The sequence below is a fragment of the Pantherophis guttatus genome, chromosome 4, assembly GCF_059756535.1.
Source record: "Pantherophis guttatus breed Tessera chromosome 4, ASM5975653v1, whole genome shotgun sequence".
Classification (NCBI taxonomy): domain Eukaryota; kingdom Metazoa; phylum Chordata; class Lepidosauria; order Squamata; family Colubridae; genus Pantherophis; species Pantherophis guttatus.
The window spans coordinates 16,537,394-16,672,248 of NC_142066.1; the positions used below are offsets into that span (position 1 = coordinate 16,537,394).

The window sequence follows — 134,855 nt, forward strand, 5'->3', positions numbered from 1 at the left end:
CTCCAGGGGAAGGATACTGCAATATCTCCATTCCCTCTCCACTCCTGGGGGAAGGATATTGCAAAATCTTCATTACCACCCCACTCTGGGGCCAGCCAGAGGTGGTATTCTCTGAACTACTCAAAATTTCTCTACCAGTTCTCCAGAACCTATCAGAACCTGCTGGATTTCACCCCTGATGTTTTCCCCTTGTTCTATCAATTTCAAACTATGTCTTCTGCTGTTAATTTCCAAATGTTCTACTATCTACCTAAAATACCTACCTAAAAATTTTAAATCCTTATGCTGCCATATTCTCCATACTATTGATCCAAATGCACTCAGTAGATTAGCCATGTCTCTTTACCTGATTTTTCTTTCCTGTAAAATGCTTCTTGTGCTAATGTTTATAATGTGCATTTTCAGGCACAGTCTGGATTTATACATCTGTGGACATTCTCAGTAATCCAGGTCATGATTGTCCCAAAGGTGCTTTTTTCAAAAGGCAACTGGACTTTGTTTTTTCTTGAAGACATTTCACTTCTCATCTATTCTTCAGTTCTGACTGAATGGTGGAGGATGGAAGGATTTATATGCCTTATATAAGTCATATACTGTATATGCAGTCATGTGGTCATTAGCACTCTTTCTGAGAGTCATTGAGGTCACTTGGAGGTTTATCTGTGTCTTCAGAATCACCTGAATAGTGCAAATGGGTGTGGAACTTCTTGGAACTGCTGAAATGACTGTGCTGTAAACAGGAGATAGGTGGTATCATATCCTTCCCCCTCTGTTGAGAAAGGGCTGTTCAATCTTAATATAGATGGCTTCTTTGATCCCTTTTTCAAACCAGCAGTCCTCTCTCTCTAGAATGTGGACTTTGATGTATTCAAAAGAGTGATCTTTCAACTGCAGATGAACTGCCCAATCTTGTTCTTTTCTTTTTTTAAAAAAGAAATTTTAATTAATAGTGGTCTATGCTGGGTACTGGGTCCCCTCTGGTGACCCACCGGGTATAACCCTGTGAACAGAAGAGACCGACACGGATGGAGGACATAAGCCCCCACCTGCGCTGTTTCAGGCTGGGCCCATTTCGGAGCCCAACTCTGCTGAATCTTGTTCTGATGGATTTGTTATCCTATGTTGTGCCATGCATTTGTACAGTGGTTGTTTTGTTTCTCCAATGTACAGATCTGTACATGTCTCACTGCATTTTACTGCATATATCACATTGCTCAGTTTGTGTCTGAATGCTTTATCCTTGGAGTGGACAAGCTATTCCATATTTTTAACATACATCTAATGTTGTGAATTTTAAAACCTAGATTAAGCTAAATTTTACTGTACCATAGAAAACCATGGTACAGTACCACCCAAACCTCAAACATTGTGCAATTCCAGTTTTAAGTTTCCTTTATTTCTGAGCAGAACTCACTCTTTCATCCCAACAAAACAGCAGGATGCAACATACAACTTCAAATGAGTCAGTCCCAATCCTCTTCATTCCTTTGCATCTTGGAGTTTATATTTGTTCTTGGATTTTGCCCTTGCCATATGAACCTATTTATAGCTTTCTGCTACTGATTAAAAGGTGCAGTGGTTGTCAAATAGGTATTAGCCAAGGTGGCACAGTGGTTACAGTGCAGCACTTCAGGCTACTTCAGCTGACTGCTAGCTGCAGTTCGGTAGTTCAAACCTCACTGGCTCAAGCTTGACTCAGCCTTCCATCCTTCCAAGGTCGGTAAAAGGAGAACCCAGATTGTTGGGGGAAAATATGCTGACTCTGTAAACCATTTAGAGAGGGCTGTAAAAGCACTATGAAGCGGTATATAAGTCTATTGCTATTGCTATTATTTGAAACAAACACATCATTCTAGGCATTCATTTTTCTCAAAGAAATTCTTTCCTATAATGACAATTGTAGTTTCTCTTATCTAAAGAGGTCATTATTAATTTCATTCCATGTCTTAACTTAATTGTTCTGAAATAGTATACAATTAAGATTTGTCATTATTATATGTTGTATTGTATAATAAACATGTAAATCAGGGGTTAAATGCTCCCGGTTCAGACTGGATCGCCCAATCCGGTAGTGATGGAGGCGGGTGGTTCGGAGAACTGGTAACAAAAATCCCTGCCCCCCCCCATGCCCAGCTGAGCCGCACAATAATCAGAGGCTCTTTTTTTTTTAAAGCATTTTTTCTTCGGCCAAAAAATGCTTTTAAAAGTTTTAAAAAAAAAGCCTCTGATGATCGTGCAGCTCAGCTGGGATCGTCAAAGGCTTTTAAAAGAAAAAAAAAACCCTTTTTTTCTTTTAAATGCCTCTGACGATCCAAGCTGAGTTGCCTGATTTTTTTAAAAAAAATTAAAAAGCCTCTGCCGATCAGGCAACTCAGCTTGGATCGTCAGAGCCTTTTGAAAGCATTTTTTTTACAACATCTTCGCCGAAGAGGTTGTAGAAAAAATGGTTTTAAAAGTTAAAAAAAAAATTGCCCACCCAGTCACATTACCCGCTCCCACCAAGCCACGCCCACAGAACCGGTAGTAACAAATTTTAGTTTTCACCACTGATGTAAATGCAAAAACATGAAAATGAATTTTGTGGTGGAATATTTGTTTTTTAAAAAACAATTGTAATACAAGTGTGTTGTTCCCCCCCACCCGCAAAAAAACAAACAAAAACATAGACGAGAACAATATCTTTGCAGCAATCCAGATGAATCATGCTAGGACATTGTAGTGCATTTTTTTTTTACTTTTCCCAGTTTTACATATTTTGTCAAGTATTGGATTCACTGAATATTTTAATAAGTATGCCACTAAGAATATAAAAACTAGGGACATTTTTTTTTTGCAAAGTAGAAAACAATTTGAGAACCCAATTTCCCATGCATTTTCCTCTGAAAAAAAAAATCTGAGCAATTCAGACTAGAAATCAATTTTTTCTACAAAATATTTTCTGGAAAATATGCTATTTTTCTGGATTGATTATTTGAGATCAAATATTAGTTCAAATACAAACATATGGCTGTTCTTATGTTTTAAAAAGGTAGTCACTGCTCAGATAAAAATTGGGGTTGTTTATCCTATACAGTGCATATGTTGCACTTCATTACCTTGGGGGGGGGAGGGAAGAATTGTTTCTGAACAAATTTAGTAGATTAAAAGCAGCTCATTAGAATGTAACTGGAAACAGAATAATATGCTTATTAAATAAATAACAACAAAAATGGATGTTTATGTTTACTTCTTTATCAACTGTTCTTTTCTGTTCAACTGTGGCCTCAGGATAATGATATAACATTTGAGCAAAAAGATGCAGCCCAGTAATCCTGCTGCAGAAGCCAAAATAGAGAAGATCTCCACAGCCACCATATATTTCCCCTTGGTGCTCAGATAGGTAGGAACAAACAACACCCAGACACTGCAAAAGACAAACATGCTGAAGGTAATAAAATAAACACTGTGCGCACTCTGACATCTCTACATGGAACTGGTCCCTGGTGCCCAAAAGATTGGAGGCCACCAGTCTACTGAATGCCTTTGGGAAATATATATCCCTATTGTTATTTATTTGAAAATAAAAAGAACAGATCCACCAACAAGAATACGCTACTTCACTTTTATTTTTATTGGATTTATACAGTTCTTATAAAACTTAATAGATGGGTTTCAATTGTTTTCCTGTATTGAATTTTTGATATCAGATAGAAATAGTTTAAGAAAAGTATATAACTAGTCCTGCATTTTTAAAAGATTGCTATTAAAAGAAAATATAATTGATCCTTAAACAAAGAATGGGGTTGCCTTTCTCATGCAGTGCATAGATTGCTCTTGATTATTTTGGATTATTTTGAACTATCTTGCCAAATTGAAAGCCGGTCAGCAGAGTGAAACTTGAGCTAGAGAAAGAATCTTGATAGAAACACTTAAATAAATATGTAAATAAATAAATCTGGAATTCAATTTTGTTTCTTTATCAACTGTTTCTTTCTGTTCAGGTCAGGTCTCAGCACAATAATGTAGCATTTGGGGAAAAAGATGGCTGCAGAAGCCAAAATGGAGAAAATCTCCACAGCTACCATGTACTTTCCCTTGCTGCTCAGATAGGTAGGAACAAACAACACCCAGACACTACAAAAAACCAACATGCTGAAAGTGATAAATTTGGCTTCATTAAAGCTGTCAGGTAGCTTCCTGGCTAGGAAGGCCACTGTGAAGCTGATAGCAGCCAAGAAGCCCATAAAGCCAAGGACAATGTAAAACATAATGGCTGAACCTTCATTACATCTCAGGATAATTTCTTCAACCATGGAATGCATGTCTGAATCTGGGAATGGGGGAGAAGTTTCCAGCCATACACTACAAATAGTGACTTGTACCAGTGAGCAAGACAGGACAACAGTGTTGGCTAGTTTTTTCCCCACCCATTTCCTGATTTTAGAGCCTGGCTTGGTGGCCATGAAAGCAAGAATCACTATGGTTGTTTTTGCCAATATACAAGAAAGGGCTACAGTAAAGATGATGCTAAAAGCCGTGGTTGCATGAGACATTTTACTTGGTCTGGTTGTCCAATAAAAAGCAAAGTGCAAAGGAAGGATAAAAGGAGAGCAATGAGTAGAGTATAGGTGAGCCCCCTGTTGTTGGCTTTGACAATGGGAGTGTTCTGGTGTTTAATGAAGATCCCCAGCACCACAGCTGAGATGAAAGAAAAGAGGAAAGCAAGAATGGTCAAAGTGATTCCCAAGGGTTCTTTGTAAGACAAGAAGTTTGTGTGTTTTTTAATGCAAAGAGTGTGGTCCTTATTAGGATAGGTTTCTTCAGGGCATGGGAAACAGTCATCTAACCCTGGAAGAGGAAATAGAGTCATTAAGCAGATAGGAATTCCCAAACTTTTAAGAGTATAATATTTCAGTGCCTGGAATATCCAGACATTCCTCATAGAATCTGGGAATGCAAGTATTTGAAATCCAACTTATTTGGAAGGCTAGAAATATTTAAAACTGTCTGTAGAACACAATCCTTTGAAATTACTTTGAGATTACTTAGTCAGATATCATTACACACACACACACACACACACGTACGTATATATATATATATATATATATCTTTTTCTTTTTTGTAGGCTTTTATGTGCATATTCTTTCTAGCCAGGTTTTACCTACGTAAACTAAGTTGTTTTGCAGCTCTGGTTGTGTGAAATCTCATTCAAGTCAACAGAAAAAAAGCCCTGAAGTTTGTGAATGAGATTTCACACAACCAGAGCTGCAAAACAACTTAGTTTACGTAGGTAAAACCTGGCTAGAAAGAATATGCATATATATATATATATATATATATATATATATATATATATATATATATATATTCGTAGATTTTCACGGGTACAGGTATGCAAGTCTTGGCATATTTGGATCTTTTCCCATGTAAAATTGAGAGTATCTTGGCGACGTTTCGACGCGGTCCCACTCATCATCTTCAGGCTGGTGTCTTCAGTTTCATGCTTGTGCAAGCAATATATATATATGTGTGTGTGTGTGTATGTGTGTGTGTGTGTGTGTGTGTATATACACACACACACACACTCACTAATTATATATATAAATATATATATATATATATATATATATAGATAGATAGATATAGATATAGATATAGATATAGATATAGATATAGATATAGATATAGATATAGATATAGATATAGATATAGATATAATTTCTGAGGTTTTCGCGGGTGCTTGTATGTAGGTCTTTGGTTATTCGGGTTTTCTCCCACGTAAAATTGGAAGTGTCTTGGCGACGTTTCACCGAAAACACCAGCCTGAAGATGACGAATGAGACTCTGTCAAAACGTCACCAAGACACTTCCAATTTTACGTGGGAGAAAACCCGAATAACCAAAGACCTACATACATATATATATATATGGGTGGGTGTTGGCCTTAATGGCCAACCACCCCTGGATTGGGCTTTCCTGTCTCGCTACTCCTACTCTCACCTCAAGGAAGATCTTGTGCCCGTGGGTCTATTATCATCTTTATTAACATCTTTATTATTACCATCGTTATTAACATCTACACTTTGGACACTTTGGACCCCTTATTATGCTCCACTCATGCCCTCATGTGGTCTTCCGGGTGTGATTCAAGGTGTTGGTTACCACCTTTAAAGCGCTCCATGGCATAGGACCCGGGTACCTCCAAGACCATCTTCTGCCACCAATAGCCTCCCACCGACCAGTTCGTTCCCACAGAGAGGGTCTCCTCAGGGTGCCATCAGCCAAGTTATGTCGGCTGGCGATGCCCAGGGGGAGGGCCTTCTCTGTGGGAGCCCCAGCCCTGTGGAACGAACTGCCCCCGGAAATTCGTAAGATCTCCGACCTCCAGGTGTTTCGCTGCGCATTGAAGACCCTGTTGTTCCGCCAGGCCGGACTATCAACACAATAGTTTTAAATTGGGGTATTTAAATTTATTGGGGTTTTAAATCTGAGCCACTTTATTTAATTATTTTAAATTTTATATTGTTGTTTTGTCTGTGTTTTTAAATAGGCTGTACACTGCCCTGAGTCCTTCGGGAGAAGGGCGGTATAGAAATAAAATTATTATTATTATTATTATTATTATTATTATTATTATTATTATTATTATTATTAATATATATATATATATATATATATATATATATATATATATATATATATATTTGTTTGTTTGTTTTCGTAAAACACACACACACACATACACACATATATTTTTTATTATTTACATATAAGTATATCGAACACAGTGTCGCCATCCTGGCATTTTATCCGCCAAAGTGAAAGACAAATAACATGTATACTACTTAGACAGTGCTAGTCTTGTATAGTTATTTTTGACCAACATAACCAGAGGTGAAATGCTACCAGTTTGGGCTGGTTCTCCCAAACTGATAATAAAAAATGCTACTGGTTCACCGAACCAGTAGTAAAAAATGTAAAATGTAAAAAAGTTTTTTAAAAAAAATTCTGATGATCAGCTGAGCAATGCACGATCATCGGAACTTCTCTCTTTTTTTTTTTTTTACTTTTTTAGCATATTTTTACTACCAGTTCGGGCAAATAGGTAGTAAAAAAATGCTTTTAAAAGATAAAAAGAAAGGTTCCTATGATCGCACGGCACAACTGTGATCTTCGGAGCCCTTTTTTAAACTTTTAAAAGCATTTTTTTATTAATGGTTCCGGCAAATAGGTAGTAAAAAATGCTTTAAAAAAGTAAAAGAAAAGTTCCAATGATCGTGCGGCAAAGTTGTGATTGTCAGAGCCTTTTTTTTAACCTTTTAAAAGCATTTTTTTCTTACCAGCTCAGGCGAATAGGTAGCAAAAAAATGCTTTAAATTTTTTTTTTAAAAAAAGAGGCACTGACGATCACAGCTGTGCCGCACGATCGTTGGAACCTTTTTACTACCTATTCGCCCGAGCCGGTAGTAAAAAGTGCTTTTAAAGTTTTTTAAAAGGTTCCCACACGTGCCACAGCTGATTACCCCCTCCCCCGCACTGTGCTACTTACCTTCCCAAGTCTCCTTTTGTAAAGAGTGAAAGCATCAGACTGGCACTAGCGTTGGCAGTGGCACATGGTCATCAAATTTGGCATTTTGACATAACCACTGCATTCCTCAATGCAGAATTAGAGGAAGACATTTACATGGTTCAGGCACCAGGGTATGAAAGTAAAAAAAAAGCCTAACACGGTGTACAAATTGAACAAGACCATTTATGGGCTGAAGCAGTCAGCCAGGAATTGGAATATATGTTTAGATGCTGCATTGAAGAGTCTTGGGTTCAAGAGTTGCAAGGCTGATGGTTGTATATACACTGGAAAGTTACTAGGTGGGGATTGTCAAATATTAACGTTTGTGGGTGATCTTTGTTTCATTGCAAAGGATGTATCACAGTAAAAGGATTCTCAGGTATTTGAAGGGAACTGTGAATGTGGGTATTCAAATACAGGTATCTGAAGAATATTAAGGTAATTTGATTATGTCTATTCCAGTCATGAAGGGAGGAGTGTCAGAATAGTCATGACTGGGAAGACATGGTAACAAGGTCTGCCAATGAATAAGCATAGCAAGTAAGTCAGCCAATTGAGAGCTGAGACAGACTGGAGCCAGGGCATGTCTTAGTCTGCAGCTTCTGATTCTATGCAGAGAAAGAGAAACTGAAACCAGTGTGTGTTAAGCTCTGAGCTGTGAAGCTCTGTGTGTGAACTTGTCTGCTGATCTGAGCTGAACTGAAACTGTTCTCAACTCTTGGTATTGTATATATGTATTCTTGTATATAAAGAAGTTTCTTATTTAAATGAATCCTGCTGAATCAGTTTATCTGTGTGTGCTTCTGGATTTGATTTTTGCAAGAAACTCTGACACATTCCAAACTTACTAACCTTCAGAGCTAATAAATATAAACATTTGTCAATCATCACAGCAAAACAGGACAGGAAACACAAATAGATGAAGTAATTCTGCATTGTTTTAAGACTATATTAAAAGAACATTGCAGGTCCAAAAATACAAAAGGCAGCACCCTGCCCCTCTTCCCCCAAAGTCATACTGATATCCCATTACAACACTTCTTGCATGACATCTCTCACCTGTCTGGTTGGCAATTTTGCCTTCTGGGCAACGAAGGCAATTGTAACAGCAAAATGGCTTCCCTTCAATTTTGATCTTGTTGTTTCCCAAGGAGCAAGGTTCATTGCACAAAGAAAGAGGTTGTGACTGTGAATGAATCGAATAAATAAAAGTGCAATACATTTAGAATTTAAAGATTGGCAATCTAGAAAACATTATTTTTGAGGAATCATATTCTTCTTTCTTTTTTATTACAATTATGAAAAATTCTAAGCTAGTGTATAAGGCTTGTATTATCCTTTAAAATACCCTTCTGGTATGGACCATGTAATGGAGAAGTCTCTCTTGCCAGAGCCCAAAGGTTAGGATTAATTAACTCAGAGGTACAAATACACTGAGTTGCTTTTTCTTATGCAAAATCATCTTCAAAATCTTGTGCATTCAGGAATATTTTTTCAAAGGTGATTCTTCCAAAAGGCAACAGGATTTTTTTTCCTTGAAAATGTCTCACTTTTTATCCAAGAAGCTTCTTCAGTTTTTGTACTTAATTCATTAAATGGTGCACCTCAGAGATCAACTGTAGCATGAGTGCTGTAACACCTCTTGAAGAAAAATAAATAAAATATACCTGATTAAATGTGTTTGGCCAGACAATGTCATCCTCCGACAGAGAGAGAAGGCTTTCTAGTTGAGCTGATGGATGTACTTTTCCAACTTTGACCTTAAGAAAGGTTTGATTTGGGAAGGTGACCCAATTCATAATGTCAAAACCAGTTGTAACCTTCCCATTCTGGTCAAAGAAAATATTTTCTCCAGCACTGTTGTTAAATGAGATTTTTCTTAGATGGTGGTGAAACTTAAGTGAAGAACATGACAGTAATTAATAAAAGGTATGAAGAATGACAAAATATACAATAATATTATTTCAAAAGATATTGATGTGTTTCTGAAGAAAGATCATAATAGCACTAATTCATCAGTTCCATCAGAGTAGGAATAGAGAAGCATTAATGATTAGGGGATTGGAGGCTAAAACATGAAGAATGGTTGCAGGAATTGGGTATATCTAGTTTAATGAAAAGAAGGACTAGGGGAGACATGATAGAAGTGTTCCAATATCTCAGGGGCTGCCACAGAGAAGAGGGAGTCAAGCTATTCTCACCTGAGGGTAGGACAAGAAGCAATGGGTGGAAACTAATAAGGAGAGAAGCAACTTAGAACCAATGAGAAATTTCCTGACAGTTAGAACAATTAATCAGTGGAACAACTTGCCTCCAGAAGTTGTGAATGCTCCAACATTGGAAGTTTTTAAGAAGATGTTGGATAACCATTTGTCTGAAATGGTAGAGGGTTTCCTGCCTAGGCAGGGGGTTGGAAGGGACTCCAAGGTCCTTTCCAACTTTGTTATTCTGTTCTGTTCTGTTCTGTTCTGTTCTGTTCCGTTCCGTTCCGTTCCGTTCTATTAATTAAGAGTATAACATCTCTCCTTTCATGTCTATTATTCACGTGTACATGACACTACCATGTTGTTTTCCTTACTATCATTTGGCATCCACTTCAAGCTTTCTCCTCACCCTGGTCTCACTCCTCTCTTTTTTGTAATTTTCATTTTCAGTGACTGAAGACACCAGATTTTGTCCTGTTTTTCTCTCCCATAGTTATACAACTATCTTTAAAGCAGAAATGTCTTTTAAAAATTTACTGTTGTATGCGCTGAGACAAAAATTCATGAATTTCTCCATGTGAAGAAAAGCTACCCTCACCATCCTTAAAGATCAGGACTCCATCTTAGAATACTACTAATGAGAAAGCTCCATAAGGAGTTGTTCTTCATTTGGGATCTTCATATACAATTTAATTAAATTATAAATATGGATGAGGAGATACAATAGTTGCAGTTCCACTTTGATTACCATAAAGTGTTGCATTGTTGCAAACAAGAACTGGTATCATTTATTAATAACTAGCTGATAATCCAGCATTACCTGGGTATTTATTTATCCCAATCTTGTATTAGACAAGAAGAGCAACTTCACCCTGAGCCCTGATTTCAGCGAGAATTAAATTAGTTAAAAATGTTTTCCCTGTGCCCCCAGAAGCGTCAAGTAAAATGATACCACCTTATTGTTTTGCTAGCTGATCCACAATCATTTGATATGCTTTTTTCTGATCTTGATTTAGAAATGGCTTCTTGTCCATGATATATGCATTAAGCTGTTTGATGTTGTAATTCTTTTCTCATATGTAATCTGTGTGAAGTATGTCGTGTCAGTCTCATAGTGGTGCAGGCAGGCCAAGTTGCAGTAATATTTTATTGATCATGGCCAGACATTTGTCCTCAAGAATAATCAAAGCCTTATTGAAAATGTCCGGCCCAAATGTAATTTCTAATGTTGGATTTTCCCCCTTACTAGAGGGACCCCCCTTGTGGAGTACTGTGAAGCCGTTATCATGGCAACTCCACTGTGCTGCACAGTAGAAGCCATTTTAGGGCAGTATAGTGGAAGCCATTTTAAGGCACAACAGGCTGGATCTTAATAGAACACATACCCTGAGGGGTGTTAGGGGTGTCTTACTCCCACAGTATTTGTTTCCAGAGAGTAAGTCATCTGTATACCAAGTTTGGTTGAAATTGCTCGAGGCATTCCAGAGTTATGCTGGAACACACACACACACACACACACACACACACACACACACACACACACACAGAGCTATTTTTTATATATAGATATATAAGGTCCATATCAAATATGGAGCCTTGGTAGTACAGGGGTTTAAGGCACCCTGTTATTAAGCTGGTTATTAAGACCAGCTGCCTGCAATTACTGCAGGGTTCGAATCTCGCCAAGGCTCAAGGTTGACTCAGCCTTCCATCCTTTCTAAGGTAGGTAAATTGAGGACCCAGTTGTGGGGGCAATAAGCTGACTTTGTATAAATATACAAAAGGATGAAGGCTATTGCTGAGCACATTGTAAGCCGCCCTGAGTCTTCGGAGAAGGGCGGCATATAAATCAAATTTTAAAAAAATGAATATAAACAATCAAAATATCTGGAACTTTGTGTCATAAAAAAATAAGTTGATATGGGATGGAGAGATGTGGACATTCTGATCCATCTAAGTCATTTCTCCAGCTTAAATTTAAATTAGTTTTTACATATTATGTGAACTGTTGTAGTTATGGAAACAATTATTATCTGCTAGATTAGAAAATATAAGAGATTACCTGCCATACTTGATGATTGAGAAGCTTCTGTTTCCCACTACCAGCCATTGCTCTATGTTTGGAGTGGGGTGTAAGCATGGCTTGGAGAGCATGTGCCACAGTGTAGACTGCATTGTAGATACTATAGCTTTGCCCAGTCATGCTCAATTCAAAAGCAGAGCTTGGAAGTGTCTCCAGCTTCTCTTCCCCAGTGCACCTTTTCTGTGACTTGGGGTCTAAAGTGAAATTTGAGAAAGAACATTCAAAGGCTTGCTCCCAAAAGACCTTTGAAAAACTATTTTCATTTTCTAGAATGAAAATATTTCTAGTCTGAAGAAATGTATCAAAACCTAATAATTCTTTTGATGAAACTGCAAAAGAAAGAGCCCCACAGATGAACTCGATATTGCTGTTTCTTTGAAATGAAACTGAAGTGAATTCCATCTGGGCTGGGAAAATCCAAACTTTATCTTTCATCTCAACTGTTGTGTCCAAATATTCTGAAACAGATGGTATTATTCTGAAAATTGCCATGACCTGGTTTTCAGAATATATGATTGCAACACTGGAGGTACTTGTCATAATGATTTTGTATACTTTAAGAAAATTATCTACTTTTTCTCCCAGCTCATTTGAAAAAGCTTCTGGGGGAAGTTCTGCAAAATAATCAAAACAGATTCCTTTTTCTGAAAACATGGTAAGCACTTCCCTCAGAAATTGTTCACCAATCTCATTTTCTTGACAAATCAATCCAATCCAGGTCCACTTAAAATGCAGCAGCAACTGGAGGATCCCCATAATTTGAAGATGTTTGTTTGGAAACATCTGATGGTAAAAATCTGTATGGATCATGTTATCCGTCACTGGAGCAGAGCCATATGTTAACTAAGGGGGAAAAAATACAGAATTCACTGTAACAGCATTGCCAGAAAGGCATTAAGAATTGTTAATCTTGCGAAGCTTCTTCTCCGGTAATATTGTATTGCTAACTAGAGCATACAAAACCTTTGCCAGACCAATTCTTGAATACAGCTCATCCGCCTGGAATCCACACTGTATATCGGACATTAACACGATTGAGTGGGTCCAGAGGTATTTCACGAGAAGAGTACTCCACTCCGATCTAAGCATAGTACACAAAAATGTCTGCTACAACATCTTACCTGTCAATGACTTCTTCAGCTTCAACCACAATAATACATGGGCAAACAATCAAGGTAAACCGCTCCAAACTTGTTTGCAGGAAATACGACTTCAGCAACAGAGTGGTCAACACCTGGAATGCTCTACCCAATTCCATTGTTACAGCCTCAAACCCTCACAGCTTCAACCTTAAACTGTCTACCATGGACCTTGCCCCATTCCTAAGAGGTCCATAAAGGGGGTATGCATAAGCGCACAAGCATGCCTACCATCCCTGTCTTACTGTCCCAATTTATCTGTACTTACTTTCTTTGTTTATGTTTATGTTTATACCTATACATGCTATCTTTTACATGTTTGGCAAACAAACTAACTAACTAACTAACTAAACAAACAAACAAACAAACAAACAAACAAAATGAATAGGTATTTGTAATGAAATGTGAGAACAAACTTGGAAGACAGGAGGAGGAGATGTAGACTAGACAAATCTCATGCAAAAGTATCTTGGTCCACAGACATAGTGGAGGCATAGGAAGACTTTCGGAAAGGATCCTTCTAAATACTTTAAATCTTGCAAGGTTCTGTTACTGTAATTTTACTGTGTGTGTGTGTGTGTGTGTGTGTGTGTGTACAGAACAATTGAAGTATCGTTATTATGATAGATGAATGCCAACTAGACACACATCACATTTTGGTTGTGGGACCTTAGGCATAGTGTTGGAAGAAAGCTTGGAAATATTACACAAAGCAAGAATCCTCTTACCATCCCTGAGGGATGGTTTTACAAGATTTTCTTGAAGAGCATCAGGGATGAAAACCCCATAAATCCATGACTCAAGACTGTTTCACTGTTTAGCAGCTCTCTAGGAAATGTTCTAGTGAAGGAGTGTCCCTGTTCTTTGAGGCTGAGGGACATACTTAGAATATTCAAAGCTTGTTATGAATGCTTTCAGACAATGGCCGATATGGGAATGTGGTAGGGAGACCTTTTGTTTATTCACAGAATAAATTTTATTAAGAAGATAACTGTCAGGTTTTGATGTCATCTCAAATAAATTGCATTTCCAAACAAATAGTCTTTGATGAAATCTTTCATTTATTAAGCATGACAATCTGCCCCCGATTATGTCGTAGCCAACACTGACTTCCTGACCCCAAACCTTCCCTTTCCGTTCCCCCATTCTCTCCATCTCATTGGCCATCTTCCAAATCACTCTCCCCACATCTACTACTTCAGCTCCCAGGAATGTCCCCTCTTCCATTCCATCTCCTAGGGGATATTATCTTCAGGGAAAATAAGTAGGTGAAAAGTCAAGCGTCCTTTTGCCAGCTGCCCCCTCTTCTCCTCCTTATGTCAGCACTGGAACGAATGTAGTTTGGAGTGCTGACAATAACTTCATAAGGTTTTAAATCTTTTATTTTTTCCTTTAAAATTTGTCTAACCATAGGTATGAACACTATTCCACTCACTCACTCTCTTTCTTTCTTTCTTTCTTTCTTTCTTTCTTTCTTTCTTTCTTTCTTTCTTTCTTTCTTTCTTTTCCTTCCTTCCTTCCTTCCTTCCGTCTTTCCCTCTTTCTTTCCCTTTCCTTCTATATTCTTGGATATAGAAATGTTGGGGCAGATGTTTCATATGTATGCATTGCTTGAAGCAGTCATATCTTTTCATAAAATAAATTCTTCTTACTGTGATTATCTGATAAATAGCACCTGAAAAAATGTGTTATGTGGCCAGATCTTATTTAAAAATTGGTTGTCATTAATTAAAACCAAAAAAGAAAATGTCATTAAAGAGGAAGTCATATTATCGATAGGATTTTTTTGTTTTTTGTTTTTTGTTCTGCAAGTCTTACCTGTGGAATCTTGTAAATGCTCAAAATGTCTGCCATAACTTGAGAGATATGAGAATTGGGTCCCGCAATAACACAAACTAAATTTTGGTTGATGTTGCATTTATAGTTGGGAACAAATCTGTCATGTGAAGAAACAAGCTCCATAGAAGCAAGGTAGGTCCACATTGCCATGAAATAACTATTATATATATCAAAGCCCAAAGTGATGTTTGGCAAGATCTGAGGATTTTCATTGATTTCCTTTACAGCGAAGATCAAGGATAAGATATGCTGATTGATCTGTAGAAATATACTTCAAGAGAGGGTAATGCCTTTTGTTTCCAAACAGAGAAGTTGCCAAAATAGACTGTATACTTTGCCCTTACTGATCCATAAAATTGAATACAGCTGTTTGGAAGACAAACTTTCTTTTCTTCTCCATTTCTTTTAATAGCCTAAATTATCTTTTTTGCAATGTTTTCATAGCATTGGGATATTTCTATCTCATTTTGAAAGTTACAAATGTCGTATATTGAGCCACATTAGAAATTGCAATATGGTAATGGTAATATCTAAAACTTCTTCAGCTCCTAAGAAATCCTCTCTAAGATGTCAAATATGTTTGACTAGTGAGAAAGAATTATACAGATGGGTTAGACTGCAAAACTGCCAAAATGAAATTCAATGGAAGAATGCAACATTCTTTCAAAATATTAAGTAAAAGTGTTGTGCTTTCATGTTTATATTGTCTATGTATTGACATTCAAAAGAATTCTGTCTCTCCCCTTCAACTTTTCATAATTTCTTCACTTTCTTCATATCTCTACACCATTGTAATTAAACCCCCCTTTCAAGATAATAAATTTGTATTTGAGGTATCTAGGATTGTACTTTTGGTTACAAAGGATTGGCTCAAGTGTTCCTCTGGAAACAAAATGTTGGCCATTTGTATTACTAGTATGGTTACAGTCATTATGTAAAATAATCCTACAGATCTCTCACCTCTTTTTCCTGATTGCACCTTAAAGAATTCTTCTTAACCATTTTCTAGTTCTATCTCACACTCAGAATAACAGAGTTGGAAGGGACCTTGGAAGTCTTCTTGTCCGACCCACTGCTCAAACAGGAAATTCTATACCATGTACTCCTAACTAGAGCATACAAAACATTTGCTAGATCAATTCCCAAATACAGCTCATCTGTCTGGAACCTGCATTGCATATCGGACATTAATACAATTGAGAGAGTCCAGAGATATTCCACGAGAAGAGTCCTCCACTCCTGTGCTCGCAACAGAATACCTTATGCCACCAGACTTGAAATTTTGGACTTAGCCACTTAGAACTACGCCACCTTCGGTCTGATCTAAGCGTGGTATATATATATATATTTTAAAATTTGATTTACCGCCCTTCTCCGGAGACTCAGGGTGGCTTACAATGCGTTAAGCAATAGCCTTCACACTTTTGTATATTTATACAAAGTCATCTTATTGCCCCATAATCTGGGTCCTCATTTTACCTACCTTAGAAAGGAAGGAAGGCTTGAGCCTGGTGAAATTTGAACTTGCAGTAATTGCAGGCAGCAGATGTAAGTGGATGTTACTTAGTCTGCTGAGCCACCAGAGCTCTTTTTTTTATCTGCTACAATGTCCTACCTGTCAATGACTTCAGCTTCAACCACAACAATACACGATAGATACAAACTTAAGGTAAACCACTCCAATCTAGATTGCAGAAAATACAACTTCAGCAACAGAGTGATCAATGCCTGAAATGCACTTCCTGACTCTGTGGTCTCTTCCCCAAACCCCCAAAACTTTACCCTTAGACTGTCTACTGTCGACCTCACCCTATTCCTTTTTTTTTATTTTAAAAACAAAACTTTATTAAACATATAAAAAGTAAAATGTTATACCATATATATACAAGATACATATACTAATACAGACAACAATCCATAAAAAGAAAAAGTGACTTTGGTCTCACGTCCATTATCTTATTAACAGTGCATATTTGTTAATTATTATTATCATACAGAATTTTACATTTACTCTCATTTCTACGAGTTGCCAAATTATACAACCTATTCCACACTATATAATCTTTTGAGTCTACCTTATCCTTCATTTCAAATGTTAGTTTGTCCATTTCTTTGGGATTATCAATTGGTCTGTTGGCAGTTGATCAGTTTTCCAATATTGGGCGAGCGCAATCTGGCTGCAGTGACTATGTGTAATATTAAGTACTTTATTTCTTTCCTATAGTTTTCTTTAATCATCCCTAGTAGAAAAATCTCTGGTTTGAGTTCTATTTTTTCCGATATTATTTCTATTAACCAAATCCTTATTTTTTCCCAATATTTCCTAATTTTTGGGCAGAGCCACCAGACGTGGAAGAAGGTGCCCTGTGCCTGATTTACCTCACCCCATTCCTAAGAGGTCTGTAAGGGACGTGCATAAACGCACCAACGTGCCTATCCTCCCTGTCCTAATGTCCCCTTTTATTCATAACCATCTCATGTATTCACAATCATGTTTATACTCTTATCTGTATAAGAGTATCATATATAATCTTATATATGCTTGACAAAATAAATAAATAAAATAAAATAAACAAATTTCCGGTAAATGGTTGTCTAATCCATTCTTAAAAACCTCTAGTATTGGAGCATTCACAACTTCTGGAAGCAAATTGTTCCACTGATTAATTGCTCTAACTGTCAGGAAATTTCTCCTTCGTTCAAGGTTGGTTCTCTCCTTGATTAATTTCCATCCATTGCTTCTTGTCCTGCCTCCCCCTCAAATTCTCTCTCAGGACCTTACTTCATATATGTAAGAAATGGAACGCTGACTAGAAATGTTTATGGCAGAAAAGTATGTTGAGACTTTATATTTATAAAAGGCTTTATAAAACACACTTCTGAACTGAAAGCTTGAACTATTGTATCTCTTTCTATTCTTCACTTTTGAATTCTAGCCAGACTCAATCAATTAAAAAAAAAGTAACATGGAACCAAAAGCTGTTAACTATAGCCACATAAGTAGAAATTCTTCTGCGTGAAATGTGTATTTAGTTGGCAAAATGAGATGTTTTACTTAACTTTCATCTCATAGAAATGTGACCTGAAATATTGTATGCCAAATATGATCTGATCAATTACATATATACAGTACTATGTTGGAATTGGTGTGCCAGAAAAGTTTGGAACAGAAACATTTGAAAGCTAGAAAGCAGAGACTAGGGCAAAACTCAGATATCTGTTGAACAAGACCAAGTGCATTGCTATAAATTTGTGGAGCAAAAGCATGTCTTGTGGCTAACCCAATTATTATAAAGTACTGAAGGAATAGAATAGAATAGAATAGAATAGAATAGAATAGAATAGAATAGAATAGAATAGAATAGAATAGCATAGAATAGAATAGAATAGAATAGAATCTCTGAGCAAAAGAAGGATAAATAAAAGGAGGTGAAAGTTACATTTATCCAGCCAGATATGACAGCTAAGAATGACAACTACATACATGGGATCATCAAGAAGTTCTTCTGATGGAATTCTTTTGAAAGTGATTAGGTTAGACATCATGTAAATCAGAGAAATAATGCCACCAATGATGAGATCAGCTGAATGGTAAGATTTGTATTTAATACTAGGCTTGTCAATGGTGCATTTAACATCATGGCATATCACCTGAGAAAGCAATTTTATCCCCCACAACCTGAAGAGTAGCATAGCAAATCACTGATGTGCATTAGCCAAATGTTCATTGATATGGCTTCTGAATGTAAGACAATGCAACGTTTTGCTTTTTTTCTCATAAATGATCTGAACACAGAAATGTACAGCAAAAACTATCAGAATCACACAGCCTTGTTCTTGAAGCCTCCTTTTTGAGTACATTTAAGAACAAAGAGTATTAATAACATCTGTCAGTGTGGGTTGGGTTCTTGTCTTGCACTGCTTTGTAAAACTCCCTAGAGTACAAAATGAAACATGGTTATTTATGGGCATGATGATTCTTGCTCTTTTGAAATTGCAGAAGAAAATAATTGATCTCATATTGGTGTAAATGTTTTCTGACTATCTGTACAGCAACCCAAACAGTTAGATAGCAGAAAAATAGATTGTTCTGAAAGGTAAAGAAGATCAAGGAAGATAATAAACAAACAAAAAACCCCCCACAAACAAACAAACAAACAAACAAACCAAACAAATAACACAACATAGAATAGAATAGCATTCTTTATTGGCCAAGTGTGATTGGACACACAAGGAATTTGTTTTAGGTGTATATGCTCTCAGTGTACATAAGGAGAATAAAATACATTCATCAAGAATAAAAAGATACAATACTTAGTGATAGTCAAGGTTACTAATAAGCTATCAAGTCGTACTAGGAAACAAATAAAAACAATATAATTGAAAGATACAAGCAACATGGGAAGAGATAGATACTAGTAAGGAAGAGAAGAATAATAGTAATATAGTCTTAGTAAATTATTTGACAGTGTTGTGGGGATTAGTTGTTAAGCAGAGTGATGGCATTTGGGGGAAAAAAACTGTCCTTGTGTCTAGTTGTTTTGGTGTGCAGTGCCCTATAGCATCTTTTTGAGGGTAGAAGTTGAAACAATTTACGTCGAGGATATGAGGTGTCTGTAGATATTTTCACAGCCCTCCTTTTGACTCATTCAGTATACAGGTCCTCAATGGAAGGCAGGTTGGTAGCAATTGTTTTTTCTGCAGTTCTAATTATCCATTGAAGTCTCTGTTTGTCTCGTTTGGTTGCAGAGCCAAACCAGAAAGTTATGGAGGTGCAGAAGACAGACTCAATAATTCTTCTGTAGAACTGCAGCTCTTTGGACAGTTTGAGCTTTCTGAGTTTGCACGGAAAGAACATTCTTTGTTGACCTTTTTTGATGACATTCTTGATGTTAGGTGTTCATTTTAAGTCCTGAGATATGATAGAACCTAGAAACTTGAAGGACTCTACTGTTGATACTGTGTTGTCTAGTATTGTAAGAGGTGGTAGTATAGGAGGTTTTCTTTTAAAATCTACCACTATTTCTATGGTTTTGAATGTATTTAGTTCAAGATTGTTCTGGTTGTACCACAAGGCTAGTTGTTCAACCTCCTGTCTGTATGCAGATTCATCGTTGCCTTGAATGAGACCAAAGATATAACATAAACATAACATAACAATGAAAAAAAACAAGTTTTCTTAATTTGTACTGTTATAGGAGGCATAGCATCAAAGTCAGTTTTGAATATAGAGTAGGCTTTCAAAACAGGAAAAAAAAATAGTCAAAACGTTTTATTATCTATTAGAAATTTAGATCACCAAGAATTCATTACTTTTCTCTGGTCAACAATCCTTTAAATAATTGTAATTTATATTAAATAGATTTTCAGCATTAAAATTGGATCATTTTGAATTAAAGAAATGAAAAATAGGGAAGAGTAATAAAACGTGAAGAAGAAATAAAGCAAAAGAAATAGAGCAAAATGAAGAAGAAATAGAGAAAGTGGCATAAATAAGTGGCTTCTGAACAGCAGTTAAGAAGTAAATACATTTATATTTTGCCCTCTGTTTCTAAGGTTACATCATAGTTTCCTTTTTTCATAATATCTTTTAAATCCATACATCACATTTTTCTCTTTCAGTAAAAGGTCTGTAAAATATTTTGAGTCACTAATAAATGTAATTACTATTCTTTCTCTAATCAATATATAGGCACTGTATTTTTTGGAGTATAAGATGCTCCGGAGTATAAGACTCACCTTAGTTTTTGGGGAAGAAAATAAGAAAAAAAAATCTGCTTCTGCTTATCAGCATCCATTGGTATTCATCTGGCTAGCGTCCTGTCAATGTATGAGAGAGTTGAAGGCTGTTTGGAAACTGAAACAGTATTTGCTGTGTGAGCAACAAGGAGACAACAAGGAGCCTGGGCGTGGCTTAGCTCAATTGTTCTGTACTAAAGCTGCATGCTGTGCTGAGCTCTGAAACTAAAACTGAAACTGAAACTGAAACTCCTATCCTCTGCTTGTGTTTTGCTTGTATTTACTACCACGTTGGAAAACCTGCTTTTGGTGTTGTATATTTACTTCATGTGTTATATTGCATATAAAGATAAGTTATTGAATCCTGCTAAATCACTTACTTGTGTGTGCTTTCTGGATGTGATTGCTGCTGCAAACTCTGACACATCCTTGCAGCAAATAGCAAACAGCCAGGTCAGCTTCAGCACATTATTGCAACCTGATTCAGCACACGCAGCTGATTGGCGGGTGGATCAGCCTCCTGGAATACCACCAATCAGCTGTTCCAGGTTGCAGGGATTGCCACAGACCATCACCGCCTCTGTGCCTCGTGTTTTTGGCCTCGTGAGTGTGGCTACATTCAGTGTATAATATGCACCCAAATTTTCACCCTTTTTTTGTGCGGGGGCAAAGTATGTCTTATACTCCAAAAAATATGGTAGGTAGGTAACCCCAAAATTTTCTGGTATTGTTATATACAAGTTCATCAGACGTATTAACATGACTCCTCATGTTGTCTGCATTTCCAACATAAATTAGAAACTTCTTTATGCATTCCAGATAATTTTTATGATGCTATATATCAGTGGTATATTATTTTATAAAAAATATTTTTAAAATTATTTTAAAATGTAAATTCCACTCCTTTCAAACATGTTTTCTTACTGTTCTTTCAACTTCAAATTATGTCTTCCATTGCTCATCTCCAAATGTCTCACTATCTATCTGAAATAATTGATATGGCTTCTGAATATAGGGTAATCTAACATTCTGACTTTTTCTCCTGGATGATCTGAAGGCAGAACAGTGTAGGAAAAGAAGATTCACACAGCCTTGCTCTTCATGCCTCATCTTTGGATATGTTTAGCAACAAAGACTATTAATAACATCAGTCTTATTTGGATTCCAATTCACTGTGCTGTTTGTAATGCCCTAGGGTTCAGGAGTGTAGAATTAAACATGGCCAATTAAAGGACACAACCGCTGTTGAACACAACAGTTTCATGAAATTGCAGCAATAACAATTGATCTAATCTTGATGTGATGTGCTTTCTGAGTAGCAGCAATAGGGGGGAAAAAAAGATCACAATCAAAAATAAAGAAAACCAAGGAAAATAAATACTCAAATAAATAACATTAATAGGAAAAAGAACAATTTTTCCAGCTTTGCACTGGTATATATGGAATGACTTAGAATTCAGTTTTGCACTTGCAGTAGGCTTCCAAAATGAGAAAACAGCCTTATTCAATCAAAAATATTTCTGGAAGATAATGAAACTTTTTGATTGAATACAGCTGTTTTCTCCTTTTTAGAGTCTTAGATTACCACAAGTTTATTATTCTTCTCCAGCAAAAAGCCCTTGAAATATAGTAAAATTGATTTGTTTTACAAAATGTATGGACAATACTGCTGTTATGGTTGATTGACTCAAACTTGATTTGTGGTGCTTACAAGAAGAAGTCCATAAATTTGTATTGATACTTTCAGAAAGGGTTTACCACTCTGTTCTACTTAGGGCCAAGAGGCAATGACTGTATCAAATGACTATGGAGATTCTTAGTCATCCAGTTCATGGTTGTCCCAAACATGCTTTTTTCAAGAGGCAACTGGACTTTCTGGTTTTTCTTTGAAGATGTTTTGCTTCTCATCCAAGAAGCTTCTTCAGTTCTGACTGGATGGTAGGGAATGGAAGGATTTATACTCCTTGCAGACAGCTGCTCATTTGCATCCTTTTAGAGAGTCAGTGAGGCCACCTGTAGGTTTATCTGTGTCATCAGGGTCAACTGAGTAGTGCAAATGGATGTGAACCTTTCTTAGAATTGTTAAAAGGACTATGTTGTAGACTGGAGATAGATGATGTTTTATCCCTCCCCTTCTCTCAACTGGATCAAACCTCCATCGGAGAGCCAATCAACAATGTGTTAGGGAAGTGGCTAGCACGAGGCATCTGGAATGTCCAACAATCAGCTATGTGGGGGAAGATGAAGGCTTCAATCATCTGTGAAGCCTCGCAGAGCCAATCAGAGCCACAGTTGACTTCTGGGCAAGGCCTGTGCTAGCAGAGGGCATGGCTTGCTTATATAGATGCACTGGGAGGTGGGTGATCCCAGTGCTGATTTTAATTCTAAATTGCATCTGTTTCATGACCAGTGCTTTTTGGAGCTCATTTGTGTGCCTGAATCCAGCTTAATAAACCCACTTATCACTCACACATACGACTGCAGTTGTTACTACTGGATTAGGTCCGGAGCTCAGACCTAATCCAGTACCTCTTGAGAGAAAGTCAGCACTCATTTTACCCATTTGTCTGCTGCTTTCAGCTGGAAAGTAGGAGACCTGGAGAGGAGGATGTCTGAGGGGATGGCTCCAACAGCTGAGGTGTCAGCGGGAGAGTTACCGGTTGCAGAAGTGAAAATCATGCCAGAGCAAGGTGCAAAGCCTGGGGTACCAGATGTGTGTCTGAAGGAGTGTGAGGGGCATGGAGATGTGTAACTGATGACAGGAAAGCCAGCCACAGATTTGGTCCACAAGCAAGGGCCCAGGGGGGAGTGGTGGCTCAGTTCATCTAGAACTGCTGTGGCTGGCTTCCATCCATCTCCAATCCCTAATTAATGATGTGAAAGGTGGTTAATGGACTGCGATGAGGAGGGGGAATACAACTACTCAACTGCCCCAGGCAGTCAAACAATGGAGATACTGAGGGAGCGGTTTAGTGAGGCCAGCTTCTGGGATGCTCCCACCTTGCAGCCTGTTGTGGCTCCGTTGCCTGAGCCTGGGCTATCAACAGATGCAGACTCTGAGAGTGAGGAAGAGGAGTTGGCAAGGCCTCCCTCTCCAGGACCCTCCTCTCTGGCAATGCCTCCGGAGGACACCAAAGGCCAAAAGATAGGCACAGAGCCAAGCATGTCCCCGCAGCCACAGGTGGACAGTGACGAAGGAAAGAAGTGCTGGCTGGACCCTCGCCAGAGGCGCAGGGAGAAGTGTGCGCAGCAGAGGGGAAGGCGTGCCAGAGATTAGCTGAGTCACTGGCCACACCCCACAGGGTATAAATGTGGGTGTGGTGGCCGGTTCAGTTTGTGATGAGCAAAAACTAGAACTAATTCATGATTTCTGCATTACTGGACTTTGCCTGCTTTATCGGACTGCATTATTGTTGAAAACTCTGCCTGTTTTATCGGAATGCTGGCAGGCTAATCTTTGTTTTGTGTGAGTAAAGTCTGAATTGGCAGCTAGCTACTGGGTTGCTGCCAGCTTTATTTTCAAAGAATTTTGTCGTGTGGCTTATTAACTCCGGGCCGTCTGTGGGGGTGCGTGAGTGGAACGGGGACAGAACACAGCCATGGGACCTTGGGGAAGAGGCAGCCTCATGGCCAACACAGCCACAGGAGCCACAGTGGAATGCTGCACCATCTACCCGCTTCTGATTGGCCAGTCCAAAGCTATGGCTGGATACCACTCCAAGCAGACTGGGAGAAGCCTCATCAACAAGGGTCCCAGAATAAAGTTCCTCCTGGGGGCTCTTGAGGGGTCAGCAGGGGTTGTTGACCAGAGGGACAGGCTGAGGGGAAGATAGGGCCCCATCATTCCAGGTTCTGCAAACCTGGAGGCCCACCCTATGATCACCAGTCCCCATTGATGGCACCTGGGATCCCAGGCCAATGACAGCCTGACCAGGGTCCCAGGGTCCGGGATGGCCAATAGCCTATTGGCCTTCTCCAATGCCTATGGACCCCACTCCCTTGAAGGCTACTTTTGATGGAGATCCTGAACGTCTCGCTCTGTTTTTAAGCCAGGTGATCAGGCACATGGATCGCTACAGCCACTGTACCCGTCGCAGTGGACAATGGTTATTTTAGTGGCAGTGGTATTGGAGGGGGAGACGGCTGAGTGGGTGGCACTGCATAATGAGCTGGCAGACATTGGCCTTTTCCTGGAGGCATTACAGGCCTGATTTGAAGACCTGACATGATTTCACCAGGCGGAGATTCTGGCCAACAGGAGATTACATCCAGGACTTCTGTCAGGCTGCTGGTAAGGTGAGGGGATGGTCTGAGGGCCTGCAAGTCCATCATTTTAAGGCAGGCCTGGACAGGGGTCTTTGCCAGGCCTGTGCCCTCACTGGTTAGCCAACTGGTACTAGGTAGCTATTGAGTTCGATGCAGGAGTGTCACCCAAGAGGGAGGTTTGAGTCAGACCACAAAGGACCATGGAGCATCTGCTTGTGGCTAGATGGCTGACCCCTATATTTGTGGGGGTTCCACCGGATGGGATGCCCGACCACTATTGAAATACTTCTGATGTGGCCAGCTGGGTCATCACATGGCTGAGGGCCCAGTCCCTACTCTGCAAGCCAAGGTAGGATCTCCTGGGAAGAAGAGGACCCCTCTGAAGATCCCGGAGAGGTCCCAAGCAGCAAACCAAGCAGTGGAGGGCTCACCAGCACCTACTGAGGTGGGCGAGGGAAGATGAATACCAGATGGCTTCCTACAACAGTGATGACAATGGGGAAGGAGATCCGATGGTAAATGCACTTCTTCAGCCCTTCAGCATCCCTGTGATCATAACAGCACCACAGTTGGGTTGGGATGGTAGATATAAGGTGCTGATAGACCCGGGGTGTACCCAATGCTTGATAAACTGAGTGGTAGCCTATGATCTATGGGTACAGGTCAGGAAATTGGTTAATCCCATTCGGTTTGAGCAGATTAATGGGTCCCTGCTGGGGGGACTGCCGGCCACACATGTCACTGAGCCAGTGTGGTTAGACATGGCCCAGCATTTCCCCCCCCCCCCCGGTTTTGGTCTATAAATTTGAAGCAAATAAATAGATTTTGATGCAACTTGAGAAAAAGTTTCAGATCTTATATATTAAGTTTTATATCTCTTCTTCCTCTTCTTTCTTTTAATTGTCTTCTTCTTCACACTAGTTTATCACTTTTTTTTGTTTTCCTGTAGAAAGCTTTTTCTCTAGCATCTTTTAATCTTTTAATTGTCTTTTAATCTTTTAATTGTCTTCTTCTTCACACTAGTTTATCACTTTTTTTTTGTTTTCCTGTAGAAATCTTTTTCTCTAGCATAACCTTCAATAACTCTTATGGTAGCTGCATTGCACTTTTTATTTCTCAGAAAAAATCACCTATAATATATCTTACTTATAAAGTAACTGCATGTTTCACAACTTTATTTATGATTAAAGCAAAACAAAATGAATGCAGTGTCTTAACCACAGAAATATGTCTGAAGCCACAGGTTAGATAAGTTATAGTATAATGAAGGGAAGAAATCAATTTTGTTTCTTTATCAGTTGTTCCTTTCTGTTTAAATCAGTCCTAATGTAGCATTTGGGGGAAAAGATGCAGCCCAGTAATCCAGCTGCAAAAGCCAAAATGGAGAAGATCTCCACAGCCACCATGTATTTTCCCCTGGTGCTCAGATAGGTGGGAATGAATAATATCCAGACACTGCAAAAGACTAACATGCTGAAGGTGATAAACTTAGCTTCGTTAAAGCTGTCAGGTAGCTTCCTAGCAAGGAAGGCCACTATAAAGCTAATAGCAGCCAGGAAACCCAGGAAACCAAGGACTAGGTAAAATATTGTCATTGCATTCCAGGACAATTTCTTCAGGCATGGAGTCCATGTCAGAATCTGGGAATGGGAGTTAAATAGCCACCCAGACTATACAAATGGTGATCTGCATCAGGGAGCAAGATAGGACAATAGAGAGAGCAAGGTTTTTCCCCACCCACCTCTTCATTTTGGAGCCTGGCTTGATGGCCATGAAGGCAAGAAAAACTATGGTTGTTTTCCCTAATATACAAGAAATGGCTACAGAGAAGATGATGCCAAAAGAAGTTTGTCGTGTGAGACATTTCAGTTGGTTAAGCTGCCCAGGGAACAGCAGAGTGCAGAGAAAAGAAAGGAGAAGAACTATGAGAAGAAGAAAAGTGAAGTTCCTATTGTTGGCTTTTACTATAGGAGTGTCCCAGTGACTGATAAAGATCTTAAGCACGAAAGCTGAAGTGATGGAAAAAAATAAAGCAACAGTTGTCAGTGTGAGACCCAGTGGTTCTTTGTAAGACAAAAATACGATGCGTTTGGGAATGCAAAGATTGTGAGCTTCATTTGGATATTGGCCTTCTGAGTATTGAAAACATTGATCTGCATCTGAAAAATAAATAATTACAATGATATATATTTCAAATGGCAATTTTTGGCCATAGGGGCGGTAAAAAGATGCATATGTTTGCTGAATGGATAAATATGGTCTAGAATAGGGGTGTCAATCTCAAAGCCCGGGGTGCGGATCCAGCTGCCCTGGAAAAAAGCAAAGGACTGGGAAGCTTGGGAAATGAAGCTTGGGAAAGCCGCAGGTGACCCTCCTGATCTCCATTTTTGCTGACAGAGGGTTGCAGGTCACCAACACAACTGAAAATGGAGCTCAGGAGCCTGTTTTTGCTGGCAGAGCACTCGGGCCGCCACAGGTGCCCCCAACAGGAGTGATGTTGAGCTGACCACACCCATCCTGGTCCCCCGAGATCAAACACTACCCTGATGTGTCCCTCAATGAAATCAAGTTTGACATCCCTGGTCTAATTATTCCAATTTTTTAAAAAAGCCATTCCACCACAATGTCTGTGGTGATTCTCAATAATCCTGGTCATGGTTGCCTGAAAAGTGCTTTTTCAAAAGGCAACTGGACTTCAAGGAAAAAGAAAGAAAGAAAGGAAGTCCAGTTGCCTTTTGAAAAGCACCTTTCAGAATTCCATCAAAATATTCACATGTCTGTTGTTGTATGCTGTTGGACTAGAAATCAGGTTTTGCTGAAAATTGGTCTTTTCTACATAACATAACATTTTGATACTGAATATTTGGCATAAAAAAACAAGTAACTCAAGAAATATATATATGGCTCTTCCTGCTTTTTAAAAGCAAACTACTCTATCTCTGAAATAAAGAATGAAGTTGTCTTTCTTATGGAGTGCATAAGTTACTAATGATTATTTGGGGAAGAAGGATTGATTCTGAACTAACTTTACCAAATTGAATGCAGAATGAAGTTTGAACTAAAGAGCGAAGCTTACTAAATAAATAAATAAGAAGGAGTTCAGTTTTGTTTCTTTATCAGCTTTCCCTTTCTGTTCAAATCAGGCCTCATGACAATAATATAGCATTTGGGGAAAAAGATGAAGCTGAGTAATCCAGCTGCAGAAGCCAAAATGGAGAAGATCTCCACAGCCACCATGTACTTTCCCTTGGTGCTCAGATAGGTGGGAACAAATGAAACCCAGACACTGCAAAAGACCAACATGCTGAAGGTGATAAATTTGGCTTCATTAAAGCTATCAGGCAATTTCCTGGCTAGAAAGGCCACCGTGAAGCTGATGGCTGCCAAGAACCCCATAAAGCCAAGGACAATGTAAAACATGATACCTGAGCCTTCGTTACATTCCAGGACAATTTCTTCAGGCATGGAGTGAATGTCTGAATCTGGGAATGGGGGAGAAATTGCCAGCCACACACTACAAATAGTTACTTGCACCAAAGTGCAAGATAGGACAATTGTGTTGGCCAGCCGTTTCCCCACCCATTTTCTGATTTTAGATCCAGGCTTAGTAGCCATGAAAGCAAGGACCACTATGGCTGTTTTTGCCAATATACAAGAAAGAGCTACAGAGAAGATGATGCCAAAAGCAATTTGTCGCATGAGACATTTTACTTGGTCAGGTTGTCCAACAAAAAGCAAAGTACAAAGGAAGGAGAGGAGGAGAACAACTAGAAGACTATAGGTCAGGTTCCTGTTGTTGGCTTTGACAATGGGAGTGTCCCACTGTTTAATGAATATCCCCAGTACCATGGTTGAGATTAAAGAAAAGAAGAAAGCCACGCTTGTCAAGGTGATTCCCAAGGGTTCTTTGTAAGACAAGAAGGTTGTATGTTTTTTAATGCAAAGCACCTGGTCCTTGTTAGGATAGTTTTCTTCCGGACATGGGAAACAGTCATCTGAATCTGGAAGAGGAAATAGAGTTGTCTTACAGATAAGAATTCAGAGTTGGCTCAGCCTTTCCCAACTTTCAGATGAAGCCTATTTCAGTGCCTAGAATTTCCAAACTTTGGATTTGATATCTAACCTACATGAAAGGTTGTAGACCAGGAAAGTTCTAAAACTCAATTGGATAAGAAGAGTAGCATAGAAATTACTCTGACTTTACTTAGTAAGTTTTTGATCAAAGATTCATATTACAGCCTAAATCATAAAAAATCCTGTCTTCCAGATCTGCTTGGTGGGGTAGATGTAACTAGGAAGAGATGAGTTCTTTTTTAAAAAAAAAAACCTGGCTAGGGTTTTAAAGTGATAACCAGCACCTTGGATCTGGAAGAAAATTGATAATCAATGGATCTCCCACAAGAGGGGTGACACATGTATAAATTAGGGGTGGGCTTCCAAGGGGTTCGCAAGGATTCAGGAGAACCACTAGCTAAGATTCTGTGCAGTTTGGAGAAACCCAAATCCCACTCCTGGCTTGCCCTGTCTATCCTGCCCTCCCCCTCCCCTCCTAGGAGTCCCCACACAGTCCATTTTGGATGCAGGTAAGTGCAGGGCACCCGTGGAGGGTTGGGGAGGGTGAAAAACAGGCCTACCGGAAGATCAGGAATCCTGGAGAGGCAGTTTTCACCCTCCCGGAGGCTTGAGGAAAGCCTCCGGAACCCAGGGAGGGCAAAATCACCCCACAACCACCACCGTGGTGCAGGAGGCTGACTAGACCACACCCACCATGGTCACGCCCACCCAGCAACCTGGCAGAGAACCCCTTGCTAAAATTTTTGAAGCCCACCCCTGGTGTAAATGTAGACTTGCATAAAACCATGTGGGCCATTGCATTTTGAACAAACCGGATACTTTTCAAGAGAAGGGCCATGTAGAGCACATTACAGATAATACGAGAATTATCTGTAATGTGCTCTACATGACCCTTCTCTTCATTTCTTCAAATTTCTTAATTAATAATCACAAAATGGGCAAAACTCACTTGAACTTTGCCCATTTTGTGATTATTAATTAAGAAATTTGAAGAATTTGAAGAAGTAGCGGGAGTTAAGATAAATAAAAATAAATCAAAATTGATAACTAAAAATCTTACAAAGAAACAGAAAAAAGATTTGGAAAACAACATACAAATTCAAGCAACCAAGAAAATAAAATACCTAGGGATTTGGCTATCAGCAAGATGCTCCTCAATTAAAGAGAATAATTATGATAAAATAGCAACACAGATCAAGAGAGATTTGGACAATTGGAAAAATTTACAGATATCATTATTGGGAAGGATCACCACCATTAAAATGAATATTCTGCCAAAACTGTTTTTCCTATTTCAGGTCATACCAATAAAACTGGAAAAAAAGTTCTTTGAAATACTAAATAAAATAACATCCAAATTTATATGGCAGGGAAAGCAACCAAGAATTAAATTTAAACTCTTACAGGATACAAAGGACAGAGGGGGAGTAGCACTCCCAGAATGGGAATTGTATTATCAAGCTGCTGGAATAACCTGGCTAAAAGAATGGATAGAAGTAAGGGATAAAAGAATATTAGCAATAGAAGGACACGAGTTACAAGTGTGTTGGCACGCATTCCTATGGGATGGAAAATACAAAATGCACAGTTATTTCAAAAAATATATAGTAAGGAATGCATTGTTGCAAATTTGGTGGAAAATTAAAAAACATCACTATACAAAAATACCAATTTGGGTTTCACTGATAGAAGCAGTAAAACATCCAAATTTAACAGAATTAAATAAAATAATAAGATACAGAGATGTAATAGAACAACAAGGAAAATTGAAATCAAAACAAGAATTGGAATCAGATCTAAATAGATATATTGACTGGTAGACATACACACAGATCCAATCAAAATATAAAGAAGATACAAAAACATATGAAATACAAAGAGATGAATTAGATAAAAGTATGCTAGGAACAGATGAGAAGTTAATTACTAAGGTTTATAAATTCTTATTGCGATATAAAATGGAAGAGGAGATAGTGAAACACAATGATTAAATGGGCACAGAACTTTAATTATACAATAGATTTGGAGAAATGGGAAACAATGTGGCAAGTAAATTCAAAATTAAAGTTAACAAGGAAAACCAGCTGAAGATATTTTATAGATGGCATCTTCCACTGACAAGACTCACAAAGATGTTCCCAAATAATACTCCAATCTGTTGGAAGTGCAAGGAAACTTATGGAACATACTACCAACTATGGTGGATGTGCCCAGCAGCTAAAATTTTTTGAACAAATATAAAGAAATGGCTAGAGAAAATAGTAGACCAACCAATCAAAAGAAAGCCGGAAACATTTTTATTAGGAATATTCATGAGAATGTACACCAAAGAAGTAAAATATCTGATTCTACACATCATAACAGCTGCTCAAATAACATATGCACAAAATTGGAAATAGGAAAACACTCCAACTGATGAAGAAGTGATAGAAATTTTTTTAGAATGTGCTGAGATGGACAAATTAACAAAAGAAATTAAAGAAAAGGAAGAAACAGACTATTATATAATTTGGAATAAATGGTATGAATGGCTTGGAACTAGAAATAGAGAATAATAAATACAGGGGAACATCTAAAAATGTAAAACATGTATATAATAAATATATAGAAATGTATAAAGATAAGGCAATTAGTGTTAGAAAATACAATGTAACCAAAGAAAAAGGGACAATGAAGAAAACGAAATAATAAAAGAGATATGGGGGGAAAGATACAAAACGGAAAGAAGACCACCAAGAAACATTGTTTTAAAAAGAGGATATATTTATATGTTGTACGTTATGTGTTTGTCATATTGTGTTATAATAAAATATTTTTAAAAATAAATTAAAAAAAAGTCTTCAAAGTTATTTTTTGGAGAAATGGAAAAAATTTGTTCTTATCAATGGTAGGAAGAATAAAAATGAATATTTTACCGAAAATACTTTTTTTGTTCCAAATGATTCCTATAAAAATAGAGAGAAAAAATATTCTGATGAACTAAACAAAACAATATTGAAATATATTTGGCAAGGGAACAAAGCCAGAATAAGACTGAAAATGTTGCAAGAATCTAAAAATAATGGAGGATTTGGGCTACCAGACTGGTAGTTATATTATCAAGCATGTGTACTAACATGGTTGAAAGAATGAATAACTCTCAGATATAGAAGTTTACTGTATTTAGAAGGCCATGATCTCCAACAAGGATGGCATGCTTTTTTATGGTATGGTAAGAATAAAATTCATAGATATTTTCAAAGACATTATGTAAGAAATGCTCTACTATTAGTATGGGAAAAGGTGAAATTTATATGAAAATACCAGGATGGCTTTCAACAATGGAAGCGTTTGTTCACCCAAATTTAATAAATCTTGAAAAAACATTAACATACAAAGATATTTTAAATGTGAAAGGGGAACTAAAAGCTAAACAAGAACTACAGGAATAGGGTGTTGATCTATCGTGGTGGCCATAAATGCAAATACAACTGAAGTATGGGAAAGATGTTAAGACTTATGGCTTTTATAAAGAGCAAGCAATATTTGATCAAATACTGTTATTGGTGGATGAAAAGTTAATTAAGAGATTATACAACTTTTTGTTAAGCCTGAAAATGGATGATGGACAAGTGAAAGAAGCAATGATAGCTTGGGCAAAAAAAAATTGGATATAGCATAGAATTAGATAAGTGGCAACAACTTTGGGAAAGGAACTATAAATTGACAATGGTAACTATGTATAAAGAAAATTTGTATAAAATGTTTTATAGGTGGCATTTACCACCAGCAAGATTAGCAAAAATGTTTAAAAACATGTCCAGCAAATGCTGGAAATGTAATCATATAGCGGGCACATGTGGTGGAAGTGCTCAAAAGCAAAAGAAAAACAAAATGGTCGAAAATACATATGTGGTTAGAAAGAATGTTAAAACAGCATATAGATTATAAACCAGAATTATTTTTGTTAGGCATAATACTAGAAAAATATGACAAAGGGAATGTTTATTTGATATTATGTGTCTTGACAGAAGCAAGAATTGTACAATATATGCACAATACTGGAAGAATGAGGAAACATCCACAGAAGACATAATTAAAAAAAATACTAGACTGTGCAGAAATGGACAGACTAACACTGAGGATAAAAGAAAAAGAAGACACAGAATATTATCGAACATGAGACTTGTTTTATCATGGTTGGATAACAGAGTTAGAAATTAAGATTTTAAAAAGTATTATTATGTAAGTAACTGACTCAGTACGCGGTTCACTTTTTCCTTTCTTATGTAAAGGAAAAATATATAAATAAATGGGGAAAAGGTTATTTCTTGGTTTTGCTGTTGAATTTTCCACCCTAAAAGAAAATTATTGACCTTCAGAGTTAATAAGGTAAAGGTTCCCCTCACACATATGTGCTAGTCATTCCCGACTCTAGGGGGTAGTGCTCATCTCCGTTTCAAATCCAAAGAGCCAGCACTGTCCAAAGATGTCTCCATAGTCATGTGGCCGGCAGGACTAAACACCAATTGCACTTGGAACAATGTTCCCTTCCCACCAAAGGTGGTCCCTATTTTTCTACTTGCATTTTTTATGTGCTTTTGAACTGCTAGGTTGGCTGGGACAAGTAATGGGAGCTCACCCCATTATGCGACACTAGGGATTCGAATCGCTGAAGTGCTGATCATTTGATCAACAACCTCAGCATCTTAGCCACTGAGCTATGGCATCCCTGTTCAGAGTTAATAGACATCAACAATTTTTGTATGGTATCTTTTACCTGTCTGGTTGGCAATTTTTCCTGCTGGGCAACGTAGGCATTTGTAACAGCAAAATGGTTTCCATTCTATTTTGATCTTGCTGTAACCCAAGGAGCAATGATCATTGCACAAAGAAAGAGGTTGAGACTGTAAATAAATGAAAATAAAATACATTTAGAATGTAAACATTAACCTAAGAAATTATAATCTTCCAGGAATCTGCCCTTTCATTTTTGTATTACAGTTTTGAAACTTTCCATTTTGGTGTGCGTGACTGGTTTTATTTCATAATGAGTCATGTAAATGGAAAATTTTCTTAATCTGCACATAGATCTCAAAGATTAGGTCTATTAGCACAAAGCTTCGAATTCATTGAGTTACTATTTCTTACACAAAATTCTCTTCAAAGTCCTCTGCATCAAGAATATTTCTTTTCATTTAGCTTATTCATTAATTTCTTCATCTATTCAAAAAACTATTCAGACATAGCTGCAGCATCAATGCAACCCTTGAAAAATGAATAGGAGATACCTGATTAAAAAGGTTAGCCCAGACAATGTTGTCTGCTGATAGAGAGAGGAGGCTTTCCAGTTGAGCTGATGGATTTACTTTTCCAACTTTGATCCTAAGAAAGGATTGATTTGGGAAGGTGACCCAGTTGATAATGTCAAAGCCAGTTGCAACCTTCCCATTCTGGTCAAAGAAAATGTTTTCTCCAGCACTGTTGTTAAATGAGACTTTTCTTAGGTGGTGATGAAGCTCAAGGGAAGAACATCACTGAAGTTAATATGCAGGAATGGCAAAAATAAACAGCAATGCTATTTCAAAAGATATTGTTGCACTCTTAAATGATGGTGCTGATCCATCAGCTCCATCCACAGCAGCCGGAAGGAGTATCAAAAGAGTCAGGGAAGTATTAACAACCCTAGTTTCATTTTTTAAAAAATCAGCTAAAGATTCATGCGTCCATTACCCGCAATTTTCATTCTCAGAGGCTGAAACTGCCAACATTTTGTCCTGTTCTTCTCTCTCATAATTATGCCTCTAACTACAACTAGCACTTAGACTTGTATACCACTTCATAGTGCTTTACAGCACTCTCTAAGTGATTTACAGATTTATCCTCAATATATTGCCCCAAACAATCTGGATCCTCATTTTACCGACCTTGGAAGGATGGAAGGTTTAGTCAACCTTGAGTTGGTTAGGACTGAACTCCTGGCTGTGAGCAATGAGTTAGCTTGCAATATTGCAGGGTTAGTGATGTCTTTTCAAAATTCTCTATGTTTTAAGAGAAAAAGTGTGTGTATCATTTCCCTTAATTTTTCCAAGGAGGGAGAACTTCTCCCGCTGTTCCTAAAATTTAGGAATCCTTTTTTACTTCAATGCATTGTAATCAATAAACTTAATTACATTAAGTTACAATTAAGTTGATTAATTAGAATATAATTATCAATGCCAGGGAGAAGACATACCCATTTTGATCAGCAGATATTACAGTAATTGTAAATTTATAAACCAGAACTAGTACCACTTACTGTATTTATAATATTATAGAAAGACCACATGAAAACATGAATATAACAGTAATAAAATATCTGGTCACACGTAAAGAAACATTCTGGGAGAAATCAACCACTTGATATAAGATGGGGAGATGTGCACATTCTGATCCATCTAGGTCATTTTTCCACCTTATATGTAAATACTCTGTGTACAGTGGTAGCAGTAGTGGGTTCCTCTTACCTTTGCTACCGGTTCAGAACCGGGAGCACATGCACAGGGTCTGTGATGATATCCGGGTGGGTGGGCGGAGCCTCCCGCCGCCTCCACTACCGGGTTGTCCGAACCGGGGCGAACTAGTAGAAACCCACCACTGATTTGTAAATATGGAAGCAAAATCACTTCCTAAATTAGGAAATGCAGGAGATTACCTGCCATACTTGATGACTGAGAAACTTCCTTTTCCTAATACCGGTACTAGCCATTGCTCTGTGTTTGGAGTAGGAAGTAAGCATGTCTTGGAGAGCATGTGCCACAACGTAGATTGCATTGTAGATACTGTAGCTTTGCCCTGTCATGCTCAATTCAAAAACAGAGTCTGGAAGAGTCTCCAGCTTCTCTTCCCCAGTGCAGCTTTTCCCCAACTCTCGGTTTAAAGTAGATTTTGAGAAAGAACATTCAAAGGCTTGTTCCCAAAAGATCCTTGAAAGACTGTCTTTCTCTTCTGGAACATTGTTTCTCATCTGAAGAAATCTATTGAATCCCAATAATTCTTTTGATGAAACTGCAAAGGAAAGAGCACCATGGATGAAGTCCATACTTCTGTCTCTTTGAAATGGAACAGAAGTGTATTCCATTTGGGCTGGCAAAATCCAAACTTTGTCTTTTTTCTCCACGGCTGTATCTGCAACTTCTGAAACAGAGGAGACCATTCTGAAAAATGCCATCAATTGATTTTCTGAATATAAAAGGACAACATTGGAGGTACTTGTCATAATGACTTTGTATATTTCAATAAAATTATCCAGTAGTTCTCCCATCTCATCTGAAAAAATTTCCGTTGGAAACTCTTTAATGTAATCAAAACAGATTCCATTCTGTGAAAACATAATGAGCTCTTCCCTCAGAAATCTTTCACTAATCTCATTTTCCTGAAAAACTATCCCAATCCAAATCCACCTAAAATGCAGCAGCAATTGGAGAATTCCCATAATTTGGAGATGTTCATTTGGAAACATATGATGGAAGAAAACTTCATGAATTATGTTATCAATCACTGGAGCAGAGCCATATGTAAGCTAAGAAGAAAAAGAAAATTGAAATTGAAATGCATTTTTTTTCAAGGGTCGTTTGGGAGCAAACCTTTGCATGTTATTTCACAAAATCCACAAAAGCAGAGTAGTAGTGGGTTGCCCCCGGTTTGGACCGGTTCTGTAGAACTGGTAGTAAAACCGGCGTGAGGCTCCGCCCACCAACCCCAATGTCATCAGGAAGCTTCTGCACATGCATGCGCGTGGCCCCATTGTGAACCGGTAGTAAAAGTAAGTAGAATCCACCCCTGAAGCAGAGGCAGTGTGCGGAGTGTTTTAGAAGTACCATAGACCCTGCCTAGTTTTCAGAAGAGTCAAAGGAAAGGAGCGGGACCAATACTTGTAGAATTGTTAATTTGATGTTAGCCCTTTGATGTAGTCCATACAAGAAGCAAAACAATGAATGATAGCTCTAGCTATATTGAAGATTACATTAATAATATCTTGCAAGATCTCATTCTCTCATGATTTCACAAAGTTTATTATATAAGAGTAGACCCCTCTACCATAACTGTATAATAATGGTAAGAAACACCATCATTTTCAATTCATCATTCAAAAATGCAGGTTGAAGAAAACAAATTTGAGAAACAAGCATAACCATTTTACATAGCCAGTAGCAACTAGATTAGGTAAACTTTTTTTATAGAACCATGGAATATAGGTTTGAAGGAACCCCAGAGATGATATATTCTAATCCCTTCCCAAGGATAGAAATCAAACACATAGTTGTCCAACTTTCCTTAAAAACAGTGATGGAACGCCCCTAACTCCAAGAGACAGTTTGTTTTTCTACCATATATGAAACTTTCATGGAAACCAACAGAGAAATATTTCAAATTAAATCTGAAAAATCTGTTGTAAGATCAAGAGGATTTGTCCTATTTCCTATTTTGTAAAGTGGAAACAAGTGCCTATGGAGGTCATAGTTGTCTCCACAGTGCTTTTCAAAAGGCAACTGGGAATGAAAAAGAAAATGAAGATGTTTTGCTTCTCATTGGATCAACCCCACCATCTTCCTATAACTAATGAAGTTTCTTGGATGAGAAGTGAGATGTCTTTTTCTTCCTCAAGGAAAAAACAGTCCAGTTACCTTTTGGAAAGGCACCTTTGAGGCAAAGATATCTTTTCACAAAATGCTTTGAGTATTTTCTGTAAATTAGGACAGGAAAATTTGAAAGTGTTGTTTAGCCAAATTTTACTTACGTTCAGATTTCCATTTATTACAATCAATAGAGGAAATGTCATTAAAGAGGAAGGCATACATCACTTGGTGTCTTGAGCAGGTCTTACCTGTGGAATCTTGTAAATGCTCAATATGTCTGCCATAACTCGAGAGTTATGAGAATTGGGTCCTGCAATAACACATACTAAATTTTGGTGGATGTTACATCTGTAGTTGGGAATGAAACTGTCATGTGAAGAAAGAAGCTCCATAGAAGCAAGATACGTCCATGTTGCCATGGAATTGCTGTTAGATACACCGAAGCCCAGAGTGATATTTGGCAAGATCTGAGGAGTTGCATTGATCTCATTTACAGCAAAGATCAAGGACAAGATATGTAGATAATTCTGCAGAAACAAACTTCAAAGGAGGGTAATGCCTCTGTCACAATAGTTTCATTTCCACACAGAGAATTTAAAATGAATAATATTTGTTAACAGCAAGGTCCAAAAATAAACTCTATGCCCTCAAAGAAAGTGCGTAGAAAATACTTGTCCTCAGTTTCATAGTGAGTGAAATAGTGAGTTAGATATTTTTATCTAAACTAGATAACATTTTATAGCGTTGTATATTTGTATAGTACCTGATTTTTAAATGTCCACTATTGTACTTAGTAGTATCTAAAAGATATAAAGAATTTGCAGCTTCAAAAATTAATTCTTTATTGTCAAGGGGATTTAATTAGAAAAAAGCTGATGGTATATGCTATGCTAGATTTTTTATGCCATTGAAGTTTGTCACCCAGGCTAAAAAAATCTAGAAAGCAGAGAGGTTGGAGAAAGTTATATATTTGTTAAATGAGACCAAGACAACTGGGAAATGTTATAAAGTTGAAGCCAAGTACGGACTTCCTTCTAGCCATTTATTATAAAATATGTAAGTGATATAGTAGAATCTCTGAGCAGAGAAAGTTTAACTGAAAGGAGGTGAAAGTTGTCATTTAATCAGCCACATTTCAGAGCTAGTATAGTTAAGATTTTTTTTTTACTTACAAAGGATCATCAAGTAATTCTTCAGATGGATTTTTTTGGAAGGTGATCAGGTTAGATATCACGTAAATCAGCGAAATAATGCCACCAATGATGAGATCACCTGAATGATAAGATTTATATTTAATGCTAGGGTTGATGATGGTGCATTTAGCATCATGGCACATAACTCCAGTAAGCCACATTAACAGCCACAATCTGAAGAGCAACAGAGCAAATCTCAGTTGTGCTTTGCCCAAATGATAATTGATATGGCTTCTGAATATAAGGTAATCTAACATTCTGGCTTTTTCTCTTGGATGATCTGAAGGCAGAAAAGTGTAGGAAAAATAGACTCACACAGCCTTGCTCTTCATGCCTCATCTTTGAATATGTTTAGCAACAAAGACTATTAATAACATCAGTCTTATTTGGATTCCAATTCATTGTGCTGTTTGTAACTCCCTAGGGTTCAGGAGTGTAGAATTAAACATGGCCAATTAAAGGGCACAACCACTGTTGATCAACAGTTTCATGAAATTGCAGCAATAATAATTGATCTAATCTTGATGTGGTTTGTTGCTTTCTGTGTAGCAGTAATAAGGGGGAAAAAAGATCACAATCAAAAATAAAGAGAACCAAAGGAAATAAATTCTCAAATAAATAACATTAAAAGGAAAAAGAACAATCTTTCCAGCTTTGCACTGGTATATATGGAATGACTTAGAATTCAGTTTTGCACTTGCAGTAGGCTTCCAAAATGAGAAAGCAGCCATATTCAATCAAGAATATTTCTGGCAGATAATGAAACTTTTTGATTGAATACAGCTGTTTTAGTCTTAGATGACCAAGGGTTAATTACTCTTCTCCGGCAAAAAGTCCTTGAAATATACCGTATTTTTCGGAGTATAAGATGCCCCGGAGTATAAGATGCACCTTAATTTTGGGGGAGGAAAACAAGAAAAAAAAAAAGAATTCTGCCTCTGCCTACCAGCATCAGGATCACCGGCATCCACACTTCCATTTGGATTTTGATAACAAGTAGCACAGATCTTTTTATCAGTTTAAAACAAATCCTATCTATTTAATTGGAGTGGATAGGGTGAGGTGGGGGATACTTTTCATGGGGGCAGAAATCTCAGGAGGTTAAGGAGAAGTCTGCTGCTGTAGAGAGTGGGGATCTCCAGTCCTCACACAAGTTGTTAAGGCAGTGGTCAGAACTGCTGGAGTGGCTTCCAGGCAGACCCTGGGGGAACTCAGAGCTCTCGGTGGCTAAAGGGGAAGAAGAAAACTCTGGGCATGTTGAGAACACACACACTCTTGTTGCTGGAAGAAGGGGAGAAGGGCTGCTTCTCCTGCAGTCTCCTCCACCCCCTGTCCTTGCCCCTTGTGCCTACACTCCTCCCTCCTCAGCCACCTTCTCCTCCCAAATGGTCTTCGTGCCCAGAGGGGCTCCATCCACAGTTGAGGTTGGTTCCCCCCCCCCTTGGTCTCTTAAACTGAACTGCACTGAGGAGCTGGAGGGGGGATGTGTGAAGGAGAAATATCTCAGCTCCCCACAGCCACTTGGCATTTTGACCACCCGAAACGGATTATGGCCGCCTCTGCAGTGGCCGGCTGCTGCTTTCTCCCAGGATCATTTATCAACGAGTCAGAAAAGCAGTGCAGTTCAGTTTAAGAGAGCGGGGGAAACCAACTTCAACCTTCTTCCAGCAACAGGCGAGTGTGCTTTCTCAACGTGCCCAGAGTTTTCTTCTTCCCCTTTAGCCACCAAGGAGGAGGAGGATGCGTGGTTCTGCAAATTGCATTGGAGAATTGGGGAGGAAAACACCAGAAAATGTGATGCATGGAGGGAATGCTCTTGCAAAATAGGCGCTTCTGCATAGAGAAGCGTAAGGCAAGGTGCTCGCTGCCCAGTCTGCCCCTTCTCCAGACTACCCAGGCTGAGGGCAGTCAGCTTCTGCTTCTGGCACGGGAGACAGATCTGGCCAGGAGGAAAGAGAAAGTGAGACTGGAGAAAAGGAGGAGGAGGGTGCGTGGCTTTGCGAATTGCTTCGGGGAATTGGGGAGGAGCCATTTTGCCTTACACCTCTCATGCAGAAGCACCTACTTCACAAGAGCATAGCCTCCATGCATCATGTTTTCTGGCATTTTCCTCCCCGATTCCCCGATGCAAATCGCAGAGCTGCACGCCCTCATGAAAATGCGGCAGTGGCAGTTTTCAGTTGATTCCAAGCAGCACCCTAACTGTTTCCGCTACCCATCTCCTAGCGTGCGGAGACCGAAAATGCGATGCTCATTTTTGGCAATGTGAGGATCCCCACCACCTGAAACCACTGGAAAATGCGACGCACGGAGGCCAACAATCTCCCAAAGGCGGGGGCCGGTGGGTGGGTGGGGCTACATTCGGACTATAATACGCACCCAGATTTTCACCCCCTTTTTGGGGGTAAAAAGGTGTGTCATATACTCGGAAATATACGGCAGTAAACTTGATTTGTTTTACAAAATGTATGGACAATACTGTTGTTATGGTTGATTGACTCAACCTTGATTTGTGGTGCTTATAGGAAGAAGTCCATAAATTTGTATTGATACTTTCAGAAATGGTTTTCCATTCTATTCTTCTTAGGGCCAAGAGGGAATGACTGGATCAAATGTCTATGGAGATTCTCAGTCATTCAGTTCATGGTTGTCCCAAAGATGCTTTTTTCAAGAGGCAACTGGATTTTCTGGTTTTTCTTTGAAGACATTCATTGGTGGGATTAAAATTTTTTTACTACCAGTTCTGTGGGTGTGGGTTGCTGGTCATAGTAGGGGAAGTATACTGTAAAATCTCCATTCCCACCCTACTCCAGGGGAAGGATACTGTAAAATCTCCATTTCCTTCTGATCAGCTGGGACTCAGGAGGCAGAGAATAGATGGGGGTGGGGCTAGTCAGAGGTGGTATTTACTGGTTCTCTAAACTACTCAACATTTCTGCTACCGGTTCTCTGGAACTGGTCAGTACCTGCTGAATACCACCTCTGATTTTGCTTCTCATCCAAGAAGCTTCTGACTGAAGGTGGGGAATGGAAGGATTTATACTCCTTGCAGACAGCTGTTCATTTGCATTCTTTTAGAGAGTCATTGAGGCCACCTGGAGGTTTATCTGTGTCATCAGGGTCAACTGAGTAGGGCAAATGGGGTGGACCTTTCTTAGAATTGTTAAAAGGACTATGTTGTAGACTGGAGATATGATGTTTTATCCTTCCCACTCTCTCAACTGGATCAAACTTATCCAGATGATGTTTATGTCAAATGCAAATGTGGTTGTCATTTGGTTGTGGCCTATGACTATGAGAAACTGGATATGAAAAGTAATGAAGGTAAATCTTAGAAGGGCTGACTTGCTGTTTAGTTTTTCTGCTGCGATCTTAACCTGGGTGAAATGACATTCTCTTTGAGGGTGTGGGAGTCTTTAAGTTGAGATTTTTCCTGGGCTCCTGGCTATTGATCATCAATCAGAATAGAGCTGGAAAGAACCTTGGAGGCCTTTCTTTGAAGTCTGGCAACTGATATTGTGATAATGTTATTCAGTATAAAAAATAACACACTGTAACAGCTTTAATAGTTCAATAGAGCTCGAAATTTCTTGATTATAATATCAGGAAAATTATCACATACAAATCATGGATTCATGTGTTTTACTATGTATTTTCATACATACACTTTTTGCTTTTAAACTCTCTTTTTATTCATTAGCTGTTGTTATTTTGTTTATGAAATGCCTGTTGATGGACAAGGAAGATTTGGTAAATTTCAAAATTGCTAGAAGAATTAAATAGACAATGAATAATTTCCATGCCCCAAGTATAAGACTGTTAAGGTAATTGGGAAGTGTTGAACGTAAATCAGCTTTGATACTCCCCCCTGGGGTAATTGCACTTGATTAGAGATGGATGGATCTTGTTTTTCCATGCTGTATACTTTATTTTATTTATTTGTTTCCATTTATATACCACCCTTCTCCAATAGGACTCAGGGCGGTGAACAGCCAAAATAAAAACAGAACATACAAAATTTAAAAACAGTTTAAAATGATTAAATATTTTTTTGGCCGTAATTTAAAACAACCCAATTTAAAATCAATTAAAATTTAACTCAAAACTGTGGGATCAAGCCAGCCCGGCTAGTTGAAATAAATAAGTTTTCAGGGCCCGACGAAAAATCCAGAGGTCTGTTATTGTACGTATCTCTGGGGGGAGGTTGTTCCAGAGGGTGGGTGCTGCCACAGAGAAGGCTTTCCTCCTGGGGATCGCCAGCCGACACTGTCTGGCAGACGGCACCCTGAGGAGGCCCACTCTGTGCAAGCGTACTGGCCGGTGGGAGGCTATTGGTGGCAGAAGGCGGTCTCGTAAATACCCCGGCCCTAAGCCATGGAGCGCTTTTAAGGTGGTCACCAACACCTTGAAGCGCACCCGGAAGACCACCGGGAGCCAGTGCAGCTCGCGCAGGAGAGGTGTCACATGGGAGTACCCCGTCGCTCCCATAATCCCCCGTGCAGCTGCATTCTGGACCAGCTGGAGCCTCCGGGTGCACCCCAGGGGGAGCCCCATGTAGAGAGCATTGCAGTAGTCCAGGCGGGAGGTGACTAGTGCCTGAGTGACCGTGCGTAGGGAGTCCCGATCTAGAAAGGGGCGCAACTGGCATATCAGGCGAACCTGATAAAAAGCCCCCCTGGCCACGGCCGCCAAATGATCTTCTAAAGACAGCCGTGCATCCAGGAGGATGCCCAAGTTACGAGCCCTCTCTGTAGGGGCGAGTGATTCACCCCCAATAGCCAGTGATGGCGCCAGCTGTCTATATCGGGGCACCGGAAGCCACAGCCACTCAGTCTTGGAGGGGTTGAGTTGGAGCCTGTTTCTCCCCATCCAGGCCCGCACGGCCTCCAGGCACTGGGACATCACTTCAAGGGCATCGTTGGGGTGGCCTGGGGTGGAGATGTACAGCTGGGTGTCATCAGCGTACTGATGGAACTCCACCCCGAAGCCACGGATGATCTCACCCAGTGGCTTTACATAAATGTTGAACAGAAGGGGCGAGAGGACCGACCCTTGTGGCACCCCACAAGCAAGGTGCCTCGGGGTCGACCGCTGCCCCCCTGTCAACACAGATTGCGACTGGTCAGAGAGGTAGGAGGAGAACCACCGCAGAACGGTGCCCCCCACCCCAGCCCCTCCAACTGGTGCAACAGGATACCATGGTCGATGGTATCAAAAGCCGCTGAGAGGTCTAACAGGACCAGGATAGAGGAGCAACTTTAAAGAAAGAAAACCCGAAATATATTCTAAGAAACATTTTATTATAAAGAAATAAAACAAACTAGCTAACTACATTTTACTGGACAAAGGAAGTTTGTCAGGAAGTTTCTTCTTAAACTTGGACATGCGCAGTAGCTCAGAAATCACAAGGCAGTCTTATCTCTGTTGCTAAGAGACATGATAAAGTTCTCGGGCAGGCTACCGTAAGTCTTGGGATGGAAGCTCAGCTGGCAAACACATAACGCAGTGACAGGAAGGTCTGAGATTCTATTTTCCCACTTATTAGAAGTGAAATTTAACAACATTGATTTTGAAGAAAACCTCTCAATCTGTTCAAATACAGAAGTTGAGATTCTATTCAAGTGTTTTCCTGAGTTAGATCTGTAATTTATATGGATACTTAGAGATATCATCTCTCACTGCCTGATGTCTCGATGTTTGTAATCATAGTTATTTCTACTGGAAGATCAGGCCAATATTTTTTGCTACAAAATTCATAAAGTTATGTACTACTGCAATTTTAGTTAGAAGACAATTCCTTAAATGAAAGACCTTGATGGCATCTGTGTATATTGCTCCCATCACACAATTAATATGTACATATATACCCTTTTTTCCCTCACTTCACAGTTCTCCTTTAAATTTAGAAATTGTTGTCAACGGTTTTTATAAGATTTATTTTTCTATCTTTTTTTCCCTGTTTTGGTCTATGAATTTGAAGCAAATAAATAGATTTTGATGCAACATGAGAAAAAGTTTCAAATCTTATATATTAAGTTTAACATGTTTCACAATTTTGTTTATGATTGAAACAAAACAAAATTAATGCAGTGTCTTAACCACAGAAACATGTCTAAGGTTTCAGCTTAGAGAAGTTATACCACAATGAAGTGGGAAAAATCAATTTTGTTTCTTTATCAGTTGTTCCTTTCTGTTTAAATCAGGCCTCAGAACAATAATGTAGCATTTGGGGGAAAAGATGCAGCCCAGTAATCCAGCTGCAGAAGCCAAAATGGAGAAGATCTCCACAGCCACCATGTATTTTCCCCTGGTGCTCAGATAGGTGGGAATGAATAATATCCAGACACTGCAAAAGACTAACATGCTGAAGGTGATAAACTTAGCCTCGTTAAAGCTATCAGGTAGCTTCCTAGCAAGGAAGGCCACTATAAAGCTAATAGCAGCCAGGAAACCCATGAAACCAAGGACTAGGTAAAACATTGTGGTTGAACCTTCATTGCATTCCAGGACAATTTCTTCAGGCATGGAATCCATGTCAGAATCTGGGAATGGGGGTGAAATAGCCACCCAGACTATACAAATAGTGATCTGCATCAGGGAGCAAGATAGGACAATAGAGAGAGCAAGGTTTTTCCCCACCCACCTCCTCATTTTGGAGCCTGGCTTGATGGCCATGAAGGCAAGAACAACAATGGTTGTTTTCCCTAATATACAAGAAATGGCTACAGAGAAGATGATGCCAAAAGAAGTTTGTTGTGTGAGACATTTCAGTTGGTTGGGCTGCCCAGGGAACAGCAGAGTGCAGAGAAAAGAGAGCAGAAGTACTATGAGAAGAACAAAAGTGAAGATCCTATTGTTGGCTTTTACTATAGGAGTGTCCCAGTGACTGATAAAGATCTTAAGCATGAAAGCTGAAGTGATGGAAAAAAATAAAGCAACAGTTGTCAGTATGAGACCAAGTGGTTCTTTGTAAGACAAAAATACGATGCGTTTGGGAATGCAAAGATTGTGAGCTTCATTTGGATATTGGCCTTCTGAGCATTGAAAACAGTCATCCGCATCTGAAAAATAAATATTTACAATGATATATATATTTTGAATGGCCATTTTTGGCCGTAGGGGTGGTAAAAGTTGTTTGCTGAATGGATAAATATGATATAGACCAGGGCTGTCAAACTCAATTTTATTGAGGGTTGCATCAGGGCTGTGGTTGACCTCAGGGGACTGGGTGGGCACAGCCAACTGGGTGGATGTGGCCAGCTTGATGCTACTCCCAAAACTGCTGGCATGCTTCCACCAGGCCAACACCCACCCTGGCCCAAACTTTCCTCTTCACACTGGATAAACCGGGCCAAAGCTATGTTGGCTTGATCTTTCCTCTTCGCACTGCGTAGACTGGACCAAAGCTATGTTGGCCTGATATTTCCTCCTCACACCAGGTAAACCAGGCTGGAGCTACACTGGCCTGATCTTTCATTGCACTGGATAAACTGGGCTGAAGCTACACTGGCCCGATCTTTCCTCTTTGCATTGGGTAGACCAGAACCGCCCCAGAGCTGGATCCAACCACATTGCTGGCCGCATCTGGCCCACGGGCCTTGAGTTTGACACCCCGGTCTAGGACTGCATAATTCAAATGCAGTTCAAATGTAGAGTGAAGAATTTAGATGTATAGCCTAGAATTTTATTGGGAAGAAAAAATGGAGTGAGGGGAAAAATGGGAAAGAAAGGTTTCCCATCTTCTTATCTCCTCTGTAATGAATTCATTGTGGTCCATCTACCAAAATTCAATAATGGTGGTAGTAGGAATGGAGTTAGAAGTTTTTGACACATGATTGCTGCTTGTTGTTTTCCTCAGACAAAGGTTTTCCTTTGCTATTAGTAAAATATTAAAATAAGGTATGCATTCAGATAATTAATCAATCAATATTTATTTATATTTCACATTTCTGAACTGCCCATCTCCCTCAAAGAAGCGCATGAAATAGCCTTAGGTCCTGAAATATCCTTATCCAGAGAAATATCCTGTTTAACTGTAACTGCAGGGATGAAATGCTACTGGTTTGCACCGGTTCGGGTGAACCAGTAGTGATAAAAACTACCAGTTCAGGTAAACCGGTAGTAAAAAAAACCCAAAAAACTACCAGTTTGGTTGAAGCAGTAGTTAAAAAGCTACCGGTTCGGGTAGTTTTAAATTTCTGGGCATTTATATCTCAGAGGACTTCTCATGGACTATGAATGCTAACATGCTTATGAAGAAGGCACAGAAGAGGCTGTACTTCCTGAGAATGCTCAGGAAGATAAATCTAACTCAGCATCTACTTCTTTCCTACTATCGCAGCACCATTGAGAGTGTCCTGACATACAGCATTCTTGCATGATATGGGAACAGCTCTGTAGCGGACAAAAAAACTCTACAGAGAATCATTAAAACTGCCCAGAATATCATCAGACTCCAGCTACCAGCCCTGGACAACATCTTCGAATCTCGCTGTTTGAGAAAGTTGCATAATATTCTCAGAGACTTTTCCCATGCTGCTTACAATCTTTTTGGACTGTTGCCTTCTGGCAGAAAATACAGAACAATTAAAACTCAGACCACACATTTTCTGAATAGTTTTTATCCCAGAGCTATAATTGCATTCAACAATGAACTAAAGGCCAAAAAAAAAAAAACTTTTGGGACTCCGCAGAGAGTTCTACCCACCTCTGCCGGCTCTATCTCCGTTTCCTCATGGAAACGGAGTTTTTTCGAGCCGCCATTCCGTTGTGAAGGCGGCTCTAACAGGCAATGGAAGCTGACGATCCCAAAGGAACGTCTGGCAGCGACAAACAGCAACCCGGAAGCCCCCAACCCGGAAGGGGTTGTAGTGGGTAGGAGTGTGTTTGGGGATTGTTATGTTATATGTGTTGGACCTGGTCTTTGGATGTTAAATGAATTTCGTTGTATGGGTATACTGTGTAGACACGTACAATGACAATAAAGTTATTTATTCTTGAACCAGTAGTTAAAAATAACTACCGGTTCGGACGAACCGGTATTTCCGATGATCAGCTGTGCCATGCAGTTTTTATTCACTAGAAAGCAGGAAATCCTGCTTTCTAGTGAAGCTAAATCGCGTGGCACAGCTGTTTCCCCCCTCACTGTTCTACTTACCTAGTGAAGTCTTCTTTTTCCACACGAAGTGCATGTTTGGGGTGCATGCACAGCATGCTTTTGGCACGCGCTGTGCATACGCGGGCAGAGAACTGGTGGTGATCCGCAGAGGATTTCACCACTGTGTAACCCCAATTAGTTCACTGCTTTTTACGAATAACTTTCCTTGACGAAAATAGCTGGGGATAAGACTTGTTTAAACTAGATCTTTTCATTTCAGCCTACTGGTCCCATAGCTCTTCCATGTAATCAAATCCTTTTTTCCCCCCATTCCTCTTGCTCAGTCAGAGGCAGATGTCACAAGTCTGATATAATTTTGCTACTGAAATTTTTTATTCCATTCTGCAGGATTGTATGTACATGGCACTATAAGCTATCCTCAGGGGCTGCCCCAAAGAAGAGGGAGTCAAGCTATTCTCCAAAGCACCTGAGGGCAGGACAAGAAGCAATGGGTGGAAACTAATCAAGGAGAGAAGCAACTTAGAACTAAGGAGAAATTTCCTGCCAGTTAGAACAATTAATCAGTGGAACAACTTGCCTCCAGAAGTTGTAAATGCTCCAACACTGGAAGTTTTTAAGAAGATGTTGGATAACCATCTGTCTGAAGTGGTGTAGGGTTTCCTGCCTAAGCAGGGGGTTGGACTAGAAGACCTCCAAGGTCCCTACCAATTCTGTTATTCTCTTCTCTTCTCTTCTCTTCTCTTCTCTTCTCTTCTCTTCTCTTCTCTTCTCTTCTCTTCTCTTCTCTTCTCTTCCATTATGTGGAAAATTTAGCATGGATCTCCATTTTGTTCCAGATTGGGCAGTTGCTTCATTTCATGTAGCAAAGGAAGTTTATAAACAAAACCATCCAGTGGGGATGCTACATATTCATTGCTGTATCCTTTGGAAGACATAATCATGATTTTCCATTGCACCCTGAGTCCTATGTTGGTACAGTTCAAAAAACCCTTTTATCAGTAATCAATAACTGTCTCAAAGTATCAATTGAGATTCCAAGAAATATATCAGGTATGTTCTGTATAGTATTATTATTACCCTTACCTGTCTTGTTAGAAATTTCCCCAGTTGGACACCGAAGGCAATCATAGCAGCAAAATGGCTTTCCTTCTCTTTTTATCTTGCTATACCCTGAAAAGCAATGGTAGTTGCATACAGAAAAGGGCTGTGCCTGTTGATAATTAATAATGGGATATCTGTGAATTTGTCCTTAATAGTCAGAATTATTACAGTTGAAGATTTTGTATTCCCCTGGCTCTGATATTCATATTGAATATTTCTATCTGGATATAATATTAGCATATGTAGGCCTGATTAGGTTAGATTGCAGGGGTGATAAGGAAATATAATTTTATGTTGTTTTATTCTATTTTACATGTTTAGGTATTAAATTATTGTATTTTACCCTACTTTAATTTAAATTGTTGATTTAGAATTTTATTGGTAATATGTGTTTGAACCTGTACGTTGATATGGCCTATAGGCTAATATACCATAGTTTTTGGACTATAAGACACACTCTCCCCCTCAAAAGTAGGTGGAAAGGTCTATGCATCTTATAGAGCAAATGTTGTTGAAGCCCCACCCACCTGCCGGGCCCCACGCTTCAGCCTCTGCATCCCAGCAATTTGCCTCCTTGCAGCAAACAGCAAACAGCCTGGTAAGCTTCAGCATACTCTGATTTAGCATGAGCAGCTGATTGGCGGTTGAATTGGCCTCCCAGAATACCAATGATCAGCTGTTCCAGGCTGCGTGGACTGCAGTTGCCTATTGCCATTTCTGTGCACCCCATTTTCAGCCCCCACATGTCCCATTTTCTGCATATCCCATTCAGCGGCAATAAGTGGTGTAATCCCCGCAGCCTGGAACAGCTGATTGTTGGTATTCCAGGAGGCTGATCCAGCCACTAATCAGCTGTTCATGTTAAACCAGGCTGTGCTGAAGCTGACCAGGCTGTTTTTCTTGTTTTCCTCCCCAAAAGCTAAGTGCGTCTTATAGTCCAGAATGTCTTAAAGTCTGAAAAATACGGTATATATAGACTGAAAATTGATTGTCAGGTCAATCCATTTGTAAGATTCCTAATCCAAGATTGACATTCATTTGGCACCATGAAACTTGTAGAGACCCTTATGATTTTGGACAAATATTTAAAAAGTTGCTGATTACACCAGGATGAAGAAACCAAGCTGGAGAATAGCCAGATTGTGAGAAGTAAAGCACTTAGTCTTCCTAGATGTAGGAAGTTTAGGATATTTCAGTTGGTGCAGAATCTGGCTTGACTGGTTGGTGAAATCAGTTTCTGGATGGGACATTAAACAAAGATTTTACTTTTATACATATTTGAAATATTTAATTAGCAATAGAAGTAGCAATAGCATTTAGATTTATATACTGCCCCAAGATGCTTTATAGCACTCTCTGGGTGGGTTACAATGTCAGAATTATTTGAATCTTGTCCCCAACAATCTGAGTTCTCATTTCACTGACCTCAGAAGGATGGAAGGCTGAGTGAACTTGAGCCCTGTCGGGATCAAACAATATTGAACTCAACCACTGCACCACCAGGGCTCATCATCATCAATTAGGTAAAGGTAAAGGTTCCTCTCACACATATGTGCTAGTCATTCCTGACTCTAGGGGGTGGTGCTCATCTTCGTTTCAAAGCTGAACAGCCAGCACTGTCTGAAGACGTCTCCATGGTCATATGGCCGGCATGACTAAATACCAAAGGTGCACGGAACTCTGTTACCTTCCCACCAAAGGTGGTCCCTATTTTTCTACTTGCATTTTTTATGTGCTTTTGAGCTGCTAGGTTGGCAGAAGCTGGGACAAGTAACGGGAGTTCACCCTGTTACGCGGCATGGCACTAGGGATTCAAACCGCCGAACTGCCGACCTTTCAATCAAGTGTCTTAGCCACTGAGCCACCACAGCCTTTATATCATCAATTACTTAAGCACATATACCAAATATTCTCATGAATCTATTTAAATAATGGAATGCTGATTTCACCAATTTTGAAATTAGCATAGAACTTACTTGGTTAAACATGGTGGGCCAGATAATACTCTCTGCAGAAATCTTGAGCAGCTTGTTTGGGAGACCAAATGGATCTACCTTCCCAACTTTGACTCGATGGAAGGATTGGTTGGGCAAAATGACCCAGTTGATCACATCGAAGCCAATTGCTAGCTCTCCCTTTTGATCAAAGAATATCCTTTCTCCAGCACTGTTATTAAATGAAACAGTTCTCAGGTGCTTATGAAGCTAGAGAAGTAATGGAAAAAAGTAATAAAAAAATGTGATCATGAACAACTAAGGATTTATATTTTTTTGGCAACTATGGATAAATAGTACATCAGAATCCCCATGTATGTTAATAGGCTGGAAGGAAAGAAGGAAGGAAGGCATATACTGTATTCTTGTCCCTTCCTCCCCATCTCTAGTTATAACATGTGTCTTATTGTAATTTTTAATGTGATTTTATATATTTATACGTTTAATTTTAATGTTGTAAGCTGCCTGCCCAGAGTTGCCTTGTGTGATGGGCTGAAAACAAACTTCATAAATAAGTATAAAAGGAAGGAAGGAAGGAAGGAAGGAAGGAAGGAAGGAAGGAAGGAAGGAAGGAAGGAAGGAAGGTTTCTATGGAGATTCTCAGTTATCCAGGTCATGGTTTTCTTGTTTTTTTTTTCTTCTTTTTGCATTTCCTTCAAATTTAAGGATATTAAATCCTTTATTGTTTCTACATCTCCCATATCAGTGGGGGTCACCCTTAAGACATACAAAAATACTAGCAAAAGATCCTATTGTTGTCTCCTGCTGGCGGCCAGCAGAACTGGCAGCAGAGTCAGACAGTGAGGCAGAACTTGGGCCAGTCCTGGGGGCTGGGGAAAGCTTGGATGAGGGCTCTGCATCACAGGCAAAAAGGGAGGTAGATGGCAGTGAGGCAGAGGAACAGCTGGAACCCGTTCCCAGTGCACACATACACAGAGCTGCAAGAAAACAAGAATGACTCAGAAAGCAGGATTGACTCAGGAGTAAAGCCACACCTTGGAGATGATTGGGCCCTCCCATAAGAAATAAAAGAGAAATAAACAGGGAGTGGGCTTTTGCAGTAAACAACTCATTCGTTCCATGACTCTGAGAGACTCTGTGCCAGGTTTTGCTTTCTACTGTGGTTGGAAACAAATTATGTGGCAGCTTGCCAAACGAGATAAGATGTGTTGAGAAATATTCCTTTAAAAAACTGTTTGGACAAACCTTGCTGACTGAATGAACGTAATTCACAGTTGTGTAAATAAAAGAGGTTTTGCCGGAATCAGTTTTGCCTCCTGCTTGTTAATGTTCTGCCCCAATCAGCTCCGGATTCCCGCAGATATTGACACACACCAACGGTCCTTATCAAATTTATTAAGTAGCAAGAATAAACCAAATCTGGCAAAGGTTGGCAACCAGCTCAGAAAACAAGATACGATAAGACTTTTCCAAAATGCTCAGATGATAATTACAAGTTGTTTCCAGCAAGAAACTTACTAATGGTGTATGACTTAAATAGGTTAAGGGAGTGGCCAATTATCCTCAAGCCTTACTCTTGAGGAGACCTCCTCCTCCTGAGTAGCCACTCCTGCCTTTTGGCAGCCCTAAGTGCTCAAGCATTGAGGAGAGGCTCCTCCACTTCGCTCTCTCCACTTGAAGGAGCCTCTGGAGGTTCTGAAGGACCTGGCTGAGTCTCTGCCTCTGGCACCACATCCTGTTCAGCCTCCACGCCAGCTGCTGGTGTGACACCATACCAGCCTCCTCCTCATCGGAATCAGCCACGATCCGTGCAGGCCGCTGGTGGGCCACAACAGTTAAGGGAGCCTAGGTCAGAACATCTATCTATCTATAATCATTCCTACTTAATGTATAAAGGGCATTCAACCTCTTACTCTTACCTGCCACGCATATCGATTCCACCTCTTAAGTTCTGAGCCATTTCCTTTTGTCTTGAGCTGGTATTTTGATGAAAGCAGAGCTTGCAAAGCATGTGCCACAGCATGGACTGCATTATAGACACTGTAACTCTGACCAGTCATCCTGGTGTCAAACACTGACTGAGGAAGGGTCTCCAGCTGCTCCTCACCTGTGCATTCATTCACAGCATCCTCCTCTAACATGGCTTTGGAGAAAGAACACTCAAATGCATTTTCCCAAAACACTCTGATCAAACTGTCTTCCTCTGCAGAAGTAAATTTTCTCATCTGAAGAAACCTCTGGAAACCCAAGACATTCTTTGAGGAAACTTCAAAAGACAGGGACCCATGAATGAAATCCATAGTTCGATATCTTTGAAAAGGGAGTGATGAAAACTCCATCTGGGCTGGCATTATCCAAATTTTGTCTTTTTTCTTCACTGTCACATTCTCGTAGTCTGAAATATAGGGCAACATCCTCAGAACGACTATCTCCTGGTTTTCACTATGGACAATCAAAGCATTGGCAGTACTGGTCATAATAACATTGTAAACTTTTATATAATTTGTCACAAGATTATATATTTCATTGGAAACTGATGACTTTGGTAACTCTTCCACAAAGTCAAAGCAAATCCCTTTCTGAGAAAACAAGGCAAGATTATTCTGTAGAAACCTGTCTCGTTTCTCATCACTTTGGACAATTAATCCAATCCATATCCATTGAAAATAGAGCAACAATTGGATCATTGCCTTAATTTGAAGATCTTCATTTGGAAATGCCCGATGCAAGAAAATGTCCTGTGTGCTGACATCCAAAACTGGAGCAGAGCCATATGTCACCTAATATAATTTAAAATAATGATAAGAATTATAAATTATAAGAAATAATTTAAAAAGAAGGTTAAAACAGAACATGTGTCTAAGAATAAAGACTTCTGCAGAATCAACTGCTATATTGAGATATTGTCCAAAACACCAAGAAAACAAAACTTTCGTTTCTGTTTGCATTCTAAAAACAGAATATAAAATGAATTAATTTAATTTATTTTATTTAATTTATCAAATTTCTATGCTGCCCAACTCCCAAGGGACTCTGGGCAGCTTACAGCAAAAAATAATACAACAAAGAACATAGGAAAATTATTAAAAAACATTATAAAAACATTTTAAAAACATTAAAAGTCCATACACACCATTCATGTCCGGATCTTGCAAGATTGTAACAGCGAGATCAACGGCCCCAGGCCTGCCGGAAAAGCCAGGTCTTCACCGCTTTCCAGAAGGCCAATAGGGTGAGGGTAACTGGTTCCAGAGAGCTGGGGCAGTCACAGAGAAGGCCCTCCCTCACGGGTCCGCCAGCTGGGATTGTTTAGCTGACGGGACCCGAAGAAAAGAGGAAAAGAAGATAGAAGAAGGGAAGGGAAGGAAAGGAAAGGAAAGGAAAGGAATGTCTTTTTCTTTAATTTTTTTTTTGTATGACTGTGTTATAAGACTATTGATTGCTAAATAAATGTCATTAAATCATGGACTCTTAGTTATTACACAGATTTACTCTGTAACAATATTTCTCTAACCTGGTCTTTCAGATGTCCCAATGGTTTTAAAACTATAAGTTTATTAAATGTCTGGGAAAGCATAGAGAACATGCTATTGTTGCGGTAGCCAGGAGACCACAATGCTACTGCAGAGTAAGAGTTTGGCTTGCCAGAGTACCAGCCCTGGTATAAAAATACTTGCACACTTCCCAAGATGTGCCATAAGATGGTGAGCTGGCTTTGCACTAGAGAGAAAGATGAGTGGTTCTTCCTGCAGCATCACCCAAGGCCCCCTCCATTCATGGAGCTGCCTCACAAATGGGCATTGCAACTGGGAAAGTTCAGAGCCATCAGGAATCTGGCTCTGAACTGCACAGAGAACCAACTTGTCTCTCCACCAAAGTGATATCTAGCTATCTACTTGCATAAAACATACTTTCGAATTGAACAGAAATTGGATAGAAGTTGGTGGATAGTAGCTGAAATGACTGACAAGAGATGACCCTGCGATGCAGTGGTGGAATGCTGCTGGTTTAACAACTGGTTCAGTGAGCATGCCTAAGGCGCTTTTTTTTAAAAAAAAATTGATTTATATGCCACCCTTCTCCTCAGGGCGGCTCAGGGCGGCTTATAATGCGTTAAGCAATAGCCTTCATACTTTTGTATATTTATACAAAGTCAGCTTATTGCCCCCACAAACTGGGTCCTCAATTTACCTACCTTAGAAAGGATGGAAGGCTGAGTCAATCTTGAGCCTGGCGAGATTCGATCTTACTTTAATTGCAGACAGCTGGTGTTAAATTACAGTGCTTCTGTCTGTTGAGCTATCCAGGCTTGCGCGCAGCACTAAAAATGGAGCATTTAGAAGCTCAGCTGTTTACCTTCCAAGTCAGCAATGGTAAGTAGAACAGCGAGGAGGGGGGGAAAACCAGCTGTGCCACATGATTGAGATGAGCTACAAAGCAGGAAATAAAGAACAGGATAGAGCGGGAGCAGGTGGGCAGGGCCAACTTATTGTCGGTGCTACCAGTTCGCCTGTACCAGTCCAAACTGGCTGAATTCCACCTCTGATGCCATGCGGAGCTAGAGTTCAAAGACTGGAGCTGAGACCATCTCCAGTGTCATTAGCCAGTGTGCCTTTTCTAGAGAACATGTGTGTGCATTGAATGATACCTGTTTTAGGATTGGCTGATGAAGTTTTCAAACAAATGTTTCTTAGTGATCTGATTTTCACTAGGAGTTTGTGCTATATAGCCTTGAAAGCTTTGAATTAATTCCCATCAATTAATTCATTAAAAGAAGTTTTAAAATTTACTTATTTTCTCCCCCCCACCTTTCTCTGTCACACACAAACATATTTCCATGCTACCATAATTAAAAAAAAAGTCTTGCTGACTTACACAAAACAGATACAAATTAAAATATCTAAGGTAACAACAAAACAACCATTAAAACAGAGGAAAAATAGAAATAAAATACAAATAAGATAAATGAGGGGAGGGCAAGATTTACACCACAGAAATGTTCTCTGAAACTTTCTGGATTCCAAAAGCAACCAAAAATCAGACTAGAAAATAAATGGTTACTTCTCCAATAGTGGTAGAGAACATTTTCAATAAAATAAAATTTTCCAATATATCTTGGTCTTACTTTTATTGTTATTCAAGGTTTATCCATTTTATTTTCAGAATTTATTGAATTATTCATTGAACACAAAAAACAAGGAGGCTTTTGCAGAATCTGAGAATTACCAACTTTTGCAGGTTGAAATCTGGGAAAGCATTTTTATTTGATAATTAGAATGTATGAATGTAGTCTTTTGCTATATTTGCAAAGTGGAATAGGATCTTGTACAGACAGTCCTTATATTTATATCAGTGAGTAACAGAAGGAACAAAGAAATATACTTAAATTAAAATTATTGATAATAAAATAATAATAATAATAATAATAATAATAATAATAATAATAATAATAATAATATACTCTCAATGCTACCATTGACAATCATTTTGAAGAAGATGAACTGTGGATACGAACTTGCAAAGAAAGGACTGAAAATCTCGCACTTGATTTACATGGATGATTTGAAGCTGTTTGGTAAAACAAAAGCTGAACTGAATTTATTAATTGAAATCACAAAAGAATTCAGCCAAGACATTGGTATGCAGTTTGGAATTGACAAATGTGCAACAATAGCAACCAAAGCAGGCAAGATCATAGAAGAGGATGGAATAGAACTAGAGAATGAAGAAATGATAAAGGCAGTAAAATCAGAAGAAGGCTACAAGTACTTGGGGATTTTAGAAGCCTCTGACTTAATGAATAATAAAGTCAAGGAATTAACTTCAGCCAAGTACATTCGGCGAATTCGTAAGATATTAATGTCCAAATTGAGTGGAGGAAACATCATAAAAGCCATAAATACCTGGGCTATACCTGTGATTAGATACTCTGCAGGAATAATTGACTGGACCCAGATGGAATTAGACAATTTGGACAGAAAAACAAGGAAGCTTATGACAATGAATCATGCCTTGCACCCTAAAAGTGATGTTGACCGATTATATTTACCAAGAGCAGAGGATGGTCGAGGACTCCTACAAGTAAAGCAGACTGTGAAGAAGAAAAATGCACCTTGAATGATTACATCCAGAAAAGTGAAGAACCAATGATTAAGGAAGTAAATAAAGGAGGCCTTTTAAAGACAACTAAAACAAAAGCAGAATATAAGAAAGAAGTAATTGAGCAGCGAGCTGACAATTGGAAACACAAAGCTCTGCATGGCCAATACTTGAAAAGTATTGAAGGCAAAGCTGACCAGAAACTAACTTGGAACTGGTTAAGATCAGGAGTACTGAAAAAAGAAACAGAAAGCTTTATTTTGGCAGCTCAAGAACAAGCCCTAGCCACAAACTGCATGAAGGCAAAAATTCAACATGTTACCACCAACAGCAAATGCTGCCTCTGCAATGAGAAAGATGAGACAGTCGACCACCTGATCAGTGGGTGCAGCAAAATTTCACAAACTGACTACCTACAACGCCATGATGATGTTGCTAAGATCATTCACTGGAAATTGTGCCAGAAGTTTGGATTTGAGTACAGCAAAAACCACTGGGAACATCAGGTCGAGAAAATTTTAGAGAATGAGAAACTCAAGATCTTGTGGGACTTTAGGATTCAGACTGACAGGCACTTGGTCCACAACACACCTGACATAACAATATTTGAAAAGTAAAAAGTATGGTTCATTGACATTGCAATACCTGGTGATGCACGGATTGAAGATAAGCAGCAAGAAAAAATTACAAAGTACCGGGACTTGCAAATTGAAGTTAAGTGACTGTGGAAAAAGAAATCGTGTGTTGTCCCGATTGTAATTGGAGCCCTTGGAGCAATACCCAAAGGGCTACCCCACTATTTAGAAATTCTAAATTTGCCAGACTTAAACATTTTGACTCTACAAAAAACCACCTTACTCGGAACAGCTTACATCCTCCGACGATACCTTAACAGTTCCTAGGTCCTTGGTTAGGACTCGAGCTGCTGAGCTATTAACCAGCCTCAAAGGCTGTGAATCTCACTAAAGATTAACTAATACTACTACTACTACTACTACTACTACTACTACTACTACTAATAATAATAATAATAATAATAATAATAATAATAATAATAATTTTAAGAAGATACTTGGTTGATACCTAAGATGCTGGCAGCAACCCATATCAACCATCAGCGCCAGTCAATGATATTTGTGATACATTTTTAAATGTTCAATTGACTGAGTTTCATGTTTAATGAATAAAAGAAATAATATTTCATCAATTAAATTATATTACTATGGGAAAACAAAATAAATCCGGGAAGCCCCACATTGTTAATTGAGATTTATATTTGTTTTTACTAGTGTCTATGTCCAAATTTTTTACATGCCCTTCTTTTGGAATAGAAGATGTTACCTGTGGGATTTTGTAAATGCTCAGAATGTTTGACATAAACTGACAAATGAAAGCATTATGTCCTGCAAGAACAGTTACTACATTGTCTTTGAGATCACACTTGTAGTTTGGGATGAATCTTCCCTTTGAAGAAAGAAGTTCCATGGAAGCAACATAAATCCACCTTGCCAGGGAATAGCTATTGAAATCATGTATGCCCAGTGTGATATTAGGCAAAATGCAAAGATTTTCATTGATTTCTTTGATTGCAAATTCCAAGGCCAGGATATGCTGAAAATTTTGAAGATGAATTCTGAAATGAAGTGTTAGAAACTTTGTTACATTTCTTCTGGTTTAGAATAGCAATATTGCTGCATGGTCATTTATATTTTTTTACTTGTACTTTCGAAGACATGATTTCACCACTCTAGAATAGAGGAAAAAAAATCTAAATAAATTAATAATCCAACCAAAGACTTTTCTGAGAGCAGAAAATCATGTAGGGCAGATGTTTGGAATCAACTTGTCTCAAAGATTCTTAATGATGAAATGGAATTTCCTACCCTTGTTCCTATGTTTAATATTTCCCTTTTGTAAATTAGAGAAAAACAAATTAGGCAGTGGTGAGATCCTGCTGGTTTAAAAACCAGCTCAGTGATTGCGCGCTGGGCACATGTGCACAATTTTATGAAAATTTACCTTCTGCGTTACTGCTGGAGAGTAACACAGCTGAGGTGTGGCAATCACGTCTGCCGTGTGTATCAGCTGGGAAGGTATAGGTCACTAAAGTGCAGGGGCAGGCGGGCCCACCTGATCATTGGAGCGAACCGGTTCGCTCCCAAATGATTGACGGAGCTACCGGTTCGCTCCCAGATGATCGTTGGAGCTACCAGTTCGCTCAAACCGGTCCGAACCGGTAGAATGCCAACTCTGAAATTAGGTATAATTGGATTCTTCACACCACTAAAAGAACTAAAGTTTTATGCAAGAGTAGAGGAACCATCCTAGCTCAGGAGTCATAGTGAGAGAAGGAGAAGGAGAAGGAGAAGGAGAAGGAGAAGGAGAAGGAGAAGGAGAAGGAGAAGGAGAAGGAGAAGGAGAAGGAGAAGGATGAGAAGGAGCAATTTCCTACTTACAGCTAAGATAAATAATCTGTCTCTTTGAATATCTATGTAATGATGCTACAATAGGGAAAGAGAACCTACTTGATTGTAACTCAAATAATGAAAACAAAAATGATATAAATAATGATCACAAATGCAAACACACAATACATATTTTAAATAAAATAAATATTGCCTTCACTCTGGAGAATCTCCCAAACAAATATCTTGCCAGAATAAATACCTTGGTTTTTTTCCCCATCTTACTCCTTTAAAAAATAACTACATGAATCAAGAGGTAATTTTATATTTGTATATTTATATTTGCTGTAAGAAAATTTGGAAGCTTCTTCTCCTTCTTTGTTTATTTTTCCCCTTTGCTTTGTCTTTATTTTTTGTTTCCCTTTACCTCTTTTCTTTATGTTACTTCTTGTTTCTTTTTCTTTTTTGCAATAAAAATTATTAAGTAATAATTACATGAAATCATCAACTTTTTCTTCTGATGGATTCCTTATGAATGTCATGGAGCTGGAAAACATAGAAATTTGAGAAGTAATTCCACCAATAACCAGATCTTCTGAATGATACTTCTTATGCTTAATAAGGACTGGGTCTCCCACATTGCATTTACCGAGAGGAATATAATGTGTCATCCGAAGCAACAACATCAATAAAGTTGCAAGGAACAAAATCATGTTGGAGAACAGATGTTTGTTTTTTTTTTTTTTTGAGGTGAAATGTACCATGTAAAGAATTAGACTGAAAAAGCTCCACTTGCATTGCAAGACAGGGGGAAAAAAGATAATATTAATATCCTACAGTTTTATGTCATTGTTTTGTTATGTTACTTATGTCTCCAGAGGGACTTGAAGTAATTATGGAAATTTTCATAATGGCAGAAAGATACTCATTATATGTTTGGGGAAGGTGTTGCTAGGATGTAGTTGAAGAATACTTGCCATGTTTTCCAAAAAACAACAGTGGCTATGTTTGTGAAACTATGGGATTTTAAAAAAAAATGAATATGTGCCATGATTATTTATTTATTTATTGATTTGATTTGATTTGATTTGATTTGATTTGATTTGATTTGATTTGATTTGATTTGATTTGTATGCCGCCCTATTTCCATAGGACTCAGGGAGGCTCACAACAATTAAAATCAACCAGATAAAAACATATTAAAATACAATTAAGCATATATTAAAATTCATTAAAATAATCAAACCCCATCAGTCCAGGCTAGGCGATTTAAACAGCCATGTCTTTAGTTTGCAGTGGAAAGTGTGAAGGTCATGTTTGACTCCTAGTGAACATACTGATAGATCTTGTCCATGACAATATTTCTCAAAACTGTTCTTTTCCAGTCTCCCAATACAGCACTCATCAGCATTGTATGTGTATCCATCCATTTTACTACTGATTGTCCCCTTCTTATTTTTCCTTCTACCTTTCCCAGCATTAAACACTTCTACAGAGAGTTGGCTCTTTACTTAATTAATTTGGGATGTGATGGCTCAGTGGCTAAGATGATAAGTTTGTCGATTGAAAGGTCGACAGTTCAGTGGTTCAAATCCCTAGTGCCGCGTAATGGGGTGAGCTCCCGTTACTTGTCCCGGCTTCTGCCAACCTAGCAGTTCGAAAGCATGAAAAAAATGCAGGTAGAAAAATAGGGATCACCTTTGGTGGGAAGGAACAGTGTTCCGTGTGCCTTTGGTGTTTAGTTATGCTGGCCACATGACCACGGAGACATCTTTGGACAGCACTGGCTCTTCAGCTTTGAAACAGAGATGACCACTGCCCCGTAGAGTCGGGGACGACTAGCACATATGTGTGAGGGGAACCTTTACTTTTTTATGATAGTTTGACTCTGGTCACTTGTGATTTCAGTGACAACCATAGCATCATTTGGATCCTTTATTCCAAACCCCCTGAGCTAGTCCAGAAAGATACCATGATTCTTGGTATTAAAAGTTTGTAAGGCATCAAGGAAAGATGGAATGGGTATACCACCTCTATCCTGCTCCCACCAGAGAGTATCCAAAGACATAATCAATGTTTCAATTTCATACTAAAGTCTGAAACTTCACTGAAAAATTCTAAGTAATCTATTTCTTTTAGAATTCCCTGAGGTTACAGCTTGGTTGTTTTCACCACAACCTTTTCCTAAAAAGGAAAATTGGATCCAGGGCAAAAATTATCAAATACAATTGGATCTATTCTTGGTTTCCTGCATCAATGGGACCATCCATGTTCTAAATATTACATTTGCCACTGTCTGAACCTAATCGCATGTTGTATCCCAAGAAGCCTTGGCTAACCAGGAGGGACATTAGTTATTCAAAACAATGGCCTCATGTTTTCACACACTTATTGCCACAAAGTAGGCCTGAATGGATCTCTAGAAGGATCTTTGTTCTCGAATCTGGATGGATCTCTACTAGGATCTTTGTTTTGGAAGGCAGGTATTTCAATAAAGAAGACATTATTTTATTGAGTGGAGCAGCTATCTTGCACATAGGAGCCTTAGCAGAATTTGAAAATATTGTGAAGCAGAACTATAGACATTCATTAGACTTTATTTATGAATTCTACTCTGAAACAGAAATGTATGTTTCATCAAGTCTCATCAAAAGTGTATGTTTGATACCTAGGATACAACTGACAATTCAGTGGTGGGTTCCTCCCGGTTCCGCCGAGCCGGTAGCGGTGACAATATGACATCACTGAACCAGTTCTGCCCCCCCTGCATTATTCCCCGCCCCCCTGCATTATTCTTACCTTTTATTTGGCCCCCAACCCCAATCTATTGCTGCCTCCTGAGTCCCAGCTGATCAGCTAGAGGGAAAAAAACTGTTTAAACTCTTGCTGCGGGGCTTCAAAGGGCCGCCCTACAGGTGATCAGTGTTAAAAGAAAGCAAATGAGTAGACCGATGCCTGCAAAAATAAATGGGTAGATCGGTGCCTGCAAAAATAAATGGATAGACCAGTGCCTGCAAAAATAAATGGGTAGACTGGTGCCTGCAAATATAAATGTGTAGACCAATGCCTGCAAAAATAAATGAGTAGACCGGTGCCTGCAAAAATAAATGGGTAGACCAGTGCCTCCAAAAACGAATGAGTAGACCGGTACAGCTCTGCAAGCAGTTAAAAGCCTGGTAGACCAGTACCTCTGCTAAATCCTAAAGAATTGTCACATGACCATCAAGCCACACCCACAAAATAAGCCACGCCCACAGAACCAGTAGTAAAAAAATTTAGAACCCACCCCTGTGATAATTGATATGCAGCAAGGGGATTATCAATGAATGAGTTTTACTGTAACATTTCAAAAGTAGATAACAGTGGTGTCTATTACTAGATTATCCCAGGTATGATTGGCAAATTGAATGCCAATTACATCAATATCCCTTGGAGATGTGATAAAGAGTTAGAAACATATTATTATTTGGAAAAGCTCAATGATTGTGGAAAAACTCAATGATTTTGGAAGTCAAGAGGGAAGAATGGCTAATTTTTATTTTATTTTATTTATTTATTTATTTTATTTTATTTTATTTCCCATTCTGTTACTTTCTTCTGCATAACAAAAACATTACACATCAGTAAAAGTTACTGAAATGGAATGCATACTATCCATAATGAAGATTAAATGTGATATATATTAGAAATTTGGGGATGAAATTCTGAGGATATGTTTCCATGCCTCCAAAAATAACCAGACAATTCAGTTATTTATTTATTTTTCATTATTTATAATTTATTTCACTATTCATTATTCATATATTCATTATTTATTTTATTTATAGGAGCCTGTCTCACAGTTTTGGTAAGCACAGGATTAAAAAGCAAATTAAGAAGAAATAATAACAAACAAAAATAACAGAAGAAAAGTATTGAAGTAGAGTTGGAAAGGGTTTTTATTAATTCAGTACAGATTGGCCAACATATACTACTAATAAACATTTTCAAATATGTAACCTCTTCTCATTCCATTCCAGTCTCTTTTAGATGTTTACCTTTTACCAAAGGTTTTTCTATGATCTATGTGAGTTATTAATGAGTGACTCTTAATGAGACATATTAAGTTTCTGTCATAATGTGGAGACATTATAGTGCAGTGGACTAAAAGAGTCAGTTTTACTTCTTTATCAGCTGCTCCTTTCTGTTCAAATCAGGCCTCAGAACAATAATGTAGCATTTAGGGGCAAAAATGCAAACCAGTAATCCAGCTGCAGAAGCCAAAATGGAGAAGATCTCCACAGCCACCATATATTTCCCCTTGGTACTCAAATAGGTGGGAACAAATGATATCCAGACACTGCAAAACACCAACATGCTAAAAGTGATAAATTTGGCTTCATTGAAACTATCAGGCAGCTTCCTAGCCAAGAAAGCCACTGTAAAACTGATAAGAGTCAAGAAACCCATAAAACCAAGGACAGTATAAAACATTATGGATGAACCTTCATTACATTCAAGAACAATTTCTTCAGATACAGAATATGTGTCTGAATCTGGGAATGGAGGAGAAATTGCCAGCCACACACTGCAAATGGTGACTTGTACCAGGGAGCAAGACAAGACAATAGTGTAAGCCAGCCTTTTTCCCACCCATTTCCTCATTTTGGAGCCTGGCTTGGTGGCCATGAAAGCAAGAACAACAATGGTTGTTTTCCCCAATATACAAGAAATGGCTACAGAGAAGATGATGCCAAAAACAGTTTGCTGCAAGAGACATTTCACCTGATCTGGTTGCCCAATGAAGAGCAAACTGCAAAGGAATGAGAGCAGGAGAGCAATGAGAAGAATGTAGGTGAGGTTCCTGTTGTTGGCTTTGACAATGGGAGTGTCCCGCTCTTTAATGAAGATCCCCAGTACCATGGCTGAGAAGAAAGAAAAGAAGAAAGCGATACTGGTCAAGGCGATTCCCAAGTATTCTTCATATGACAAAAATATGATTTGTTTTGGAATACAAGTATTTTGAGCTTTATTTGGGTATTGATCCACTGAACACCAGAAACAGTCATCTGCATCTGAAAAAGAAATAATTTCAGTCATATTTAAAAAGTTTATAAATGTCAGACCCAGCCCAAGAATAACACAGAACAGCCAAACTTCAGTTCTTTATTTGCTCATATATAGACAGAATCTTGCCAGACTAAACCTATATTACTCTAACCGTAATGGATAAATCCTGAAGATTTTAGGGAATGGCTATCCTAAAACTTTCTATTTCTTTGATCCAGCTCATGGTTGTGATTTATTTTTTCTCATTCCCCCACCTTCCATAGAAGGTGCTCCTATATTCCTGAGAAACTGCTACTTCATACCATCTCCCCCTTCATAGATATTCCACCACAATAAATGACAAAAGCAAGCTAACTTTCATAGTAAAGTCTAAATGCTTTTCATTTAGCCTTTCTACTAAAGGTGCCTTAACTTGAGAAAATCTTTTATATTGATATTGTTCATTTACTTAAGTATAAAAAGTCTTCATTCAAATGAAAAAGGATGAAATTAGGATATGATTTAAGGCAACTCATTTTTCATAATAAAGAAATTATACTATATTTTATTCTTTCAAAACTCCTTTGCAGCTTGCCAATACTGTCAACTCGCAAAACATCCCTGGTCTACACTCAAGTTGCCATAGGGAAGGGGGATGGGAAAATGGCGAAGCAGCACAGCAGCCAAAAACAAAAGCACATTCCAGACATATCTCTCTCTAGGCTGTCTCCCAGGGTTACCCACAGCAGCTGGAGGGGAGTGATCTCTACAACCTACCAAATTGTTCCATTGACGAATGTGACTGAAGACACACCCTGAAGGGAGGGGAGAAACGTGGTCAAGTATGGGCTGTAAATTATGTGGGGTCAGAGTTGGCTTCACTTGGAACATGCCAACATGAAGCTCCCAATAAATAATTGGATTTCTTTTGGAGCTTGGCTTGAGGCTCATGATTTAATTAGGGCATCCATCGGAACCCTGACAAATATTTTATTTGATAAGAAGAGTAGGAGGAAGATTTGTTAATGCTAGATTTGTTGATATTTCTTTTCCTATTAGCCCTCTGTGTAAGGGAGTTGTTGCTTTAGAATAAAATAGAATAACAGTGTTGGAAGGGACCTTGGAGGTCTTCTAGTCTAACCCCCTGCCCAGGCAGGAAACCCTACACCACTTCAGACAAATGATTATCCAATCTCTTCTTAAAAATTTCCAGTGTTGGAGCATTCACAACTTCTGCAGGCAAGCTATTCCACTTATTAATTGCTCTAACTGTCAGGAATTTTCTCCTTAGTTCTAAGTTGCTTCTCTCCTTGATTAGTTTCCACCCATTGCTTCTTGTTCTATCCTCAGGTGATTTGGAGAATAGTCTGACTCCCTCTTCTTTGTGGCAACCCCTGAGATATTGGAACACTGCTATCATGTCCTTCTAGTCCTAGTCCTTCTTTTCATTAAACTGGACATACCCAATTCCTGCAACCGTTCTTCATATGATTTAGCCTCCAGTCCCCTAATCATATTTGTTGTTCTTCTCTGCACTCTTTCTAGAGTCTCAACATCTTTTTTACATTGTGGCAACCAAAACTGAATGCAGTATTCCAAGTGTGGCATTACCAAGGCATTATAAAGTGGTATTAACATGATCTTGATTCTATCCCTCTGTTTATTGCAGCCCAGAATTGTGTTGCCTTTTTTTAGCAGCTGCTGCACACTGCTGGCTCATATCTAAATGGTTGTCTACTAGGATTCCAAGATCCCTCTCACAGTTACTACTATTGAGCAAAGTACCACATATACGGTACCTGTGCATTTTGTTTTTCTTGCTTAAATGTAGAACCTTACTTTTTTCACTGTTAGATAGTGCCCAATGTTCAAGTCTGTCAAGATCCCTCTGTATCTTGAGCTATCTTCTGGAGTGTTGGCTATTCCTGCCAGCTTAGTGTCATCTGCAAATCTGATGAGTTCCCCATCTATCCCCTCGTCCAAGTCATTGATGAAGATGTTGAAGAGTACTGGGCCTAAAACAGAGCCTTGGGGTACTCCACTGCATACTTCCCTCCATGTAGATGCAGTTCCATTGAGGACTACATGTTGAGTGCGGTTGATCAGCTAGTTACGAATCTATCTAGTAGTAGGTTATGGTCTACTTTATCAAATGCTTTACTGAAGACCAAGTAAATTTTATCGACAGTATTTCTCTGGTCCACTAATTTTGTCACTTTGTCAAAGAATACAATAAAATTAGTGTGGCATGATCTGTTTTTGACAAACCCATGTTGGCTTTTGGTTATTACTTGGTTTGCTTCTAGGTGTTTGGTGATTCGTTGTTTGATTATTTTTTCCAGATAATCCTTTCCATTCCCCATGTTCAGCTCTTATAGGATAATGCTTCATTTACAACCTAGGACAACCTTATGAAGAAAAAACCCTGTGTGAGAGTTTATGAATATTCAGTGCTGTATTCTGATAAAGCCATGATCAAGCATGCTCCTGAGGAAAGGAGAAGATAATATTAGATGAAAAGAATTCTTGCACTCCAAAGCTTTTTGCTTTCAAATAGTAGTCCCTATCTATCTGAAATTATTGTGAACTTGTTAAACCTGTAATTTGATTTCTGGAAAACTTATTAGAATTTTCCTTTCGTGATAATTCTTACCTGCCTTATTTGAGATCTTCCCTTCTGGACACCGGAGGCAATCATAGCAACAAAATGGCTTCCCTTCTATTTTCACCTTACTGTAACCTGAAACACAATGATCATTGCATGCAGAAACGGGTTGCACCTGTTGAAAATTAATAATGGAATATTCAGAAATTATTCCTTAATATTCAGAAATTCTTGTATTTCAGATGCACGGATTCCACTACTTTTCCTATATATATTTCAGATTTTTCTGTTTGGCTATGGCATGAATATATTATTCATCTGGCACATTTCTGTGATGTAAATTGTAGAGGTTCCTCAGAAAATAAATTTTTTATTTAATATTCTTAATCTTAGAATAACATCATTCTTAAAATTGGAATCATAAACATTTGTAAGAACAGTTATTATGGTCTTCACTCCATTTCACTGTGTGGCATCAGGAAGGCATCTGGCCAGTAAATGCTCAGCTTTCTCCAATCACCCCAACTTTATCCTGAATTAAGGGATTACAAGGTCATAAAAGGAGAGCAATATTATGATTTTCACTACATTCCTTATTTTACAAATACTTGAAAACATACCATGTGATGTGGATACAGGTACCTGTATTTATGTAATATTTGTTAAGGGTCTACAGTTGCAGACCAAAACAAAACTAAAAGAATGATATGCCAAAAAGAAATTGCACCACAGTAACTACATATGCTTGTATCATCTTCAGTTCTGATGGTTTCTGTCTAGATTTTGGACAGCACGAAATCTGGGTTCCTTCTAAGAGACTCTGCCTTCTCATTTAATAGGAAGTGCAGCATTCCCTGTTGTGACCAGCCTGAATTTATTGAATAGTTTGTTTCTGAATTAATTATCCTATTATGAAGATATATAGGGCCTTTCAAAATATCTGTGCATTTTAGTATCAAAACATACCATAAATCTCTTGAATAGGGAATTTCATTGGATTTCTTGATTGATAGCATGGTTCTTGATCAATAGCATGGAACATATAGTTTCTAAGTATGCCAGTTTGGCTGTCTCCACCCCCCCCCTAATTTTCATGCAATGAAAATAAAAGCATTTTGAGTACTTTTTTCAAGTTCCTTTACTCCTTGTTCATTTGGACAGTAGGATATATTCCATAACTTGTTGTTGTTGTTAGTTGCGAAGTTGTGTCCAACCCATCATGACCCTATGGACAACATTCCTGCAGGCCTTCCTGTCATCTACCATCCTCTGGGGTCCATTTAAGCTCATATCTACTGCTTCAGTGACTCCATCCAGCCACCTCATTCTCTGCCGTCCCTTCTTCTTTTGCCCTCAATCGTTCCCAGAATTAGGCTCTTCTCCAGGGAATCCTTCCTTCTCATTAAGTGGGCAAAGTATTTGAGTTTCATCTTCAGGATCTGGTCTTCTAAAGAGCAGTCAGGGTTGATCTCCTCTAGGACTGACTGATTTGTTCGCCTTGCAGTCAAAGGGACTCGCAGGACTCTTCTCCAGCACCATAGTTCAAAGGCCTCAATTCTTTGGCGCTCAGCCTTTTTTATGGTCCAACTTTCACAGCCATACATTGCAACTGGGAAAACTATAGCCTTGAGTATACACTCTTTTGTTGGCAGGATGATGTCTCTGCATTTTAATAAGATCACATTCACAATGATTAGAAGAAAATTGTCTGAAAATTGAAGTGTAATATGAATAAGGAGATAACCATTTCACATATTCTGAGGTAAGTGCAGAACCTACCTTCTTAAACATGGTGGGCCAGGTAATCTCTGCAGAAATGGACAACAGCTTGTTTGGGGGAGCAAATGGATCTACTTTCCCAACTTTCACTTGATGGAAGGATTGGTTGGGGAAAGTGACCCAGTTGATTACATCAAAGCCAGTTGCTATTTTCCCATTTTGATCAAAGAAAATCTTTTCTCCAGCACTATTGTTAAACGAAACAGTCCTCAGGTATTTATGAAGCTAAAGAAAATTATATTTAAAAATGGTAAAAATATACAAAGTTAATCAAATACAGAGTAATGGTAGCTAAATGTTTCTTCAGAATTGGAAGGGATATTAATGTTAATAAAAGGAAGGAAGGGGAGGGGAGGGGAGGGGGAGAGGAAAGGAGAGGAGAGGGATGGGAAATTAATATTGGGGAATCCTTCCAGTGTCTTTTAAATCATGCTATACAGTAGTGGCCAAAATTGTGGAAAGTGTATTTTTGAGGTTTGATGACTAATAACACCACTTTCTTTTTGGAGTTTCAAGATAATCATATTCCACTGCTGGAATGGCCTGGGAATAGCCCAGACCTTAACCCAATTGAAAATCTATGGAGCCGACTAAAGAAACTTGTTAGTCAGAAGCGACCCAGCAATAAAACCCACTTAATAGAAGCAATCATTCAATCTTGGTTTCACTTTATAACAGCTGCAGAACTAAAAGACTTGGTTCACTCCATGGGAAGATGTTGTAAGGCCCATCATTCATGCTAAAGGTTACCCAACTGACGTGATAATTTTTCTACATCTCATTTTTTCCTATGGTGATAATTTTTGTATATCTTGTTTTTCCTTTTCTTCTTTATATTGTGACTGCTATTCTAATAGCAAATCCTTCATAAAAGTTATTGCATTACATTCTTGATTAAATTATCTTTCCATTGATATATAATTTTATGGTAGTACTAAAAAAAAAAAAGGTGGTGTTATTAGCTAGTTTTAGAAAATACACTTTTCCCAAAAGGTTTCCACAATTTTGGCCACTACTGTATATTCAAAGATCAAGACAAGGTGGTTTGCAACCACTATAACAAGTTACATCATTATTCATTTTGAGTTGCCAAATGTTATTCATTATTATTCATTCTGAGTTTCCAATTCCCACTCTTATTGCATTCCATATGCGATTTCTGCTCAATGTCCTCTTTTGCTTTCTTCCCACTGACCACCTCTTCCTTTCTCCTTCTTTGTAGACCTCTCAAAACATAGGGTCATGTTGAAAATAATAGTCAAAATTGCATCAAAATGTTCTATCTGATGTTCTAGTGATTCCTGCTTAATATGGAAAGGGAATTCATTCCCCTCTTACCTGCCACACATTCTTATTCAAAATTCTCACTTTGGAACTTTTTCTAGTTGACATCCATTTGTGCTGGGATGAAAGCAAGGTTTGCAAAGCATGTGCCACAGCATGGACAGCATTGTAGACACTGTAACTCTGTCCAGTCATCCTGGTGTCAAATACGGATTGAGGAAGGGTCTCCAGCTGCTCCTCACCTGTGCATTCGTTCACAGCATCCTCCTCTAACATGGCATTGGAGAAAGAACATTGAAATGCACTTTCCCAAAATATCCTGATCCAACTGTCTTCCTCGGCAAGAGTGACTTTTCTCATCTGAAGAAATCTCTTGAATTCTAAGAGATCCTTTGAGGAAACTTGAAAAGACAGAGAACCATGGATGAACTCCATACTCTGATATCTTTGAAAAGGAGCAGATGAGAACTCCATCTGGGCTGGCATTATCCAAATTTTGTCTTTTCTCTTCACTACATTGTATTCAAATTCTGAAATGTAGGGCAACATTCTCAATACTGTTGTTTCCTGGTTTTCACAATAGATGATGACAACATTGGCCCTGCTCCTCATGATAACATTGTAAATCTTTATATAGTGTGTAAGTGTACCTACAAATTCATTGGAAACGGCTCCTTTTGGTAACTCTTCTACAAAGTCAAAGCATATACCTTCCTGAGAAAATAGAGCAATCCTATTCTGTAGAAACCCATCTCGTTTATTGGTACTTTGGACAATCAGCCCAATCCATATCCACTGGAAATAGAGCAACAGTTGGATCATCCCCTTAATTTGAAGATCTTCATTTGGAAATGTCTGATGCAAGAAAACAGCCTGTGTGCTGACATCTATTGCCGGAGTAGAGCCATACGTGAGCTGAGGAAATTACATGTGGAATCCAATAGTTATGACCCATAAATATCAGAAATTATTCAAAACACACTTAGCAGATAGTATGGTATGGCGATCAATGAGACAGGACTTACTAAAAAAATAAAAGCTGCTTTCTAAGAATAAAGAATAATTTGTTCAGAATCAGAATAAAAGTATGACAAAATAGTAGAGGGGCTTGCCTAATCCAAGCCCCTACTGAGGCAAGAGACCCTATACAATTTCAGACAAGTGGCTGCCAAATCTTTTCTTAAAAACCTCTAGTGATGAAGCACTCACAAGTTCTGAAGGGAAGCAATTCTACTGATTAATTGCTCTCCCTTTCAGGAAATTTCTCCTTAATTCTAGAACAATAGAATAACAGAATTGGAAGGGACCTTGGAGGTTTTCTAGTCCAACCCCATGCTAAATCAGAAAACCCTATAGCATTTCAGACAAATGGTTATCCAACATTTAAGTTAGTTAAGAGCCTTGGTGGCTCAGTGGACTAAAGTGCTGTTAAGTAGCACTTAGCTGCCAGCTTCCTGTAATTACTGCGAGTTCAAATCTCACCAGGCTAGCCTTCTATCCTTCCGAGGTAGGTAAAATGAGAACCTGGATTGTGGGGGCAATAAACTGACTTTGCATAAAAAAGAACACCGCTTGGGGGGGCCGAAAGCCGTACTAAGCAGGTATATACAGAAGTATGAAGGCTATTGTGTAACGCATTGTAAGCCGCCCTGAGTCTCCGGAGAAGAGCGGCATATAAATCAAACCAATAAATAAATAAATCAAACCAATAAATAAATAAATAAATAAATAAATAAATAAATAAATAAACAAACAAACAAACAAACAAACAAACAAACAAACAAACAAACAAACATCTTCTTAAAAACTTCCAGTGTTGGAGCATTCACAATTTCTGGAGGCAAGTTGTTCCACTGATAAATTGTTCTAAGTGTCAGGAAATTTCTCCTTAGTTCTAAATTGCTTCTCTCCTTGATTATTTTCCACCCATTGCTTCTTGTCCTGCCCTCAGGTTCTTTAGAGAATAGCTTGATACCCTCTTCTTTGTGGCAGCCCCTGGAACACTGCTATCATGTCTCCCCTAGTCCTTCTTTTCATTAAACTAGAAATACCGAGTTCCTGCAACCATTCTTCACATGTTTTAACCTCCAGTCCTCTAATAGGACTATTAAATTGTCTAGATTGTTTCTCTCCTTGCTTAATTTCTATCCATTGTTCCTTGTCCTGCCTTCTAGTGCTTTGGAAAATAGGTTGACCCCCTTTTTCTTTGTGACAACCCCTCAACTATTGAAACACTGCTATCATGTCACCCCTAGTCTTTCTTTTCACTAGAATAGAAATACCCAATTACTGAAAGCGTTCTTCATATCTTTTAGCCTTCAGGCCCTTAACCATCTTTGTTGCTCAAAATCAATTCCTATGATGTAATAACTGTTCAAAAGTAAAAGTTCTGATTTCTCTTTCTGCACTGAAGAGGATCTTAAAAATATTCTTCTCTTAAATTTCTATAGATAGCATTCCATGTAGTCTCTAAGAATCGACACCAACCCAATGCTACAAAATCTTTAATCATAAAGCACACCGATACAAAAAGGAAAAAGAAAAACAACCAAAAAACTTTTTAAAACTTTTGAAAATTGTGTAGCACATGTGTGGTACAGTGAATAATAACCCAAACCTACACCAGTAGTGGGTTGCCCCTGGTTCAGACCAGTTTGCAAGAACTGATAGTAAAACCGGCAGGAGGCCCCGCCCACTGCCCCGGATATAGTCATCAGAGATCTGCGCATGCGCGTGTGATCCCGTCGCAAACCGGTAGTAAAGGTAAGTAGAACCCACCCCTGATCTACACCAACACCAATGAAATGTTGCAACAAATGATCCTCAGTGATATATTTTCACCAGGCGTTTCTTTTATGCAGTCCCAAAGTATAAATTAATTTACTAGGTGTTCTTAATAAAAAAGCCAAGGGTTTTTAACTCACTAGATATTTGCACAAAGTAATTTGGTTCATAAGTTGTGAATTAATTTTCTGCCTAAGCAGGGGAGTGGACTAGAAGACCTCCAAAGTCTCTTCCAACTCTGTTATTCTATTCTATTCCTATCAATTACTGCCAATGTCAGAATTGGTCAGATTTTTTTTTTTAAAAAAAAACAATGTTTCCCATAAGAATATAAACTCTAGTAATATACTGTAGATTATAAACCAGAAATATATCGGCATAATATCGGAAAAATATGATAAAGAGAATCTATATTTAATATTACATGTTCTGACAACAGCAAGAATTGTATATGCACGGTACTGGAAAAATGAGAAAACACCCGCAGAAGAAGATGTAATTTTAAAAAATTGGATTGTGCAGAACTGGACAAACTGACTTTAAAATTAAAAGAAAAAGACGACACAGAGTACTTTCGAACATGGGACTTGTTTTACAAATGCTTAGATAGTAGAGGTAGAAATTAGGAGAAGGAAAAAAGTATTATTAGATATAAATAAAATGATCCAGACAATACACTGTTCACTAAGCACCTACAGTAGTGGCCAAAATTGTGAAACCCTTTTCGGGAAAGTGTATTTTTGAGGTTTGATGGCTAATAACACCACTTTTTTGGGGGGAGTTTCAAGATAATCATATTCCACTGCTGGAATGGCCTGGGAATTGCCCAGACCTTAACCCAATTGAAAATCTATGGAGCCAACTAAAGAAACTTGTTAGTCAGAAGCGACCCAGCAATAAAATCCAGTTAATAGAAGCAATCATTCAATCTTGGTTTCACCTTATTACAGCTGCAGAACTAAAACACTTAGTTCACTCCATGGGAAGACGTTGTAAGGCTGTAATTCATGCTAAAGGTTACCCAACTAAATATTAACTGACATGATAATTTTTCTACATCTCGTTTTTTCCTATGGTGATAATTTTTGTATATCTTGTTTTTTCTACGTGTTTCACTTTTCTTCTTTATACCGTAACTGCTATTTTAATAGCAAATCCTTCATAAAAGTTATTGCACTACATTCTTGATTAAATTATCCTTAACTGATATATAATTTTATGGTACTACTCCCAAAAAAAAGTATTATTAGCTAGTTTTAGAAAATAAACTTTTCCCAAAAGGTTTCCACAAATTTGGCCACTACTGTATCTATGTAATGTGAAAATATATAAACAAACTGTTTTTTAAAAAAAGAGTATAAGCTTTAATCAGAATTATTGCTTTGATAATGGGTAGCCATCGTTTGTTTGTTTCCAAATTTGAAAACTTCTCAGAGAATTTTACATTTTTATTTATTCATAGTTCATGTAACACTTTCTATATACAGGTCACAGGTCTTTTTCTGTGCATCTTTCTTTTAGAAGTACATCTTACCTGTGGAATCTTGTATATACTCAGAATATTTGACATGGACCGACAAATGAAAGCATTAGGTCCAGCAAGAACAGCTAACACGTTGTCCTTGAGATCACACTTGTAGTTTGGGATAAAATTTCCCTTTGAAGAGAGAAGTTCCATAGAAGCCAGATAGATCCACCTTGCCAAAAAATAGCTATTATAGTCATGTATGCCCAATGTGATATTAGGTAAGATGTAGAGATTTTCATTGATTTCCTTGATGGCAAATTCGAAGGCCAGGATATGCTGAAAATTCTGGAGTTGAATTCTGAAATGGGATTTATTAACAAATGTTACCTTTGTTACCATACTTCGGATTCCAAATATGAGCTTTGCTATGTTTTGATTTATATTTTTAATCATATTCAGAAGAGCGGATTCTATTGCTGTAAAGGAGGGGGGGAATCTATACAGAGTTTTAATGAAGCTAAAGATTTTTCTGAATATCAGTCTAAGTACATCACTAATTTGAGAGTCTTGTGTTTTCAGATTCATCATGCTCAAATTGAGTTTCCAATCATTGTTCACAATTTTAACATTACAATTCTGTAGATGAAAAAAATATGAATCAGATATACCTGAATTTTCTCTATCATGTGGAAAGCTAAATTTCGATGCAAAAATACAAGAAAGGAAAACTTGTTAAACCTATAAATGGGAAACTTTCTTTGGAAGACAAAACTGGATAGAAAGTCAATTCCTTTCATATGTTATAATTTTCCATCACTTCTATGGGGATGTCGTGCAATACAAAAATTGACCTGAGTTTAGTAGAACTACTTATAATTTTATCATCCGCTCTTTTTTTATATAAACCTTTATTAACATACAAGTTAAAATACAAGTTAAAATACATCTATAACAAAAATACATCCTTAATAATTACACAATTCAACATCTTTCTGACAGTACGTAATTCTCAACTTTTCCCACATATTTCTACTTAATCAACATATTTAAACACATTTTATATCTTATTTTATTCTATAATTCCTTATTTTTAATTTCTATCCATTGATACCAATTTTCCCAAGTTAAGTGGTATTCCGACTCTTCCTTATTATATAATTCTAAAGTAAGTTTGTCCATTTCTGCACATTCAAAAATTTTCCGGATTATTGCACAGTCTGTTGGTATAGTGGATATTTTATCATCCACTCTTAATCTTTTCCAATCTTTACTTCTAATTATTTTTCTTCTATTGATACTAGCAATCCAATATTTAAACAATTACAATTCCAGGGAAAAAAAATGGCATGGAAATTCAGAATTGCCCTATGTAATACTTTTTTTCCTGTACTTTTAAAGCTATTATCTCTTACTCAGCTGTGGGTTTCACATATTCTTACCACCAGTTTGCTGTGCATGCATGCCTTCCATGCATGCATCCAGCCTCGAAAATGTGGCTAAATAGGACAGCATTATGCCAGGGCAGGTGGGCGTGCCTACTCTCAGTCGCCGCTATCGGTTCACCCAAACCAGTACGAACCGGCTGAATACCACCTCCGCTCTTACTGCAATGGTTTCAACCACCCATAGAAGCCAACTCTGCTCTTTACTTTTATATATCAAATAACTGTGAAGGGAGATCCAGTTATCAGTTATCCACACAATAAAAATAATTACATTAAATCATCAACTATTTCTTTAGAAGGCTTCTTTGTGAATGTTATCTTGCTGAAAAAATGGTAAATCTGAGAAGTTATGCCACCAATAACCAAATCTTCCGAATGGTATTTCTTGTGAGTAAGGAATGGGTCCCCCACAGTCCATTTACCAAGGAAAATATACCATGTGATATGAGGCAATAACATTAATAGGGTTTCAAGGAATAAAATTATTGTGCCGAACAAGCCTTCCTTTGGTTGCAACATACTCTGTAAAGAATAAAAGCAACAAGGATTTTATCTCTCCAGACTCATCCTATGTAGAGAAAAGATAATATACAGCAGAGTTTTAATCCATTGGTATTTTTTGTTTCTGGAATCTCATTAGGGACTTGGACTTAATCACTGAGAATTTGATAATGATAGGGCAAATCACTCTATACTCGGGGAACCTTTGGCCAAATGTGCCTGTGGAATATGCCATATATTTAATATAAATATATAATATATATAATATAATATATATAGTATAGTATAGTATAGTATAGTATAATAATATAATATAATATAATATAATATAATATAATATAATATAATATAATATAATATAGTATAGTATAGTATAGTATAGTATAGTATAGTATAGTATAGTATAGTATAGTATAGTATAATATAATATAATATAATATATATATATACATACATATATATATATATAAAATTTAATATTTATATATATATAAATATATAATATAATATAATATAATATAATATAATATAATATAATATAATATAATATAATATAATATAATATAATATAATATAATATAATATAATATAATATAATATAATATAATATAATATAATATAATAATATTAATATAATATTATAATATATAATAAAATAATAATATAATATAATATAATATAAATATATTTAATATAAAAATTGCTGCCTATTTTGCAGTGCCATAACAATCGAAGCCTGCAATTAAACATAAAATATTTGAGATTGGGGTGGAAAAACTTAGAAAAGTAAAAAGGTCAGCTCCTTCTCTATTTGCAAAGGTGACATCTCCAAAAGGAGAATGAAGAAATACCAGAACAATTCAAGTTTTCCAATCGAGAGAATATCTAATTCTCTCAATTGGAGAATTCTCTCAATTCTCTAATTCTTCCACAAAATATGAATCATGAAATATGAATCACACACTTCTTTCTTCCTTTTTTAACTATCCCAAACCAAATGTGTTACTCGCAGGGGTGGGTTCTACTTACCTTTACTATTGGTTCGCAACGGGGCCATGCGCAAGCTCTTCTGCACATGCGCAGAAGCATTTTCATGACATCAGGGTCAGTGGGCAGAGCCTCCCGCCGGTTTTACTACCAGTTCTATAGTGTGAACCGGGCACAACCCACCACTGGTTACTTGATATATAATATGTAAGCAAAAGGTATATTGGTGATTGCAAATGGATAAGTGTCAGGAAGGAATACCCTGAAAGTAACTGTGTTTGCAAGGCACTGTCAGCCCTGGAGGCCATCTTTTACTTTTGTTTGCTGGATCCGTGTCCCTCCTGGCTTGTTTCGGCTGCCTGGGAGGTGACTGGAGACTGGATCCAGGCAACTGTCAACTCTTCTTTGAGGGAGGGGGTCTTCCCTGCCTCTCTTAAGGAGGCGGTGGTTTGATCCCTCCTCAAGAAGCCTGCCCTGGATCCAGACTCACTTAATAACTATCGGCCCATCTCCAACCTTCACTTTATTGCTAAGGTTGTTGAGACCGTGGTGGCACAACAGCTCCCACATTTCCTGGAGGAAATGGAGTACCTAGACCCGTACTAATCGGGTTTCCGGTGTGGGCACAGCATGGAAACGGCACTGGTTGCTCTGGTGAATGATCTCTGGGGGGCCCGGGATGGAGGTTGTTCCTCCATCCTGGTACTACTTGACCTCTCAGCAGCTTTTGATACCATTGAGCATGGTATCCTACTGCAGTGGCTTGAGGGGTTGGGTGTGGGAGGACTGTTTTACAGTGGTTCTCCTCCTACCTCTCAGGTCATTCGCAGTTTGTTTGGGTGGGGGGACAGAGGTCCACCCCGAGGCTCCTAACTTGTGGGGTGCCTCAGGGGTCAGTTCTCTCCCCTCTACTCTTTAACATCTATATGAAGTCACTGGGTGAGACCATTCATGGTTTCGGGGTGAGGTATCATCAGTACGCCGATGATACTCAATTATACATCTCCACCCTGGACCACCCCGGGTATGCCCTTTCCATGATGTCCCGATGCCCGGAGGTGGTGCGGGTCTGGATGGGTAGGAGCAGACTCAGACTCAACCCTTCCAAGACTGAGTGGCTGTGGTTGCTGGCATTACGCGCTCTAGAGGTCCCATCACTTTTGATGTGGGGGGGGGAGGTACTTGCCCCCATTGGAAGGCCTGCAACTTGGGTGTCCTCTTGGACTCCCGGCTGTCTTTAGAACACTTGACGGCTGTGACCAGGGGGGCTTTTGCACAGGTATGCCTGGAGCGCCAGTTACGCCCTTTTCTAGACCGTGATGCCCTTCGCACGGTCACTCATGCCCTGGTTACATCCCGCTTGGATTACTGCAATTCCCTCTACATGGGGCTGCCTTTGAGGTGCACCTGGGGGCTCCAGTTGGTCCAGTATGCGGCCGTGCGGGCGGTTACAGAAGCTCCTCATTACTCCCGTGTAACACCTCTCCTGCGCGAGCTGCACTGGTTACCGGTGGTCCACCGGATTCACTTCAAGGTGCTGGTATTGACCTATAAAGCCCTACATGGCTTAGGCCTGGGGTACTTGCAGGACCATCTCCTGCCTGCTTCCCACTGTCCTGTCCGCTCTCACAGAGCCGCTCTCCTCAGGGTACCATCGACCAGGCAATGCCCAGGGGTAGGGAATTCTCTGTGGGTGCCTCTACCCTTTGGAATGAACTACCCACCGAGCTCTGGACGGCCCCGATTCTCCGCTCCTTCCATCGAGGCCTGAAGATTTAGCTATTCCAACGAATGGGTTGATGCTGATTCTTGGGTTTTATTATTTATTGATTTTAATTTGGTTTTAACGAGATTTTATTATTTTATCATTGTATGTTTTTAATCCTGTGTTCACCGCCCTGAGTCCTTCGGGAGAAGGGCGGCATATAAATACTGCCAAATAAAATAAAAAATAAATACTTTGGATCTTCAGGGCTGCCACACTTAGTGCTGTGGGAATCTGGGAGGGGAGATTGCATAGAGTGGTGGAAATATTTAGCCATAATAACATTCCTTTCTCTGAGAGTCAAGGACATTCCAGCCTGCACCTGGAGTGGCGAGACTGGGAGGCATCTCCAGTTGGTACAGTGCATTGATTGGACCATGTGATGGACATGTAGGTGCAAGGGAAGGGACTTGGACTTTCTTTTGGGTGGGGAAAATCTGGAAGCTTTCATATTCGGGTTTTCCCAGATGTGCCAATATGACATCGCTAATAAAATGGAACTTTGAGGAACTCCAAGCCTCAGAATCTTCTTTCTTTGGGGGTGTTACTTGGAACCCTGACAGGCACTATATGTGCAATTTCATCCTTATCTTAGGAGGCATTAAGAAAAGGTAGAGAAACAGTTTGGTGGTGGGGTTAAGACACTAGGGTAGAATCCAGGAGACTATGACTTCTAGTTGTGCCTTCCATGCAAAGCCAACTAGGTGACCTTGGGGCAGTCACTCTCTCTCAGCCCTAGAAAGGAGGCTATGGCAAATCACTTTTTAAAAAACTTGCCAAAAAACCTGAAGAGACTTTTCATTTACTGAGAAGAATATTAGTTAATTAGTTTACTCTATTGTTATTGCACATGGTACAATGAAATTAAATGCTGTCTTCAGTGTACATTATAACTATAAAAATAAAACACAAATGTACAACCTTTACATTATATATAATTGAAATTGAAAACCCGATATTGCACTATACCATAGAATTCAATATGGTTATTGCCCTGGGATGGAAGCTGTTTTTCAGCCTATTTGTCCTTGTTTTTATTGTCCTGTACTGTCTGCCAGATGATAATAGTTCAAAAAAAAAAAAAAAAAGGTGCCCAGGATGCGATGGATCTTTAAGAACATTTTGAACTTTCTTAAGGCAGTGGGAGCTATAAAGCTCTTCCAGAGAGGGGAGAGGGAAACCAATGATCCTCTGGGCAATGACGTTAGCCCTCTGGAGTGCTGTCCTATCTGCTACTGGCAATTGGCAAACCATACACAAATGCAGTAAGTTAAAATACTCTCTATGGTGCAGCGGTAGAAGGTCACCAGCAGTTTTTCATTCAGTTGTTGTTTCCTGAGAAGTCTCAGGTAGTATAATCTCTGCTGGGCCTTTTTGACCAGTGCTGCAATGTGAATGCCCCAAGTCAGGTCCTCTTTTATGATAACACCCAGAAACTTAAAACTGGTCACTTGCTCCACTCGGTCTCCATTGATAAGCAAGGGCTGGAGGTCTGATCTATTCCTTCTATAGTCCACTATAAGCTCCTTGGTCTTATTTGTGTGTAATATAATGTGTAATCCGAGTCAACAACATTAATAAAGTTGCAAGGAACAGAATCATATTGGAGAACAGACATTCTTTTGGGTTAAGTGTTGTTGGAAGAAATATCCATCTGGTTCAGTTCCAAGTGGGGAGAAAGACACTGGAAACATGGAGACTGATTGGAAAGATGGTTTATTGATGGACAGGAACACATGGATTTTGAGGTCCTAGGCATCTGAACACTTGGTTTGATGAGTACATGGAATTTTATACAGTTTGTCCTACAGCACTTTTTATTTAGAGGCTTGTTTTGTGTATTTTGTTATTTGATTTTAATTAGTTTGTCTCGCGAAGGCTAGCAATGACTTGGGGTTTTTAATCTTATTTAATAAATGTAATTAATCCTGTCTTTCTTGGGGTTTTAATCCTGTCTTGAATGGATTACCAAATCTGCATTTCTAAAAGTTGGCCCCTTAGTTTCTACTTGGGGCAGAGAGCTGAGGCTTTGAGTTTCTTGTCATCCAAGAAGCTTCTTCAGTTCTGGCTAGATGTTGGGGAATGAAAAGATTTATTCAAAACTGAAGAACCTTCTTGGATGAGAAGTGAAATGTTTCCAAGGAAAAAAAAAAACAAGAAAGCCCAGTTGCCTTTTGAAAAGCACCTTTGGGATGACGATGACTTGGATGATTGAGAATCTCCATAGACATTCTCATCTTTTCTCTATTCTCCCTTGAGAGTGGAGACAGCAGCCAGATGTGGGTTGTGCTCATTGGTCAGATGTGGGACTGAGCCTGTCAATTCATTCTTAAATTCCGCCCCTATTCCTAGGGGATTCCAGCTTTTTTGCTCAGTCGTCAGACTGGACAGTTGTGTTTTCTTCTGTTTAGAAATATAACAAGTGGAACAAAAAGACAAAAAGCAAGCTTAAATTTTATTTCTCCCATTTCTCCTCCACTATTCCCCCCCCCTTTTTTTTGGCTTGGCATACCTCATTTTCCAACAGTCTCTGTGAAAGGCTTCAATAGCTCTTAGGTTACACACAATACACTTCTCTACTTGTCAAAAAAGCAATCAAATCTGATATATAAGGGAACTATACCATAAGAACTCATGCCAAATGTCACATTATAGACTTGCACATTTTTGGTATAAAAGCAAAAAATCCTAGTTTTGCATCACTTCTACAAGATTCACATCAAACTATTAATGGAAAAAAAATAGGTTTCTGTCACAGTTTGGAAAAAGTATAGTGCAGTGGACTAAAATAATCAGTTTGGCTTCTTTATCAGCTGTTCCTTTCTGTTCAGATTAGGCCTCAGAACAATAATGTAGCATTTAGGGGCAAAGATGCAAACCAGTAATCCAGCTGCAGAAGCCAAAATGGAGAAGATCTCCACAGCCACCATGTATTTCCCCTTGGTACTCAAATAGGTGGGAACAAATGATATCCAGACACTACAAAACACCAACATGCTAAAAGTGATAAATTTGGCTTCATTGAAACTATCAGGCAGCTTCCTAGCGAAGAAAGCCACTGTAAAACTGATAACAGTCAAGAAACCCATAAAACCAAGGACAGTATAAAACATTATGGATGAACCTTCATTACATTCCAGAACAATTTCTTCAGATACAGAATATGTGTCTGAATCTGGGAATGGAGGAGAAATTGCCAGCCACACACTGCAAATGATGACTTGTGCCAGAGAGCAAGATAGGACAATAATGTAGGCCAGCCTTTTTCCCACCCATTTCCTCATTTTGGAGCCTGGCTTGGTGGCCACGAAAGCAAGAACAACAATGGTTGTTTTCCCCAATATACAAGAAAGTGCTACAGAGAAACTGATGCCGAAAGCAATTTGCTGCAAGAGACATTTCACCTGATCTGGTTGCCCAATGAAGAGCAAAGTGCAAAGGAAGGAGAGGAGGAGAGCAATGAGAAGAATGTAGGTGAGGTTCCGGTTGTTGGCTTTGACAATGGGAGTGTCCCGCTGTTTAATGAAGATCCCAAGTACTATGGCTGAGAAGAAAGAAAAAAAGACAGCAACACTGGTCAAGGTGATTCCCAAGATTTCTTCATATGACAAAAATGTGATCTGTTTTGGAATGCAAGTATTTTGAGCTTTATTTGGGTATTGACCTTCTGAACACCAGAAACAGTCATCTGCATCTGAAAAAGAAATAACTTCAGTCGTATTTAAAAAGTTTATAAATGTCAGACCCAGCCCAAGAATAACACAGAACAGCCAAACTTCAGGTTTTTTATTTGTTCACACCACAGAGACAGAACAAGCTTTCAAAATAAAGTCTGAACTCTTTTCATTTATACTTTGGTGTGTTATGAATAATGAAGTCTGGATGTTCACATACCTTTGTAGTCTTTCTGGTAAAGGAGCCTTAAAATGAGACCTAGTCAGTGCTTTTAGATTAATTTTGCTCATACACTATAAGGGTATAACTCTCAATGAAAATGAAAAAAAGGAGAAAGTTAGGATATTAACAATTAGGGGGCTGCAGACTAAAACATACAAAAAACAGTTACAGGAATTGGATAGGTTTAGTCTAGTGAAAAGAAGAGCTAGGGGTGATATGATAACAGGGTTTCAATATATAAGGGGCTGCCACAAAGAAGAGAGGGTCAACCTTTTCTCTAAAGCACCAGAAGGCTGAATAAGAAGCAATGGATGGAAACTTATCAAGGAGAGATCCAACCTAGAACTAAGGAGAAATTTACTGACAGTGAGAACAATTAAATCAGTGGACAAGCTTGTCTTCAGGAATTCTGGGTGCTGCATCACTGGAGTTTTTAAAGAAGACATTGGACAGCCATTTATCTGAAATAGTATAAGGTCTCCTGCTTGAGCAGGGGGTTGGACTAGAAGTCCTCTAAGGTTCTTTCCAACTCTATTATTCTATGTTCTATGCTCTGTATGATTTAAAGCAACTACTTTTTCATGATTAAGAAATTAGACTATATTTTATTTTTTCAAAAATCCTTTGCAGTTTGCCAATACTTTATTTGATAATAAGAGTAGGAGGAAGATTTGTTAATACTAGATTTGATTATGTTTCTTTTCTTATTAGTCCTCTATGTAATAGAGTTGTGTCAGGGTTCCGACGGATGCCCTAATTAAATCATGAGCTTCGAGCCAAGCTTCAAAAGAAATCCAGTTATTTATTAGGAGCTCTGTGTCAGCACATACCCAAATGAAGCCAAATCTGATCTCATGTAATTTAAGGCCTGTTTCCCCCCTCCTTCCAGGGTGTGACATCAATCATATTTGCCAACGGAGCAATTTTGCAGGTTGTAGAGATCACTCCCCTCTGGCTGCTGTAGGTAACCCTGGGAGACAGCCTTGAGAAAGATATGTCTGGAATGTGCTCCTGTCTTTGGCTGCCATGTTGCTTCATCGGTTTCCCATCCCCCTTTGCCTATGACAACTCGAGAGCAGGCCAGGGATACTTTGCGTGTTGACAAGTTTTTACTTTCCCTTCCACATGTTCATCCCTTAATGGGAAATGTCTCATTTCACAAACTAGGACAACCTTAATAAGAAAAAACCCTGTGTGAGAGCTTATGAATATTCACTGCTGTATTCTGAGGAACCCATGATCAAGTATGCTCCTGGGGAAAGGAGACTTGAGAAGATAATATTAGATAAAAAAAGAATTCTTGCACTCTACCTACTCCAAATCTTTTTGTTTTCAAATAGTAGTCCCTGTCTATCCCAAATTATGAACAACTTGTTAAACTTGTAATTTGATTCCTGGAAAACGTATTAGGACATTCCTTATATGATATTTCTTACCTGCCTTATTTGAAATCTTCCCTTCTGGACACCGGAGGCAATCATAGCAGCAAAATGGTTTCCCTTCTATTTTGATCCTACTGTAGCCTGAAACACAATGATCATTGCATGCAGAAATGGGTTGCACCTGTTGAAAATTAATAATGGAATATTCAGAAACTATTTCTTAATATTCAGAAATTCCTACATTTCAGATACATGGCTTCCACAGTTTTTCTTATACATTTCAGATTTTTTTTTCAATTTGGATATGACATGAATATATTATTCACTTGGCAAATCCAAAGTTGTACAAATAAATTTTCTATTTCACATCTTTTGAAATAAATATTCATAATAATTTAACAAAGTTGGAAGGGACCTTGGAGGTCTTTTAGTCCAACCCACCGCTTATGCAGGAAACCTTATACTACTTCAGTTATCTAATATCTTCTTAAAAACGTCCAGTATTTGAGCATTTACAACTTCTGGAGGCAAGTTGTTCCACTGATTAATTGTTCTAACTGTCAGGAAATTTCTCCTTAGTTTTAAGTTGCTTCTCTCCTTGATTAGTTTACCCCCATTGCTTCTTGTTCTACCCTCATGTGCTTTGGAGAATAGTTTGACTCCCTCTTCTTTTTGGCAACCCCTGAGATATTGGAACACTGCTATCATGTCTCCCCTAGTCCTTCTTTTCATCAAACTGGACATACCCAATTCCTGCAACTGTTCTTCATATGTTTTAGCCTCCAGTCCCCTAATCTTTGTTGCTCTTCTCTGTACTCTTTCTAGAGTATCAACATCTCTTTTACATTGTGGCGACCAAAATTGGATGCAGGATTCTAAGTGTTGCCTTACCAAGGCATTATAGAGTGGTATTAACACTTCACATGCTCTTGATTCTATTCTTCTGTTTATGCAGCCTAGAACTATGTTGGCTTTTTTGGCAGTTGCAGCACACTGCTGGCTAATATTTAAGCGATTGTCCACTAGGACACCAAGATACCTCTCAGTCACTACTATTGAGCAAGATACCACATATACTGTACCTGTGCATTTGTTTTTCTTGCCTAAATTCATCTTAATCTAAGAATTCTATTGGAATTCTATTGGAATCAAAAACACTTTTATAGACTGTTATGACTTTCACTACATTTCACTAATATTTTGCATTAATTATACACAATATTATGTTTTTCACAAGAGCAGCACAGTGGCCTAGTGGTGAATATGCTTGTCTCCCACTCGTAAGAGTGTGAGACCAATCCTAGGTAGCAGCAGATGTTTCTCACTTAGGACGCAAAGAAAAAACATCTGCTGTGAACTCTGCATGGTGTCAGGAAGGACATTGGGCCAGCAAATACCCAACTCCAGTTGCCCTGACTGTACCCTGAATTAAGGGATTACAGGGTCATAAAAAGGGAGTAATATTTCAATTTTCACTACATTCCTTATTCCTCAAATACAAGAAGACAGATTGAAAACTTACCATGTGATGTGGACATGGGAACTTGCATTTATTTAATATTTATTAAGGATTTACAGATGTAGACCAAAATAGCAATAGCACTTAGAGTTATATACCGTTTCACAGTGCTTTACAGCCCTCTCTAAGCAGTTTACAGAGTCAGCATATTTCCCCCAACAATCTGGGTCCTCATTTTACCGACCTCGGAAGGATGGAAGGCTGAGTCAACTTTGAGCCAGTGAGACCAGAACTGCCAAACTGCTGGCAGCTAGTGATCAGCAGAAGTAGCTTGCAGGCCTGGAAGCTATCTTTCTCATTGCATCTTCAGGCTGCCACATTTACTACTGGGAGAAACTGGGAGGGGGGATTGTATGGAGCATTGGTAATATATAGTCATAATAACATTCCTTTCTCAGAAAGTCAAGAACAACTTGCCCTGCACCTGGAGGGTTGGAACTGGGAGGCATCTCCAGTCGGCACGGAATTTGGATTGGGTGACGTGATGGACATATGGGTATTGGGCAGGGTCTTGAACTTTCCTTTGGGTGGGGAAAACCTGGAAGCTTTCAGATTCGGGTTTTCCCAGGTGTGCCAATATGACATCTCTAATAAAATGTAACTTTGAGGAAACTCAAGCTTCAGAGTTTTCTTTCATTGAGGGTGTTACTTGGAACCCTGACAAGTGCATTCTAACCACTGCACCACCATGGCTCTTAAAATAAAATTAATAGCATGATATCTCAAAATGAAATTGCCTATTCGTAGCAAAAACTGCAAATGCCTGTATCACAGTGATGGGTTGCTATCGGTTCACCCCGGTTCAGGCAAACTGATAGTGGTGGGAGGCTCTGCCCACCCGCCCAGATGTCTCTGCACATGAGTGAACTGGTAGTGATGGGATTTGAAACCCACTACTGCTGTATCACCTTCGGTTCTGATGGTTCCTGTCTAGATTAGGACAGCACAAAATTTGAGTTCCTTATAAGGGACTCTGCCTTCTCATTTAATAGGCAGTGCATCATTCTCTGTGGTGACCAATCTGAATTTATTGAATTATTTGTTTCTGAATATTTTTTAAAATTAGAAGAGAGATTAATGTTATCCTATAATGGAGATAGATAGGGCATTTCAAAATATCTATGCAATTGTCTTACTATTAGTATCAGAACATACCATAAGTCTTTTGAATAGGGGGATTTTATTGAATTTCTTGATCAATAGCATGGAACATACAGTTTCTAAGTATGCCCGTTTGACCGTCCTCCCCACTAATTTTCATGCAATGAAAACAAGAGCATTTTCAATACTTTTTTCAAGTTCTTTTACTCCTTGTTCATTTAGACAGTAGGATATATTCTATAACTTAGTGTATAGGATGCATTCACAATGATTAGAAGAAAATTGTCTGAAAATTGAAGTGTGATATGAATAAGGAGATAATCATTTCACATATTCTGAGGTAAGTGCAGAGCCTACCTTCTTAAACATGGTGGGCCAGATAATACTCTCTGCAGAAACGGAGAACAGCTTGTTTGGGGGAGCAAATGGATCTACTGTACCAACTTTCACTCGATGGAAGGATTGGTTGGGGAAGGTGACCCAGTTGATTACATCAAAACCAGTTGCTATTTTCCCATTTTGATCAAAGAAAATCTTTTCTCCAGCACTGTTGTTAAATGAAACAGTTCTCAGGTAATTATGAAGCTAAGGAAAAGTAAATGAGAAGTGGCAAGAATATATAAAATTAATTTAATACAGGTTAATAATGGCGAAGGATTGGGCTATATATTTAAGGCTATATATTTAAAGATCAAAACAGAGCAAACTTTTTTTTAACTTGGCTTTGCAACCATTAGAGCCAGTTGCATCATTATTTATTTTAAGTTGCCAAATGTTATTCATCATTATTCATTTCAAGTTTCTAAATGGAATCCATCCTTCCTTCCTTCCTTCCTTCCTTCCTTCCTTCCTTCCTTCCTTCCTTCCTTCCTTCCTTCCTTCCCTCCTTCCTTCCTTCCTTCCTTCCTTCCTTCCTCCTGTGTTCCAAATACAACTTCTGCTCAATATCCTCTTTTTCCTCCTTTCCACTGACCTCCTATTTGTTTTCCTTTCTCCTTCTTTGCAGGTTTCTCACAGCTGTGTGAATCAAGTCTTTGTATCACTGATATACATATTTAACAGATTAACAGAGTTGGAAGGGACCTTATCGGTCATCTAGTCCAACCCCCCGCTCAAGCAGGAGACCCTACACCATTTCTGACAAATGGCAGTCCAATCTTTTCTTGAAAGTCTCAAGTGATGAAACTCCCACAACTTCCGAAGGCAACTTCTGTTCCATTGGTTGATTGTTCTCACTGTCAGAAAGTTCCTCCTCATTTCTAGGTTGAATCTCTCCTTGGTCAGTTTCCATCCATTATTCCTTGTCTGGCCTTCAGGTGCTTTGGAAAATAGTTTGACCCCCCCTCCTCTCTGTGGCAGTCCCTCAAATATTGGAACATTGCTATCATGTCTCCCCTGATCCAGTTTAAATAAGGCATCATGTGATTATATATTGAAGATAACAGTCCAGATGCGTTTTGAAAAAGCACCTTTGAGAAACCAGGTAGAACATTTTGATACAATTCTTATTGTTATTCTGTGATCATATTGAAAATAACGGTCAAGATTTTATCAAAGTGTTTTACCTGATGTCTCAAAGATGCTTTTTCAAAAGGCAATGACACTGGGGTTTTTTTTCTTTGAGGAAGAGGTTTTGCTGTTCATCCAATTAAACTTCTTCAGTTCTGAAGTGAGAGAAATAAAAGTATTCCTGTAAAGAAAAGAGCCTTAGTGACTCCATATTTGAACTTTTCATAACCTAAGCCAGGTGTTAGCAACCTGCTGCTCCAGAGCCACATCCGGCTCTTTGGGCCCTCTACTGTGGTTCCCTGTTGGGTGATCCCACCACTAGCTGGCTCCGCCTTTCGCCCTCTTCTTCCAGTCACTCCATGCCTGGCCTGAGAAGGTAAGAGTGATGGGGGGGGTATGGAGAAGTGGCCGGGGCAGAAACAGAGAGAGGGGGAGGGAGAGAGAGAGAGAGAGACAGAAAGATACAGAGGGGGAGGAGAGAGGGAGAAGGGGGGAAATATATATATAGGGTTTTGTGGTTCCCGGTGTTTTTTAACAACCGGTTCTCTGTCCTAATGACCGGCTGGGTACGCATGGCAAGGGGGTCATGTGACTGGTGGAAGTGAGTGACATTGAGTTGGCCATGCCCATCCAGGTTTTGTGGTTCCCAGTATTTTCTTTTTTGTGGGAAATGGGTCCAAATGGCTCTTTGAGTGTTTTAGATTGTAGACAGCTAACCATCTGTGTAAGACATTAAGATAAGGAATTATGTATGACGTTGATTCTGGGACAAATAGAGCTATAAACTTGCTTAGTACATTCCAAGTTAGGTCAGTCTGACCTAAGTCAAATGTCACAGTAGAAGGAAGGAAGGAAGCTGACATGTTCAGATTAATTGTATTGCTATGAAGACATGTGTCATGGGGATTTCTGATTCAGGAAAATGTTGCGGAATAGCTAAAAACCTATGTAACATCCGATAAGTGGGGGTGTATAATTGTTTTGCTGATAGTTTGAAAATGTATTTAAACCATGTATTCAGATTTGTACGATGTTCTCTCTCTTCTTGGAGAACCCTTTTGCAAAAGCTTATGATATATCTTTTAAATAAATATGCTTTTTATTGTTCATGGTCTCCGCATTTCTATATGAGAGGGTTTTTTTCTCACAACTTCTGTTCTGAAGCGAAATCTCTTCCTCAAGAAAAAATACATAGTCCGGTTGCCTTTTGAAAAAGCATCTTTGATGTCAGGCCTGGAAGCCATCTTTTGTATTAGGCCTTCAGACCTGCCACGTTTACTACTGTAGGCAATTGGGAGGGATTGTACAGAGCATAGGTGATATATAGTCATAATAACATTCCTTTCTCAAGAAGTCAAGGCCATCTTGCCCTGCACCTGGAAGGCTGGAACTGGGAGGCATCTCCAGTTGGAACGATGCTTGATTGGACCATGTGATGGACTTGTGGGTGCTGGGCAGGGACATGAACTTTTCTTTGGGTGGGGAAAATCTGGAAACTTTCAGATTCGGGTTTTCCCAGATGTGCCAATATGACATCTCTAATAAAATGTAACTTTGAGGAAATTCAAACCTCAGAGTTTTCTTTCGTTGGGGGTGTTACTTGGAACCATGACATTAACCCGAATCAACATTTGAGACAACTATGACCTGGATGACTGAGAATCTCCATAGACATCCTATCTGATGGTTCTAGTGGTTCCTGATTAATATGGAAAGGGAATTCATTCCCCTCTTACCTGCCACACATTCTTATTCAAAATTCTCACTTTGGAACTTTTTCTGGTTGACATCCCTTTATGCTGGGATGAAAGCAAGGTTTGCAAAGCATGTGCCACAGCATGCACAGCGTTGTAGACACTGTAACTCTGTCCAGTCATCCTGGTGTCAAATACAGATTGAGGAAGGGTCTCCAGCTGCTCCTCACCTGTGCATTCGTTCACAGCATCCTCCTCTAACATGGCATTGGAGAAAGAACATTGAAATGCACTTTCCCAAAATATCCTGATCCAACTGTCTTCCTCGGCAAGAGTGACTTTTCTCATCTGAAGAAATCTCTTGAATTCTAAGAGATCCTTTGAGGAAACTTGAAAAGACAGAGAACCATGGATGAACTCCATACTCTGATATCTTTGAAAAGGAGCAGATGAGAACTCCATCTGGGCTGGCATTATCCAAATTTTGTCTTTTCTCTTCACTACATTGTATTCAAATTCTGAAATGTAGGGCAACATTCTCAATACTGTTGTTTCCTGGTTTTCACAATAGATGATGACAACGTTGGCCCTGCTCCTCATGGTAACCGTGTAAACTTTTATATAGTGTGTAAGTGTACCTGCAACTTCATTGGAAACGGCTCCTTTTGGTAACTCTTCCACAAAGTCAAAGCATATACCTTCCTGAGAAAATAAAGCAAGCCTGTTCTGTCGAAACCTGTCTCGCTTCTCAGTACTTTGGACAATCAGCCCAATCCATACCCACTGGAAATAGAGCAACAGTTGGATCATCCCCTTAATTTGAAGATCTTCACTTGGAAATGTCTGATGCAAGAAAACAGCCTGTGTGCTGACATCTATCGCTGGAGTAGAGCCATAGGTGAGCTGAGAAAATTACATGTGGAATCCAATAGTTATGACAATCAAATATCAGAACTTATTCAAAACACACTTAGCAGATAGATGTGGTGTGGCAATCAGTGAGAGAGATCTTACTAAGTGAAAAAAAATAAGTGTTAAACAAAAGACTCTTGCTAAGGATCTCAGGATCTCCATTAGCCGGATCTCCAGCATGGGTTTTCCCTTTGATGCATGCTTGCTATCGGCTGCCATAGTAACAGGGAGGGGAGCATGGCATCGGGGTTTGGGAAGTGTGCTGGTGTGATGAAGGACCACGTGAACTAAAAGGGAGGTTTGCTCTCAAGAATTACTGTGCTGCTGAATGGAGTTGTTTACACCCAGTCAAGGCCAACCGTCCTAGGACGCCAGGTGGATGAAAACACCTAAAGATGTGCTCTACATGACACTATGTGGGATGTGGATTGGACATTTAGCCTAGGTCCCTGGGGGAAGGGATTTGGGGAAACTTTCAATATGTAATTTCACGCCTTTTGGATCAGATCTTGCTTTTCTTGTGCCGCTATCATTTCAAACAGTAAAAGTACCTCTTCTCTACTTCAATGGAGTCTGGGGTTTTCTTTCTTGGGTTTTGAACGGAGGCAGGCCTGACATTAGGGCTTGTTTAGAATCAATTGATATGAAGTAATAACTATATAAAACATAAAGTGAGGGTTCTGATTTCTCTTTGTACTCTGAAAATAATATTAACAGATTTTCTTTTCCTAATTTTTTTTAGATAGGATTTTGTGTGGTCTCTAAGAATTGACACCAATCTGATGGGTCAAAAATCAATAATCATAAAGCAAACAATTAAAAAAAATGCTTTCAGAAGTTAATACATGTGTGGTATTGTGATTATTATGTACACCAGCACCAATTTATGAAGCATTGTAACAAATGTTTCTCAGTGATATATTTTGTATGCAGTTCCAAAGACTAAATCAAGTTACCAGTTGTTTATAATAACAATAAAAAAAAAGCCAGGGGTTTTTACTCACTAGATATTTGCACTAAGTAAACATCTATTTCACAAGTTGTGAATTAACTCCTATCAATTACCGTTAATGTCGAAATTTGTTAATTTTTTAAAACAAATGTATCCCATAAGAATATATGTATCCCAATACTCCCACAGCATCAAGTTCCGGAATTCGAAATTTAAAAACCTAAATCCTATGTAATCCTAAATCTAAAAACCTAAAATTACTGCTCCTAATTAAAAAAACACTAATTTATAGATATTATTAAATAAAAATAAAGTATTTTACAGCTATATAAAAATAGCTGTTACGGGAAGATAAGGAGCTCACTAAAAAGGATGTCACATGGCAGCCATCTTCTCACCTATCTCGTTAATCGTTTTCACATCACACACCATTCAACTCTGTTATTGTGTTCATGCATCCCAATCATAATTATTGCTTTGATAATGGATAGCTATCATTTGTTTATTCAAATCTGAAAATTTATCAGAGAATTTTACAGTGTTATTTTTTCACATTTCATTTAACAACTTCTGTATACAAATCACAGATGTTTTTCTGTGCATCTTTCTTTGAAAAGTATATCTTACCTGTGGAATCTTGTAAATGCTGAGAATATTTGACATGAACTGAGAAATGAAAGCATTAGGTCCAGCAAGAACAGCTAACACATTGTCCTTGAGATCACACTTGTAGTTTGGGACAAAATTTCCCTCTGAAGAGAGAAGTTCTATGGAAGCCAGATAGATCCATCTTGCCAAAAAATAGCTATTACAGTCATGTATGCCCAATGTGATATTAGGTAAGAGCTGGAGATTTTCATTGATTTCTTTGATGGCAAATTCCAAGGCCAGGACATGCTGAAAATTCTGAAGATGAATTCTGAAATGGAATTTGTTAACAAATATTATTTCTGTTCCAATACTTATGATTCCAAATAGGAACTTTTCTATGCTCTGATTTATTTATTTTTAAATCATATTTAGGAGGTTTGATTCTATTGCCATAAATCAGGAGAAAATCTATACAGAGTTTTAATAAAGCTAAAGTGTTCTCGGAATATAACCTAAGAACAACATAATTTGAGAGATGCTCTTTTGAGCATCATCTGAATGCTCAATTTGAGCTTTCTATCATTGTACATAATTTTTAACAGGCCAATGCTATAGATGAGAAAAATATGAATCAGATGTACCTGAATTTTCCATAGCATGTGGAGAGCTAAATTTTGATGCAAAAATACAGGAAAAGAAAGCTTTCTAAACCTCTAAATGGAAAACATTCTTTAGAAGAGAATACTTGATTGAAGAGTCCATTCCTTTAATATGTTATAATCTGCCATCACTTGTTCGGGGATATAGTGCAATGCAAAAATGTGACTAAGTTTAATAGAATTACTTATAATTACCGTATTTTTCATACTATAAGATGCACCAGATCATAAGACACAGATTAGCTTTAGAGGAGGAAAACAAGAAAAAAAAATCTGCCTCTGCCTCCCAGCATCCATCTGGTATTCATCCGGCTAGCATCCTTGAAGCAAACAGCAAACAGCCTGGTCAGCTTCAGCACATTATCGCAGCCCCAGCATGTGGCTTCTCAGAGCTCCGCTCTGTTGCACCCACCACTGGTCAACTGAGCTAAGCTGCTGCCGCCACAAGGGAACGCTGGAGCCTTTGCTGTCAAGTGGTGGTTGGATCATTCTCCCGAAATACCTATTTCTGCTGCCACCTATCACCGCTACCGATGTTCTCTGCTTATCACCGCCGCCATTCACAATTGCCACCATTCACCACCACTGCCGTTCACTACACTGATGCCCCTCCCTGCAATATTCACTTCATAAGATGCACAGACATTTCCACCCAGTTTTTTGGGGGGAAGGGAAGTGAGACTTATAATGCGAAAAATATGGCATATTATCCTTCCTTATCTTTTCCACTATCTTACAACTATTTCTTTTCATCATTTTTCCTCTATTAACGCTATTACTAATACTACTGGTTAGCTAATGTTTAAATAATTACAATTCCAAAAAAAGGAATGGCATGTAAATTCAGAATTCCCTTCCTGCACTTTTAAAGCTATTCTCTTCTACTGCCATAGCATCTACCATCCATTAAAACCACTCCACTCTTTACTTTTATATATCAAATAACTGGGAAGAATGATCCCAGTTCGCAACACAATAAAAATAATTACGTTAAATCATCCACAATTTCTTTAGATGGCGTCTTTATGAATGTTATCTTGCTGAAAAATATATAAATCTGAGAAGTTATGCCACCAATAACCAGATCTTCTGAATGGTATTTCTTGTGACTAATAAGGAGTGGATTCCCAACAGTACATTTACCAAGAAAAATATAGCATGTGATAGGATGCAATAACATGAGTAGGGTTGCAAGGAATAAAATCATTCTGCAGAATGAGTTTTCCTTTGGTTGCAACATAATCTGCAAAGAATAAAACTGAGGGCGTCTTATTTCTCCACTCTCTCCCTACACGGAAATGAGATAATATATAGTATAGCTTTAATTCATTGCCATGATCTATTTCTTGAATCCCTTTTGGGACTTGGAGTTAATAATGGAGAAGTTGATAATGATAGGGCAAATCATCCCATGCTTGAGGGACCTTCGGCATGATGTGTCTGAAGAATATGCCATATTTTATATTGATTTTTTTTAAAAATAAAAATGTCTGCCAATTTTGCAATTCCATGACAATTGAAGTTAGTAACTAAAGGCAAAGTTTTGAGATTGGAGGTGGGGGCTTAGAAAAGATCAGCTCCTTCTCTAATTTGCAAAAGGAGAATAAAAAAATACTACAATGTTCCAATTTTTTTTCCAGTTGAAAAAATGTCTAATTACAAATGGAAATGTCCACCATGAATTATGAATCACATATTTCTTTTTTTTTTAAGCTATTCCAAATCAAATATGTTACTCAATAAGTAATATGTAAGCAGGTTGCTGGTGCATGGAAACATAAAATGGCAATTCTAAAGAATATACTTATTTCTCTGAAAGACATACAGTAATGGCCAAAATTGTGGAAACCTTGTGGGAAAAGTGTATTTTCTAAAACTAGCTAGTAACACCACTTTTTTTTTTTTTTTGGAGTAGTACCATAAAATTATATATCAATGGAAAGATAATTCAATCAAGAATGTAATGCAATAACTTTTATGAAGGATTTGCTATTAGAATAGCACTTACAGTATAAAGAAGAAAAGTGAAACACATAGAAAAAATGTGATATACCAAAATTATCATCATGTCCGTTAATAGTTGGGTAACCTTTAGCATGAATTACGGCCTTACAACGTCTTCCCATGGAATGAACCAAGTCTTTTAGTTCTGCAGCTGTTATAATATGAAACCAAGATTGAATGATTGCTTCTAGTAACTGGGTTTTATTGCTGGGTTGCTTCTGACTAACAAGTTTCTTTAGTCGGCTCCATAGATTTTCAGTTGGGTTAAGGTCTGGGCTATCCCCAGGTCATTCCAGCAGTGGAATATGATTATTTATTTATTTATTTCATTTGTCAAACATGTACAAGATAACAGGTATAAGTATAAACATGGAGATGAACATAGGAAATGAGTACAAAAAATGGGGACAGACGGACAGGGATGGTAGGCATTCTGGTACGCTTATGCATGCCCCCTTTATGGACCTCTTAGGAATGGGGTGAGGTCCACGATAGACAGTTTAATATTGAAGCTGTGGGGGTTTGACGATGTAACAACAGAGTCAGATAGAGCATTCCAGGCATTGACCACTCTATTGCTGAAGTTGTATTTTCTGCAATCGAGTTTGGAGCTGTTTACTTTGAGTTTGTATTGATTGTTTTCCTGAGTATTATTGAGGTTGAAGCTGAAGTAGTCATTATCTTGAAACTGCTTCCCCCCCCAAAAAAAGGTGGTGTTATTTGCCATCAGACCTCAAAAATACACTTTTCCCAAAAGGTTTCCACAATTTTGGCCACTACTGTAGATATAACATTCTAACAAGTTCCACTTTATTATGGGATCCCCAATCGAGTCGACTCAGATTGTTATCCCACTTTTATGATTTTTATAAATAACATGAGGCAGTGAACACATGTAATATGCTTTCTTCCTCCTATTTTCCCCACAACAACAACCTTATATGGTGGGCTGGGCTGATAGAGAGTAATTGGTCACCCAGCTGGCCTTTATACCTGAGATGACACTGTAATTTATAGTCTCATAGTTTCTAGCCTGGTGCCTAAAACACTATACCAAGCTGTTCTATTTCATTCCATTCTCAAAATGAAATGACTTTCATATTCTCCCATCTAAGTTGAAACATCTTTTTGGATCGTTTTCTCTTCAGGTGTTCTAAAATGAAATCATATAATCACTAGAACTATACCCAAATTAATTTGGTTGATATAAATATTAGTTACCAGTAGCTTTATTTTGAGCAGACTTATTAGTATTTCTTAATGTGTTTAATCCATAAATAACTCTTCAGTGGCAAGCTTCCTACAGAAAAGCTTATATACATTGAAAGAAGTCCAAAAAAACAAAATCCTAAATAGATCCTTCAATATGATGATTTTGATTGAACAGTCTGATAAAATACTGTATCTGAATGTACTGTACCAAACAATTAACGACAAGGCCGAGTTCATTTAATCCAGTGGTTCCCAGCATAGGGCCCACGCCCCACAGAGAGGCAATTTGATTTTTAATGGGGGCAATTGAAACCTTGCTTAAACCAAGTTAATGATGTTTTAGACTTCCTCCACATGAGTAGGAGTTAATTTTTGGAATAGTAAGAATTATATGTCAGGGGATGGGGGGGACAGGAGTGAAATCCAGCAGGTTCTGACAGGTTCTGGAGAACCGGTAGTGGAAATTTTGACCAGTTCGGAGAACTGGTAAATATCACCTCTGGCTGGCCCCAGAGTGGGGTGGGAATGGAGATTTTGCAGTATCCTTCCCCTGCCATGCCCACCAAGTCACACCTTGCCCACCAAGCCATGCCCACAGAACCGGTAGTAAAAAAATTTGGATTTCACCACAGGGGGGGGGCATCAGGATTTTAGGCATGCTTAGGTGGGACATGGCCAAAAAAAGTTTGGGAACCACTGATTTAACCCGAACGGGACAAAATGGAATAGATACAGTATTTTTCAATTGATTGAAGATAGTATGCAAATATATTATAAAGTCTTGGTGAATATGAATTCAGAGTGCATTTCTGTAGTAAATGATTCATTAGACCTGGATATCATTAGAAAGAAAGAAAAAGCATGGCGGCAATTGAAACCTTGTTTAAACCAAGTTAATGGTGTTTTACACTTCCTCTGCATGAGCAGGAGTTAATTTTTGGAATAGTAAGAATTATATGTTGGGGGGCGAGGGGACAGGGGTGAAATCCAGCAGGTTCTGACCGGTTCTGGAGAACTGGCGAATACCACCTCTGGCTGGCCCCAGAGTGGGGTGAGAATGCAGTAAGTTTATTGTGCAGAATATTTTTTTAGTCTATAAACATGATTTTCCTGCAGCCTATTCTGTTTGTCATGTGTTTTTTTTTAAATACAATAACCACTTAACAAATTTTCATGGATGGTCAAATTCTGTTTAAGATTTTAATACCTTAGCATCTGTTCCTTTCAATTGTCATTGCCTAAAAAGACTAGAAACCCAAATAATTAATAATGAATTTATGGCCTTTTTCTTCGTGGAAGATTCATCATTTGAAGTTTTTTTCTGGCACCATGCCAACATTTCAACAAATTTTTCTCTTGAGAGAATAGGGACAGATCTTTCAGATTAATGTTGCTAAATTCAGGAATTACAGTAGAAGACTAGGATGAAATGTATGTGTTATAGTTAATTGTAAAATTTGAGCCTTTCTTCCAGAAGTGAATGAAGCTCTATTGCAGTGAATATACAGCAATATGAACTCCATACAGTATAATCCATACAGTATAAGCCAATTATCTTTTTATCAGCTGTTCCTTTTTGTTTAAATCAGGTCTCAGGAAAATAATGTAGCATTTAGGGGAAAAGATGCAACATAATAAGCCAGCTGCAGAAGCCAAAATGGAAAAGATCTCCACAGCTACTGTATATTTGCCTTTGGTGCTCAGATAGGCTGGAACAAATGATATCCAGACACTACAAAAGACCAACATGCTAAAGGTGATGAATTTGGCTTCGTTAAAGCTATCAGGTAGCTTCCTAGCAAGGAAAGCCACTGTAAAACTGATAGCAGTCAATACTCCCAAAAAGCCAAGAACGGTATAAAACATAGTGGTTGAACCTTCATTACACTGCAGGACAATTTCTTCAGGCATTGAGTGCATATCAGAATCAGCAAATGGGGGAAAAATTGTAAGCCATAAAATACAAATTGTAATTTGTACCAAGGAGCAACCAAGGACAATAGTGATAGCCAGTCTTTTTCCTACCCATTTCCTTATTTGAGATCCGGGCTTGGTGGCCATGAAAGCAAGAACAACAATGGTTGTTTTGCCCAACATACAAGAAAGGGCTACAGAGAAGATAATGCTAAAGGCAGTTTGTCGCATGAGACATTTCACTTGGTCAGGTTGCCCAATGAAAAGCAAAGTGCAAAGGAAGGAGAGCAGGAGAGCAATGAGAAGAACGTAGGTGAGGTTCCTGTTGTTGGCTTTGACGATGGGCGTGTGCTGGTGTTTAATGAAGATTCGCAGGACCACAGCTGAGATGACAGAAAAGAAGAGAGCAATACTTGTCAAGGTAATTCCCAAGGGTTCTTTGTAAGACAAAAATATGATCCGTTTCAGAATGCAAAGGTTTTGAGCTTTGTTTGGGTATTGATTGTCTGAACATTTGAAACAGTCACCTGCATCTGAAAAACAAAATACTTGTGCTTCAAGTATAACAATTATTTGGCTTTGATGGGCTGAAAATTAGTTGATGACATTTTATTAGTTTCTAAATACTTTATAACAAGTATTTATCAAGGAACATCTTACAGAAAGATGAAGTCTGTATGTGAATGTACCAATGCATAAGTCTGTTCTTGCTGTCTCTTTCTGTCTCTCTATCTCTGTCTCTGTCTCTGTCTCTGTCTCTCTGTCTCTCTCCTTGCATGTATATGAATGGTGGTGTTTGGACTGGTCTTTATATTTATATGTATTGGCCAATAAGCAGACATATATTTTTCTCATAACAGTGATGTAGCTATTTTATCCTAGATAAAAATCAGTCTTTGGCAAAGTCTAAGGCTGCTAGCAGCATAATGTAATGGAGGAAAAAATGTACATTAGCGATTCTAAAAAAACAAACAAAAACAATTGTATTCACTAAGTACTGTGAGTCACTGTGGACGGTGTGGTTTTTCTCAGCTGCTATATGTTTTAATTTTGGTGATTGGAATGTAATTGTTTTTATTCTATTTATTATTGTTCGCTGTATAGAGTCACATGTCAAGATGAGTGGTTGCACAAATTCTTTAAGCAAAATCATCACTGGCTAAAAACTTATTTTCTCTTTCTAAAGTTCAGGAGAACATGTAGATTGATGGAATGTTATCATAGAAAAGAGAATCCACTGTTAGCTCCTTCATTACATCTGAGTTCGTTAGCTCCTTCATTACATCTTTTATTTTTTTTCTGGAAGTACACTACTATTGAGTACATCCAATATATGAATCGTTTTGTGAAAGACAATTTTTTAACAGACCGGGGGAGGCGGGGAGGAGATGGTTTCACATGCAATCTAGATTCCTTGCATGTAGAGATGAAACTTCATTTGCTTGCCTGCCCCTCATCTCCAGTTGAGTGGCCTGGTTCCTAATTGGCAACAGACTGGTACCAGTCCATGGGCCAAAGGTTGGGCCCCCCTGCTTTAAAGTTTCATAGACAGATAGTAATTCTAGATCAATAGCACAATCTCACTTCAGAGTTAAAAAGAACACACAGTGCTAATTTCAAGATTAGTGCTTGGGTCACAATACATACATACAGATCTACAACTGACATCCCTTACCTGTCTTGTTTGAGATCTTCCCTTTTGCGCAAGGAAGGCAATCATAGCAACAAAATGGTCTACCTTCTATTTTAAACTTGCTGTAACCTGAATTGCAATTATCATTGCACGCAGAAAGGGGCAGCATCTGATAAATGAAACCAGAATGTTCTTATTATTGCTGTTATTTCATAGATCTGTATTTCTCTCTAAATGTACTAGTATAAAGTAAATTCTTGAGCACAAAATAAAAAAGTACAACTTTTCTGAAACATGTTTAGTATGTACAGTATTTCTAACAAACAAATCTATTACATATCTATTTAAGGAAATAAAATCAAAGTATTATTGTGTCTGTGACGCTGAGCTTGTCGATTGAAAGGTTGGCAGTTCAGCAGTTCGAATCCCTAGTGCAGCATAACGGAGTGAGCTCCCGTGACTTGTCCCAGCTTCTGCCAACCTAACAGTTCGAAAGCATGTAAAAAATGCAAGTAGAAAAATAGGGATCACCTTTGGTGGGAAGGTAACAGCGTTCCGTGTGCCATTGGCATTGAGTCATGCCACCCACATGACCACGGAGATGTCTTCAGACAGTGCTGGGTCTTTGGCTTTGAAACAGAGATTAGCACCACCCCCTAGAGTCGGAAACGACTAGCACATATGTGCAAATCATTTCCTTTACCTTTATGGAACATCCGTGAACATTAATGAATGTGGGTAGTTTGAAGTTGTGTCAAAGCCTAACCATGAAGGCTGAGTTCTCTTTTATATTCAGGCTGATTTAATCATGGTGACCCAGATGGATCGTATCTCTGGAGCTTGTAAGGAGAAATAAAATCTTGCTGATACTTTGAACTTTGCCTGTACTGGGTGAACCTGTAGTGGAAATCACAGGTGGGCCTGCCCACCTGCTCACTCACCCCAGCTCTATGCTGTCCACATTTTTGCCGGGCTCTTGCATGGAAGGTACATGCACAAGCAAAGCGCATGCACAGAAGTCCTGGGCGTATGCGTGGAGCGGAGGCGCACGCTCACATTTTTGGTGCTGGGTGAACCGGTAGGTAAATTATGTCAATCCCACTTCTGAGCAGAAATTACCTTGTTAAACTCGTCTGGCCAAGTGATGTTCTCTACAGAAATGGTGAACAGCTTATCTTGAGAAGCTGTGGGATCTACCCTTCCAACTTTGACGTTAAGAAAAGTCTGGTTTGGGAATGTGATCCAGTTGATGATATCAAATCCAGTTCTTAATTCCCCATTTTCATTAAAATAAATTTTATCTCCAACACTGTTGTTAAATGAGAGTTTTTTCAGATAGTGATGCAGCTAAATAGAAGAATTGATAGGGATAAATATACCTTATACTACTAATACTTTACATTACTAAGTTTCACACTTTGGATCAGTTTACTTATTCAATACATACTGAATCAAGTCTAATAATTGATTAGCTATAGATCATCAAGTCATACCTGGGATTAGCTATAGATTGTCAAATCAGATCTGATTTCATTTACAAATACATACTCCATATTCTTGCCACTACTTACATATCATTGTAAAGATAAATGTAATTCTTAAAATTATAAGAACACTAAAAAAGGAAGAGACCTAAATATCACCATTCCAATATTCTCATTATGTCCCCAGATAAGTAAGATATACACTACCTGCCAGGCCTCTTGATTCACAGTCAATAGTCTGGCTGCCCTAACTTTATATTTGAATCTGGGTGAAAGCACGGCTCGCAACGCATTTGCCACAGCATAAACTGCATTATAGATGCTGTAACTTTGCCCAGTCATAGTGGTATCAAAGATAGCATTAGGAAGACTCTCCAACTTCTCTTCTCCAGTGCACATTATTCCAATGTCCTCATCCAACCTGGGGAAGGAACATAAAAATGCCTGTTCCCAAAACAACCTTGTTAAATGGTTTTCCTTTTCTGAAGTTGGCTTTCTCATTTGGACAAAATTTTTGAACCCAGAGATCTCTTTGGAGGACACTGCCAAAGATATCGCCCCATGGAAGAAATCCATCTCTCGCATTCTTTGAAAGGAAAGTGAGGTGAACTCCATCTGGGCTGTCATTATCCAAACTTTATCCTTTCTCTTGATTGGGATCTCTTCAAAATCTGACGCATAGGGGAACATTCTAAAAATGACCATGACCTGGTTTTCACAATGTAAGATGACAACATTGGAAGTGCTGTTCATGATAACCACGTACATTTTAATCAATTCACGAAATGTAACTAAAATGTTGTCAGAAAATGTCTCCATGGCCACCTGTTCCATGAATTCAAAGCACACACCTTTCTGGGGAAACGTAGTGACGGCATTCTGTACAAATCTCTCCCCGCTCTCGGTACGTTGAAAAACCAGCCCAATCCATTTCCATTTTAAATACAAGAGCAGACTGAGAATTCCCTTAATCTCAATGCTCTGATCTGGGAAAACTTGATGAAAGAATGCAGCATGTACATTGTCTTCTTTTTGGGGGGCAGGTCCATAGAGGAGCTAGAAAAATGAATTAAACAGATGATGGATGTCCAAATGCAATACTCATGTTTTTCCTACCCTGTTTTCCCGAAAATAAGACCTAACCAGAAAATAAGCCCTAGCATGATTTTTTAGGATCCTTGTAATATAAGCCTTACCCTAAAAATAAGCCCCAGTTAAGATCATCAGCCAGACAGACGCAAGTAGCACCGTATTTCCACAAAAATAAGACCTAACCAGAAAATAAGCCCTAATGCAACTTTTGGAGCAAAAAATAATATAAGACCCGGTCTTATTTTTGAGGGAGCACAGTAAATATTTATGAGTTACAGTATTTGCAATTAAACATTATCATATCCCCAGCCCAGAACTGAGGGATAAACATCTTTTTTTAAAGAAATGTATAAACGTGAACATTATTACAAAGCCATAGATCTAGATTTAAGAAATAAGTTCTTGATTCTTGATTCAGGAAAGGTTCTAATGAAAGTGCATCACACTATCTCCTTCATCTGGTTTCCTGCTTATATGTCCCAGCAAAGAAAGTGAACCAATCAAGGGATGGCAATATAAAGATCAATAAAATATCATTGTTTTTTTGTTCCCGTAAGCCATATGCCTCAAATGATAAAGTAAAATACAAATCAATTTGGTGTTTCATATACAGTTTTGAATAATTTTCAGTCCTTAAAGCCAGATCATTCATCTTGGTGGAAATTGTGATCCTACAAGTTCTGTACAGTGATAGTTTCCTGTTCTGGTTCTGACCAAGAGACTATAAATATTCCATATCCATTTATCGCTGCACCCATTTTACTAAAATACCTGCCTGTTAGTTTCCATAATGTCTGATATAAGAGTCAATAGCATATATATATATTGGAAAATATATTGTCTCCTGCTCTACCATTTAACAGGAAGCACCTACCAAAATTCCTTTTGTGACTAATGAAACTCCTAGACCAGGGGTGTCAAACTCAAGGCCTTGGGGCCGGATCCGGCCTACAGGGTGCTTATATCTGGCCCACCCTGGAAACAGTGAAGGACTGGCCCTTGGTGCTTCTGCCAGTGAAAACGGAGCTTGGGAGGGCCACACACAGGTCCTCCTGAACTCTGTTTTCACTGGCAGAGGGTTGCAGGAGGCTGTTGCAGCCGAAAGCGGAGCTCAGGAGCCTGTTTTCTCTGGCAGAGCACTTGGGCCACCACAGGCACCCTGATACGAGTGACATCATATGAGTGACATTGAGCTGATCTTGCCCACCTTGGCCATGCCCACTCCGATTCCCCAAGGTCAAACACAACCCTGATGTGGCCCTCAGTGAATTTGACACCACTGTCCTAGACTGTTTCATGCCAAAACACTGAGCTTTGTGCATTTTGGTCCTGAGGCTTTTATTTCTCAGGGAAATAACATTCATGCTTGAGTTCAGTCATTCTTCAGCAGTTCAGAAACCTGTGGCCATCATTAGTTTCATTTTCCTGTGTCAGATAATAACTGACTACACTCCCCAGACAGAATTTTGACCTTTGTTCTTTGCGCTGTTTATCATGATTGGTGAAATCAAACAATGTCTCTTTTGTCATATATTTGCTACTACCTAGCCACATTGTACAGTAGTGGCCAAAATTGTGGAAACCTTTTGGGAAAAATGTATTTTTGAGGTTTGATGGCTAATAACACCACTTTTATTAGAGTTTCAAGATAATCATATTCCACTGCTGGAATAGCCTGGGAATAGCCCAGACCTTGAAAATCTATGGAGCTGACTAAAGAAACTTGTTGGTCAGAAGTGACCCAGCAATAAAACCCAGTTAATAGAAGCCATCATTCAATTTGGTTTCACTTTATAACAGCTGCAGAACTAAAAGACTTGGTTCGCTCCATGGGAAGACGTCGTAAGGCCGTAATATATGCTAAAGGTTACCCAACTAAGTATTAACTGGCATGATAATTTTTGTATATCTCGTTTTCTCTATGGTGATAATTTTTGTATATCTCATTTTTTTCTATGGTGATACTTTTTGTATATCTTGTTTTTTCTACGTGTTTCACTTTTCTTCTTTATACTGTAACTGCTATTCTAATAGCAAATCCTTCATAAAAGCTATTGCATTTCATTCTTGATTAAATTATCTTTCCATTGATGTATAATTTTATGGTACTACTCCAAAAAAAGTGGTATTATTAGCTAGTTTTAGAAAATACACTTTTCCCAAAAGTTTTCCACAATTTTGGCCACTACTGCACTTCTTGGAACCATTCCCTTCCTGCTTGAGTGCCAGGCCAGTTTTCCAGCCATACCACTTCTGGACTGAGCGGAATTATAAAACTTTCTAGCGGGTAGGCTTCCTTATATAGTAGTCCTGGTTACTGCATTGATCATCAGTGGATCCAGGCTCTCCATCATTTGGTTCCCAAGTGACTTTAGCTTTTTTGCTAAGTCCATGGATCTCCTTGGTTTCTTGAAGAACTGCAAACACTAAAATGTGTTGACTGGCATCTCTAAAAGTAAATAGCGTACATCTATAAGTGAGTATGGCCAATAGCATGACAGAGTACATCGAGCTTGACTAGGTGGCTTAGTGGCTAAGACATTGAGCTTGTCAATCAGAAAGGTCCGCATTTTGGTGGTTCGAATCCCTAGTACAGGTCTCCTGCATGAGCAGGGGGTTGGACTAGATGACCTCCAAGGTCCCTTTCCTTCTGTTACTGCTACTGAATCTCCATAATGTAGCAGTGAAGAAGAGGAAAAGATTTTTCACTGTCTATGGAATCTCTAAAGGATAATTGAATGACTAAATTAAGCTCCTGAATCCTTTATACTATCAATATTAAAATATGGCGAGAACAAGTTAAAATGGCCCCAATTTATATATCAGTGAACTCATATATGACCCATGAAATTAATGGTATAATATGAATTAGCTCAAACACATGCACAGAATAAATAAATTAAAATACCCACATCTTTTGACAAGCCTACAAGTTTGCCTCCTCATTCCTAGTTTGAAATTGGTGCAATTTCCAAATCAGAGAAGTTAGTATAAAAGAAGAAAAAAAATAGTTTCCTTCCTTACTCTTCTTCTCTCTCTTAAGCAGAATTTACCTGTGGCATCTTGTAAATATTCAGAATGTTTGCCATGAAGGAACAGATGTGAGAGTTAGATCCTGCAATAACAGATGTTGTCTTGTCCTTTGCATCACACTTATAGTTAGGGATCAATCTGCCCTGTGTGGAAAGAAGCTCCATTGAAGCAAAGGTGGCTCCTCTTGCCATGAAATAGCTATCCGCAATGAGAATCCCCAGAGTTATGTTAGGTAACATGACAGTCTTTTCATTGATCTCCTTTACAGCGAAGATCAGAGCTAGAACATGTTGGTAATTCTGAAGGAAAAACCTGCAGTAAAAGGTATATTTTAAGACATGCTGCTTTGGTCATGATGGGAGTTCTCACACAGTTTATAAATTAACTAAAGACAATTAGATATTTCAGACAATTAATTAGACAATTAGAGATATTTCACGAGAAGAGTATTCCACTCCTCTGCTCACAACAGAATCCCTTATGCCACCAGGCTTGAAATTTTGGTCTTGGACACACTGGAACTGTGCTGCCTGCGGTCTGATCTAAGCATAGTACACAAAATTGTCTGCTACAATGTCTTACCTGCCAACGACTTCTTCAGCTTCAACCTCAATAATACACGGGCAAACAATCAATACAAACTCAAGGTAAACCCCTCCAAAATATGACTTCAGCAACAGAGTGATCAACACCTGGAATGCTCTACCTGACTCCATTGTTACATCCTCAAACCCTCACAGCTTCAACCTTAAACTGTCTACCGTGGACCTCACCCCATTCCTAAAATGTATGAAAAGGGGGCATGCATAAGTGCGCCAGCGTGCCTACCAACTCTGTCCTATTGTCCCCATTTATTTGTATTCATTTCCTTCGATCATGTCCATGTTCATATTTATACCTACTATCTTGTACATGTTTGACAAACTAATAAAATAAATAAATAAATAACAATAAAAAGGTGAAAATTTCCCTATCAATTGTGTCCGATGTTAGGGTGTGGTGAACATCTCTGTTTCTTGGCCAAGGGAGCCAGCATTATTCAAATATATTTTCCATGGTCATGTAGCTAGCTTGGTACATAGAATGCTGTTATCTTCCCACTGAAGTGATAGCTATTTATCTATTCACATTTGCATGCTTTTGAAAGGCTAGTGGGCAGGAGCTGGGGCAAGTAGCAGGAGCTCACCATTGAGCGGAGCTCAGGTATCGAACTCAGGCTGGCTGTCAGCTCTCCAGCTGACAAACTCAGTGTCTTTAACCACTGAGCCATTGAGGTCAGACTTGATCTGTTTACTTTTTGAATATTATCATATAATTTTCAAACTACTTAATTGAGATACATGCAAGATGCACAAGTATGAAAATTGATATATTAATTCTGCAGCAAATAGAATTCATTCATTCAATAAATAAATCTATCTTTTATTACAGTCACAGACCAGAATTAAAGATTAAAATATTGAAATAAAATAAAGCCAAACAGAATGAGGCATAAGTAAATACTGTATTACATTTAGTGCTGAGATCATTGATCGCTAGCCAAAGTCTGCCTAATTTTACAGACAGTACAATAAAATTTAGCTTCATTCAAATAAACTTTATCATGTTATCATACTGATAATATTAACAGCTGTACTTTAAAGAGAATTTCAGAATTTCCTGGCCTATTTGGAGAAGTGGAATTGAAATGTTTTCAAATGTATTTTAGGACTTCTCATTTCTATGACATTGAAAGTTGGTCTAATGAAAAGAATGGAGAATGCTGTACAAATGGAGGTAACTATTAGAATCCCATTCATCTATTATGAATAGTTTTCTCTAAGAATGCATTAATTGATGAAAGCGATATTCATCAATAATGTTAGTATTCCTTGTGCAGTTAGTAGACCTACTTCTATTTTTTATTTTTACAGCTCCTCATTCACTTTCTTCCATGAGGTTGATCCATATAAGAATGCAGACGTAGCATTTTTCTGCACCTGTTTCAAATTATTTGCCAATTGTTCATATGACAGCTGCAGGGAACAGATATTCAAGATCTTTTGATTCTTTTAAACAGACACAGAGACGTGCTAGTTTCTTATTTTGCAATCATTACAATGATTGCATATTGATTTTCAGTTACTTGTAAACAGTGACCAAATAAGATGCATCTTTAATGATCCACAGGAAATGAAATAGCAAAAAAATATGGAAATCTTTGACTTTCAAAATTAGAATCAATTAAAAGAAAAACCATTGTGCTAAATTTAGGTCTCCTACATGGAAAATTTTAAGGCTTTGGGAGCGATCTCAGTGGGCAGCTGCATGCATGAAAAAAAATAACTGCACTAATTGATAAGAAGTAAAATATGCTGCTGATGATAATAATACCAATAACATTTGGCTAACTGTAATAACCAACCAGATTAATAATACTGCAGTAATAGCATGGCAGTTGGGAGCTAGCCTTCCTTTGAGTTGGGTACTCCATTATCTAACAAAGTTATTATCATAGTACAGAAAGATTTTAACTCTTTTTTTTTGTTAAATATAGATACACATATGCATGCCACATTTAAGAGCAACATGTCTGTACATGAAATCATTAATCAGTTCTTCAGATGGATGCCTTGTAAAGTTCATTGTTTCAAACATTATGTAGGATTGAGGCATAATGCCACCAATGATGAGATCTCCTGAATGATAGTATTTATGCTTCATAAGATGAAGCTTGCCCATAGAACATGTTGTGTTCGTAGCAGAAATATGGCAAACAATGTCTGGCAATAGTGCTGTCATCACAGTCATGAACAGTAGCATCCTTTAAAAGAAAATATACACCAGGTACCGATTCCTTGTGTACAGACTAAGCAAAAGAACTCATTGATTAGAACAGCCCGATATATTCTTGTTATCTTGTTGGATCAGAAGTTAGAATGATCGATGTGAAGAATCACATTGCCAGTTTCATCTCTCTATTCCCAACCATGAAGGGAGCAATGGAGTCCCCTTTAATCTTAGTTAATTGTTGTTATTTTCTATAAGAACTATTCAGGGACTTGAGAAATGTTCAAGTAATTTGCACTCTTGGTAGCTACAGGGGAAATAAACACGACACTTATTGTTATGATCAGAAAAACAAGTGGAAAATAAATAATGAAATAAAATATTTCATTGACCTATGACATAGCAAGAAAAACTTGGAGAGGTAGAATTAGAATTAGAAGTAAAATCAGAAATGTTCAGTGTGAAGAATCAGATTGCCAATCCCTCTATTGCTAGCCACAATGGGACCAATTGAGTTCCCTTTAATCTTAGTTAAATTCACATTTGCATGCTTTTGAATGGCTAGTTTCAAAAGGAATCCAATGATTTATTAGGAGCAGCATGCCAGCATCTACTCGCATGAGGTTTGCTCTGCCCTCGCTTAAGTTACGGCCCACCTTTGACCCTGTTCCTTCCCTCCTTTCAGTCTGTGTCATAAATCACATTCTCCAATGAGGCACTCCCATGTGCTGTAGAGACACGCCTCACACCCCGGCTTTGGTAATCTGAGATTCACCGTTGGAAGAATGTATGCGTCAGGAATGGGTTCTACTTACTTTTACTACCGGTTTACAACAGGAGCATGCATGTGTGCTTTTGTGCATGCGCAAATTGTCCATGATGACGTTTGGGCAGGTGGGTGGAGCCTCCCGCCACTTTTACTACTGGTTCACAAGAATCGCACCGAACCGGGAGCAACCCACCACTGGTATGCGTGGAATGTACTTCCCCCTTGAGTCTAATGGCAACTCAAGAGCAGACTAGAAATGCTTCTGCGAGTTGACAATGATCAGAAAAACAAGTAGAAAATATATTGATCATATCTAAGAAACAGCAAGAAAAATTTAAACCTACAATAAAACACAGAACAGAAAAAGAATTCAGTTATGAAGTTCTATACTTAAAAACATTTTATAACATTCCTTTTTGCTAGAGTGCTTGTTTTTCTTTATTTAAAATTATTTATAAATGTGTATTATTATTCACAATATAATATTCATATTACATATTATTTAGAAATATTTATAAAATATAAATCATGTATTTATAATTATGGTTCACTCATGTCCATTATGAGATGTGTGCTGCAACTTTATTAACACTTTTTGGTGACTGACATCAGCTATCACATCATCCAACCTGTACATTTTATCTGGTATTAATATTGTATGCTCCTACAAAACAATAAGGAATAGAAAGAAGTTTCTCCACACTTGAAATACTGCATCCGTTTTTGGTCACCACAATATAAAAAAGATGTTGAGCCTCTAGAAAGAGTTCAGAGAAGAGCAACAAAGATGAGTAGGGGACTGGAGGTTAAAACATATAAAGAACCATTGGTGGAACTGGGTATGTCTCATTTGATGAAAAGAAGGACTAGGGGAGAGATGATAGCAGTCTTCCAATATCTCAGGGGCTGCCACAAAGAAGAGGGAGTCAAGCTATTCTCCAAAGCACCTGAAGGTAGGACAAGAAGCAATGGGTGGAAACTAATCAAGGAGAGAAGGAATTTAGAACTAAGGAGAAATTTCCTGACAGTTAGAACAATTAATCAGTGGAACAATTTGCCTCCAGAAGTTGTGAATGCTCCAACACTGGAAGTTTTTAAGAAGAGATTGGATAACCATTTGCCTGAAGTGGTATAGGGTTTCCTGACAAAGCAGGGGGTTGGACTAGAAGACCTCCAAGATATCTTCCAACTCTGTTATTCTAATTCTAATTCTAGATTTTGCCAATAGTTTCTTTCTTCAATACAATACACTGTGAATGGCAGTGTCAGGCCAAAACCCCAAAATGGCACATGGTGATTCTTTCAAGCAGAATTCTTTATTGTTTTCACACCTATAGATAAAATATTTCCTGTTTGAGGACTGTACTATCTCCATCAAGCATATATTCTGAGAAACTACCCTCTTTCTCTCAAACATAATATCTGGGTTGAGTTCCCCCTTATTCCTCTGGACAATATCCCCTACCTCTTGGGAATTCATCTCTTTACTGAATTTCAGTCACAGGCAGGAATTTCTTGTAATCTTGCTTTCCATCAAAATTTCCTACTAACAAGGCCAATTCCCCTACAAATGCTCAGAGAACAGAATAATTTCTGGAACATAGTGATTATACTCCATTGCCCATCTTCTAACAATACCAACCTTTCTAAATATTTTAGTCTTTCTATTTTTGTTTTTGGAAATTTTTCTCAATTTTCTCCTGGCTCAGAAGTATTATTATTTTTGACTTCCAGTGGAATTTCCCACCAGAAACTTTTCGTTTTGGATTTAATGGAAAAAGATTTAGAGAAAAAATTTAAAGCTTTGATCTTATATATGTTGATAGCAGTAAGACTACTGTACATATAAAAATGGAAGGACATTTTGATTCCCACCATGAATGAATGGCTACAGAAGCTGATGGAGCTGGCAGAAATGACTAAATTGACCATTTTGATTAATGAAAAGAATTTAAATACTTTTGTTGCCACATGGAGACTGCTTCTGAACTTTGTGCTTGAGGTAGAAAAAGAATGTATTTTGACTGTGTGCTTTACTGATTAGATTGATATGTGTTTATAGATATGGCTAGTTTATATTATTATGGAAAAGCAAAAAGCTGTGGTTTGATGTCAATGCTTTATTTTACTGCAATAGAGGGAGTTGGAAGTCAATGGTTCTTTTTCTTTTCCTCAGCCCTTCCTCACTTGTCTTTCCCCTCTCTCCCCCCACTGTCTTCCTATTTACTTTTGTATTTTGTTTTTTATTCTATAACCTAATAAAATGTTTAAACACTCCAAGAAGTATTCTTACTTCATGCACCAGGTGTATGGAATTTCTGTACAGATTTTTAATGATATTCTAATTCCAGAGTCAAGAGACACCATAATCTAATGAGTTTTGCATTTTCTGGTGCAGTGGGGGGAAGGTCGTTTACAGATTACAGATTAACAGAGTTGGAAGGGACCATGTAGGTCATGTAGCCCAACCCCCCCACTCAAGCAGGAGACCCTACACCATTTCTGACAGATGGTAGTCCAGTCTCTTCTTGAAAGCTTCCAGTGATGAAATTCCCACAACTTCTGGAGGCAAGCTGTTCCACTGGTTCATTGTTCTAACTGTCAGAAAATTTCTCCTTATTTCCAGGTTGAATCCCCTCTTCAGTGTAGCAGCCTCTCAAATATTGGAACACAGCTATCATGTCTTCCCTGGTCCTTCTCTTCACAAGACTAGTCATTCCCAGTTCCTGCAACTGTTCATTGTATGTTTTAGCATCCAGTCCCCTAATCAGCTTGGTTGCTCTTCTCTGCACTCTTTCTAGAGTCTCAACATCTTTTTATAGAGTGGTGACCAAAACTGGATGTGGTATTTTAGGTGTGGTCTTACTAAGGCTTTATAGAGTGGTATTAGTACTTCACTTGATCTTGATTGTATCTCTGTGTTAATGCAGTTTAGGATTGCATTGGCTTTTTTCACACAGTGTTGGCTCATATTTAATTGGTTGTCCATTAGGACTCCGAGATCCCTCTCACAGTTACTGCTATTAAACCTGGTTTCACCCAGACTATATGTGTACTTTTGTTTTTTCTTGTCTAAATGTAAGACTTTACTTTTCTCTATATTGAATTTCATTTTGTTAGATAGTGATCAACTGAATCAATGAGCAAACTGAACTCCATATTCATTATTCATTTTTTTTACTAATTGCCTCTTTGTATTCAAATCAGGCCTTAAAATAATGATATAGCATTTGGGGGAAAAGATGCAGCCCAGTAATCCAGCTGCAGAAGCCAAAATGGAGAAGATCTCCACAGCCACCATGTATTTGCCCTTTGCACTCAGATAGGTTGGAACAAAAGATATCCAGACACTACAAAAGACCAACATGCTGAAAGTGATAAATTTAGCTTCATTAAAACTGTCAGGCAACTTCCTGGCTAAGAAGGCCACTGTGAAGCTGACAGAAGTCAAGAACCCCAGAAAACTAAGAACAATATAAAACATTGTGGTTGAACCTTCATTACATTTGAATACAATTTCTTCAGCCATGGAGTGCATGTCAGAATCTGGGAATGGGGGAGAATTTGCCAACCATATTATACAAATAGTGAATTGTGCTAGAGAGCAAGATAAGACAATAGTGTTGGCCAGTCTTTTCCCCACCCATTTCCTCATTTTGGAGCTTGGCTTGGTGGCCATGAAAGCAAGAATAACAATTGTTGTTTTACCCAATATGCAAGATAAAGCGACCGAGAAGATAATGCCAAAAGCAGTTTGTTGCATTAGACATTTCACCTTATCTGGTTGCCCAATGAAGAGCAAACTGCAAAGGAAAGAGAGCAGGAGAACAATGAGAAGAATGTAGGTGAGGTTACGGTTGTTGGCTTTGACAATGGGAGTGTCTTGGTGTTTAATGAAGATGCCCAGCACCAAAGCTGTGATAAAAGAAAAGAAAAGACTAATGGAGGCTAAGGTGATTCCCAGTGGCTCATTGTAAGACAAGAAAGTTGCTCTTTTTAGAATACAAAGATTTTGAGCCTTGTTTGGATATTGGTCTTCTGAACATTGGAAGCAATCAGCTGCATCTGGAAAATAAAAGCATCATGGTCAGTTTTTAGAAATAGATAATCGAATTGAGAATTAATGGAATTCATTTATTCCTCATTTAGTAATGCCTTTTTATATTTAGTGCCATTCTATAAGTATGCCAAATCAATCTATCTATCTATCTATCTATCTATCTATCTATCTATCTATCTATCTATCTATCTTCTATCTTCTATCATTTATCATCTATCATCTATCATCTATCTATCTATCATCTATCAATCAATCTATCATCTGTCTTCTATCTATCAGGAGAGATAGAGAGAAAAACAGAGACAGAGAAAGCACTTTGTGGTGAGGTCTCTCCTTATTACAAAATCTAATAATACTCAGAATATTTTATCATTTAGAACTCACATCAACTGAATAGCAAAAAATTGTTTTGATTTAGGTGGAGGAGGAAAATATATATTATATGCTATACTATTACACTGGAATTAGCTCTTAAAATGAACAGCTACATCCCAATTTTATCCTAGTCCTCTTTTTCACACACACATCAGAAAGAGAGAGAGAGAGAGACTGGGTGAGTGAGTGAGTGAGTGTGGGGGTGGGGGAGAGAGAGAGAGAAAGGGAAAATACCTCAACCTAGAAAGGAAAAATGTTCTGGATTAATCAGAAGATATAATCTGGAACAATATAGAGCAGGGGTGTCAAACTCGCCTTGTCATGGCGGTATTATGTGACATATTGGGACTTTTTCCCCCTTCACTAAACTGGGTGGGGTGGGCCCAGCACATGACGCATCTGTTCTGCAGGCTATGAGTTTGACAGCCCTGATATAGAGTAACCCAGATTGGATATTTATTTATGGATGTTATGAAATATCCATTCATTTTTCATATTTATTAAAACAGTACATAGAATGTAATGTTTTATATTTATTATGAATTTGTTATATTTATTATTAAATATAATATGTTTAATTTTTATACAGCAATATCATTGCAGGATCCAATTGGTCACTGGGACCAGAGATTTAGTTTTCCAAGCTTTGGGGCTCATGCTGGAATCCATCCTTAGGAAACCTCTCTCTCTCCAACCCTGCTCAATGATTCCTCAGCATATAGACCAACAAAGACATCCAAGATGACAGTCACACAATATTTCAGCCAACTTAAACAAAGCAATTGTATAACGGAAAAGAAATGGTGGAAAATGAGAGGAACAGGCACCGCCCCAGCGAGATTTTATGGGCTCCCCAAGATTCACAAAATAGGGTGTTGTGGCCTGCCAGCGGTCAGCGAAGCTGGTGGCAGACTCAGGCAGTGAGGAGGTTGGGGAGGAACATGAGCTAGTCCTGGAGTCTGGGGAAGGCTGTGATGAGTGCTCTGCATCAGAGGCAGAGATGGGGCAAGGGCCATCCGACAACTGCCTTTGGAGTTGGATATCAGTGTGGCAGAAGTTATCAGAACAGCTGGAGCCCGATGTGCGCATGTACAGAGTTGCCAGGAGAAGGGAATAACTAAGGAACAAGGGCCGACTCAGGAGTAAAGGCACAGGTGGATGGTGAATGGCCCCTCCCATAGGGAATAAAGAGGAGCGAAAGGGGAGTGGAGTTTGCAGGAGACAATTAGTTCATTTCAGTAGTGTGAAGATCTGTCTATGACTCTCAGAGACTCCTTGCCAAGTATTTTTTTGTCCAGCATTGCATTTGGAAGATATCAGCCTGGCAGCTCTCCAACACTGATAAGGTCTGTGATTGTAAATTCCCCCATATCAACTGTTTGCCAGGACTTTGCTGGATGTGAATGAGAGGAATTCACATTAGCTTAATAAAAAGGGGTTTTGTCGGGACAAGGAATCTGCTCTGTGCTTTTGTGAAGGCTAGGTCAGAACATAGGGGTCCTTCTCAGACCTATTTATTTTATTTTATTTTTAATTTTTTTTGAATTTGTATACCGCCCTTCTCCCTGAGGACTCAGGGTGGTAAACAGCCAAGTAAAAACATCAAATACAAATATTAAAATACAATTAAAAGTATATATAAATTTGGCCCCATTAATTAAAAACGATAAACAAAACACGTAAAAACACTTAAAAAAATTAGGCCAGCCCGGCTTGCTGGAAAAGGAAGGTTTTAAGGGCACGGCGGAAGGCACTGAGGTCTTGGATTCTCCTTATCTCTGGAGGCAATTGATTCCAGAGGGTAGGTGCCCCCACAGAGAAGGCCCTCCCCCTGGGGGTCACCAGCCTGCACTGTTTGGCTGATGGCACCCCGAGGAGGCCCTCTCCGCACAGGTCGAGGGAGGTCGTCGGTGGCAGCAGGCAGTCTCGAAGATAGCTAAGATAGCGAAGATAGCTAGGCCCGTTTCCATGCTGTGCCCAAAGGAGTAGCAGTACCTACCTACAACCTAGCTAAATGGCTGGTACAACCCTTAAGCTACCTGACTCCACCCTTGAACAGCATGGTAATATCCTCCATACAATTTTTAATCTGGAGAGAGAGAGAAGTTCCCTAAGGATGGGCTCTAGTATGAGTCTGAAAGCTTCAGACTCAGTGACTGACCCAGATTGGATCCTGCAACATTATCCTGGGACGTCACACATGTATTTGTCCTCATTCATGAGCAATATCTTTGGTTCAGCCACCACATTAGAAATCTGTTGTAGAAAGTTTTTTTTAAAAAAATAGAATTTTGAATCACAGTTAAGGAGACTGAATAGTCCTGCACAAGACAACTCTTACCCATCTGGTTTGAAATTTTCCCTTTTGCACATCGAAAGCAATCATAACAGCAAAATGGCTTCCCTTCTATTTTCATCTTTCTGTATCCTGAATAGCAATTGTTGTTGCACACAGAAAGAGGTGGAACCTGTTAAGATGTATAAAGCAGGATTTATTGAAAGTCATCAGGGTGTTTGTTTTTTTTTCATAAACATTCTATTTCAGAGTGGGTTTTACTTTTAAATAATGAACATGGGAAGTAGATGCCCTGAAAACTCCTGATGTTTTAGACCAATTATAGCAATAGCACTTAGACTTATATACTGCTTCACAGTGCTTTTACAGACCTCTCTAAGTGGTTTACAGAGACAAAATATTGTCTCCAACAATCTGGGTCCTCATTTTACCCACCTCAGAAGGATGGAAGGCTGAGTCAACCTTGAGCCTGGTGAAATTCGAACTGCCAAATTGCAGGCAGCTGGCAGGCAGCAGTAGTAGCCTGCAGTACTGCACTCTAACCACTGCGACACTGTGGCTCAATTATATTAATTATTTTATTATATTAAATCAATGGAAATATTGTAGAGAATACGACAGCTATAAAAACCAAAGGTAAAAAAAGAAGAATTGGACATGAAATTAGTACAGGGTGAAATCCAGCAGATTCTGACAGGTTCTGGAGAACTGGTAACGGAAATTTTGAGCAGTTCGGAGAACTGGTAGTGGAAATTTTGAGTAGTTTGGAGAAGAAGCAAATACCACCTCTGGCTGGCCCCAGAGTGGGGGGGGGAATGGAGATTTTGCAGTATCCTTCCCCAGGAGTGGGGAGGGAATGGGGCTTTTGCAGTATCCTTCCCCTGCCATGTCCATCAAGCAACACCACACCCACCAAGCCACGTCCACCGAACTGGTAGTAAAAAAAATTTCGATTTCACCACTGAATTAGCATTTTTTTGCTAGGTGAAACTCAAGATCTAGAAGAACTTGTTTGCCATCCATAAATTATAGAGAGGAATGAACTTTTAGAAATAGAGAGGAATGAACTTTTACCCCTGCATTTCAATTCCCTTTTTTAATTTTTGAGAAAGTAATGGTCAAGTGTTCTCACTGAATCAGGGTTAACATGATAGAAAATGTCCCCAGGAAAAGAGATGCCATCTTGCTTCCTACTACATTTTTCACAAAATGTTTCAGCAACAGTAAACAACTTTTGTAAAAATTATTCCCCCTTTAAAATTAAAAGTAACTTCAAATTGCATATATTCTGCAAATCCAGCTTGAATAAAATCAAAGGACTATTGGGAAATAAACCATGGATTTTCCAAACGTACCATCTCGTTTTTTAATTTATTTTTTATTTTATTTTATTTTGAATTTGTATACCGCCCTTCTCCCTGAGGACTCAGGGCAGTGAACAGCCAAGTAAAAACATCAAGTACAAATATTAAAATACAATTAAAAATATATATAAATTTGGCCCCATTAATTAAAAACGATAAACAAAACAATTAAAAACACTTAAAAAAAATTAGGCCAGCCCGGCTTGCTGGAAAAGGAAGGTTTTAAGGGCACAGCGGAAGGCACTGAGGTCTTGGATTCTCCTTATCTCTGGGGGTAATTGATTCCAGAGGGTAGGTGCCCCCACAGAGAAGGCCCTCCCCCTGGGGGTCACCAGCCTGCACTGTTTGGCTGATGGCACCCCGAGGAGGCCCTCTCTGTGGGAGCGCACGGGTCGATGGGAGGTCGTCGGTGGCAGCAGGCGGTCTCGAAGATAGCTAGGCCCTATGCCATGGAGCGCTTTAAAGGTGATAACCAACACCTTGAAGCGCACCCGGAAGACCACCGGGAGCCAGTGCAGCTCACGCAGGAGCAGTGTTACATGGGAGCACCATGCTGCTCCCGTCACTACCCGCGCTGCTGCGTTCTGGACCAGTTGGAGCCTCCGGGTGCTCTTCAAGGGGAGCCCCATGTAGAGAGTGTTGCAGTAGTCAAGGCGAGAGGTGACGAGGGCATGAGTGACTGTGGGAATCCCGATCAAGAAAGGGCTGCAACTGGCGAATCAGGCGAACCTGACAAAAGGTTCCCCTGGTTACAGCCGTCAGATGTTCCTCCAAGGACAGCTGTGTATCCAGCAGGACTCCCAGATTGCGAGCCCTCTCTGTGGGGGCCAACGACTTGCCCCCAATAGTCAGTGATGGAGTCAACTGACTATATCGGGATGCCGGGAGCCACAGCCACTCAGTCTTGGAAGGGTTGAGCTTGAGCCTGTTCCTCCCCATCCAGATCCGCACAGCCTCCAGGCACTGGGACATCACTTCAAGGACATCGTTGGGGTGGCCTGGGGTGGAGATGTACAGCTGGGTGTCATCAGCGTACTGGTGGTATCTCACCCCAAGCCACGGATGATCTCGCCCAGCGGCTTCACATAAATGTTGAACAGGAGAGGCGAGAGGACCGACCCCTGAGGCACTCCACATATAAGAGGCCTCAAGGTCGACCTCTGCCCCCCTGCCAACACGAACTGCGACTGGTCGGAGAGAAAGGAGGAGAACCACCATAACACGGTGCCCCCCATCCCCAACTCTTCCAACCGGTGCAGCATGATACCATGGTCGATGGTATCAAAAGCCGCTGAGAGATCTAACAGGACCAGAACAGAGGAGCAATCCCTGTCCTGAGCCCTCCAGGGATCATCAACCAATGTTATTATGGAAATCTCCTAATACATATACACATACTGTATATACATATACATATACAGAATGTTCTTTCTGTGCCAACTCAGGAAGCTCAAACTGCCCAAGGAGCTGCTGATCCAGTTCTACAGAGGAATGATTGAGTCTGTCATCTGCACCTCTATAACTGTCTGGTTTGGTTCTGCAATTCAACAAAACAGACACAGACTTCAGAGGATAATTAGAACTGCAGAAAAAACAATTGCTACCAACCTGCCTTCCATTGAGGACCTGTATACTGCATGAGTCAAAAAGAGGGCTGTGAAAATATTTACAGACCCCTCGCATCCTGGACATAAACTGTTTCAACTCCTACCCTCAAAATGATGCTATAGAGCACTGCACACCAGAACAACTAGAAACAAGAACAGTTTTTTCCTGAATGCCATCACTCTGCTAAACAAAAATAATTCCCTCAACACTGTCAAACTATTTACTAAGTCTGCATTACTATTACAGGCTGAGGCAAAGAGGCAGTCCCAGAAGCAGCAAAATCTGGGGGCTGGGCAGGGGACAGAATGTATCTGCCCTCAGTGTGGAAGGGATTGCCACTCTCGAATTGGCCTTTTTAGTCACACTAGGTGCTGTTTTAGGACCTCTTTCCAGAGCATGATACCATAGTCTCTTGAGACTAAAGGATGCCAATGACTACTATTAATCTTCTCATCTTCTCATCATTCCCATTACTCATCTCCTCCCACTTATGAATATGACTGTAACCTTGTTGCCGGTATCCTTACAATTTATATTTATATTGTTTCCTGATTGCTTATTTGTACCCTATGACTATCATTAAGTGTTGTACCTTATGATTCTTGATGAACATATCTTTTCTTTTATGTACACTGACAGCATATGCACCAAGACAAATTCCTTGTGTGTCCAATCACGCTTGGCCAATAAAGAATTCTGTTCTACATACAGTAAGATTAAAATTGCTGCGCTATGTTCAAACTTTGTGTATTATATCATAATAATACACTTATTAGTATTAGTATTAATATTAGTATTAGTATTACACTTATTAGTATTAGTACTAATACACTTATTAGTATTAGTATTAATATTAGTATTAGTATTAAATTACTTTAATGCACTTTCAAATGTGTGGTTTTCTTTAATCATGGCAATTTTGAAATGCCATCAGGAAAAGACTTTTGGGGTTGCATTAAGTATTGCTAATATTTGATATAAATAAATTATTTTAATTTTAGTATAAAGACATTTAAATCTTTATAGCCTTTGAAAGTCCACAGTATTTCAGTCGTAAATGTTACATCTCAAATCTTTGAAAACACCTCTACAATTTTCAGTCTGACATTTGAAGACATGATCTTTTCAAATCTATAATTCTGAAAGCAAGAGGGGAAGTTAAGGAATGTGCACCATTCGAAATCTGAGCAAGAAATACCTGGTTAAATGTGGCGGGCCAGGTGATGTCCTGTGCAGAAAGGGTGATTAGCTTGTCTGGAGAAGCTGTTGGGTCAATCTTTCCAACTTTGACTTTAATAAAGGTCTCGTTTGGGAAGGTGACCCAATTGATAATGTCAAATCCAGTCACTAGATCCCCATTTTCATTAAAAAAGATGTTCTGTCCTGCAGTGTTATTAAATGAGGTAGTTCTCAAATAGTGATGGAGCTAAACAGAAGCAAAGGTTGACAATTAATAGGGAAGGAAGCAGTGGTGAAATTCAAATTTTTTTACTACTTGTTCTGTGGTCATGGCTTGGTGGGTGTGGTGTGGCTTGGTGGGCATGGCAGGGGAAGGATACTGCAAAATCTCCATTTCCACCCCACTCTGGGACCAGCCAGAGATGGTGTTTGCCAGTTCCCCAAACTACTCAAAATTTCCCATACCGGTTCTCCAGAACCTGTCAGAACCTGTCAGAATCTGTTGGATTTCACCCAAGGAAGGAAGGAAGGAAGGAAGGGAGGAAGGAAGGAAGGAAGGGAGGAAGGGAGGTTAAAACATTAAAATTTGTAAAAGTAAATATTTATAATAATACACTGAAAACTGCCAATAATATCTTCTCTTACAAGCTATAAAGAAATAAAGAATGAAAGAATGAATGAACAAAAGGAGGGAGGGAGGGAAGGAAGGAAGGGAAGAAGATGAAACTTCTTCTTAATGCTTTCCTCCTTCTTAGAATTGCTGTAGCATTGTTATCTATTCACAATTACACAAATTCCTCCAAGTCATGAAAGGTTGAGAAAAGTGGAGTGACAGGAGACCTAAAATCATCACTCAGGCATTCTCATTTGCCATACCCACACTAGTACATCTCACTGCCTTAGAGAAAAGAGCAATGGGAAATGTTCATTCATTCTCTTATTACCTGCCATGCTTTTTGAATGAAAAATTTTGGTCTTCCAACTTCTGCCCTTGTTCTGTGTTTGGACTTAGGGGAAAGCATGGCTTGTAAAGCATGTGCCACAGCATAGACAGCATTATAGATGCTGTAACTCTGTCCAGTCATGGTGGTGTCAAACACAGATTTAGGAAGATGTTTGAGCTTCTCTTCTCCAGTGCACAGCTTCCCAGAGTCTTTATCTAACTTATCTTTAGGAAAAGAGCATTCAAAAACCTGTTCCCAAAATACTTTCATTAAATGGTCTTGCATTTCTGAAGTTGGGTTTCTTGTCTGAAGGAATTTATTGAATCCAGAGATCTCCTTGGAAGAAATTGCAAAAGATAAAACACCATGGAAAAAGTCAATAGCACACATTCTTTGAAAGGGAAGGGATGTATACTCCATCTGACCTGGCATTATCCAAACTTTGTCTTTTCTTTTAACCGGCATCTCTTCAAATACTGGAAAATAGGGCAGCATTCTAAAAATCACAGTGACCTGGTTTTCACAATATAGGATAATAACGTTGGCTGTGCTATTCATGATAATAATGTACATGTCAGTAAAATCTTTCAATGCACCACCAATATTATTAGAAAATGTTTCTTTGGCCATCTGTTCCATGAACTCAAAGCAGATACCTTTCTGGGGAAACAAAGACATAGCGTTTTGCATGAATCTGTCTCCATTTTCATTACGTTGTACAATCAGTCCAACCCACGTCCACCTTAAGTACAACAGCAATTGGAGAATACCCATAATCTGTTGGTCACCATTTGGGAAGAAACGATGCAAAAAAGCAGTTTTTGTCTTGTCCTCTATCACAGGAGAAGATCCATATATTAGCTAAACAGAGAAAAAATAGGAATATGGCTTTCCAAACTGAAATATTCATTATCTTTGAAAAATCTGTTATTTATTCATCCATCATTACCAAGTTCTAATCATGTTTTTAAAAAATGATGTACAGAATTTTCATTCAAGAGCTGTATGTCAACTCGCAAAGCATCCCTGGCTTGCTCTCGAGTTGCCATGGGCCAGGGGGAATGGGAAATGGGCGAAATGGCACAGCAGCCAAAGACAGATGCACATTCCACACTTATCTCTCTCAAGGCTGTATCCCAGGGTTACCTACAGCAGCCGAAGGGGACTGACCTCTACAACCCATGAAATTGCTCCATTGGCAAATGTGATTGATAAGACACCCTAGGTGGAGGGGGGAAACGGGGTTATAATTGGAGCATAAATTATGTAGGGTCAGAGCTGGCTTCACTTGGGAACGTGCTGACATGAAGCTCCTAATAAATAATTGGATTTCTTTTAAAGCTTGGCTCGAGACGCATGATTTAATTAGAGCATCCATAGGAAACAGCACAAAAATTGAAGCAATGAAGTTGTGGTGAGATGGGATAAGATAAACAATGCAAGAACATTGCTTTGTGTTCAATATATACACAGCCCCTCCTGTATTTTTTTTTAGTTCTCATGTCATAATCTTTATGCATCCTGATATGGATATATACCAATATCCATGCAAATAGGGATATAGATTGCTATAATGGAAAGGGCACTGTGCACGAATCTGTGCAGTATGTGAATGAATGAATTTCCTCCTTTTCATTTCAATTATTTCACATTCTGGTAATATATCTGCCTCTTACTTTCCAGATTATGTTGTCTGAATCCCAAGCAAGCACACTGTGAATCAAATATTTTCCCTCAACATTTTCAAACAGGAGCATAAAATATGAAATTTCACAGCAACAAACATTGTGTGATGTAAAATATTCAGATGCTAAATCTTTGAATCATTTTTCCCATTTTCAATATTTGGCAGAGGCAAAAATAGTGTCTTACACATTAGAGAGACTTAAGTCACTAATTTCAGGCAAAAAATATAGAAGAAGAAGAAGAAGAAGAAGAAGAAGAAGAAGAAGAAGAAGAAGAAGAAGAAGAAGAAGAAGAAGAAGAAGAAGAAGAAGAAGAAGAAGAAGAAGAAGAAGAGGAGACCATAATATTCTGATAAAGTTTGCTAAATACCAACAATCATTAACAAGAATATCTAATAAACAATGTACTAAGTTAACTAGCTATTTGTCTTTCAGTTCTACTCTTTTTCTTAAGTGCCTATGTGCTTTTCACAAGCCAGAAAAACAGTTGTGTTTGGATGTGGTATAAAGGAATTAATGATAACTTCATACAACATTTTGCCTCTTATGCAGTTTTCTTCTATTTTTTTGTTATTTGAATTACTTTGGAGCATTTGTGGAGAGGGAGGGAGGGAGGGAAGGAGGAAGGGAAGAAGAAGGCAGGCAGGGAGGCAGGCGGGCAGGAAGGAAGGAAAAGAAAGGGAGGGAGGGAGGGAGGGAGGGAGGGAGGGAGGGAGGAAGGAAGGAAGGAAGGAAGGAAGGAAGGAAGGAAGGAAGGAAGGAAGGAAGGAAGGAAGGAAGGAAGGTTATTCTGCAATATAAAACTCAAGATAACTATTCCCAAATAATAATATAATAAATGGACTTTGATTAGGTCCATGATTCCTTAATATTATTATTACAACATGGTTAAAAATGTGCTGATGAAAATGTACTGGAATTTTTTATCCTGTCTATTTATAAATAAGTCAAGAAATTACGGTATATTCATTGGTTTGGTATTAATTGGTATTAATTCAAATTAAGGAGTAATTAAAACACAGTACCTAAAAATAACCATATCATATGGCCATCACATATTTTGTTCATCTCTATTTAGATTACCCCTTTATTTCCAAATCACAAATTGTAATATAAAAGAATTACTTGATGATTTCTTGTTGCTTTATAAGCCTAGGTTTGTAAATGTAACAGAGGAGGGTGTGGGAAGCAACTATAACCTTATGTTAAAAGTTAACATTAATATTCATGATTAGGATTTCCTGGTCTGGACTGCCCCAAAAAGGTTGTCATCAATGTTGCCAGCCTGGAAGTGTTTCCCCTGTCCCAGTTGCCTTTGCATTCCAGAGAATGAGGAAAAGTGTCAATTCTAAAATGCTTTCTCAAATTACACTTCTGGTTTGGGCTCAAATTTATTTTATTACCCCATTGTCTAGGTTGCATTTCTTTCTCTTCTCTCAAGGTTACTCTCACAGCCCATTAGATTTATTTAAGAAGAAATCTCACCTGGGGCATCTTGTAGACATTCAAAATGTTGGCTATGAAGGGACAGATGTGAGAGGTAGGTCCCATAATGACAGATACTGCCCAGTCCTTGGCATCACACTTATAATTGGGGATGAATCTGCTCCTTGTTGAGAGAAGCTCCATTGAAGCCAAGTAGGTCCATCTCGCCATGAAATAACTGTTAGAAATGTGCATACCCAGAGTCACGTTGGGTAAAATGTGATTGTTTTCATTGATCTCCTTTACAGCAAAAACCAAGGCCAGGATATGTTGATAGTTCTGTAGGAAAAATCTGCAATGAGAGATATATATCTAAATCATATTTCATTTCCTAAAGAATATGACATTACGTATACTTAGATGCGGTGCTTCAATGGCTAAGACACTGAGCTTGTTGATCGAAAGGTTGGCAGTTCACTGTTTGAATCCCTAATGCTGCGTAATGGAGTGAGCTCCCATTATTTGTCCCAGCTTCTGCCAACCTAGCAGTTTGAAAACATGTAAGAAATGCAAGTAGAAAAATAGGGACCACCTTTGGTGGGAAGGTAACAGCGTTCCATGCGCCTTTGGTGTTGAGTCATGCCGGCCACAACACTACGGAGACGTCTTCAGACAGCGCTGACTCTTTGGCTTTGAAACGGAGATGAGCACCACCCACTAGAGTTGGGAACAACTAGCAGATATGTGCGAGGGGAACCTTTACTTTTTTATACTTTATTTATAATTCAGCTAAACACTGCACAGAAAACCTGATTGTATAGTACAATTCAGGAAATCATGTAAATACCTTAGCGCTCAGAAACTGTTTCCGTTGCTACAGATGCACTGAATTGTATGAATAATTTGTCAATTGCACGACCACCAAATGTATAACATTCTAATGGAAGAATATGAAATCAAATGAAATATTTGAATAATAATTGAAATATTCTGCAACAATAATTCAGAGGGAAAATGTTCTTGGGAAAAACATAAAAGTATAATTCTTCAGTGGATGAAGGTGGCTGTTATGATTCTTTCAACGATTATAAACAATTTTCAGTAGGAAATAGATGAATTGCTCAAAGGAACATTACTAATTATTAATCACACACACACACACACACACACACACACACACACAAAAGATACTGAGACTAGAAAGAGTACACAGAAGATGATTAGGGGACTGGAGGCTAAAACATATGAAGAATAGTTGTAGGAATTGGTTTTGTCTAGTTTAATGAACCGAAAGACACGATAATAGTGTTCCAATATCTAAGAGGCTGCCACAAAGAAGAGGGGGCCAACCTATTCTCCAAAACATTTGAAGGCAGAACAAAAAGTAATGGATGGAAACTAATCAAGGAGAAAAGCAACCTAGAACTAAGGAGAAATTTCCTGACAGTGAGAACAATTAATCAGTGGAACGATTTCTCTTCAGAAGTTGTGGGTGCTCCATCACTGGAGGTTTTCAAGAAGAGATTGGACAACCAATTGTCTGAAATGGTAAAGGTTCTTTTTGTTTTTGTTTTTGCCTGAACAGAGGGTTGGACTAGAAGACCTCCAAGGTCCCCTCCAAGTCTGTCATTCTGTTAATAATCATATTGTCATCTATCTGTAAGACACACTTCTAGTTCTGTATCTTTAGCTTTTCCATCTTTCCCTAGGGTGTTTCCCCCCCAACCTTTTGGGAGTTTCTTCACATTGTATGAAGAATGTGTTCTGAAGCATGCTTGAGGATAAATGTTGTATATAAATCTTTTTCTTTGATCATAATAGACCTTCAGAGGGCTCCCTTACTTAGGAAAAGAAGTAACTGTTTCATTAGGCCCTTTTTGCTCCATGCTTTGCTGAAGCACCTGTTTAGAAATCAGATTAGACACAAGAACAGTTTTTTCCCAAACACCATCACTCTGCTAAACAAATAATTCCCTCAACATTGTCAAAGTAGTCACTAAAGCTTCATTACTATTACTATTGCTATTAGTCTTCTTATCGTTTGTATCACCCATCGCCTCCCATTTATGACTGCATGACAGTAACTTTGTTGCCTGTATCCTTACGATTTATTTTGATATTGATAGTTTCCTGATTGCTTATTTGTACCCTATGACTATCATTAAGTGTTGTACCTTATGATTCTTGATGAGTGTATCTTGTCTTTTTATGTACACTGAGAGCATATGCACACAATTCCTTGTGTGTCCAATCACACTTAGCCAATAAAGAATTCTATTCTATTCTATTCTAAATTCAAAGATCTACATAGCACCATAGTTTCCTAATATTCAGCGCAGCCATTAAATTGTGAAATGATGACATTAAATTGGCAAAAAACCAAACAGTGATTCAATAGACAAGCATGGATGATTCATTCCATGGTGAGTAAGTAAATGAGAAAAGCTCAATATGGAATTTTAATAAAAAACATCCAAGTGAGATTTGTCATAAGAGATTTTTATAGCAATCTATATTAGAATAAAGGAACTAACTGGCAAAAAAACCAGCTGAAATAATTTGTGCTGCAAGTAATACCAATAATTAATTCAGTCCAGACATTGCATTAGGAAAAAATATCTGATTTGAGATATGCTACAGTTAAGAAGAGAAAGTCTTTACATGAGCTCATCAACCAGTTCTTCAGAGGGATGCCTTCTGAAACGCACTGGATCAGATATCATGTAGAACTGAGAAAGTATCCCAGCCATTATGAAATCCCCAGACAAAAAATACTTGTGCTGGATAAGGGGAGATTTCCCCACAGCACATGCATTAATCTGAGGAGTAAAGCATGTAACCCCTGGCAGTAATACTGTTATGACCGCAATGAAAAATACCATCTTCTTCCAGAATACCTGTGTCACCACATATGAACTAGTTCTGTCTGCAGCAATGAAACCTTGCAAAAAAAAAGAACCTCTCTCACTAATTAGAATAGCTTCCATATATATCCTTTCTCAAAGAGCAGATCGTTACATTTCTAGCTTTCTGGCCCCACAATTAATAACACTTTTCATTCTTGACTTGTTCTTTGGGGTTGCTTTTGGACATCCCCAAGGATTTGAGAAGAAGCTACCTAACTAAGACTCCCTAGGTAATTATAGGGGAAATCAATGGATGTTCCGTGAATCTTGTTGGAGTCTTTGAGGGTTATTTTATCTGTAATTTAATTATTTCATGACATTTGTTTTTTAACCTTCCTAATGGGAAAAGGTCTGCAAGCTGCTCAGAGTCCTTTGGGATGGGCACCGTGTATTGTGCCAAGTAAATAAGCAAAAAAAGAAATATCATTGGAGACAAGTTACATTTACAATGTGGATCAATTTCAGAACAGAAAGTGCTAAAATCTACCAGAACCATATTTTTAACACTATATTTTCTGCAAAGTAAAAATATAGCTTGCTTCTTTTTTTATCATTTCAAATGTTTTTGGTCTATATCCTCATCTCCCCATAGTGACATGATATGGGCCATAATTTCCTGTCTTGGTGACTGACATGAGCCTCCTCTGGTCAGACTAATCAACATGCCCGCCATTTTATTTTTTTAAAGTGCAATTTGTATTGTTCTAGATACACACATAACTGCCCATGTCGCTATGTTTTGCATCAGCTGAAGTTTCTGGATATTTTTCAAGGGCACATGTAAAGCATGTTACAATTAGCTAATCGGAAAATGACTACAGCATCAGTGACCATGAGCAGAGTGTCCCATTTAGGAATGAGCACAACTGGCATATGGTAGAAAGTTGTGCAAAGGTCCTCCTAACCATGATTGCATCTGAGCTTGAAGGATTACTGCCTGGACTTTTCAGTGTGTGAATGCCAGTAATTCACAGGATCTAAATAAAGAGGGATTTTTCACGACAAGGAGTCTGTTTCTTGGTTCAGCTAAGGCTGAGTCAGAACAGACATCCTCAACAACTACTATGAGGTCCACAAACAGGGCAAGAGTGACTAGTGCCCAGCTATAAGTGCAGCCAGTATGGCCAGGGTAACTATTGTGGCCCATCTAATAACCAGTCACATATCATGGTGATTTTCAGAGAAATATCTATCTGTGGCTTTTGTTGAAAAATACAAATTGCATAACATTGCAAAGGCCTGAAACGTGACAGTAAGTTGTACACTTTATACCACTTTTTTTTCTAAGAAATTCTCGGGGGCTGCCACAAAGAAGTCAAGCAGGAGTGGGTTCTATTTATCTTTACTACTGGTTCACAGCGGGGCCGCGCGCATGAGTGAAGCAAGCGCAGAAGCGTTTTGGTGACATCGGGTTCGGTGGGCGGAGCCTCCCGCCAGTTTTACTACCGGTTCTATAGAACCGGTGCGAACCAGGGGCAACCCACCTCTGGAGTCGAGATATTCTCCAAAGCACCTGAGGGTAGGACAAAAAGCAATGGGTGGAAACTGATCAAGGAGAGAAGCAACCTAGAACTAAAGAGAAATTTCCTGACAGTAAGAACAATTAATCAGTGGAACAACTTGCCTGCAAAAGTTGTGAATGCTCCAACATTGGAATTTTTAAAGAAGATATTGGATAACCATTTGTCTGAAATGGTAACAGTTTTTTTGCCTGAACAAAGGGTTGGACTAGAAGACCTCCAAGGTCCCTTCCATGTCTGTTATTCTGTTAATAATCATATTGTCTTCTATCTGTAAGACACACTTCTAGTTCTATATCTTTAGCTTTTCCATCTTTCCCTAGGGTGTGGTTTTTTGCCCCTTTAGGGAGTTTGTGTATGTATGAAAAATATGTTCTGAAGCATGCTTGAGGGCAAATGTTATATATAAATATTTTTCTTTGATCATAATAGGCCCTCAGATAAAGTTTCCCTTGTCTAAGAAAAGAAGTAACTGTTTCATTAGGGTAGACAGACCTCCAAGGCAGTGGTGGGTTTCAAAATTTTTTACTACCGGTTCTGTGGGTGTGTCTTGCTGGGCGTGACATGGCTTGGTAGGCGTGGCTTGGTGGGTGTGGCAGAGGAAGGATACTGTAAAATCTCCATTCCATCTCCTCTCTGGGGCTAGCCAGAGGTGGTATTTGCAGGTTCTCCAAACTACTCAAAATTTCCGCTACCAGTTCTCCAGAACTGGTCAGAGCCTGCTGAAACCCACCTCTGCTCCAAGGTCCCAACTCTGTTATTCTATTCTAAATTGAGCCAGGCATCTCCATGTTTCTATACCCTTGACAATTCATTCTAAGAGGATTTCAGACTTTGATTTAGAAGAGGAAGTCTGCTTGAGATAAAGGAGGTATCTTCTTGGGAGAAACCCAAAGGTGATTTTTCAAAACCCAACTGGACTTTTCTTTTTATTTTATTTTTTTTCAAGTTTGATTGGATTTTTATTTTTAAATATACATCAGTATCAATACATGAACAGTGTGGCCTCCATTCATTTTAATAGCAAATAGCAATAATAGTAATAGTAATAATAATAATAATAATAATAATAATAATAATAATAATAATAATAGTAGTAGTAGTAGTAGTAGTAGTAGTAGTAGTAGTAGTGTGTTGTTCCGATTGTAATTGGAGTCCTTGGATACCCAAATACCCAAAGGGCTACCCCGCTATTTAGAAATTTTAAATTTGCCGGACTTGAACATTGCCGGACTCTACAAAAAACCACCTTACTTGGAACAGCTTACATCCTCCGATGATACCTTAACAGTTCCTAGGTCCTTGGTTAGGACTCAAGCTGCTGAGCTATTAACCAGCCTCAAAGGCTGTGAATCTCACTAAAGATTAACCAATAATAATAATAGCAATATTTGTTACATTAATCAAACTTATATAATCCTAGTATTAATATACATGTTTGTTTTAGAGTAAATTATTCAATATTTCAATGTTCCATTTTAATGTTTCAATGTTTCAATGTTCCATTTTAATGCCAATGATATTATTAAGCATACATAGTAATACCATCTTTCAACCTCTAATCTTTCCATCTAGTTATTACTTATATTCTATTATATAAAAATTATATCTGCTAATATTCCCTCTATTTCCAGAGGTGGGATTCAGCTGGTTCTGTCCAGTTTGGGTGAACCGGTAGTAGCGACTGCTGGAAGCAGAGAATATCTGCAATTGAGTGGAGAAATCAGAAAACATGCTCTCTCTCTCTCTCTCCCTCCCTCTCTCTCTTTCACTTCCCCTCTTTTTCCCCTCTTCCTCTCTCTCTCCCCCTGTCTCTGTCTCTATACACACAACATGTAGTCCTTACAACTGGTTACCTAGTGGCCATTCAATGTTCCAGCGGCAGATTTACAAGAATGTATAATTTACAGAGCCACAATTCATTTGTCTCTTTTTATTAACTGTCCCTTTGTATTCAAATCAGGTCTCATAATAATGATATAACATTTGGGAAAAAAGATGCAGCTCAGCAATCCAGCTGCTGATGCCAAAATGGAGAAGATTTCCACAGCTGCCATGTATTTTCCCTTTGTACTCAAGTAGGTTGGAACAAATGATATCCAGACACTGCAAAAGACCAACATGCTGAAGGTGATAAATTTGGCTTCATTAAAGCTATCTGGTAATCTCCTGGCTAGAAAGGCCACTGTGAAGCTGATAGAAGCCAAGAACCCCATAAAGCCAAGGACAAGGTAAAACATGATAGCTGAACCTTCGTTACATTCTAGGACAATTTCTTCAGTCATGGAGTGCATGTCTGAATCTGGGAATGGGGGAAAAATTGCCAGCCACACAATACAAATGGTAATTTGCACCATAGAGCAAGACAAAACAATAGTGTTGGCTAGCCATTTCCCTACCCATTGCCTCATTTTTGAACCGGGCTTGGTGGCCATGAAAGCAAGAACCACTACAATCGTTTTCCCCAATATGCAAGAAAGAGCTACAGAGAAGATGATGCCAAAAGCAACTTGTCGCGAGAGACATTTCACTTGTCAGGTTGCCCAATGAAGAGTAAAGTGCAAAGGAATGAGAGCAGGAGAACAATGAGAAGAATGTAGGCAAGATTCCTGTTGTTGGCTTTGACGATGGGGGTGTTCTGCTTTTTAATGAAGATTCCAAGCACCAAAGCTGAGATGAAAGAAAAGGAGAGACTAACAGTGACCAAGGTGATTCCCACTGGCTCACTGTAAGACAAGAATATTATTTCTCTTGGAATGCAATGATTTTGAGCCTCGCTTGGAAATTGATCTTCGGAACAGTGAAGACACTCATCTGCATCTGAAAAACAAAACACTGTTGTATATGTATATCAAAAATGTATGAATTAAACCAGTGGTTCTTAAAGTATCATCCAAGGACTCCTGAATATATGACATGAAATTTATATGATCAATATTAATATTATTAATGAGCCACGGTGGCGCAGTAGTAGTTAGAGTGCAGTATTGCAGTCTACTGTAGTTCTGCTGACTACTGACTGCCTGCAATTTGGCAGTTCAAATCTCACCAGACCAGTGGTGGTACTCAGTTGGTTCAGTCCGGTTCGGGCAAACTGGTAGTGATGACCTACGGGTGGTCCCGCCCATCTGCCCTGGCGCTATGCTATCCTATTTAGCCACATTTTCTAAGCCGTGCACATGCATGCAAGTCATGTGTGCAAGCAAAGCACATGCATGGAAGGCCGTGTGTGGAAGTGCACCCATGCACACTCACATTTTCAGTGCGTGGTGAACCGGTGGAAAAATTATGTGAAACCCACCTCTGCACTCCCCCGGTGAGTAAAATGAGGATCTAATTTGTTGGGGGCAATATGCTGACTCTGTAAACTGTAAACTGCTTTGAAAGGGCTGTAAAGCAATGTGAAGTGGCATATAAGTCTAAGTGCTATTGCTATTTATATTGCCTCCTTATCATCATTGTTGCATACCAGGTTTAAAGGTAAAGGTAAAGGTTCCCCTCGCACATATGTGCTAGTCGTTTCCGAATCTAGGGGGTGGTGGTCATCTCTGTTTCAAAGCCGAAGAATCACCGCTGTCCGAAGACATCTCCGTGGTCATGTGGCCGCCAGCATGACTAAATACCAAAGGCGCACGGAACACTGTTACCTTCCCACCAAAGGTGGTCCCTATTTTTCTACTTGCATTTTTTACATGCTTTCAAACTGCTAGGTTGGCAAAAGCTGGGACAAGTAATGGGAGCTCATCCCATTACGCAGCACTAGGGATTCAAACCACTGAACTGCCGACTTTTCGATCAACAAACTCGGCATCTTAGCCACTGAGTCACCGCATCCCTATACCAGGTTTAGGTAAATTACTCTAAATTATAAAGGCAAAATCCATTTCATTCTGAAGTTCTCACATATCACATTGATCTTATTAACTATACAACTCCGAAATACGAATTGGACAATCTTATATTATTGTAATTTCAAGAAAGGAATATTTACAATTCATTTCATTTTTACCTGCCATGACTCTTGATTTAGAGTCTGGAGTTCCCAAGCATTTCCTCTTTTCCTGGGTTTGGATGAAAGCATGGCATGCAGAGCTTGGGCCACAGCATAGATAGCATTGTACAGTAAATGCTATAGCTTTGCCCAGTCATACTTGTTTCAAAAACAGACCCAGGAAGGGTCTCCAGTGATTCCTCACCAGTACATTATTACCTCTATCCTCATCCAGCATCATATTTGGGAAAGAACACTCAAATGTGTATTGCCAAAACAGTCTTGTCAAACTGTCCTTTTCTTCTGAAGGAGGCTTTCTCATCTGAATAAATTTCTTAAACCCTAATATCTCCTTTGAGGAAACCACCAGCGAGAGTGCATCATGGATGAAGTCCAGGCCCATATTCTTTTGAAAGGGGATTGATGTGAATTCCATCTGTGCTGGCATGACCCAAATTTTATCTTTTCTCTGCATTGGCATGCCCTCGTATGCTGAAATATATGGAAACATTCTAAAAATGGGCATGTCCTCATTTTCACAATATATGATCACCACAGTGGACGTACTTCTCATAATAAGCTTGTGCAGCGTAATAAAGCCATTAAATTGAACCTCAAGATCATTGGCAACAGATTCCTTCGGCATTTCTTCCATGAAGTCAAAACAGATGCCTTCCTTAGAAAACATATCAAGCCTATTCTGTATAAACCTCTTTCCCTTTTCAGGATTTGGGACAATGAGCCCAATCCATTTCCACTGGAAGTGAAGCAACAATTGGATGAGCCCCATAATTTGAAAGTCTTCATTTGGAAATAACTGATGGATCAAAGCAGCTTGTATGTTGTCATCCATCTCTGCAGCAGAACCATATACGAGCTAAGAAAAATGTAGGAACTGGAGCTTATGCAATATTTCCAAATCAAAATACTTCTATCTATCTTTGAGGATATGTACTGATAACATTATTAATATTTTTCTCCAAAGAACAGGAGAATTTGCATATTCCAATATAATTTCTATGGAAATTGTTAATTTATCTTTTAACAGGTTGCCTGTCAAGGTTCCAACCGACGAACCCAACTGAGCAAGCACAATAGAGATGATCCAATCTCTTTAGGCAAAGCTTTATTGAGTACATCATTTTGGCACAGATTAAGGCAAAACCAGCTCTGGCTATTTCCCATGTAATCCCATATAATAAAAGTATAGAATTTGCCTTCCCCATTTTGGTGCAGGACACATTGTCCAGTTAAAAGCAGTTAAATTGTTATGAGAAAATACTTCTGAGGATCTTAGCTACCTGTTGAAGTGTCCTTGGCTCCCACGGGTTGCTCTCCTCATGTCTGGAGGAACCTACATTCTAATTCCCCCCTCCCCTCCCCTTTAATTTGTTGGCAAGCTGAAAGTGATAATGATTGCAATAGCATAAACACACTTTGAAGCTTGACAGTGTATTTCTGAAGCTTTAGAAATATATGAATTGCAAAGTTGAATATGAACTACTAGTGTATCCTCTATTCAGACATTTTGTTAAATGAAATAATTATCCATAAGATTAGAATAATTCTGATTTCTAGCATTTTTAACAATTCCTGTCTGCTCCTCCCTAGGTGAAATGTAGTTAGAGTATTATACAATCACATAAATGTGTGAATGGGTTGTTGGACTTTCTTTCCAGAATAGTTCTTGTTAGATTGGTGCAGGGGAAGAATACGCGAGCAGCGAGTGGCCCGTTCAGCACTTTATTTAGAGGGAACAGGAACAGCCGGCTGTGCTGCCGGGCTCGCCTTATAAAGGGAGCCGGCAGGCAAGCCGGCCAATGACAGATCTTCAAATCTCCCGCCAGTGGATTGGCCAATCCAGCGGGGATGCCCATATAAGAACATAACAGTTCTCACCTGTGGGATCTTGTAAATGCTCAGAATATTTGACATGAACTGACCAATGTAAGCATTATGTCCTGCAATGACAGATATTACATTGTCTTTGACATCACACTTGTAATTTGGGATGAATCTTCCCTTTGTAGAGAGAAGCTCCAAGGTAGCCAGATAGATCCATCTTGCCATGACATAGCTATTGGAGGTATGGATGCCGAGGCTGATATTTGGTAATATCCTGGAATTCTCATTGATTTCTTTGACTGCAAATTCCAAAGCCAAGATATGCTGGTAGTTTTGCATATGGAACCTGAAATCAGTGTTAGAACATATATTTCCAAATTTGGAATTGGCTTAATTTATGTTTTCTAACTGTATCACACAATATTAGATTATGCAGCCCATGATCACTGAGACAAGTAGGTAAATTAGCATTTGAGGAAGGCATTTCTTTGATTATCCATCTAAGACAACTAGGCTGAAAA

General features: G+C 38.7%; 5 protein-coding genes, 1 long non-coding RNA gene and 2 pseudogenes across 6 annotated transcripts; all 8 read right to left on the bottom strand.

Annotated features, from left to right (window-relative positions):
* Nucleotides 1–3,941: 3,941 nt before the first annotated feature.
* Nucleotides 3,942–11,866, bottom strand: LOC132710022 (vomeronasal type-2 receptor 26-like; annotated as a pseudogene).
* Nucleotides 11,867–27,921: 16,055 nt separating this feature from the next.
* On the bottom strand, nt 27,922–53,160 carry LOC117657503 (vomeronasal type-2 receptor 26-like). The gene is made up of 8 exons (XM_034405635.3): nt 52,780–53,160; nt 40,339–40,625; nt 38,666–38,860; nt 37,742–37,919; nt 35,570–36,436; nt 34,167–34,394; nt 33,656–33,782; nt 27,922–28,823 (listed from the first exon to the last, which is right to left on the bottom strand). The coding sequence occupies exons 1-8, from the start codon at nt 53,158–53,160 to the stop codon at nt 27,922–27,924; spliced, it is 3,165 nt and encodes a 1,054-aa protein (XP_034261526.3).
* A 10,124-nt stretch (nt 53,161–63,284) lies between these two features.
* On the bottom strand, nt 63,285–74,711 carry LOC117657714 (vomeronasal type-2 receptor 26-like). The gene is made up of 4 exons (XM_060685337.2): nt 74,379–74,711; nt 70,115–70,975; nt 67,046–67,172; nt 63,285–64,418 (listed from the first exon to the last, which is right to left on the bottom strand). Exons 1-4 carry the CDS (start codon nt 74,709–74,711, stop codon nt 63,523–63,525), a joined length of 2,217 nt encoding a protein of 738 aa, XP_060541320.1. The 3' UTR covers nt 63,285–63,522.
* A 6,733-nt stretch (nt 74,712–81,444) lies between these two features.
* LOC148113777 (vomeronasal type-2 receptor 26-like) lies at nt 81,445–93,802 on the bottom strand. The gene is made up of 5 exons (XM_087893377.1): nt 93,729–93,802; nt 92,604–92,895; nt 90,155–91,015; nt 88,648–88,786; nt 81,445–82,719 (listed from the first exon to the last, which is right to left on the bottom strand). Exons 1-5 carry the CDS (start codon nt 93,800–93,802, stop codon nt 81,803–81,805), a joined length of 2,283 nt encoding a protein of 760 aa, XP_087749503.1. The 3' UTR covers nt 81,445–81,802.
* A 4,699-nt stretch (nt 93,803–98,501) lies between these two features.
* Nucleotides 98,502–101,320, bottom strand: LOC117657713 (uncharacterized). The gene is made up of 3 exons (XR_015734310.1): nt 101,109–101,320; nt 100,032–100,158; nt 98,502–98,889 (listed from the first exon to the last, which is right to left on the bottom strand). It is a non-coding gene; the product is annotated as an uncharacterized LOC117657713 (long non-coding RNA).
* A 273-nt stretch (nt 101,321–101,593) lies between these two features.
* On the bottom strand, nt 101,594–108,379 carry LOC148113778 (vomeronasal type-2 receptor 26-like). The gene is made up of 3 exons (XM_087893378.1): nt 108,177–108,379; nt 105,619–105,910; nt 101,594–102,529 (listed from the first exon to the last, which is right to left on the bottom strand). The coding sequence occupies exons 1-3, from the start codon at nt 108,377–108,379 to the stop codon at nt 101,594–101,596; spliced, it is 1,431 nt and encodes a 476-aa protein (XP_087749504.1).
* Nucleotides 108,380–112,272: 3,893 nt separating this feature from the next.
* On the bottom strand, nt 112,273–126,954 carry LOC132710024 (vomeronasal type-2 receptor 26-like). The gene is made up of 6 exons (XM_060685338.2): nt 126,734–126,954; nt 124,133–124,310; nt 120,963–121,823; nt 120,038–120,265; nt 115,913–116,039; nt 112,273–113,201 (listed from the first exon to the last, which is right to left on the bottom strand). The coding sequence occupies exons 1-6, from the start codon at nt 126,952–126,954 to the stop codon at nt 112,273–112,275; spliced, it is 2,544 nt and encodes an 847-aa protein (XP_060541321.2).
* A 3,463-nt stretch (nt 126,955–130,417) lies between these two features.
* LOC148113779 (vomeronasal type-2 receptor 26-like) overlaps nt 130,418–134,855 on the bottom strand; it is a 5,957-nt pseudogene continuing 1,519 nt past the window's right edge.

What these genes read in the sequence shown, in the direction of transcription:
- LOC117657503 (XM_034405635.3), bottom strand. Translation starts at nt 53,160, where the DNA reads ATGGATTTCATTCATGGGTCCCTGTCTTTTGAAGTTTCCTCAAAGAAT. An exon ending in GGAATCGATATGCGTGGCAG is followed by an intron (nt 40,626 to 52,779) that starts GTAAGAGTAAGA and finishes CCTCCTGGCCAG; the next exon opens with ATCTGTCTCCCGTGCCAGAA. An exon ending in GAATTACTTGATGATCCTTT is followed by an intron (nt 37,920 to 38,665) that starts GTAAGTAAAAAA and finishes TGTATCTAACAG; the next exon opens with CAATTCCATGGCAACATGGA.
- LOC117657714 (XM_060685337.2), bottom strand. Translation starts at nt 74,711, where the DNA reads ATGGTAACAAAGGTAACATTTGTTAATAAATCCCATTTCAGAATTCAA. An exon ending in TGAATAAGAATGTGTGGCAG is followed by an intron (nt 67,173 to 70,114) that starts GTAAGAGGGGAA and finishes AATTTTCAACAG; the next exon opens with GTGCAACCCGTTTCTGCATG. An exon ending in GAAGATCTCAAATAAGGCAG is followed by an intron (nt 64,419 to 67,045) that starts GTAAGAATTATC and finishes TTTCTTTTTCAG; the next exon opens with ATGCAGATGACTGTTTCTGG.
- LOC148113778 (XM_087893378.1), bottom strand. Translation starts at nt 108,379, where the DNA reads ATGACAGCACTATTGCCAGACATTGTTTGCCATATTTCTGCTACGAAC. An exon ending in GAACTGATTAATGATTTCAT is followed by an intron (nt 105,911 to 108,176) that starts GTACAGACATGT and finishes CTTTTACTGCAG; the next exon opens with GTTTTTCCTTCAGAATTACC. An exon ending in ATATTTACAAGATGCCACAG is followed by an intron (nt 102,530 to 105,618) that starts GTAAATTCTGCT and finishes TCATTTTTCTAG; the next exon opens with CTCCTCTATGGACCTGCCCC.
- LOC148113777 (XM_087893377.1), bottom strand. Translation starts at nt 93,802, where the DNA reads ATGGTGGCAATTGTGAATGGCGGCGGTGATAAGCAGAGAACATCGGTA. An exon ending in ATAGGTGGCAGCAGAAATAG is followed by an intron (nt 92,896 to 93,728) that starts GTATTTCGGGAG and finishes ATTCCATTTCAG; the next exon opens with AATTCATCTTCAGAATTTTC. An exon ending in GCATTTACAAGATTCCACAG is followed by an intron (nt 91,016 to 92,603) that starts GTAAGATATACT and finishes TAATTTTCTCAG; the next exon opens with CTCACCTATGGCTCTACTCC.
- LOC132710024 (XM_060685338.2), bottom strand. Translation starts at nt 126,954, where the DNA reads ATGGTATTTTTCATTGCGGTCATAACAGTATTACTGCCAGGGGTTACA. An exon ending in TCATTCAAAAAGCATGGCAG is followed by an intron (nt 120,266 to 120,962) that starts GTAATAAGAGAA and finishes GCTTCTGTTTAG; the next exon opens with CTCCATCACTATTTGAGAAC. An exon ending in GGCCCGCCACATTTAACCAG is followed by an intron (nt 116,040 to 120,037) that starts GTATTTCTTGCT and finishes ACATCTTAACAG; the next exon opens with GTTCCACCTCTTTCTGTGTG.